The sequence below is a fragment of the Oryctolagus cuniculus genome, chromosome 7 (assembly GCF_964237555.1).
Source record: "Oryctolagus cuniculus chromosome 7, mOryCun1.1, whole genome shotgun sequence".
Classification (NCBI taxonomy): Eukaryota; Metazoa; Chordata; class Mammalia; order Lagomorpha; family Leporidae; genus Oryctolagus; species Oryctolagus cuniculus.
In genome coordinates, this window is record NC_091438.1 from 123,382,579 (window position 1) to 123,526,757 (window position 144,179).

The window sequence follows — 144,179 nt, forward strand, 5'->3', positions numbered from 1 at the left end:
TTACCACACATGCATTTAACTAAATTACTTACTCTCAACAATCTTGTTTACAGCAATTTGCAGTTTAGTAAATGATTCTTTCACAACTGTTAGCTGGTCTTCTCCTTATTATCTTTGGAGAAAGAAACAGATGCAGTGAGATTAAAAATCTGCAAAGGGTCATAGAGCTCCAGTTTCCTCAGAGATAAGGGATAGGTGAGCTAACAGAAGGACTCAAACACAGTTCTATCCCACACAAACCCTGTGCTCTTTGCACTATTATTCTGCTCTGCCGTTTCCCCAGGATTCTTTGCCCTTTGTCCTCTCCACTGGCCTCTGGTTTGATGAGGTATGGATGAGAAAGCCTCTAGCTAAACTGAGTGTGGTACTGGCAAAGGGGTCTGAAATAGCAAGTGCTGAATGGAACCAAGTTTGTGGGAACATAAACTTATTCAATTTGTCATGATGCTTTAAGAAAAACAAAATATGACATTACAAATAAAAACATTGATATGAAAACTAGTATTAGGTTAAGAAAAGGGATCACCATAAATTACAAACTTTTTAGAGCTGACATTTATTTTTAAATGCTGTAAACCACAAAATATTTTATAATAGCTTATTATTTTTGTTAATAAACTTTTTAAAATACTTTAATGATTTTTCCAACATCTGTATCTATAAATTTAATTTTTAAACTAAGGGGGGTGGGGAGAGATTAAGAGAGAATTACAAGATGGAGAGAGTTCTACTACTCACTGGTTAACTCCCCTTGCTGGCCACAGCCTGGTCCAGTCTGAAGCTGGGAGCTGAGAACTCAATTCAAGTCTCTCAAATGGGTCACAGGGACCCAAACTGCTCCCTTGTAGGATCTGTATTAGCTGAAAGCTGGCATTGAAAGTGTAGCCAGGGCTCAAACCCAGACACTCTGACCTGGGACACAGGAGTCACAATTACTGGCTTAACTTCTAGGCCAAATGCCTGCATTGGCTACGCATTTTTTAATTGCTTCTTCATGAGCCTAAATAATGTCTTCTAAAGAAAAACTAGAAACCCAATTTTAGTCCTTCCCCTACCATGATTGATCAAATATGTTTTTATTATTGGTAGCTTTTAAAGTTTACTTCAGTGTTGTGACTCATTATTGTAATGTAAAATTTTAAGATTTTTGTGAAATTTGGGAAAGTATCAATATGTAATCTTAAGATTTTAGAACTTTTTTATTTTATATTCAGTTATTAATCTTAAATTCTTTTTAATTGTTGGTATTCATTAATCACATTACCTGGATCCATCCTAGGTCCTTAAAAGGGGCCTGTGCTAAACAAGTCTAGTACCTGCTAACACTAACCGATAGAATAAATAAAGGGGAGAGTGATCCAACATGGGAAGTGAGATATTCAGCAGACTCATAGAATGGCAGATGTCCTAAATAGCACTCTGGCCTCAGAATCAGCCCTAAAGGCATTCGGATCTGGCTGAAAAGCCCATGAGAGTATTTCAGGCATGGAAAGCCAAAACACTCTGGCAAAAGATCTCTGTGAGTGAGATCCCAGTGGAAAGAACAGGTCTTCAAAGAAGGAGGTACCTTTCTCTGAAGGGAGGAGAGAACCTCCACTTTGACTATGACCTTGTCTAAACAAGATAAGAGTCGGAGAACTCAGAGGGCTTCCATAGCCTTGGAAACTCATGACTGGAGCATAGGGAGATTACTGATGCCATAGACAGGAGTGTCAATTGGTAAAGTCAACAACAGGAGTCACTGTGCACTTACTCCTCATGTAGGATCTCTGTCCTTAATGTGCTGTGCATTGAGATTTAATGCTATAACGAGTACTCAAACAATATATTTCACTTTGTGTTTCTATGGGGGTGCAAACTGTTGAAATCTTTACTTAATGCATACTAAACTGATCTTCTGTAAAAAAAAAAAAAAAGAAATTATCAATTCCCAACTTGACTCTCACTGGGATTAAACATGACAATAGGTCTGATCTGATTTCATCATCATTTAAAAAAATCATCTATTATTTTTCACTTTATGCTTCTGTGTGGGAGCAAACTGTTGAAATCCTTACTTAATGTATACTAAGCTGATCTTCTGTATATTAAGATAATCGAAAATGAATGTTGATGTGAATGGAAGGGGAGAGGGAGTGGGAAAGGGGAGGGTTGTGGGTGGGAGGGACGGTATGGGGGGAAGCCATTGTAATCCATAAGTCGTACTTTGGAAATTTATATTCATTAAATAAAAGTTTAAAAAAAAAAGGGGCCTGTGCAAATAGGGGGCCCCTCAAAGCTTCAGTTTCATTAGGCTCATAGTAAAACTGACTCTTTAGATTAATTACGTTCCTTCAAGGCACCTGTCTCTTCTTTTCCACTGTAGGATCAGATTTTCATTTCCTGAGTCAGGCCTCAAACCTACCTAGGAAGCAAATTCTACTTTAACCCAGCCCCATTCATTCTCCTGACTCTGTCACATCCAAAACAGTGCGGAGAGCCCCAGCAGTCACCTGCAGTGACTAAGGCCTGCTGCAAGAACCCTCTGATCCCTTAAATATCTCTAAATAGGAGTGCACATTGTAAACCTGCAGGCTTTAAAATCCTGGCTACATCAGCTACAGAAGAATACAATGCCCTGAAGATGAGGACTGCCACAAAGATAGTAGGTCTTGCCGGAACTAGCATCAGTTAATTTCCCTCAGACTTGTTCTATGTATAAACAAAACATTTCAGATGTTCAATTTAAATAAGTTCCCATAATTTCAAATGTTAGCTTTTTGTGTTCTGTAATTATTCACTGAGTGGCCCAGGATTTCTTGTAGCTACTTTCCTATACTTTTACAGTGAAATATTATAACATTTGTTTTTTTGTTTGTTTGTTTGTTTATCTTAACAAACAAAGCATCTGGATCTCCTCAAGGCAGGACTAATGTAGCTTCATGAATAATAGCTACTTCCTATGGAGGCCACCTCCAAGATAGGACAACAGGCATTTGTTGACCCTATTTGTCTGTTTGTGTGTTGTTTCCTGATAAGTATAGACAGATTCAAATGGAAGTTTCATATTTCATGAATTGTTATAATGTTGGATATAGATTAGGAATGTATCTTATAGGTCGTGGTTCTCCTTTGGTCATTAAAAATGGCAAGTTGATTTCAAACTTCTTTGTGTGGGACTCAGATACTTTAGCAGGGCAAGGAATGTTCGAGATGTATTTCATAGAGGTGCCACCCAGGGCATAGAATAGAATAGAAAAAGGCGGAGAAAGAAGCTGTGATGTGAATGAGCACTAACAAGTAGCAGTATCTTATGAAAAAGTATTAAAGGCAATTTCCCCTTAACATTAGGGATTTTGTCCATTTTAATCACTAATGGGCTAGAGAGCTTGGTTGCTATTTATAATGCTCAATTGTCTTTGAAACCACCTATGTTAGTTGCCCTAACTAATTGGTAGTTATCTTTCTACCATCTTGATTTCTAATATGCAATTTACTGTTCCTTATGTCACTCATTGATATTCTGTTGTCTCCCTAATGCCTATCTTAGAAACGTGGGTTGCTACAAACTCCAAATAATATACATGATATTTATTTATTTAATGTTTCCCAAGCATCTAATCTCTGCTAGTTTATCCTGATAAATGTTATAAAAATAGAGATGATTAAAAACATAGATCCCGATTTCAAGAAGCTCGGTCTAGAAGACAAGATAGGACAAGTTAAACATTGAGTATTTTATTAGCCCTCCACTTGGTAGAATCAATTCACAGTGCTATTTAATTTCAGGGGAGGTTGAAAAATATGATCTCAGAGTATGGTTGCGATTAGAAAGAACCAGACTTTGGAGGTCACATACTACTCCCCTTGTCACAGTGATACCATAGCACTATTGTGATGTGATAAAAATAAACACATGGATTAAAAGTAAAGAATTAATGAACTTAGTTTGTGCTGTGGGGTTGAAGAAGGGAATCAAGAATGGCTATTTAGAGGATGTGACATTTAAACTGACTTTGAAGAATATTTAAGAATTAGCCAGGTAGAGAAAGGGAAGGTGGGATTTGAAGTATGGAGGAAGACCAGCAAAAGCAAGAAAGTATGAAATAGCAAGATATACACTTAGAGGATTTACAACTCAAAGTACTTACATTGAGATCTTACATTTTGATGAGTGACATAAGACTTTTGATCATCTCCTGTTCTGAGGTTAGCAGCAGTTCTGTATCACACTGATATACACTAATTCAGTTGTTCTGATAAAAAAATGCATTGTCCAATTTTCAAAATCAAAGAAGTATTTTTTGAAACAAGTTGAAAGTCAGGCAGACAGCCTGACCTAGTTAAGAACTTTATTCAAAAAGAAAAAGAAGAAAAACTTGGAAATGAATTTCTCTGAAAGTCATATCTCCATCTTTTTGTGAAGACACAGAAATAACATATTTTAAGGATGTGTCGAGAAGCACAATTTGGTGCCTTTTTTTTAAACTCCCATGAAATTGGCTGCAAAATTTTCTGTTGTAATAGAGATGTTTTGCTCTATGTCCACAGTTTGTATAAAAGATGATTTAATTAAAATATAATCAACTCTTGTGCCTACATGTAGATTGTTGAAATTAGTACAGCAAAGTCTAAGGCTTTGTCCTAGAACTAAGGTATGTCCTAGAACTCTCAGATTTTGTAAATATCTATGTATTGCTTAAGACTATAATGTATCTGCAAAAGAATTTCTCTTAGGAAGAAATAAAGTTCTTGGCTCAGAGAAGTATTTCAAAACAGGAGTTACTGCAATGAAAGACACATTTCTTGGACCATTTTTAAATATGAGAAAAATGGATAGTACATCTAAATGTGGAATCTATATCGATAGAACTGGAGGTGGGGTGGGCGTCAAACAGTGCTTAGTGGAAAGGCAGGAGGGAAGGAAGTTAAAATAGGACCAATAATGTTTATCTTGAAACTTGGCAGACAAATATGATTTCATAGTGGAAAGATGGCAGAGAAAGTCAAGAGATAGAAAAGTACCATAAGTTTTCAGGAAGGACCATAAATAGCAAACCAATGCAGGTAGAATTAAAAGAAATAAGGCATATAAAATACTTAACACCATGCCTGACACTTAATAAGTGTTAAATATACATTAGATATTATAATAATTAATCTGGTTGTTTTACCTTATTGGAGAATGTATTTCAGAGGACTAACTTTTTGTGTTTTTTTTTTTATGTCTCCAATATGTTTTTTTTTTTTTTTATTTTTGGTCACAACAGTTGAAACATTGAAGTTAATGTAATATATTTCTCAAAGTTGGCTCTTCTGATCCTACCCCTTTCCTTTTCACACAGGATTTGTGCCTCTCTTATTCGATCACACAGTCTCTGTGGCTTTACCCCTTTTTCATTTGTTATAACTTTACACTTGATTGGAAGCTTATTAAGAACATGAGAATCTTCTTTCATTCCTGTGTCTCCAGGGCAGGAGACCACTGTGTGCTTGGCACAGAGTAGATAATTGAATATTGGAAGGAATGGCCACCAACTATCAGTTTGCTTAGCTGTCTTACATTCTTATACTCAATGATATAGATGTTATTAAAAACAAGGGTACTAAGCATAGAAGAGTTTGAACTTTATGTTCCATATCATCATGATATGTCCAGTATTCCAACCAGCTTTTCCTCCTATGCTTTCCATCGAACATATGATTCCTTGGAATTTATGATGGTGAAATGTAACAGTGGTCTGAGCAGTAAGATACCTGTTTTCTAGCATTGCTTTGCCCTTTTTTGGGTCCCTGATAATTATATAATGTCTTGACTCCATAATCACAAGCTTGGAACTCCTTCAGGATGGGTACATCTGTCTTATCACCTCTTTTTTCCCAAACACCTAGTACACGGCCTGGAGTAGAGTAGTTACAAGACCGAATGAATGAATATGATTATTCTTGATCATGAGAGTAGCATTCTATCTACTTTTTGTATCTATCATTTTATAGCTATATACAAATAGAAGTGAAAGCAGATCAATGTTTCATAAGTCAAAAGTATTACTGATAGAATTTCAGGTTATTTTGTATATTAGAGGTAGAGATTCATTTGGGTACACTTTATGTTAGTGCTTCTCAAACATCATTGGGTATACAAATCATTGGGGATCTTGTTAAAATGCAGATTCTGGTTCCCTAAATCTGCAATAAGACCTGAGGTTTTCCATTTTTAACGTTTTCACATGATGATGACATTTTCATATGATAATTTTCACATTATGCTGATGTTGCTGATCTAAGAACTGTACTTTGAGGACAAAGATTTATTTATTTATTTATTTATTTATTTATTTTAAGATTTATTTATTTTCTTGAAAGTCAGAGTTACACAGAGAGAGAAGAAGAGGCAGAGAGCGAGAGCGAGAGCGAGAGAGAGGTCTTTCATCTGCTGGTTCACTCCTCAATTGGCTGCAATGGCTGGAGCTGTGTTGATTTGAAGCCAGGATCCAGGATCTTCTTCCAGGTCTTCCACGCGGGTGCAGGAGCCCAAGGACTTGGGCCATCTTGTACTGCTTTCCCAGACCGTAGCAGAAAGCTGGATCTGAAGTGGAGCAGCTAGGACATGAACCTGCGCCCATATGGGGTAAAGACAGCTTTACCTGCTATGCCACACTGCTGGTCCCCAAGTACAAAGCTTTATATCATTCTTATATATGCTCTCTGTGGCATGGGTAACTCTACTTCATTTTGTCTCTAATGATAGGATTTATACCAATATTGCTTTTCATTCATAGGGAAATGTCACCTAAAATTATGGTCACTTGAACAGTGATCTGAACACTAAGAAAATGGATATAATCTATTTTTTCATTGGGATAGAGTAGACCGTGATGCTGATCCCTTACTGAAATGTAAAATTCTCAAAGGTACTACTTGTTATTCTGCTTGTTAGAAATATACCTTTGAGTGAGAATTAGTGGGATCCAGAAGGGATCAGCAGGAGTCCAGAAAGCATCCTTTTTTTATTCCAAGAACAAGCACACAGTGCTGGGAAAGTCATTTCTGAAAAGAGAGTGGGGTTTGTAGTATCTGCCATTCCCTGGCTGAACCACTTTTAATAAACACTCTGGTTTCAGCATATGCAGTTGTCAAATAGGAAATATATTATCTACATCATAGAATTGTTGTCAAGATTACAGGTACTATTAAATCTCCTCTTAAGATCATAAATTTCTTGAAGATACCTCTGTTTTACATTTGATTTCTGCCAAACAGAGCACTGAATATAATGTTTTCTGTGTAATAGACCACCAGTAGCTGATGGCCAAGTAAGGAGACTGTTTGGGAAAACATTGCAATGTGTAAACATTATAATACTAGTATTGTTTTATATTGCTTTAGTATTACAGTGAATGATATTTATCTTAACAATTATAAAGCTCTGTTGATTTTACTTTCCATTAACTTTCAAATTCATTTCCATCCTTACCCTTAATAAAATTTTATCTCTCACCTCAACTAGCAGCCTCCCTCATCCACTATTAACTTTCTACAATTCATTATCTATGATGAAGTAACAAGTATGTTTTACAATTTTAAAAATTTCATGATATTGTTCCCCTGCTTAAAAGCTGTAGTGCCTCCCCATTACGCTTGTGACTTAGACAAATTCCATTAGTGAACTAGCCCTTGCCAGTGTCTCTAGACTTTGCTCTCTCCTCTACTCCTTGCACATCTGTCAGTACCTGTGGCCTTGTCCACTCCTTTTGACTGGAACATGTGCCTTTTAGGCACAAGACAGAACACAGGGTATATCCTTTTCCTGGAATGCACAGCTGATTCCCTACATTCATCTAGTAAAAGCTTTCACATTTTATCTCAGCCATCAAATTCCCCTACAGAAATTGTACATGACTCCACTGGTTGAGTTTTTCCCTCTTGTGTGTTTGTGTTATTCTCATACTACCTGTTTACATGTTACTATGATAATTAAATATTTTTAACATTTTCATTCTATATCAGTTTCTTCAGTTGGAATACAAGCGCCATGAGGATCATTTCTGAATCTATATTGTGCACTGTTACAGTGGTTTACACCTAGAAATATTTAGCAAATATTTGCAGAATTGTTAAAATGTTGAATTAATTTTACTGGCTTATTATTAATTCTTTGGTATGCAAAATTATTATTTAGAGTCAAATATAAAATATACTACATCTTAATGACTAGCACTTTTCTATAAATTGTATTTCTTAAATTTCTCCATAAATATAGTATTAAATAGTTATTATTAACCCCATTTTTTGGAGAAGAAACTCAGAAGGCTTGAGGTAAAGTGATTTGATCAATAGTACAGTCATTTTTTTGGCATTGTTGATTTATAAAGACTTTTTAAATTTATTTACTTCAGAGGTAGAGATAGAGAGGGAAAGACAGAAAGGTCTTCCTTCTGCTGGTTCACTCCCCAGATGGCCTTAATGGCTGGAGCTGAGGCAATCTGAAGCCAGGAGTCAGGAATTGCTCCTGGGTCTTCCACTTGACCATCTTCAACTGCTTTCCCAGGCCATGGCAGAGAGCTGGAAAGGAAGAGGAGTAGTCAGGACTTTAATGGGTGCTCATATGGGATTCCGACACTGCAGGCGGAGACTTAACCTGCTGTGCCACAGTACCAGCCCCAGTGCTCTTTCTGCTCCTTTTGTGCCTAAGATTCTTGTGAACGTGCCAAGATCAAGCCAAGTAGTTTTGACTTGTCCAAAAGCATGATTATGTGCCCTCATGCGATTTTCTAATGTGAGGCCACTTGCCTATAATTCAGTATAAAGTCTCTTTCTTATTATTCAGACCCTAAAATGCAGGAGGAGAAAGGGCAAACAAAATAATATCCAATTTATTTACTTGCATGAAATATCCTTATAATTTAACAAAAATTTACTACTTCTAGGCACTCTTCTCTAAATAAGAGCTTATTTATTTATTTAATTGAGAGAGAGAGAGAGAGAGAGAGAGAGAGAAGGAGAGGAGAGAACTTTCATCTGTTTATCCACTCCCAAATTGCTTACAACAGCTGGTGATGTGCTAGGCTAAAGCCAAGAGCCAGGAATTCAATCCAGGTCTCCTATGTAGAGTCAGGTACCCAAGCACTTGAGCCATCACTTTCTGTTTCCCAGAGTATGGATCAGCAATCAGCTGAATCAGAATCAGAAGAGCCAGGTCCTGGACCTAGGAAATTTGATATAGAAAATAGGCATCACAAGCTGAAACTTTACTCTTGTGGCAAATGCCCACCTCCACCCTAGGCATCCTTACAGTCTTGAATAATGATAGATCATAAAAATTTGAGGCAAAGATCTAGGATGTAGTGTGGCAATCATCTGAGAATATTGTGGAGCACATCATTTTAAAAATATGAATACATTTAAAGGTCCCAGGTCCCAGGCCCAGAAATCACATGTTTAATAATACAGATCAGAAAAACCTGAGTAACAATGAAATGTGTTAAAATGAAAAACCTCTACACTGCTATCTGGAGAAAAGACCTTGAACTCTTTGATTGTGGTAGAGTAGTTTGGACTCAAGAACTATTGACAGCTCTCTAGCACTATGTGCTTTACCTGATTTAGGCTGGTAAGGATACAGTTTAGAATGTCCAAGACTTAACACTGGATATGTTTTCCTTGGTAGACAAAGATAGCAGATTAACTGCTGGGACTCACATGTAAGATTTAACTGAGTGATCAAGGAGTGAAAACCAAGGTTCTTGAAATCTCCAATCAAGGCAGATATATAACAAGCATCATTAGAGGTCTTGGTGAAATGTCTTATTAGAAACCCAATGGGTAAACAGCATTAGTAATGAGATCCTGGCTCAGGCTCAATTCAGCAAATTTCCCCTGTTTATTTGATTTCAAGTCCTAGAACTAGGAACTGGGATACAGAGAATAATAGTAGTGTCTGCATCTCTAAAAAATCTAGGAGAAACATACACAAAATATAGTGGGAATTGGGTATCACAAAAATAATATGTCCCTTCTACATTCCATCTGGGTCTTGCCTCCAGTGCTAGGGCTCCACCTGGGCCCAACCCGGGTCCCTGTGCTCCCTCCCCGCCCTGCGTGCCCACCTCTGTCAAGGCAGCTTCACGCTCTCGGGGGCTCGGGCCCAATGCCTGGGCACCGCGGTCTTAGGGGCCTCCCTCTCCCTAGCAGCAAGGCCCCGTGGGCTCTCCCTTCAGGGTACATCATTTTGTGTTCCTGCCCCTTTGCATCTAGGAAGCAGCTGCCGCGGGGGGGGGGGGGGGGGAGGGGGGCGTGACGCTGCTGATGGGGAGCGAAGGCCAGGTGGGGGTGGAGACCAGGTGGGGGCTGTGAGCACCAGCTGGACGCCGTGCAGAGAGAAACGAGGCTGTAAACTCCAAGATGTCTCAGAATATAACTGAAATAATACTTAAATAGATGGTGAGTAAGATTTGATAAAGGGGAGGTGGGTATAGAAAGCTGAGAAGAGAGCATCCCAGATAGAATAAAAAATTCGAGAAAATGCATAACCATAGAGAGATCTTCTCCTCTTGAGGCAACTACCTGTAGTTCAGTGTATTAGGAGCTCCCTGCTAAAGGGCTGGTGGTCAAAGATGAGGTCAGAGAGGTAAGCAGAGTTCAGGTCATGAATGGTCTTAAATTACATGCTAAGAAACCTAAACCTTTTGGGGGGGGTAGGGTCAGTGGATCCTGGGTAACTAATCCAGTGATTATTTTAGATGTAAGAAGCCATACTAGCATTTCTTTTTTTGTTTTGTGTATTTTTGTTTTTAATCCAGGAGGCAACATTATAGATGAGCAATGTGGTTAGCATAACTAACTATGGTCTCAAGAATTGACCATAACTGCTTTCTTAGGATGGCTAGACAATAGGAAGGAGACTTACTCCCTAACCAGAAAGTGCTTAGTATTAGCAATGGGAGTCAATCTAAAGTTCAAGGATTTAAACTAGATAAGAAACCAGCTGGGGCAGTTTATGGTAGATTCAGCCAACATTTATTGCTATCCAGCCACCATTGTGAAAGTTCTGCTCCTATGGTATCCTTGAAGACAGTTCTGACATGTTTAAAATGAATTCTCTGTGTCCTAATGGTAAATTAATCACATAAGAATGTGTGGGGCAAGAAATGTAGGAGTCAACTACTGAACTTCAGCTCCTTGTGAGGCAAACTTGTTTATGCAAAGCTGTCAGCATTGGGAAAGAAGAACTGTATATCGATTCCTGAAACAAAAATCCAGAATTGGCTTTGGAAAGCCAATTTATTGGAATTGGAAAATACTTACTATAGAAAAAACTATGATTTATGATATAATTCTGAAGTTTGAGGCCATTGAAGCACATGGCTAACATCAAAGAAGTGCATTGATAAAAATAACTGAGATTTCCTGTATATTACTTAACTTTTCTGAGCTTCTATGACCCCATCTATCAAGCGGACATGATAATATCTATTTCATAGTGTTTTTTAAAGCTGTAAATGTGATAATTTTGAAAGCTCCTACAATGCGAGAGAACATAGTAGATAATCAAAATGTTAGTTTCCTTTTCTTAAAAATATTTAATTTCTTTGTTTGAAAGGCTGGGATATGGTGGGAGAGGGAGAAGAGGGGGAGAGAGAAAAAGTCATCTTACATCTGCTGGTTTACTCCATATGTCAGCAACAGTCAGGGGTAGGCCAGGCAGAAGTCAAGAGCTATGAACTCAATTCAAGTCTCCAGAAGGGTGATGGAGACCCAATTACCTGAGCTATCATCTGCTGACTCCCAGGGTATGCAAGAGGGCTAAGGAGCATCCAGCCTCAGGGCTGTATAAGGCCTGTGAAATCTTTTGTTCTGGCCCTGCTAAGACAACTTCAGACACTACTCAAAATTCAATAAATGTGTTGACAAGCTAACTTTTAAGTTGATAATTTTGTGTGGCTCACGGAAAGATGTTATAAATACCCAAATGACCCTTGGTGGAAAAAGTTTGCTTACCTCTCCCAGGAAGCTGGAATCGGAGCAGAGCCAGGACTCAAATCCAGGCATTCTGATGTGGGATGTGGGCATTTCATGCCATGTCTGAATTTCTGTGGCAAACACACACTCCTATTGATTTCCTTTTTATACTTTCTTCTTAATTCAGAATTTTCTAGCTGCTGTAGTTAGTGTAGCCCCTATTTTAGAAGCAATTGAATTTAGATAAGGAAGGAGTGGGAAAGACAGAATAATAGAAAAGAAACTAAGGAACACTCTAAGATAGGAGGCAGGGATCTAGCTAGAGTAGGCTAGGAAGAAGCTAATACAAGGAAACCGTTGGAATGGCCTTTCTGTGTTTGATTGAACATGTACATGTGAATGTAGACAGAACATGCTGAAGTTGAAAATTTTATTTTCTAGTTTGGGCCATGTTATACAGATAATCTATTAAGAAAATTAAAGTGAAATGCATAATTCTAAAGCTGCAATAAAAGCTCCTCTTTTGCATGGCTTTAAATGACTGACTATACTGAATTGCTTTCTCTGATAAGATTGCATTTGTAGTTGATTGCATGTCAAATTAAAAAATCAACTGTATGAGGATGCATAAAAAGAATTCATTTTAAACTATGGTACATCATTCCAGTGAATTTCAAAGTTACAAGGAAATGAATGGGACACTTTATAAGGTGTCAGAAACTCCATTTCTTTTTTCCTTAGAGGGTCTTAGAAGAGATTCTACATTTGTATATTTTGGAGGATGTCATTTTGTATCTCTTAAAACTGAACTAGTTAACCATCTTCCTTAACCCTCCCTGTTTTCTTGGTAGTCTTTGCAAATACACCCCAGTTTATTGAAATCACCTCCAGTTGATCTCTTTAATGTGTCGGCATTTAATGTTTTGGCATTATTTGAAGGTTTGCTTTTGTTTATCTAATCTAAAGAACTTCATTATATGATACAGCAAGAAGGGACTTCCAGGTGGGCAGGCTCTGTGTGTAGACTAGATCTTCCTTTAGGCTTCTACTCTTTCACTCCTCTCTTGCTCTCTGGTCACTCTATTTCTTTGACTCTTAAACTTAATGAATGACTTGATGAACTTTAGCTTTAAAAATCGACCTTTGTTTCCGTAACAAAATGCCCAGGTATTCTTCTTCAGGGCATGGTGTTTGCGCAGATGCCTTCTCTGGTCATTTGTTTCTCTCTTTATCTATAAGAGTACACCTACAATTTTAGTTTCTTAGCAGTTGTGCCACATGTCTCCACCACTTATGGTCTATAGACCCAGAAACCAACACAATGAGCGAGGACAGTACTAGACTGAATTACTTAGTTACAGAGCAGTGACTTATATCTCCCAATCTTTTAGTAGTTTCAACTTCATTATCATAACACACATTTCAGTCATTTCAGCTTTCTTAGTGTGTTCATGTTTTTTCTTGCTTCTTTTCTTTTACCATTGTTGTGACTTGACTGTGAGTTACCTGCCTTGTATGGCTATGTAATAAAAATAATTAAGATGCAGTGAGTGACTACCCAGCTGCAGACTGTATTCTGTGTGTATTAATTTGTATGCATACATATATGTGTATTTATACTCTATTTATTAATGTTTAATCCATATAAAAATCTTATCAGATAAAACTGTTATGAGCCTCATTTTTAACATGAAGAAATTAGAGCTCTGTTAGGCTAAATGACTTATCAAAGGCGGCACAGTTACTAACTTTTAGAATGGGGAATGAGTCCTGCTAAAGACTTGGACTCTTAAACATTATATTGTTAAATTTGTCTAACTTTTTTACAAAATATACTCATATGCCATCTGATCTCCACAGTAACTCTGTAATTATTCCTTTACAAATGATAAAATAGTGGCTTCAAGATATGAATAATATACCACAAATTGCATAGCTAGTAAGATGTAGCACTTGGATATGAACCAAAGTTACTGACTTTTAAATTTAGAACTTTTCCACCAAACCATAGCTGATATTCTAAATTCAAACATCTGGGAATAAACTTGCATCTGATTTAACTACAGATCTCTCTCTCTCTCTCTCTCTCTCTCTCTCTATATATATATATATATATGCATCTATATCTTATTTTTATTGTAATATATATATAATCAGCTGGGTAAATTTTAACTCCTAATTTTGTTAGTATATATTCATAAAAATGTGACAATTTGTTTTTAAAAAACAGTGAAAAATTTGTTATATCCTTAACAAGAGCTATGTTCATTTTTTTGCCTCATTGGAAAGTTGATACTTTTGACATTGACCACTGGAATTTCAATTTAAGGGTAATCCATTTTAACTAGATGGTATATCCCCTCAAAGGCAATGTTGTAGAGAATATTGCTTCATGCAACTCCCTGGTTTCCACATGTCCTGCAAGTCCTTTCACTGAGGGGTGGTAGAGTATTGTAAAAATATGCATTTTTTAACACTTAATAACCTGATGGTGAATGAGGATTCTGCTACTGATTTGGAGCAAATTAATTTCACTTCATTCTGTAAGCCTCAGTGTTTTAATCTGCTAAAAAATAAGTGATTTTTATGACCTTTAGGCTTTATTGCTGTAATTTGCTTTTCACATAGTTGTTAAAGGGGTAGTTCTAAAATACTATCCAAGGGCCAGCACTGTGGTATAGTGGGCTTAGACTCTGCCTGCAGTGCTGGCATCCCATATGGGTGCAGGTTGTGGTCCCGGCTGCTCTTCTTCCTGTCTAGCTCTCTGCTATGGCCTGGGAAAGCAGTAGAGGGTGGCCCAACTGCCATGGGAGACCCAGAAAAGGCTCTTGACTCATGACTTCAGATTGGCTCAGCTCTGGCTGTTGCAGACATCTGAGGAGTGAACCAACAGATGGAAGACCTTTCTGTCTCCCTCTCTCTGTAACTCTACCTTTCAGATAAATAAATAAAATCTTTAAAAAATAAAATAAAATGCTATCCAGATCAAGTCATTAACTTCCTCAAATTCCATTTCTAAACTCTTGTTTCAAGGATAAATTTCAAATTCTTTATCTTAACCTTCAGATCAACTCTTTTTTTCTAGTTTTGTTTCTTTCATAATTTCCTCATCCTCTCTACATTTTAATAGTTATTCTATTCAAGGTCACCTAATTGTTTTTTGTTTATTTGTTTTTAAAGATTTATTTTATCTATTTGAAAGGCAGAGTTACAAAGAGAGACAGAGGGAGAGAGAGACAGATCTTCCATCCACTAGTTTATTCTTCAGTGGCTGCAATGGCTGGGACTGGACCAGGGTAAAGCTATGAGCCAGGAGTTTCTTCCAAGTTTCCTACTTGGGTGCAGGGGACCAAGCACTTGGGCCATCTTCGCTGCTCTCCCAGGTATATTAGCAGGGAGCTGGATAGGAAGGGGAGCACTTTCAGTCTGTGTGCATCTTTATGGAGTGAGTTTATACAGGCAGTATATAGTGAGGTTATGGTATTTTATCAATTCAGCTGACCCGTCTTTTGGTTCGAGAATTTTTACATTCAAGGCTAGTATTGATGGACAAGAACTAAGAATTGTCATTTTGATGATTAGATAATGATTGTACCTGCTCTGTCAGTAAATTTGGTAGTGTCGTGTTTTTTCATGTTTACTTCTAATGCAGGATGCCTTTCAGAATTTCCTGTAAGGCTGGTCTAGTGGTGCTGAAAACTCTTAGTTTTTGCTTATCTGAAACATACTTCATTTATCCTTCCCTTTTCAAGGATAGCTTCTATGGATATGATATTTTTTCTTTTGTTTTTGTTTTTGTTTTTGTTTTCTTTTAAGACCTTGAATATATCATTCCACTTTCCTCTGGCCAGTAGGGTTTCTATGAGAAATCTTATGTTAATCTTTTTGATTTTCCTTTATATGTAACTTGATGCTCTTTTTACTATTTTTAGCATTCTCTTCTTGTCTTTAATTTTTGACACTTTGACTACAGTATGCCTTGGAAAAGATCTTTTTTGGTTGAGTTTGTTTGTGGTTCTTTGAGCTTTTTGTATCTAGATGTCCATGTCTCTTTCAAGCAGGGAAAATTTCAACTATTATTTCATTTATCAGGTTCTCAACACCTTTTTTCCCTTTCCTTCTCCCTCAGGAATATGTATAATATGAATATTTGGTCAATTAATGCTATCTCATATTTTGCATAGGCTTTCTTCATTTCTTTTCATTCTTTCTCTTTATTTTGTCTGGGTTATTTCAAAATTCTTTTCCTTGAGATTAGAAATTCTTCATTCCATTTGGTCCATTCTGTTGTTAAAGCTCTCAATGGTATTTTTATTTCACAGATTAAAGATTTCATCTCCAAAATTTCTATTTCATTCTTCTTAATGAGTTCTAGCTCCTTAGTAATATTTTCATTCAGATCACTCATTGATTTTCTCACTTCTTTAATCTGTCTATCTGCACTCTCTTACATCTCATTGAGTTCCCTTACAATCATTATTTTGAAATCTTTTTTTGTCATTTCATAGATCTCCTCCAGTTCGGGATCTGATTCTGGAAGATTATTGTGTTCTTTTGGAGGTTTCATGTATTCACTGCTTCTATTTCCTCAGTTCCCAGTCAGTCTCCAACCTTCTGCACTCTGGTGTTACATTCACAATTCTTTTTTTTTTTTTTTTTGATTTTTAATTACTTGAAAGTTTCATGTTTTTATTTAGCTTTCTGACTCTGTGCTTGTGCCTTCAACACTTTCACAACAATTTTCTGCTCCTCGATAAGGAAAGCACGCTTGATCCTGTCACGGACACATTTAGCACACATGGAACCACCATAAGCCCTGCTGACGTGCTTTTTGGTTTTAGACAATCTCATCAGGACTTTAGGTCTCACAGCACAAACCCCACGAAGTCTGCCTGGGCACACCCCACATGCAGATTTGGGTGCCTTCCCAACCTTCTTAGTATAAAGGTGAACAATTCTGTTACCAGGAGTTCGGGACAGTCTGGTTTTGTTGGAGGCTGTATTGTAGGAGAGCCTCCGGCGGTACGTCAAACGCTGGACCAATGTGGCTGCCTCTAAGCACCGTCCCGGAAGAGGAAGCTACATTCACAATTCTATTGCAATTTCTTCTTTGATAAACCCTTAAATATTTTCTTATGACTTTCAATCATTTTTATTTTTAAGTTGTATCAATATGTAATACTTATACATTTTTATAGAATACCATGAAATATTTCAACTTATATTCCCCAACCTCCACCATTTGACATTGTAAATCACTCTGCCTCTTCTCTCTTATTTTGCTTAGAAATGTTCTATCTTGGTTTATATTTTCTATCTCTATTTATTCTTTCCCATTCTCTATTTTGGTATTCTTTTCTTTTTAAGACCCTTAAGTTTTGGGGTTCCCTAGGATTTCATTTTACTCTCTGTACACTACCTACTCTGATAATTTCTGTAACTTCAGCTACCATCCACAAACCAATACCTATTGATTTGTTTCTTTAATTCATAGATATCTCAATGGGTTCAAACCAGCTTATAAGCATCTACTGGCCAGTGGAGGGGAAGGCAAAAATAAAAACATAATGGTGGGAAAGCTAATGCCACTATCCTCTTTCAGACCTTCAGCATCTCTGTGTGAGATCTCAACCTTCCCTCTTAACCATTTTCTATATAAGCACCAAAATTACATTTTAGAAAGCAAATTTGATTGTCAATATACTGCTCAAATTCTCAATGATTCTAATTTTTGTTAAGTTAAAAATTAACTCCTTAGTTTACATTCAAATGTGTTCCATTTCTGTACTCTATTCATATTGAGCTACTCTCTGTCCTTTTATTTATTTATTTATTTATTTATTTATTTATTTATTTATTTTGCAGGCAGAGTTAGACAGTGAGAGAGAGAAAGGTCTTCCTTCTGTTGGTTCACCCCCCAGATGGCCGCTAAGGCCGGTGTACTGTGCCGATCTGAAGCCAGGAGCCAGGTGCTTCCTCCTGGTCTTTCATGCAGGTGCAGGGCCCAAGCACTTGGGCCATCCTCCACTGCCTTCCTGGGCCACAGCAGAGAGCTGGACTGGAAGAGGAGCAACTGAGACAGAATCCGGTGCCCCAACAGGGACTAGAACCTGGGGTGCCGGCGCCGCAGGCAGAGGATTAGCCTAGTGATCTGTGGCGCTGGCCACTACTATTTGTCCTTAATTCACTGTTTATTTTATACATTGATGATAGGGGTTAGCTATCTAAGAAAACCTTCCTTTTATACACACTGTATTATCTGAAATTCTTCTTCCTTTTCCATATAACTTATCATAAAGCTGTTAATACATTGTCTGAAATATCAATCATTATTGTCATTATCATCCCAAGAGGGGAGGGATCCTAGTCTGTCAGACATATCAAAGATTTTATAGATCGCTTAATTTAGTTCACATTTTATGTGTGGTCAAATAGATCTAAGAAAAGGAAGATGTTTGTTTACTTTTGCAGATTGTCAAATGAAGCAAATCAAGACACCTAGAACATAACTGAACTGACATTTCCCACTGTTCCAAAGGCCTCTGGCAGTTTTGAGATTATTGTTCCTTCTGACTAATTGGTGGCAGCCGCTGATACTGAGGAAATATTATGTTCAATCTTAGTTCGGCTGAAATTCTTTTCTCCAGTTTACTGGATAATATTGATCAATTCACAAAATTGTTCAAATATTTGGCAATGTTATTTATAGTATCTAGCACAAACCTTGACTCAAAGAAATGCTCTTCTTGTTAGCTTATGTTTGGCCTGTGCTTTTTCAGACCCTAGACTGGGGGGATTCCAGAACCTTGTGATTTTGTTGGTCTAAATAGTAGTTGGTCTTGAAAACTCATAGCAGGGAAATAACATGGGGAAATGTTAAGAGCATATTGTCTTCAGTGTGAGCAGAAGTCGAAAATAGCATACTGCATACAAGTTTCTAGTCCTGCTTGGGAATGCAGCCAACTGAACAAAACATGGCCCTATCCTGGGGCTCTGCCAGCTTTGCTCCCCCATTTTTGGAACAAGTACATCTGAGTCCATGGTCCATAATGTGCTTCCATAAGAGGTTCAGCCATTTTATATTCAATAAGAGTTCCAGCAAGGCCTACAGAGAGGCTAGTTATTCCTGGACCAGGTTCCTGCATCTTGGTACTTAGAGACCCACATAAAAATTTTGTAAGACTGTTTACGTCATTTTGGAAGGAAAGTGCTATCATGCTTCTGTCTTTTTCCTGCCCACCCTGCCTCTTTTAGACTTAACCTTTCTCAATTTGTGCTTGAATATATCAGACTGATACAATCTTCAGTTTGGGACTCAAAATATTTCTGTCCTCTTATGCAGAGTAGTTGAAATTGTATCAAAGAAAATTGGAATTTCATTCATTCTGAGGAAGTAATTTGCATTTACTGACTTTCTGCCCTAATTTCTTATTTGATATTTCTTGTAATCCTTTGAGACAGATATCATTATCTTTTAAAAATAGAGATTAAGCTATTAACTGATGATTTTACTAATTTTAACAAGGTAACAAAAGTAGTGAGCCCCTGAGTAAGATTTTAAACGTAGTTTCATCTAATCTCTTCTTTACTATGAAATCTCTAAATAGCAATATCACCTGTTTTCACTTTATTCAGGGTCTTTGTGTTGTGTTTGTACCCATATTCAGTGAAGAAGTATAGTATGTTCTCCCAGACCCTATTCCTTATTTCTACTCCCCACTCACTCCTGCACCACTATCCCTGCTTCAAAGGTGTCTCTTTTCTACAAATTTTACTTAGGTGAATTTTATGACATTGATCAGGATTTCCCTTAAAATATAACTTTCTGAATAATGTCATACCCAAATTGTCTTTGCATATGAATTGCATAATTTTAAAAATAGGACTAGCTGTCTTTGTTTCGTACTATACAACTGTCTTAGAAAGTCAAAGTCAATACGTGGGTTACAACAAAAGTGTCAGTACCAATTTCATTAGTTTGCCAGTTTGGAGAGTAAATGAAAGAAAGAAAAAGGGAAAGAAGGGGCATGGAGGAAAGAGGGAAAGAGATAGATAGTTGTAGAGGCAGAGAGAAATGAAGTAATTTAAACTGAGAAGATGTGGTTGAGGTCCCTGTCATATGTGACAAGGAATATGTTGCTTAACTTGAAGATACAGATATAAAGAATTTTTACCAGGGTGGGAATTTGCCACAGTAGTTGTATTGCCACCTGGGATGCCCACATCCCAAATTGGAGTGTTAGAGTCCTGGTTTGCCTGATTCTGATCCAACTTACAGCTAATGTCCATCCTGTGAGGCAGCAGATCATGGCTCAAGTACTTTGGTCCGGCCACCTACATGGGAGATCCAGATTGATTTCCTGGACTTCTGGCTGTGGCCTCGCCCAGCCCTGGCCATTGTGGGCATTTGGAGAGTGAGCCAGTGGGTAAAAGATGTTTCTGTTTTATCTTTCCTTCTCTGCTTTTCAAATAATTGAAAGCAAATAAATATAAATTAAAAACAATTTTCCATATTATAAGTGCTAACCATTTATAGATTGTACTAATAACTTTATTCAGCAGTTAAAAATAACAGAATATATATTTTTCTTTCCTGCTTCTGAATATTAAAATTTATGGATTGATTTGAGAGAGAAATAGAGGGTGAATAAGTGAGAGAAAGGGAGAGAAGAGAGAGAATGTTCCAGTCTGCTGGTTCACTCCCTGAATGTCCACCGCAGCTGGGTCCAACCTGAGAATTTGGGAATTCAATTCAGGTCTCCCATGTGGGTAGAAAGGGAACCAACTAATTGAACCATCACCTGCTACCTCCTAGGATATACATCAGCAGGGAGATGGAGTTGGGAGCAGAGTTGGGAATCTAATCCAGTCACTCTTATTTTGGATGTGAGCATTAGCTGACAGCTTAACTATAGACCAAATATAAACCCATTTCTTAATATTTTGCTCTATAAATTTATTAATGTATTTTCCAAAATGTTTTCTACTTGTATGGTTGTTCTGGAGAATCAACTGGGTCTAGGACAGAAGTTGGAGAAAGCAGTCTTATCTGAGGCTGTCATAGCCCTGAATTCAAGAATAGGCATACAATTGCAAAAACTGGAGCACGAGGTAGACAGTTAGAATCTGATAAGCCAAAATTAAGGCGAGTGTTTAAAAGAGGTAACTGAGCAGGCACTACAACCTCAGAAGTAATATTAAGTCTGAGAGCAAGATGAACCAGGTGGAGTGTAGGGCAATGTTTTGGTGTAGGTTTGACTATTTGCAATTGGGTATGTATATATATGGTTACATTCACATAAAATTTTGGGTTATTATGAACACACATTTTATGGATCTTTTCATGTTGACATGTTCCATCTGATCATCAAACTGCTCTTCCAGATATGTCTTATACATTTGAAGGCAGCATTGTCCTGTAGGGATGTAGGGGCTGAATTCACAGCGACCAAAGCTATTTGAGCATTTATATTTTGTTTTTCATGCTTTCTGGAAGCATGAAATTTGCCATGATTTCTGGTTTCAAAATAAGTGTGGCTTAAAAAAACTGATATATGACAGTCTCTCATTTGTTTTCTTTATGAATGAGTTCTACTTTACCTTGGAGAGATACTATCTCAAGAAAGCTCTGTTTTTACTACCTGTGAATATGTATTAATTGGGGTATTGCAGAGAAATAGAACCAGTATGGTGTGTAAGTAAACATATATATTATGAGGAACTGATGCATAAAAATTTGGAAGTAGAGGTCAGCAAATCAAAAATCTATGTTGTGGACCAGCAGTCTGGGACTGCAGAAAAGCCAATAATGTGGATGAAGTCCAAAAGTACACTGCTGGAAAATTCTCTCTTGCTGAGAGAGTGTGATGTTTTGGTTCTATTTAGGCCTTCAACTGATTGCATGAGGCCCACCCATATTGTGGAGAACAGTCTGAACACCCATATTCAAAGTTCAATGATTTACCAAACTGATATGGAAATATAGACACAGCATGTTCTCCCTCATATGTGGAACCTAAAAGAAAAAACTCAATTTGAACACAGAGTAGTGATTACTAGAGGCTGGGGTGGGGGGTTAGATGGAGTTTGGATAATGGGTACCTACAGAGTTAGAGCAAAGGAATTAATTAGTTCTTAGTGTTACACAATAGAGGGAGTGATTATAGTTCATAATAATGCACACACACATATATGTATATATATGGAAAAAATAGAATAAAGGAGTGTTAAAGCTCTAATCATAAAATCAGTGTCAAGGGGAAATGGTGATAACAGTGATCGGATTAGTGCATATTGCATACATGTATTGAAGTGTCATATTATAGCCCCAGAATATGTACAATTACAGTTAATAAACCTTTTTAAACATATAAAATTAGCCATTACAGTATACCGAGTAAACATTTATAATAAGATCCTTCATAGTATGTACTAACATTGCATTTATGTATAGGATTTTGCATGAATTTCAAAATTTTGGACCATAATTTTACCTTTTAAATTAATTTTCCTATGACCTATTTAAAGTATCCTTGTACATACAATGAATAAAAATGGAAAATACAGAAGCAAGTATAAGACAAATCGTTTTACACAGAAAGAATTTCATTACTATTTTTGTAGTTTTATTCCATTCTTCGAATCACATTTATGTAGTTGAATTTATATTACCTGGTACAGTTTGTATCTTGTGTTATCATATTTTCATTACTATGTAAAAATTTATTTATTAAAAACTATAGAAATACTGTATTATCTTATACTTATATAATACTTTATGTAGCCCATCTTGATCATTTAAATTACTGCCAATTTTCTATATTATAAATAATGCTTCAGTGAACATCTACATTTTGACATTTTTGTTTTATATTACATTTCTAGATAATATTATTGAGTTTGAGAAAATGAATATTTTGACAAATGTTGCATTGATTTTAAATAGGCTAATTGGAGCAGCAGATTTAAATTGTTATTGAGGTTCTTTACTCATTACCAATGGACTTTGTATCTTATTACAAAGGAAAAAGATATTTTAAGCATCACTGCAAATAATCAAATCTCTGGAACAAGTTCCTCACATTAATTCATTAGTATTTTTTAAATATTAAGATCAGTTTCCTAGAGTACTACTACTGTGGGGGAGCTTTGTGTGAGATAGTTCCCTTTTTAAAGTTTGTGTGACCAGTTTTAGGGGATGTTTCCATTGCTTGTGCAGTAGACGCTAAGGGACTTAGTGAAGAATATGGTGGTTGTTGTTGAGAGGGCTATAAAACACAGCTAATATCTTTGCTTTATATATAAATGAGCATTTCCTAAACTGAGTCTCCCTTTGTTCTCTGATGGGGTAATTCCAAATATGCAGGTATTTATGAAAGATGGAGTTAGAGGGTCTTCTGTGTCCCCAGATGACAACATAACATACTGTAGCACATGGTAGAAAAAGGAGATATTTGGAAAATATATTGTTTTTAACTATTACTTTAACACACTTATGATATTCAGAGGTTCCCCTAAGAAAAGATGAATCTGAGGCTGAAATCTGATCATCATATTGAATGTTGTTAGCAAGCTTTGGATTAGAGGGTCTCCTTGTTTTTCTTCATTAAAGGGAAGAAAGTAAAGGCTGTAACTTAAAGTCCTTTAGTAGGCTGGGGACAATGGCACAGGAAGCAGCAGTTGTCATAGCATGTATTTGTGAGTTCTAACTAAGTGGAATCCCAATAATTGATATACATTATCATATTGAGTGCTCACAATGGGCCATCCTCCACTGCACTCCCGGGCCACAGCAGAGAGCTGGCCTGGAAGAGGGGCAACTGGGACGGAATCCGGCGCCCGAACCAGGACTAGAAACTGGTGTGCTGGCGCCACGGGCAGAGGATTAGCCTATTGAGCCGTGGCGCTGGCCCACACCTACTTCTGAAACTGGCCTTGGAAAAAACTGACACATATTCCTCTTAAGTACTAGAGAACTGGTAAGAGTGTGCAAATGTAGATAAATATGAAGGAAGGCAATATGAAGTGAATAAACCTTTCAGATTGCTCTTATTTTCTCTGTGAAGTAGGATGTTGGGGTTTTGGGTTTGGAGAAGGAAGAAGCATTATGAAGGAGATGAATATGGAGGTAAAGATGGTTTGGAAATAACAATGATGATTCGAAATAGCAAAAAGTAAGGCAAAAGCGGATCAAATACTCACAAAAGAATGCTGAACAGGCTCAAGTGCTCAGCTGAAGCTGGTGGCTAATGATGCATAGTGCTTTCAGCTACGAAATTTCAGCTACAAAAAACTCCCATGGGGAGAGCTACTGAAGCACTGCAGAGGGATTTCCCAGTAGGAAGTGAAATTCTATACCTCCTTGGCTCCAAATGATTTTGTTGCTAAAAAAAGGGGTGGAGGGATAGATGTTACTGCACTTATAATGGGGTTATGCCCCGATGAACCCATCATAAGTTAAAAATATCGTAAGTGGAAATGCATTTAATACATCTTATCTACTGAATATCATAGTTAAGCAACATAGCACATTGTAGAATATTGGTTGTTTACCCTCATGATCTTGTGGCTGATTGGAGACAGAAACACACACACTCATACACACACACACACACACACACACAGAGAGAGAGAGAGAGAGAGAGAGAGAGAGATGGGGATATATTCCATTTGCTGATTCATTCCCCCAAATAGCTGCAACAGCCAGGATTGGGCCAGGTTGAATCCAGGAGCCAGGAACTCCATTCTCTTCTCCCACATGGGTGGCAGGGGGCTAGTACTTGAGATATCTTCCACTTCTTTCCCGGGCTCATTATTAGGTACCTGGATGGGAAATAGAAGAGTTTGGACTCAAACTGACCACAGGATTTGAGATATCAGAGGCTTAACCCACTGTACTAGTGTGCTGACCCAAGAGAAATTTATTTCTCACAGTTCTGGAGGATAGAAGTCTATGATCAAAATGCCATCAAATTCAGTTTCAAGTGAGGGCTTTCTTCCTGGCTTGCAGATGTGTGCCTTTTTGTCATGTACTCATATAGCCTTTCTTCAGTATGTGCACTCAGAGAATAAGCCCACTGATGTCTGTTCTTATAAGGACACTAGTTTTTAGACCCATTTCAAAACATTATGATCACATTTAACCTTAATTCCTTCTATTTTGTCCCTATTCTTAATGCAACCACCCTGGGGGTTGGGGCTTCAACATAAGAATTTTGGATAGACACAGAGATTCAGAAATCTGTAGAATGCACATGTCACCCAAAATTTGGGCATAAGAGTGGTAAGGCAAGGCCTTGTGCAAGAAATAATTTTATGTTTAGAACAGAATAATAAAAAGAAGTTGAAATTCAATCAGGCATTCCAATGTCGGACGCCAACTGCTTAACCCACTGTGTCAATCTGGAGAGGAGACAGAAATAGATATAAGAGAGTGAATATCTATAGGATCTGTGGGCAGAGGGAGAGAAAGTATGATACTTTGGAAAGAATATAGTAAGTTTGTTGTAGCTGATATTTAGATCAGGGGTAGGAGAAGGTGAGAAATGGGAACTAGTGGGAATGGGGAGGTAAGCAAGGGTTAAATCAAGCAGAGCCTTGAAGCCTATGTTAAAATTTGGGTTGTATAGTAAGTGTAATGGGAAATCATTGAAGAGTTTTACTTAAGAGCATGTCACGACCAAGCTTTTATTTTAGAAATAGAACTGTGTTTTCTATATGGAAGATGGAATGGATAGGGAGAAATCTGAGATGGTGAAAACTATTAGGATGCCCTTTAAAGTAATATGGCTATAAAAGATGGTGATTTGAAATAGTGAAGATGGAGTTATTGGAACAGGTTTTTAAAATTCATTTCAAAATAGAATTAAAAATGTTTAATGAGAGATATGTCTATAAGGGAGAGGAAGAAGTCAAAGATATTTCAGGATTTCTGGCTTTAATGAATGTATAGTTATACTATTTACTGATAAAATTGATGTATTAGTCAGGGCTCTCCAGAGAAATTTCCATTTGCATATTTAAGAGATTTATTATGAGAAATGTTGATATGATTATGGAAGTCAAGAAATTTTGCAGTGATAACTGTCTACAAGCTGCAGAACCAGGGGAGCCCATTGTATAATTCAGTGCAATGTTGAAGACCTGAGGACGTTGGCAGGGGATGGTAGGAGGACAAGAATGTTGGTATAAATTATGAATCCAAAAGTCCAAGAGCCAGAAGCTCCAGCTCCAGTTTCCTGGGGTTGCAGAGGATAAATATCCTAGATCCAGAAAACAGAATTATCCCCTTCTCTACTGTTTTGTTCTATTTAGGTCCCTGATGAATGGTATGCTCACATTAGTAAGGGAAAAGTTGTTACTCAGTCAAGTGTTTTCAGTGCTAAACTCTTCTGGGCACACCATTATGGACATTCAGAAACAATATTTTGCTAGCTATCTGGGCATCTCTTGACTCTGTCAAGTTGACCATAAAACTAATCATCATAGGGACAGAAGAGAAGTAGGTTTTTGTGATGAGCATATCTACATGCTAACGGGAAAGTTAGTAAAAGGGGAGGTTGAAGTAATATAAGGATACATGAGGAGGGGCTGGTATTTTGGCACAGAGAGTGAAGTCTCAATAATGGTATCCCATACCAGAATTCTGGTTCAAGTGCCAGCTATTCCACTTCTGATTCAGCTTCCTTCTTATGTGCCTAGGAAGCCCAAAGAAGTTCTAGGTCATCTGTTGGAGACCAAAATGGAGTTCCTGGCCCCTGATTTTGATCTTTCTAGCCCTGACTATTGCAGCCATTTGGCATAGTAAACCAGCAGTTGAAAGACCTCACTCTCTCTCTCTCTCTCTCTCTCTCTCTCTCTTCCTCTCTCTTCTTCTCCTTCTCCTTCTCCTTCTCCTTCTCCTTCTCCTTCTCTTCCTCTCTCTGGTATTTCACCTTTCAAGTAAATAAATCTTTCTTTTAAAAAAAATATACAGGAGGAGAATATAACTGTAAATGTTCAGATTTGACCATTAGTCATACCAAATTGTTTTTGACCTAAATATTCTTGGCTCAATTCTGTGTTACCAGTTTTACCTCTGTGGTTTGTGGTTTTGAAAACGAGACAGTAAGGGTGTTGCAATTAACTGAAGTCTGAACTCTGTGGGTCTCTGGCTTCTAATGTTCTGAGGAGTAAATAATTATAGAGAACACCTACCTATCCCACACCACACAGAGATGCATGTGTACCCATTTTCATGATTTCTGTCATGTGGCCTCATTGTGGTATCTTGGGTAGATGGGAGAAAATGAACCCTATGAAGGATTTATTTCTTGGTGGAGTGCAACACTTGACAGCAACTGAGACATATTGAGCTCCTCTCTAAAGGCCTAGAGCATGTCTTTATTTACTCATTCATTCATTCAACATCTCTTTATTAATGGTCCATCTTGTGCCAGGAGCTCACGGAAAGAGGAAATGGCTGGCTCCTCTTTTCCTAGGAATGAAATTCAAATGTTTGATTTGCCAGTGGTGAAGAGATTTACATGAAGGTATTTGAAAGTTTCCAATATAATTTTATACTATGCTTCTTTCATAAAGTTTATATCTTGAATATTTTTACACTTAAATATTCTCAGAGTACATAATGCTCAAACATATGAATATATCACAATTTAACATGTTGAATGTAGTTTCTTTTTCCTTTTTTTGCTATTAAAATCGTGTTGCACAAGTTTGCACCCTAATTTCTAGTGTTAAAAAGACTCAGTTTTTTTAAGCTAGTCTCTCTATGGTGACATCAAGTCATTTCACCTCTCTCACTATTTCTTAAACATATATTCACAAATATATCCATACATCTGCACATACATTTATGCACATCCATATTCACACCCCTTCCTTAGTTTCTTTTTACAGATATTTTATTTTATTTATTTGAAAGGCAGAGTTAGAGAGAGAAAGAGACAGAGATCTTTCATCCACTGGTTCAATTCCCAAGTGGCCTCAATGGCCTGACCTGGCATAAGCCAAGAGCTAGGAATCCCACCTATGTCTCCTGTGTGAGTAGCAGGGACCCACATCTTGTGCCATCTTTTGCTTCTTTCCCACATGCAGTAACAGGGAGGTAGATCAGAAGCAGAGCATCCATGACAAGAGCTGGACCCATATGACAAGCCAGAATCACAGGTGGTGGCTTAACCCACCATGCTGCAATGCCGGACCCACTACATTAGGTTCTGTATTTCTTGTAGCACTTAGAAGTATCATGTACCTTGTTTGGATCCCTGTAAGTTTTTTGTTTGCAGATTTCCTGTGTCTGGTTTTTTGCCTTAGACAGTCCTGGGCACACACATTCCAAGGTGTTTCGTGCTTTCAGTAGTCCTCTCTTATCGTCATCCTATTACTATCTAGGAGTTGAGGCTTTGAAAGATAGATGTAGATAGGTAAATATTATGGTGGAAGAACAATATTCCCTCAAAAGTTAGTGATTGTGTATAAAAGGTACAGCTGTTTAGTTTTCTGGTTAGTGGATAGTTTAGTTGATGTAGACATTGGATTTCCCATTATCTGGTAAGATCCAGCTGTGGGAAGGAGGAGAATAAACAGAGTGTCCTCCTACATTCTTCCTGTCAGGGGGAAAAGAGGGTTTATGTTTCATGAGATTATGCTGGATGGCACTAATACACACACATACACATACACACATCTTCCTGTCTATTTCTATATATTTATCAGAGACACAGTATTTTTAGTATAATTTTAATATTACTTCAAAGGTATGAGTCATATCCTTTCTTTTCTCTGTTCACTTCTTCCTCCCTTTTGCTTACACTTCTGTCAATCTCATTCATGAATTTTTTCATTCATATAATAGTTACCTAATACCTAGTTTCAGTATTGAATCAATTACTAGAAATATAATTATTCAAGGGGGAAAAAGACCACTCTCTTTTTCTTCTAGGTGATATCTGAACCTAAATGATCAACTTATGATATATAAGCCCAGGCTACCATGAGGCCACAGTTAACTCAGGGCCCAGCACATATCAAGTTTAATGACCCCCTTAAGAGGTTATTTCAGCACAGATATGGAAACAGGTATGTTTCAACCCACAGATAAATTAAAGTCATGCCAAACAGTATCTTTCTAATAGCTAATGCATCTCTCTTAAGACACAGCCTATAGGGTTAGGCATATTTAGCATTTTTTTCCTCATTTCACTGTAGCACAGGATCTCCTGTCTTTGGAAAAACAGTACAAATAGATGGTTGGGCTCAATTTTTGTTTTAGGGTTAGAATGTTTCATTCTTTTTGAAACCAACAGTAGTTAGAGAGACCAGAATGGCAATAAATTCCTGGTTTTCTGTACTGTGGGTCCAGGATCATCTGGGGCTTGAAAAGCAGAGTTTGCAGGTATAAATGAAGCTGCTCATTGACTCAGCCCATTCTCCCTGCTGAGGCAAACTTATCTGTGAAACAAACTGCTATACCTAGTGAATTTTAAGCAATGCCAAAGCAGAGAGAAGGTTAGTCTGACATACAAAGGATTGCTTGCTGCAAATATATCTTTGCCTTGGAAATTCTCAATTTGAGAAACTTTTAATAATTTTTTAGGTTTTTTTCTTCCTTCTTTCCTTCTTCCTCCCTCATCCTATTCCTTCCTTCTTCCCTCTCTCTCTTCCTCCCTCCCTCTCTTCCTCCCTCCCTCCCTTCCTTTCTTCCTTCCAATGGTGGGGAGGAGGATAGGAGGTTACATCTAATTCAAATTTAAAATATTAACTATTCCTAATATGTCTGGCATATGAAGCAATAACAGTGGCAGGTAGGATCAGGCTGACCTGTGTTTCTTAAAGAAGCTGCTCACTGTTAAAAACCGAATTTGGCCCAATGGGTAAAGCAGGATTATGAACATGAATTTCAGATCGATCTCTTGCCTGACAGTTACTGCATGAGTTCCAATTACATTAGCGCCTCTTCAGCTTGAGACAGAATTTATAGCATAAATTCCACATTTTTCAAATCTTAATCAACCCAGAGGTCATTCTCCTGAAAGTACAGTTTTGCTGCTGCCACTGGAAAAATCAATGGGAATGTGTTGATACTTCTCTGCTGCCACACCACAAGACACAAAATGAAATGCTCCAGAAAGATCGGCTCCATTCCAACCATAGCTCTTAGAGAATTTTTTGTTTTAATGTCAGTGCCAATTTTGATCTTCAATGTCTAGGGCCTGCCCAGAAGAAATAATCAAGTCAGCAGTAGCATGATCAGATAAAAACGTATATTTGAACTTTTTCCTATTTGTCCTGAAAAGTTAGTATTACTACTGGGTGTAGAGTAGTCCCAACATTTTGACTTGGCATTCAGAGCATTTCACTTATGACTTACATAAGTGTTTAGCACATTGTATAATCCATAGAAGTGTTCAACAAGTTTTATTTTATGTAGTTGAGTAAGTGAATCTTCTGAACTGGGTAGCCTTCTCCTGCCATAATGCATTGTTAACCCTTCATCTTACCATTATGATAATTCCTTAAAACTCAAAACAAACCCATTTTTTACTGGAAAATATTGTATATGATTAAAAACTAATATATTCTCAGAAGAGACATGGAAACTTCCAAAGAAAATAAAGAATAGTAAATCACTTGTAATTCTGTAAATGAATCTTGATGTGAATGGAAGCGGAGAGGGAGTGGGAAAGGGGAGGCTTGCGGGTGGGAGGGACGTTATTGGGGGGAAGCCATTGTAATCCATAAGCTGTACTTTGGAAATTTATATTCATTAAATAAAAGTTTAAAAAAATTCTGTCAAACAGAGAGAACCATTACTAACATGCTGGTTAATTCCCTTCTAGTGTTTTCTCTATGTGTATGTGTATGTGTATGTGTATGTGTATGTGTATGTGTATATACATAGTTGGAAAATGCTTATTAGTTGAGATGTGATGTTGGCTTGGTGTGTACCTACCACAAATAGATTTAAGCACTAGAACTGTGAATTATACCAGCCAGAGTTGGGTAAATTTAATTCAGTGAGGATATAAATTGCTTGAAGGATGGCATAAAACTCATTGGGAGAATAAATGAATTTCAACTACTGACCAAATTTTCCGTATTGTAAAAAAAAATCCATTCCTGGAATTTGCTGAAAGTGCAATTTTGCAGAAACTCCAGGTGCTACTCCAGTATTTATGATTCCTTACTCAGGAGTCTGAGACATGTGCCACTTTGATAGTCTAGGGAGAAACCTAAGTGTGAGAAGGTTAAAATAATTTGTTTTATTTAATATTTCTAAGAGATCATAGGCTCAGGGCTAAAAGTTAGTAGGGTGCAGAAGTAAGAATTACTATTGATTTAGCCACTACTTTGCCTACATATTGTTGTAGACGCTTGTCAGAAATTTTACTGTTTTGTATCCTCCATGACTCTGAATAAAAGGTATATTCACTGACAGAGATGAGAAAATTAAGATAATATAATCTGCCCAAGGTTACAACAATTTAATACGTGGAATTGCCCAGATTTGAATCTCCATTTCTGTGACTCCAATGTCTATTTTCTTTTAGCAATACCATCCGTCTGAGATTTTCTGACTTCCAGAACAGAGCTCTTTTCAGTGAAATTCTTTGCTATCCTTTTTTGGAATGGCAGCCGTACCAGCTGGGTTACTGTGAGAGATGCAGAATGAGTTTGGGGGAATAGGGGACTTGTTAAAGGAATTAGATATTAGGTGACAGTTAGGATCTGGGGAAGTGAGGGTTAAAGAAGTATCCTCACCCCGTCAAGCTGAGAAGCAAGGAGGCAAAATGAGGTAACAGAGTGATAATGGTGTGGAGATCTTTGGACACTTGTTGCCTCTGTCTCATTGCTGATTCTCTGGGTTTGCAGCCAGATATCTGGTATTCAGTCTAAGGTCTCTGGTAAGTAGGCTGGCAGTCATGAAAGAGAGATGAATTTGTATCAAAAATGAAGGACAATCAGGAACTTACAAGGTATATCATCTGTCACACATCTGACTAAGCAAAGATCTGCAAAGAGTTACTGTATTTCCACCTTTTTAATTATATGCAAGTTCCTCTTTGACATATTTTAACCCATATAGGAAAAGTCATTCTAAGAAACATAGTTCCTGGCCTAACTATGTCCCTTACAGCTGCCATTTATACAGCTCTGGAAGCTGTTATACTCCAGAGGAAATGATTCCAACTAGCTATCCCAAGGAACTTTATGCAATGTTGTGTATCTGTGCTGCTTAATGCAATAGCCACCAACACCATGTGACTATTAAGTTCTTAATGTGACTAGTATGACTAAGAAACTATAATTTTATTTAATTAACTCTAAATTTAAATATTAATACATGAATAGTGATTACTATATTGGGCAGGCAGATCTACAGAATTTGTCATTTCATCACCTGAATACTCTATGGCAGTATCCAATGTTAGGATCAAGTTACATCCAGAAAACTCAGAACAGAGCTTACCTACAGTATGTTTACTCAATAAATGCTGAATGGCTCTCCTAAATTCATTTCATTTCTTCTGTGTTCTGCTTGTCTTCTAGTAGTTTCTCTCACAATTAATAGCACTTATATTCTCCCCAAGTTCAAAGCCCCAGGGTTATTGTCGATTTGTCCTGATCTCTCATATCTATACTTAACCATGAGATCTTATTGATACAAAATTCCCAAGTATGTCTCAAATCTGTCCCTCCTTTCTCTCCCCATTGCTATTTCCTTAGATCACTTTAGACCACTACAGTCTCTCTGGATCACTGTGCTAACATTCTAACTGGTTTTCCTAAATCCAGCCTGATCTCTTTAAGCCCATATTCTATATAATAGCCAGAAAGATGTTTTTAAAGGCCAAACATATCATTGTTTTTTAAAACCTTTTAATGTCTTTCCACTGACCCCAAGCTTAAATCCTTGACACATAAGGTTTTCTTTCATCTTACCTTTTCTTTCTTCTTCATATTCATTTTTTAATTTTTTTTTATAAAGTTCTTTTATTATAGTACTGTCTTAAATTTTTTTTATTTATTTAATGAATATAAGTTTCCAAAGTACGAATAATGGATTATAATGGCTTCCCCCCCATACCGTCCCTCCCACCCACAACCCTCCCCTTTCCCACTCCCTCTCCCCTTCCATTCACATCAAGATTCATTTTCGATTATCTTAATATACAGAAGATCAGCTTAGTATACATTAAATAAGGATTTCAACAGTTTGCTCCCACACAGAAACATAAAGTGAAAAATAATAGATGATTTTTTTTAATGATGATGAAATCAGATCAGACCTATTGTCATGTTTAATCCCAGTGAGAGTCAAGTTGGGAGTTGATAGTTTCTTTTTTTTTTTTTTTTTTTTTTTACAGAGGATCAGTTCAGTATGCATTAAGTAAAGATTTCAACAGTTTGCACCCCCATAGAAACACAAAGTGAAATATATTGTTTGAGTACTCGTTATAGCATTAAATCTCAATGCACAGCACATTAAGGACAGAGATCCTACATGAGGAGTAAGTGCACAGTGACTCCTGTTGTTGACTTTACCAATTGACACTCCTGTCTATGGCATCAGTAATCTCCCTATGCTCCAGTCATGAGTTTCCAAGGCTATGGAAGCCCACTGAGTTCTCCGACTCTTATCTTGTTTAGACAAGGTCATAGTCAAAGTGGAGGTTCTCTCCTCCCTTCAGAGAAAGGTACCTCCTTCTTTGAAGACCTGTTCTTTCCACTGGGATCTCACTCACAGAGATCTTTTGCCAGAGTGTCTTGGCTTTCCATGCCTGAAATACTCTCATGGGCTTTTCAGCCAGATCCGAATGCCTTTAGGGCTTATTCTGAGGCCAGAGTGCTATTTAGGACATCTGCCATTCTATGAGTCTGCTGAGTATCTCACTTCCCATGTTGGATCACTCTCCCCTTTATTTATTCTATCGGTTAGTGTTAGCAGGTACTACACTTGCTTATGTGCTCCCTTTGACTCTTAGTCCTTTCATTATGATCAATTGTGAACTGAAATTGATCACTTGGACTAGTGAGATGGCATTGGTACATGCCACCTTGATGGGATTGAATTGGAGTCCCCTGGTATGTTTCTAACTCTACCATTTGGGGCAAGTCAGCTTGAGCATGTCCCAAATTATACATCTCTTCCCTCTCTTATTCCTACTCTTATGATTAACAGGGATCACATTTCAGTTAAATTTCAACACTTAAGAATAACTGTGTATTAATTACAGAATTAAACCAGTCATATTAAGTAGAACAGACAAAAAAACTACTAAGAGGGATAATGTATTAAGTTGTTCATTAACAGTCAGGGCTATGCTGATCAAGTCACTGTTTCCCATAGTGTCCATTCCACTTCAACAGGTTTCCTTTTTGGTGTTCAGTCAGTTGTCACCGATCAGTGAGAACATATGGTATTTGTCCCTTTGGGACTGGCTTATTTCACTCAGCATGATGTGTTCCAGATTCCTCCATTTTGTTGCAAATGACTGGATTTCGTTGTTTCTTACTGCGGTATAGTATTCTAAAGAGTACATATCCCATAATTTCTTTATCCAGTCTACCGTTGATGGGCATTTAGGTTGGTTCCAGGTCTTAGCTATTGTGAATTGAGCTGCAATAAACATTAGGCTGCAGACCGCTTTTTTGTTTGCCAATTTAAATTCCTTTGGGTAAATTCCAAGGAGTGGGATGGCTGGGTTGAACGGTAGGGTTATCTTCAGGTTTCTGAGGAATCTCCAGACTGACTTCCATAGTGGCTTGACCAGTTTGCATTCCCACCAACAGTGGGTTAGTGTCCCTTTTTCCCCACATCCTCGCCAGCATCTGTTGTTGGTAGATTTCTGCATGTGAGCCATTCTAACCGGGGTGAGGTGGAACCTCAATGTGGTTTTGATTTGCATTTCCCTGATTGCTAATGACCTTGAACATTTTTTCATGTGTCTGTTGGCCATTTGGATTTCCTCTTTTGAAAAATGTTTATTGAGGTCCTTGGCCCATCTCCTAATTGGGTTGCTGGTTTTGTTTTTGTGGAGTTTCTTGATCTCCTTGTAGATTCTGGTTATTAACCCTTTATCTGTTGCATAGTTTGCAAATATTTTTTCCCATTCTGACGGTTGTCTCTTCACTCTCCTGACTGTTTCTTTTGCAGTACAGAAACTTCTCAATTTGATGCAATCCCAATAGTTAATTTTGGCTTTGACTGCCTGTGCCTCCTTGGTCTTTTCCAGAAACTCTTTGCCTGTGCCAATATCTTGAAGGGTTTCTCCAATGTTCTCTAGTAACTTGATGGTGTCAGGTCGTAGATTTAGGTCTTTAATCCATGTTGAGTGGATTTTTGTGTAAGGTGTAAGGTAGGGGTCTTGCTTCATGATTCTGCACGTGGAAATCCAATTTTCCCAGCACCATTTATTGAATAGACTGTCCTTGCTCCAGGAATTAGTTTTAGATCCTTGATCAAATATAAGTTGGCTGTAGATGTTTGGGTTGATTTCTGGTATTTCAATTCTGTTCCATTGGTCTATCCATCTGTTTCTGTACCAGTACCATGCTGTTTTGATTACAACTGCCCTGTAGTATGTCCTGAAATCTGGTATTGTGATGCCTCCGGCTTTGTTTTTGTTGTACAAGATTGCTTTAGCTATTCGTGGTCTCTTGTGCCTCCATATAAATTTCAGCACCAATTTTTCCAGATCTGAGAAGAAGGTCTTCGGTATCTTGATTGGTATTGCATTGAATTTATAAATTGCTTTTGGGAGAATGGACATTTTGATGATATTGATTCTTCCAATCCATGAGCATGGAAGATTTTTCCATTTCTTGGTATCCTCTTCTATTTCTTTCTTTAAGGTTTTGTAATTTTCATCGTAGAGATTTTGAACGTCCTTGGTTAAGTTTATTCCAAGGTATTTGATTGTTTTTGTAGCTATTGTGAATGGGATTGATCTTAGAAGTTCTTCCTCAGCCATGGCATTGTCTGTGTATACAAAGGCTGTTGATTTTTGTGCATTGATTTTATACCCTGCTACTTTGCCAAACTCTTCTATGAGTTCCAATAGTCTCTTAGTAGAGTTCTTTGGGTCCGCTAAATAAAGAATCATGTCATCTGCAAAGAGGGATAGTTTGAGTTCTTCCTTCCCAATTTGTATCCCTTTAATTTCTTTTTCTTGCCTAATAGCTCTGGCTAGAACCTCCAGAACTATATTGAATAGCAGTGGTGAGAGTGGACATCCCTGTCTGGTCCCAGATCTCAGTGGAAATGCTTTCAACTTTTCCCCATTCAATAGGATGTTGGCTGTGGGTTTTTCATAGATTGCTTTGATTGTATTGAGGAATGTTCCTTCCAAACCCAGTTTGCTTAGAGTTTTCATCATGAACGGGTGTTGTATTTTATCAAATGCTTTCTCGGCATCTATTGAGATAATCATATGGTTTTTCTTCTGCAGTCTGTTAATGTGGTGTATCACATTGATTGTCTTGCGCACATTAAACCATCCCTGCATACCAGGGATAAATCCCACTTGGTCTGGGTGGATGATCTTTCTGATGTGTTGTTGCATTCTATTGGCGAGAATTTTATTGAGGATTTTTGCATCTATGTTCATCAGGGATATTGGTCTGTAATTCTCTTTCAGTGCTGCATCTTTTTCCGGCTTAGGAATTAAGGTGATGCTGGCTTCATAGAAAGAATTTGGGAGGACTCCCTCTTCTTCGATTGTTCTGAATAGTTTGAGAAGAATTGGAGTTAGTTCTTCTTTAAACGTCTGGTAGAATTCAGCAGTGAATCCATCTGGTCCTCGGCTTTTCTTTGTTGGGAGGGCCTTTGTTACTGTTTCAATTTCTGTCTCAGTTATGGGTCTGTTTAGGTTTTTGATGTCTTCCTTGTTCAATTTAGGTAGGTTGCATGTGTCCAGGAATCTATCCATTTCTGATAGGTTTCCCTGTTTGCTGGCATACAAGTCCTTGTAGTAATTTCTGATGATTCTTTTTATTTCTGTGGTGTCTGTTGTTACATTTCCTTTTTCATCTCTGATTTTATTGATTTGGGTCTTTTCTCTTCTTTTTTTAGTTAGTTGGGCCAATGGGGTGTCAATTTTGTTTATTTTTTCAAAAAACCAGCTCCTCGTTTGGCTGATTTTTTGTAATGTTTTTCTTGATTCAATCCTGTTGATTTCTTCTCTGATTTTAATTATTTCTCTTCTCCTACTAGATTTGGGTCTGGTTTGCTGTAGGTTTTCTAGATCCTTGAGGTGAATTGAAAGCTCATCTATTTGGTGCCTTTCCAATTTCTTGATGTAGGCACCTATTGATATAAACTTCCCTCTTAACACTGCTTTTGCTGCGTCCCATAAGTTTTGGTATGTTGTGCTGTTATCCTCATTTACTTCCAGAAAGTTTTTGATTTCTCTTTTGATTTCTTCTATGACCCATTGTTCATTCAGGAGCATGTTGTTCAATCTCCATGTGTTTGCATATGCTCTAGGGATTCCTGAGTTGTTCATTTCCAACTTCATTCCTTTATGGTCTGAGAAGCTGCATGGTATGATTCTAATTCTTTTGAATTTGCTGAGACTTGCTTTATGGCCTAGTATGTGGTCAATCCTAGAGAAGGTTCCATGAACTGCTGAGAAGAATGTAAAATCTTTAACTGTAGGATTGAAAGTTCTGTATATATCTGTTAGATCCATTTGGGCTATAGTGTCGTTTAAATCTACTGTATCCTTGTTGATCTTCTGACCGGATGATCTGTCTATTTCTGAGAGTGGAGTATTGAAGTCCCCCAGTACTATTGTATTGGGGTCTAAGTCTCCCTTTAAGTCCGTTAACAAATCTTTTAGATAAACCGGTGCCCTGTAGTTAGGTGCATATACATTGATAATTGTTATATCTTCCTGTTGAATTGATCCCTTAATCATTATGTAGTGTCCCTCTTTGTCTCTCTTAATGGTTTTTGTAGTAAAGTTTATGGTGTCTGATATTAAGATGGCTACGCCTGCTCTTTTTTCATTTCTGTTGGCATGGTATATCTTTTTCCAGCCTTTCACTTTCAGTCTGTATGGATCTTTGTTGGAAAGATGTGTTTCTTGTAAGCAGCAAATAGATGGGTTTTGTTCCTTAACCCAATCAGCCAAACGGTGTCTTTTAACTGGACAGTTCAGGCCATTCACGTTCAATGTGACTAATGATAAGTGGTAACTATGCCCTGCCATTTGCCAAAGATAAGTTCTAATATATGCTTTGAATTCCCTGTGATCTTTTGCTGTGAGCTTTCCTTCCTTTACCTTCTTTCATATTGATGACCGTGTTTCTTTGTTTCTGTGTGTAACACATCTTTAAGCATCTTTTGCAGGGCTGGACGAGTGGCAACAAATTCTTTCAATTTCTGTTTGTTATGAAAAGTCTTTATTTCACCTTCATTCACAAATGATAGCTTTGCAGGATATAATATTCTGGGCTGGCAGTTGTTCTCTCTTAGTACCTGGGCTATATCTCGCCATTCCCTCCTAGCTTGTAGAGTTTCTGATGAGAAGTCAGCTGTGAGTCTGATTGGAGATCCTCTGAGAGTAATCTGACGTTTCTCTCTTGCACATTTTAGGATCTTTTCTTTATGTTTCACTGTGGATAGTTTAATTACAACGTGTCGTGGTGAGGGTCTCTTTTGGTCGTGTTTATTAGGGGTTCTGTGAGCTTCCTGTACTAGGATTTCTCTGTCCTTCTCCAAACCTGGGAAATTTTCTGCTAATATCTCACTAAAAAGGCCTTCTAATCCTTTCTCCCTCTCCATGCCTTCCAGAACTCCTAGAACCCGAATGTTGGGTTTTTTAATAGTATCCTGAAGATTCCCGACAATATGTTTTAGATTTCTAATTTCCTCGTCTTTTCTTTGGTCTGACTGTATCCTTTCCTGTGCTCTGTCTTCTAAGGCTGATATTCTCTCTTCTGCTTCTCCCATTCTGTTTGTAAGGCTCTCTATTGTGTTTTTCATTTGATCTATTGAATTCTTCACTTCAGTCACTATCCCAGTTTCCTGTTGTACTAGTTGTTTCGTTTCATTTTGATTCCTCCTTAATATTTCATTTTCACGAGAGAGATTTTCTATCTTGTCCATTAAGGATTTGTGTAGTTCCAGAATTTGTTTTTGAGAACTTCTTAATGTTCTTATCAATTTTTTGAGATCTGCTTCTTGCATTTCTTCTATGTCATCATCCTCATAATCTTGAATTGGGGTGTCTTTTTCATTTGAGGGCTTCATGGTGACTTCCTTGTTTTTATTACCTTGGTTTTTGCGTTTGTTATTTGTCATATTGGAGATATTTGGTTTCTTCACTGTGGTGCTTTTTCTTGTTATACTATGACTCTAGATTAAGTGGACTATCTGTTTTTGATGGAGCCTTAGGGCTTGAGATGGGTGTGGCCTGAGAGCTCTGTTTGGTGTGCCAAAGGTCACACTCCCAGGTTGGGCGTGGTAAATCTCTCTCTCTCTCTCTCTCTCTTTTTTTTTTTTTTTGATTCAAAAGGGAAGTAATTCCGCACAGCTGAATGAAGTTGGAGGTAGTCAGCAGGCAAATGATATACCCACAGGAGCCAGAGATCGGAAGCTCTTTCCCAAGGACCACACAGGGAATCTGTTCGGCCCTCGGAGTGGGCTCAAATTCTCCTTCAGTCTCCCACTGGGTTGCCAAAGTTACGGAATTGTAGCGTCTCTGGAGAGTACTCACGTGAATTCCGTGAGTTCTCTCCCCCACCGTCTCTTTTTTCACAGTCTCAGTTCAGTAGCACCACAAATTTACTAGGTCCTAATCTCCTGTTAATTCGCCCCGCCCAGAGTCAGGTTTTTCTGCTAGGCTCAGGGCCGGTGCAGACCTGAGGTCGCTCTGCTTATGACGTATGTCCAAGATGGCGCCTGCTCTTTGTCTTGCTCGCCCTTGAGAGGTGAGCGGAGAGAGAGAAACCCGTGTCCGTACCAGTCACCTTTTTTTTTTTTCCTCTCTCTCTCTTCCAGTTAGCTTGGTGAAGTCCCCCCCCACCCCCCAGGGGTCGTTCCCTCTAGTCTCCTCTCTCCGCTTGCCTGCCAGTGTCTCGGGTTATTGAGGTTCGGCTCACCTCGCGTTCCAGCGCTGGTGTGTTGAGTCTGCCGCTGGTGTCCCGAACTGTGGGCTCCCACGCTCTCCACGCAGGTCTGCTCCCCTTCCAGCGCCGATGTGTGGACTCGGAGCCCTGGACGTCCCAAGTCTCCCCGCTGTTGCACTCCCCTTCGAGCACTTGCGCGCAGACCCTGCAGCTTGCGCAGCTCAGTCCCGCGGCTCGGCTTCTGCGGCTCAGTCCCACGGCTCGGTCCTGCGGCTCGGCTTTCGCGCGCGGTGGGCGACCTTGTTCTCCCAGTAGGTCCTCCGATTTACGCCCACTGGATCCAGAAGAGTTTCGTCTGCAATATTTTCCTGGTTCTTTTTTCTGAGGCTACCGTAACTCCCCTTTTATTAAACTAAATTTTCCCGGACTATCGGTGCGCGCCCTCACTATTCCGCCATCTTGGCTCTCCAGTCCATTTTTTAAATTTTTTTAAACTTTTATTAATGAATATAAATTTCCAAAGTACAGCTTATGGATTACAATGGCTTCCCCCCCATAACGTCCCTCCCACCCGCAAGCCTCCCCTTTCCCACTCCCTCTCCGCTTCCATTCACATCAAGATTCATTTTCAATTCTCTTTATATACAGATCAGTTTAGCATACATTAAGTAAAGATTTCAACAGTTTGCTCCCACACAGAAACATAAAGTGAAAAATACCGTTTGAGTACTAGTTATAGCATTAAATCTCAATGTACAGCACACTAAGGACAAAGATCCTACATGAGGAGTAAGTGCACAGTGACTCTTGTTGTTGACTTAACAAATTGACACTCTTGTTTATGGCCTCAGTAATCACCCTAGGCTCTTGTCATGAGCTGCCAAGGCTATGGAAGCCCCCTGAGTTCACTGACTCTGATCATATTTAGACAAGGCCATGGTCAAAGTGGAAGTTTTCTCTTCCCTTCAGAGAAAGGTACCTCCTTCTTTGATGACCCATTCTTTCCACTGGGATCACTCGCGGAGATCTTTCATTTAGGTCCCCCCCCCCCCCAGAGTGTCTTGGCTTTCCATGCCTGAAATACTCTCATGGGCTTTTCAGCCGGATCCGCATGCCTTAAGGGCTGATTCTGAGGCCAGAGTGCTGTTTAGGACATCTGCCATTCTATGGGTCTGCTGTGTATCTCACTTCCCATGTTGGATCATTCTCTCCCTTTTTGATTCTATCAGCTAGTATTTGCAGACACTATTCTTGTTTATGTAATCCCTTTGGTTCTTAGTCCTATCATTATGATCAACTGTGAACAGAAATTGATCACTGGGACTAGTGAGATGGCATTGGTACATGCCACCTTGATGGGATTGAATTGGAATCCCCTGGTATGTTTCTAACTCTACCGTTTGAGGTAAGTCATCTTGAGCATGTCCCAAATTGCACATCTCTTCGCTTTCTTATTCCCACTCTTATATTTAACAGTGATCGCTTTTCAGTTTTACAAGCTTCATTTAAGGAATACAAACTTCTTGGATTTCTTATATACAAATTTAAGAAAACAAAGGTTCTTCCCACCGTACCCTTCCACCCCTTGCACTACCACCCTTCTTCCTCTTCCTTCTCCTATTCCTATTCTTATTTTTATAAATATCTATTTCAATTAACTTTATACTCATAAGATTAACTCTACACTAAGTAAAGAGTTTAACAAATAGTATAAAAAAACACGGCTATTCAGAATCATCACATCTCCAATTGTTAATCCATTTTCATTTCTAATCATTCTTTCACTCAGGTTTTATCCTTTATCTGCCCTGGACTCTCCTATCTATAACTCTGCACATGTCTCTGCAAGGAATGCCCGCCCTTCCTCAGAACTCCTGAATTCTATCATCCCTACGACTCATTCTTTAAGACTCAGTTCAGCACATCTTCTCTTACAGGATTCCTTCACATTGCAGACCAGTTTAGGGCCCTTTTTGATGCTGCATTATACCACATACCTTTCTATTTTCCACTCTCTATGATATCTTTAAGGATAGAGACTGTTTATTCTCAAGAGTGGAAAAGAGTCTATGAAATAAATGACTGGATAGAGTATCTGCCATAGGCAACAAGGCTAGTAGGCCAAAAAACAGAAGGGCTAGGGAATATTGTAGAATAACAGGATTTTAGGCCCGAGACAAGCTATTTAGAGACTATTGTTAAAATAATATAGATTTTGGAATTTTAATGTAGTTATCTTTTTTAAAGACTAATTTATTCACTTGGAAAAGAGAGAGAGAGAGAGAGAATGAATCCCATCCTCTGGTTTACTCCCTAGTTGGTGACAGCTGTCATGTCTGGGCCAGGTTGAAACCAGAAGCCAGAAAGTCCATCCAGGTCTCCCACACTGGTGGCATAGCAAGTTCTTAAGCCATCATCTCCTGCTTCCCAACCACTTTAAAAGGTTGGATTGGCAGTGAGTGACCAAGGCCTGAACCAGCAATATGATAGGGGATGCAGGCTTTCCAAGGGGCAGCTTAACCTGCTACACTACAGTGTCCACTCTGTTACCTCCTTAGTTAAGTATTTGGGACAAGTTACTAGTCCTTTCTAAGCTTTGGTGTCTTTAATCTTTGTAAGAAAATGAGAATTGTACCTATTTTATAGTTGTGTAAAACAAAGAAGTATGTAATGCAGCTAGCAGAGGGTATGACACATAGAATCTTTAATACATGCAACTTCTTCCTTAGAAAATTTTGAGTATGTCTCCTTCATTATTAGAGAAATTTTACAACAGCATTGCAATGCCCCATTCTTAGAATACACTACAAATTCAATGCTAATTCTTACATATGTGATTATCTCTTGTGAAGAAGAGACCATTTGAGGTCTTCATCTACTTCTGTAAGAGAAGAATGAAGCTAAGGACAATTAAATGAGATTTTAAAGATTTAACAGCACATTGGAGTAAACCTATGGAACCTCACAGAATTTTTGACAACTACGAGATTGAATAGTAATTGAAATATTTTTGCCGTATTAATATAACTGTCCAGATTACAATAGCATTGTTCTGTGGGCTCTGCCCCACTTGTATCTGTAGAATCATCATTTTGTTTTATTTCACAAACCATTCAAAAGCTAGCTGAATATATCAAAGAGTAACTCTCAAAATATATTTAACTGGTTCCATATACACAGAGTCCAGGAGAATAGTTTGGCTTGGAAATTTGTTGGTTTTCTAGAGAATTGCCATTATGCTTCTTGCTTACTCTGTTACCTCTACTTGGGACTTCTGTAATGATAAGAATCCTCAATCGAATTATTCCTTTATGTATGTCAAGCTCATGGGGTATTAAAAATGAATAATTTATTTTTCCTCAGTTTGAACTGTGACTTCTATTATAGTAGTTAATCTGATTTCCTGGTCACATGAAACTTTAAAAGTATCTTTTAAGAGCATGGGGTGACAAAGTTTCCCTTTCTTCCTTACCATTTGTCAGTTCTACTAACAGAAGCTCAGATTTCCTCTTGTCAGAATGTTTATGGAGACATTTGTAAATGAGTCCAAGTTTAAATGGCTTGCTGAGATCTCAGAGATATTTGTAGTAAGTAGGGTCAGGAAAGGAGCTTAGTTCAAACAGAAGGGGTTTACAAGAAAGGCAGTATTTGACTAGAAAGCAAGAAACCATAATTTGAATCTTGGGATTTCCTACTAATCAACAAAATTCTTTGATTTTGGCAAGCCCAGCCTTCCTAACCTGTTAAATGAGAATAATAGTACTTGGTTTGCAGGATTGTGTTGGGTCTGAAATGGGGTAATTAGGAGAAGGGTGAACAAAATAGAGAGGTCTCTGTCAACTGGTAGGGTGCATTTAAGGCCTGTTTTTTCTGCTAACTCTGTTTGCTCTCATCAAATATTTCTCTTTGCTCAAACATTGAAAGAAGTTATGATAGATCATCTCCTTCAGGTCTGTGATAACCAATTCCTTCCACAAAAGCACTCTTTCCAAGGAACTTCTCATTGCCTTCTTTTACCTCCTTCCAAGTTATCTCTTCATTCTTACAAATTTTCCCCCATTTGAACTGTGAATGCATGATTTGTTTTCTCTAAACATGTTTTTGAAATTTTTTTTTTTAATTTTATTTTTTAATTTTTTTGACAGGCAGAGTTAGACAGTGAGAGAGAGACAGAGAGAAAGGTCTTCCTTCCGTTGGTTCACCCCCAAATGACTGCTGCGGCTGGCGCATTGTGGCCGGCATGCTGCACTGATCCGAAGCCAGGAGCCAGGTGCTTCCTCCTGGTCTCCCAATCCAGTGCAGTGCCCAAGGACCTGGGCTATCCTCCACTGCCCTCCCAGGCCACAGCAGAGAGCTGGACTGGAAGAGGAGCAACCGGGACAGAACACGGCGCCCAGACCGGGACTAGAACCTGGAGTGCCGGCACTGCAGGCAGAGGATTAGCATAGTGAGCCACGGTGCAGGCCCTCTAAACACGTTTTTAATATATGGAACATGATATAATCTCAAATGGCCTTTCTAAAATGTCTAATATATTCATATTTCATATCCCTGGAACATAGGCTTCGTATCTAGGAGGAACTCAAGCTACTTGATGTAATTTCCTTATTTCTTATTTCTGATCTCTTCTGAAGCTTTCCTGACAAAGGGCATTCAACTTCTGTCTGAATGTGTCTATTTATGAGGCACTTACTGGTAGGGCGCCCAGATTATTTCACAGTGTTGGAAGTTTGGTGCTGCAGTTCAGCCAAAGGAACATTGCTACTCCAGATTTTTTTGTCTAGTGTATATCTACAAATCTGCCCATTTGTGGAGATGTGTTGACCTTCATTATCCTGACTCATATTTATGTGATATTGTAGCATACTTATTTAAGTATTATAAGAATATGGTGTTGAAGTATTGAATGCTGGATCTGACATTTACTGCTCTATGATTTGGACAATTTTATTCATCTTCTGCTTCTCTTCATTTGTAAAATAGATATGAGAATATTTAAGGTTCCTTCTCCTAGATTTCTTTTTTTTTTTTTCATAGGCAGAGTTAGTGAGAGGGAGAGACAGAGAGAAAGGTCTTCCTTTTTCCATTAGTTCACCCCCCAAGTGGCTGCTACGGCCAGCATGTTGCGGCCGGAGTGCTGCACCGATCCAAATCCATGAGCCAGGTGCTTCCTCCTGGTCTCCCATGCAGGTGCAGGGCCCAAGAACTTGAGCCATCCTCACTGCACTCCCGGGCCACAGCAGAGAGCTGAACTGGAAGAGGAGCAACCGGGACAGAACACGGCACCCCGACTGGGACTAGAACCTGGGGTGCCAGTGCCACAGGTGGAGGATTAGCCTATTGAGTCGTGGTGCCGGCCCTCCTAGATTTCTGAGAGTATGAACTAAGCTCATATAAATACTGTGCTCTGTAAAGTTCAATATCAGAAGTCAGCAAAGCATGGCTCCTGGGACAGCTGCCTGCTTTGTAAATAAAATTTTATTGTTTTAACACACGCATACTGGTTCATTTATGTATTATATATTTGGCTGATTTTGAAGAGTTTTTCTAATCGAATAGTTAAAATATATATAAAGGCCTACAATCCTATAGTATTTAATATTAGGGCCCTTATGAAACAATTTCACTACTTCTTTACTATTCAGATAATAAAGATTATTTTAGCAAAATGCATAGGATGATGGTATTAAAGTATGATAATATGAAGAAATCTAATCAACTGGGGAATATTAATTGAAAACCTGATAGTAACTAGAATTATCCTCTAAGTTTTACGTGCTGTATTACCTAGTTTAATCTTAACAACACTATGTGTTTGCCATGTTATTACACCAGTGTACAAATGAACTGACTCTCAGTAACCTCATCAAGACTTTAGTGACAGAATCATGATTCAAATTTAGGTAATTGATTTCAAATCCAATCCTGCTTATAATACCTTGCCACTTAGAGTTATAATTTCAAGTAATGTAATTTTTACCTGTTAACATTTTGTGAAAGCATTAAGTATCTGAAAAGTTATATGTCGCTCCCCCTCTTCGTGGAGGAACGACACAGGACCCTGCGCTGTTCTTTCGTCTGCTCGGCCCTCCCCGGGTTTGCTGCTGGTTCTTCCCGGGTTGGCTACTATCCCTTCCACCTCCGTGGAAGGGCGGTTCCCCCGGGCCACTCTCCCCACTTCCGCAGGGGAGCGGCACACCGCCGGCCGGCTCTCTCGGGGGCTGCACAGGTATTCCCCTTAGATGTTCCCCTTAGATGTTCCCGGTGCATGCCGTCTCTCTCCTCCTTTATAGTCCTCCTCCGCCAATCCCAACTCGGCTGCCCACACGCCGAGTACGCTGCTCTCCTCCAATCAGGAGCAGGATCAGCTCCTGGAGGTCATCACTCAAGTTGGCAAGAGGCAGCTGCATAGAAGCTGTTTACTTCTCTCCCAGCGCCATATTGTGGGAGAGCAGATGCATAGAATAAGTCTTAATTCCAGTAACTTAGTCTAGTCCGGATTGCTCCCCACATTATATATATAATCAAGTTAATGATGGGTACAAATGTCTAGAATGCATTGTAAATGTATGAATATCAGAAAAGAGTTCAAAGATATCACTAGGATTAGTGCTTTGAAAACATTGAAGCAGATAATACAAAAACTAACGGACTGATGAAGATTGAATAGTAATGATCACTGAATTTTTAATGTTTTGACATTGTCACCACATTTTTGTCAGCACACACCAACCTTTTTCAGTTTGGATATCTATTAATTTGATACTTAAAAGCTCAATGGAATTATACATAGTGGAAAAATAGGATGAAAGGAGTCTATCAGCTTACAGGCTGATGCTTTCTTCATTCATTTTTCTATCTTCTAATGTTCACTATATAATAATGAGGACTTTAACAAAGTGGGTTGGACTACTTCATTTAGAAGTTCAGAATTAAAGAAATTATCAAGACCTTCTTTTAAAAAGAGCATGAAGATTATTTTGTTATTAGCTGCCCCCCCCACAGAAAAGGGGTTAATGTAATGTAGACTGCTTTCATTTAGAGTAGATACCCATTTGTCATCCATTTATAATTCAAGAAATTTAGACTGGAAGGAAACTTCAAGTTCCTTCTATTTTTTCTCTTCAATTTATATATGGTAGAACTGAGACTCCGAAAGCTTAATTTTTGCCTGTGGTCACACTGCTGATGTATGAGAACTAGAATATGAAAACTTGCTCATTCATTAGTTTATCTTTCCATTCATTAATTAATTTTAAAAATTTAATTCAATTAGTCACCTAACATTTATTAAGGCCTTACTATATAGCCACCATATTAAATGCATCACATATGTGTTTATTTCATTCTCAGAAGTACATATTATATACATTTTATAGCTGAAATACTGAGAAATTAAAAGGACTTAAAAACATTGCCCACAGTTCACAACTTTGCCATGGATTAACTAGGTGGAAAGAGTCTAGAGTTAACCTGAAGCTCTCTATATGGTTTCAAAATCAGGTACAATAGAGCTAAGCTCTGTTTAAATATGAAATGGTAATTGTCTTATACCTTCAATCTGAGCTAATAGAATACTTTCTTTTGAAGTCACTGGATAAAGCTTCAAGAGATATTTTGAACCATCAAATTAACAGAGATATATAGTTTAGTTTAGTTTTTGTTTTAAAAATAATTTAAAAAGTCAATTTTTCTGAAGAAATCTTTTTAAGAATTTTATTAATATAAAGATAAGAGTTTGTATGCTTTATTTAAGTATAGTTCCAAGAAGAAAAACACATGTCCCTCACTCCCCTGCTCCCCTCCAGTCTCATTCCCTACCTCCCCTCTGTTTATCAGTTTTTACAAAGCCATAATTTTAATCTACTCTATATTCATAGGCTTAATTTGCCACTAATCATAACAACCAATGAGTAAAATATAGGAAGACAACAATTCCACAGAAATGTAAACAAGGGCTAAAAAAAGACATATATCCCGTAATGACCTTTTCATTCCTATATATTCTTGGTTAACTGAACATATCAGAGAGAATGTGAGATTTGTCATTTTGAAATGGGCTATTTCACTAGCATAACGGTTTTCATTTGTATCCATTATGTTGCAAAAGACAGGACTTCATCCTTTTTTATGACTGTGTGGTAGTCCATAGTATGAGTGTCATCAGTTAATTGACATCTGGATTAATTCCGTATTTTAGGAGAACCAAGATGGTGGAGTAGCAAGAGGACAATCTGAATCATGCTGGGCAAAATTAATAATTAAGGAGGAGGTAGGGCAGTGGAAAACTCAGGAGAACAACAGAAGCCAGCCAGGTGCATGCTGAGAGAACAAGTTGAAGGGGAAATGGTGGGGGTTTGGACCAGGAAGGTTGGCACTGGTTCATGGCGTTGGGTACCAAAAAATATGTTGTGATCCCCACAGAGACCCCCAGAGAGTCGGTCACACCGAACTGCAAAAGCAAGGTTTATTCGGGAGTACAAGCCGCGACAGGGACCCCATCCAACCAGCCGGCAAAGCGGAGGAAGGAGTGAGGTCCCGGTCTTTGTTTGGGAGAGTTTTTAAAGGGAAAAAGGGCTACATCAGCAGGAAAAAAGAGTTACATACAGCATGGAAGCTTTGGGTACAGGGAGTTACAGCGGAGGCTTACAGCATGGTAGCTTTGGGTACAGGGAGCTACTTTGTTTAGCAATCTCTACTGTGCTGTCCTTGGTCTACCAAGCTAGCTGTCCCTGGTAAGCTTTGATATCTCCAGAATGTCTGAATGCCTGCTTTTACAAGGATTCAGGTCTGCTATGGGAAACGGAAGCTGCTTTTTTTATTGTTTTAAAATGGAGTCACTTTGGTTCTTCAGTGGCAGGCCATGTGAGACAGGAATTTGTGGTTCTGCAGAGCTTTGGATAGTGGCAGGAAGGAGAGCTTGGTGAACTTTTCAAGTTCCACACGAGAAAAAGAAGAAGGTAAATATTGAGGAACAGGTGGAGAGGTTGGGTACCACCCTGCCTACCTCTCTCCCCAATTCCCCTATCTGGGCGCGCAGCCAGTGGGAGAAACCATTGCCCTATTGTTTGTTTATATTCTTGGATACAAGTAGGGGCCAGCCTTCCTGGCCTCCTGTGTGCCTGCCCAATATCTTGGGGGTTTCTTCACCTCACCCCCCAACCAAGAATGAGGCTCACAACAAACCAGAAGAATTTCTTCCACCACCACGCAGGGTGTGCAGCCAGGAGAAGCCCTGTCTATGGAATCTTATAACCACTCCCACCATCATTGAAAAGTGAGCTTGCCTCCAGCAGGCAGGCAACTCCGCACATCCATTCACAATGCACAGACCCATAGTAGCTGATAACACAGGAAACCATGCCCACAGGAAAGCCATCACAGAAAAGCAATCAGACAAAAAAAAGCAAATGCCGAAAGGCAAAGGAAGAACACTAAATAAGAATAAGGAAGACACATGAGTCCCACAAAGGAACACTATAACACTTCAATAGTTGAAGGGGAAGATGAAGAGATTGAGGATATAACAGAAATGGAATTCAGAAAATTAATCATAAGATTACTTAGAAGCAATCAGAAGCAAATTCATGAACTGTGGTGGAATGAGAAGGCCATGACAAGATGGCCGCTGGCAACAGAAACTGCCAGACAACAGGCTGTGATTGGATGGCTTCAGAAACTGCCTGGCAACAGGGTGTGATTGGTTAGGGCATAGACCACCCCTTAACTGGATTGGCTGCCTTGGCTATATAAGCTGCTGTACCAACTCAAATCAGTGAGTCTGCAGGCTGCTTGCCTCAGGCCTGCTTTCACCTGACTCCCAGGGTCTGTGTGGTGACTCTGCACCTCTTGCCCCCACCACGCTCTTCCTCTCAGGAATCAATCCACAGCAACAATGAATGAAATGAGAAGTTTTCCCATATAACTGAGATATTAAAGATAAGCCAGAATGAAATTCTAGAAATGAAGAATTCAATAGATCATATAAAATGGAGTGGAAAGCCTTAACAACAGAATAGGTGAGATGGAAGAAAGAAAATCAAAACTAGAAGACAAACTTCTGGAAATTTTATAGTCAGACCAAAGAGAAGAAGAAGGAATTAGAAAATTAAAAAATACTGTTAGAGATATACAAGATACTATCAAAGAACCCAACATACGGGTCCTAGGAGTTTCTGAAGGCATGGAAAGAGAGAAAGAATTAGAAGGCTTTCTTAATGAAATAATAACAGGAAATTTCCCCAATCTGGAAAAAGAAAAGGACATGCAAGTACAGGAAGTACACAGAACTCCCAATAGATATGACCAGGAAAGATCTTCACCATGACATAAAGAAAAGATCCTAAAATGTACCAAATCACATTCAGAGGGACCCAATTAGACTCACAGCTGACTTCTCATCAGAACCTATAGGCAAGGAGAGAATGGCAAGATATATTCCAAGTCCTAAGAGAAAGAAACTGTCAACCCAGAATACTGAACCCTGCAAAGCTCTCATTTATGAATGAAGGTGAAATAAAGATCTTCCATAAAAAACAGAAATTGAAAGACCTTGTAACTACTCAACCAGGCCTACAAAAGATGCCCAAGGATGTGCTACACACAGAAACACAGAAATAGGAACATCACTATGAAAAAAGGTGAAGACAGAAAATTGCCCAATAAAAATACAAAGGAAACCCAAAGTAAAAAACTACGAAAATTAATGGAAATATGGCAGGGCAAAGTCATTACTTAACAGTAGTCACCCAGATGTAAATGGTCTCAAATTTCCAGTTAAAAGATACAGTTTGGCTAAATGGATTAAAAAAAAAAACCCATCTATTGGCTGCCACAAGAATCGCATCTCACTAACAAAATGCACACAAACTGAAAGTGAAAGGATCGAAAAAGATAATACATGCTAACAGAAACTAAAAAAGAGCTCGTGTAGCCATCCTAGTATCAGACAAAATATACTTTAAAATAAAAACCATTAAAAGAGACAAAGAAGGGCACTATATAATGATTAAACGATCAATTCAACAGGAAGATGTAACTATTTTAAACATATATGCAACTAGTTACAGGGCACCTGGCCTTTTTAAAAGAAATGATAACAGATTTAAAGGGAGATATAGAATGAAATACAGTAGTAATGGGGGACCTCAATACCCCACTTTCAGCAATGGACAGATCAACCAAACAGAAAATCAGCAAGGAAACAACAGTTAATCAACTCCATTGACTAAATGGACCTAACAGATATCTACAGATTTTTTCACCCTACAGCCACAGATTACACATTCTTCTCACCAGTGCTTGGAACCTTCTCTGGGATTGACCACATGCTAGGCCACAGAGCAAGTCTCAGAAAATTCAAACAAATCTAAATCATACTATACAATTTCTCTGACCACAGTGGAGTGAAGTTGTTAATCAACTACTCAAGAATCCCCAGAACATATGCAAACACATAGAGACTGAACAGCATGCTCCTGAATGAAAAGTGGCTCATTGAAGAAATCAAAAGGGAAATCAAAAAAATTCTGGAAACAAATGAAGATGGTAATACAACTTATCAAACCTTATGGGATACAGCAAAAGCAGTTTTAAGAGGAGAAGTTATAGAGATTGGAGCCTACATTAAGAAATTGGAAAGGCTCCAAAAATAATGAGCTATCAATCCATCTCAAGGAACTAGAAAAACAACAACAAACCAAACCCAAAACTAGTAGGAAAATATAAATAATTAAAATTACAGAAGATACCAACAATTTCCACCAATAAAACAATACAAAATATTAGCAAAAACAAATGGCTGGTTTTTCAAAAAAATAAATAAATTTGACACTTCATTAGCCCAACTAACTAAAAAAAGAGGAAAGACCCAAACTAATAAAATCAGAGATGAAGCAGGAAATGTATGCAGGGATGGTTCAACATTCACAAATTAATCAATATGATACTTCACATTAACAAACTGAAGAATAAAAATCATATAATTATCTCAATAGACACAGAGAAAGCATTTGACTAAATTCAACACCCTTTCAAAATGAAAATCTTAAGCAAATTGGAAATAGAAAGAACATTTCTCAACACAAAGCAACAGATGACAAGCCCATGGTCAGTGTCCTATTGAACGGGGAGAATTTGGAAGCAATCCCATTAAGATCTGGAACCAGACAAGCATTCCTACTCTCACCACTGCTGGCAAGGATGTGGGGAAAAAGGTACCCTAATCCACTGTTTGTGGGAGTGTAAACTTGTAAAGCCACTATGGCAGACAGTGTGGAGATACCTCAGAGGTCTGAACATAGACCTACCATAGGACCCAGCCATCCTGCTCCTGGGAATTTACCCATGGGAAGTGAAATCAGCATTTGAAGGAGCTAACTGTACCTCCATGTTTATCAAAGCTCAGTTGACAATAACAAAGACATAGGATGAACCCATATGCCCCTCAGCTGAAGAATGGATAAAAAAAATTATGGAATATCTACACCATGGACTACTACACAGCAGTTTAAAAAATGATATCTGTACATTTGCAACAAAATGGATGAAACTAGAGAAAAATCATACTTGGCAAAATAAACCAGTCTCAAAAGGACAAATTCTGTATGTTCTCCTTGACATCCACTAACTAAAAAGCAACATGTAGAAATGAAATTGATACTATGAGAAGCAATGATTCTGAACATCCCTTCTTTTGACTATTGAGGAACAGCTTTTTCTTCTATATTTTGGTTATCCTTTCCTTTTATTTCCTCTAGAATATTTTCCTTATCTTCTTCTCTTTTATACAAATCATTGAACACCATGATTAACATAGAATTAATCATATATGTATAAAATTAATTGAAAATAGATCTTAAGAATGAGAATAAGAAAATGAAGAGGAAGGGGGCAGGAGAGTGGGTCGGAGTACGTGTACAGTGGGAAGAATTGCGAATACCTCCTAAAGCTATAATTTTGAAAAGCATGAAGGGTGTAACTACAAAGCAGTGTAGTCCTACATATTCTCCTATGGACTCATTTCGAAGGGTAGAGCTAAACAAAATGCCATGGGACCCCCACAAATCCCTTAAGCTGGCTGATAACTATAGCAGCTTAAGTGTTATAAAGACCAAATAGATAGGATTAAGTACTAAAGTGACCATATAGTTAGGATCAAGTGAACAAGTGAACATATAAATAAGACTAAGTATATAGAAATAATAATAAACAGAATTAAAAGAGAGAAGGCTCCAATATAGGAAGCAATCCATACAGCAGACTCATAGTAGGACATTTACTTTAGGTAACACTCTAACCTGAGAATCAGCCCTTAGGGCACTCTGGGGCCACCAAAGAAGGATATACTTTTCTCTGAAAGGAGGAAAAAAATTGCATTTTACTTAGGGCTCTGTTGAGCTAGTGGATCCAAAATGTTTCTATAGCCAAAATATATCACGGCAACAGCCTTGGGCAATTACTGATGCCATACAGAAGCATGTTATTTGTTAAATAAACACCAAGAGTCACTGTGCACTGCTTCCCATGCAGGACCTCTGTTCCCAAAGAGTTTTACCATGAAACTTAATAGTAAAACTTGTTCTCAATAATAACTTCCTTTTAGTATATGAAAAGGAGAATATTATTATGTCTTATAAGTTATAGTTATGTCCAAGAACTCAGAAAAGAAGTAACATCCTTGAGTTCTTCTTTAAAGACAATTAAGTGTCTAAAGGGAAGAATGGGGAGGAAGAAAGGGAAAAGAGGAAGGTGGGGAGTGAAATCATCTTCCAGAAGCAACAACATAGATCAGCTCTTGCATAGTCAGTGGAGGAATACTTCTCTTAAGTTTTTTTTTTTTTTTTACTCCATTTGTTCTTTTTTATTTTTAATTCTTTCTTTTTAATTCTTTTTATTGGATAAAACAAGAGAGAGCAGGAAGTGGGGTAGAATGGGTGGGAGGGGGGCATGGTAGGAATAATTACCATGTACATAATGTATTTATGAGACACACACAAATAAAAAATAAATTAAAATTCCATATTTTAGCTATTTTGAGTTGAACTGCAATAAACATGAGCACACAATTAATTCTTTAATATGCTGAATTTATTTTTCTTTGGGCAAATTCTGAAGAGTGGGATGGCTGGGTCATATAGTATATCTATTTTTATATCACTAAAGAATCTCCATATTGTCTTTCATAATGATTGTTCAAGTTTACATTCTCACTTAAAGTAGATTACGGTACTTTTCCTCACATCCTCACTAGCATTTATTGTTGTTTTTTGATTTCTGGATGATAGCTATTCTAACAGAGATTAGGTGATACTTCTTTCTGGTTTTTGTTTGCATTGATCCTGAGCATTTTTTCAGGTGTCTGTTGGCCCTTTGTATTTCATACTTTGAAAATTGCCTGGGGGCCTTGGCTGTGGCATAGTGGGTAAGGCAGATGCCTTCAGTGCATACATCCAATTTTCCTAGCACCATTTGTTGAATAAACTGTCCTTTCTCTAGGGATTGATTTTAGCTCATTTTTCAAAGATTAGTTGTTTGTAGATGCATGGATTGATTTTCAGGGTTTCTGTTCTGTTTCATGTGTCTACATGTCTATTTTTGTGCCAGTATGAGCTATTTTGATTATAAATAACCTGTAGTATGTCTTGAATGTTGATATTGTGATGCCTCCAGGTTTGTTTTTGTTGTTTAAGATTGCTTTAGCTATTCAGGATCTCTTGTGCTTCCCTATGAATTTTAACATCATTTTTTCTAGATTTGAGAATAATGTCTTGGGTAATTTGAGTGTGATTGTATTAATTCTGTGAATTGCTTCTGGAAATATGAACATTTTGATGATATTAATTCTTCCAATTCACAAACATGGAAGATTTTTCCATTTTGGGGGGTATTTGCTTCTATTTCTTTCTTCATTGTTTGGTAGTTTTCATTGTAAAGATCTTTCACATTCTTGGTTAAATTTATTTCAAGGTATTTACATTTTTGTAACAATTGTGAATGGGACTGATTTTAGAAGTTCTTTCTCAGTGATGGTATTTTGTGTATGCAAAGGCTATTGATGTTTTTGTGTTGATTTTGCATCTTGCAATTTTACCAGACTTTTTATGAGTTTCAATAGCCTCTTTGTGGAGTCTTTTGGTTCCCCTCCATATAGAATCATGACATCTGCAAATGGGGATAATTTGACTTCCTCTTTTTCAATTTGTACTAGTTGTATTCCTTTCATTTATTTTTCCTGCCTAATGGCTCTGGCTAAAACTTTCAGAACTATATTGAATAGCAATGTTGAGAGTGAGCATCCATGCCTGGTTCCAGATCTTAGTGGCAGTGCTTCCAACATTTGCCATTTCACTGTGATTCTGGTTGTGGGTTTGTCATATATTTACTAATGTTTGTGCAGATGGTATTAGAAATGTCCCTTCTTTACCAATTTGCTTAAAGTTTTTATCATGGAAAGATGTTGTATTTTATCAAATATTTTCTCTTAATCTATTGAGATAATCATAGCTTTTTATTGTTCAGTTAGTTAATGTAATATACCACATTTATTGATTTGTGTATATTGAACAAATCAGGGACAAATCCCACTTGGTTGAGGTGAATCAGCTGTTGCTTCTGATATGTTCTTGCTATATCTAATAGGTTTTGATGTAATGTGTTGTCATCTTCATTTCATTTCCAGGAATTTTTTTTTTATTTCCCTTTTGATGTCTTCTATGATCCACTGTTCTTTAAAAAGCCTGTTGTTCAGCCTCCATGCATTTGCTTATTTTCTAGAATTTTTAGATTATTAATTTCCAGCTTCATTCCAGTATGACTGGAAAAGATACATTCTATGATTTCATTTTTTTTTTTTAATTTCCTGAGACTTGCTTTATGGCGTAGCATATGTCTATCCTTGTGAAAGTTCTATGCTTTGATAAAAAGGATATGTATTCTGCAATTTTGGGATGAAATACTCTGTAGATATCAATTAAATATAAGTAGTCTATCATGAAGATTACCTCCGTTGTTTCTTTGTTGATTTTCTGTCTAGTTGAATTGTCCATTGATGAAAGTGGGGTGTTGAAGTCTCCCACTATTATTGTATTGGAGTATATGACACCCTTTTGATCCATTAACATTTATTTTAAATAACAACCACCCTGGCATTGGATAGCTATACATTTAGGATAGTCACATCTTCCTATTGTATTGATTCCTTTGTACTTTGTACTTTTACTAGGAAATGTTCTTCTTTCACATTCTTTCATAATGCTGTCATTCTTTGTTTCTGTTTGTAGCATATCCTTAAGAATCACTTTTAGGGGCCAGCGCTGTGGCACAGTGGTTTAACTCCCTGGCCTGAAGCACCAGCATCCTATGTGGGCACCAGTACGAGACCCGGCTGCTCCACTTCAGATCCAGCTCTCTGCTATGGCCAGGGATGGCAGTACAGAATGGCCCTGGTCCTTGGGCCCCTACGCCCACGTGGGAGGCCTGGAAGAGGCTCTTGGCTCCTGGCTTTGGATTGGCGCAGCTCCAGCATTGGGGCCTGTTGGGGAATGAGCCATCAGATAGAAGACCTCTCTCTCTCTCTCTCTCTGCCTCTCCTCTCTCTGTATAACTCTGACTTTCAAATAAATAAATAAATCTTAAAAAAAAGAATCACTTGTAAAGCTGGACAAGTGGTGATGAATTCTTTCAATTTCTTTTAGTTTGGGAAAGTCTTTATTTCACCTTCATTCATTAATGAGGGCTTTGCTGGATACAGTGTTCTGGGTTGACATTTTCTCTTTTAGAACTTGTACTATGTCTCTCCATTCTCTTGCCACCTATGTGGTTTCTGATGGGCAATCAGCTGTTAGTCTAATTGGGGATCCTCTGAAGGTTATCTGGTGTTTCTCTCATGCACATTTTATAATATTTTCTTTATGTTTTCCTGTTGAAAGTTTGACTATAATGTGTCATGATGAAGATCTTTTCTGATCATGTTTACTAGGTGTTCTAGTATTTCTTGTACTTGGATGTCCATTTCTTTTTCCAAATTATGGAAATTTTCTGCTATTATTTCTCTGAATAGGCCTTCTTATCCATTCTCTCTCTCCTTGCTGTCAGGGACACCTAAGATATGTATGTTTGGTCATTTGATAGTATACCATAATTCTTGAACACTGTTTCCAAGTTTTCCAATTTTTTCCAAACTGAAATATTCCCAAGTATTTGAGTTCTAACTTGGATATTCTTTATTCTGCTTCATCAGAATAAAGTTTGTTCTTGAGGATTTCCAGTGTGTTTTCAATTACACATATTGAATTCTTCATTTCTAGTATTTCAATTTGATTTCCATTCAAAATCTCTATCTCAGCTGCATTTTTCATCCGTGTTATGTATGGATTTCTTTATCCTACAAATTTTTTCTCTGTGTTTTGAGTAATCTTATGATCATAATTAGCAATTCCTTTTCAGGCATTTTATCACTTTCTTCAGCTTCATATTCTAATACTGAGGTATTGTTGTGTTCTTTTCTGGAGTCATATTGTCTTCCTTGTTCCTGTTCCTTGTATTTCTGCATTTATTTTTAGGCATTCATGGAAATAGTTGTTGATTTTCTCCTCTGATGGCTTTTATCTTTGACCTATGCCTCTGTTGCTTGGTGTAGTGTCTACTCCTTCACTGGAAATACAGTGGAGTGTGCTAGGTGGGGACAGAGAACTCAAATGTGGGATGAGAGTCCAGGGTGACACTTATGTTGGGCTTGGTAGATCTCCTCTATTGTCTGCAGAGAAGATGGTATGATTACTTCTGTTGGTAGAATTGCAGCCTTATCTCCTCTCTTCCAAGGTTATCAGTGCCTAGAGTTAGCCCACAGTGGCTACAAATCCCACCCACACAGGCACATGAACCATACAAAGGATGTGTGTGGTCCTCAGTGTGAGCAGGGACCCCTCTGTAATGACCCACCCCAGGCAATTAGGGATCTCTGAGCCTCTAAGGCCAAACATACTGATTGCCCAGAGGCCCAGCTATACACCAGATTCTGTTTTTCAGTCACAGAATACCCTCATTCATATCCACAAAGTTCCAGACACAGCATGCATGGGATCCACTCTCAGCCTCATGTATCTGACCTGTCTTCAGAGAACAGATATTGCCAGAGCCAGGCGCCTATGAGTGCTCTGCTAGGGCAGTTTGAGCCACAGAGCCTGTGATAGGATGGGAAGATAGGAGTGATACAGTGGGCGGATAGGAGTGCCTCCCAGTCCTAAGTGGGTGCCCAATCCCCTGCCAATCCTCCAGACCAAACATAAAGTCAGTGCAAATGTGGATTCATTCCTCAGATAAAAATCCCCTAGCTGTGTGCATGCATGTTGACTGCCACAGCCTCTACTCACTTTAAGATGAGTACAACCCTGCTGGTTGTAAGGTGCTGTTGTTCTGGGGATGGGGAGAAAGAAATGTGCTTCTCTTTCATTGGGCCCTGCTAGGGCTCCAGGAGAGACTCAAAGTCAGTGTGGTCCACAAGGTTCTCCCTTAGGTGATATAACCAGTGACAGGAACTGCTGCAGTCTGCTTCCACCTCATTCTCAGAATTTGGCTTCTCCTCCAGCCCTGAGCTGTGAGAGTAATGGATGGTGTCCCTGCTCACTGCTGTGTTTGTACTATCTGTGCTGCTCCACAGCACAGATTCTGTAGAATTTTTCATATAACCTTCTCTGCAACTCCCTTCTGAGAATTCACTTACTCCACTTTTCTTCTGTTATCTTCATCCATCAAAATCAGCACATCTTTTCCCTATTCAGCCATCTTGGAATCCACCACAATGTCAATTAAAAAAAAAAAAAAAAAAAAATCTTCCCCATGAAATAAATTGCATTTCTGTCTATTTTTCAGTATTTTTATGTATGAAACATTTGAAATAATTAAAGTCGTGGGAATGCAAGTTTTTCTATTACTTTTTATTATTTGACATCAGATCATCAAGTTACTATTTAGTCTAAACCCATATTCCACTCCATGTATAGCCTTTGCTATTACAATTTTAGTGCTAAAGATGATTCAGCTGCAGAAATGTACCATGATTTATCTAGTTCTTTTTTGTTGGAGATTATAAACTTTGCTGGAGATTTAAAACTGACATAGCTCAGAAACCCATTCTAACCCTTACTGCTTTCTTCTTTTGTATGATTTATTTAAGAAATAATAGGGTTGGGGGCCAGAATAGTGGCATAGCAGGTTAAACTGATGCCAGATGTGCTGGTATCCAAATATGAGCATTGGTATGAGTCCCAGCTGCTCCACTTCTGATCCAACTCCCTGTAATGCACTCAGCAAAACAGTGGAGTATGGCTTGAGTAGTTAGAATTGACACCCACAATGGAATCCTGGACTGAGATCTAGGCTCCTAGCTTTTTCCTGGTCCAGCCACATCTGTTGTGGCCTTTTGAGAAATGAACCAACAAATGGAAAAATTCTCTGTCTGTCTCTCTCTCTCTCTGTAGCAGTACATTTCAAAAAATAGATTTTATATATATATTATGTATATAATATATAATATAATGTATAATTTATAATATATATATATATATATATATATATATATATATATATATAGCCTGCATTATGACAACAGCAGGTTAAGCTGCCACCTGTAATGCTAGCATCTTGTATGAACACTGGTTCAAGTTCTAGGTCCACCACCTCTTATCCAGCTCGCTGAAAATTCAACTGGGAAAGTAGCAGAAGATGGCCCAAATGTTTGGGCCTCTGTCACCCATGTGGGAGACTTGGATGCAGTTCCAGGCACCTGGGTTTATCCTGGCCCACCCCAGCCAATGTGGGCATTTGGAGAGTGAAACTTTAGATAAAAGAAACCTTTGTATTTTCCTCTCACTGCTCCTTTTAAATAAGTAAAAGACATCTAAAATAAGTAAAAGACATCTTTTTTAATAAAAAAAGAAATAATATGGAAAATTGTATGAAATCATTGAGTCACAGGGTATGAATAGCATTATTGCTCTCACATATATATATATATATTAATGTCAAAATACTATATAAATTTATAATATTTATGATTAAAAATAACATTTACCACTTTGGATGCTATTTTATACATATATATGTGTATATATGTGTGTGTTATATGTATGTTATATGTATGTGTATATATATATATATATTTATATGCTTATTTGAAAAACAAAGTGGCAGAGAGAGCTACTGTCCACTCATTCATTGCCTAAATGGATTGCAATCGCCAGGGTGGGCCAGGCTAAAACCAGGAACCAGAAACTCTACCAATTTTCTTATATGTGTGGCAGGTACTCATGTGCTTAGACCATCTTCCCCTGTCTGCTGTCTTCCCAGGTATATTAGCAGGACAATGGATCAGAAGGGGAGCAGTTGGGACTGGAACCCAGCACTTTGATATGGGATGCTAGTGTTGGAAGCAGTGGCTTAACCCATTGTGATACAATTTCAGCCCCAGCATTATATTTTTGATAGATGTTGCTGATATAATATGGTTAATGGCTATGTGTTCTAGGTAACTTGCATGTATATAGGAAAAATGATTGTTTTACACCTTGAAAATGAAGATGTGACTCTCATTTTTGCCTGGAGGATTGTTAGCCACCCTTGGGTTAAGGTATTATCTACAACGTTTAGGTCACATAATATAATAAATTATAAATGCCCTGCTGTGAGTGATGATGACAAAAAGAAATCAATTTAAAACCTTAAATTTTCTGTAATATTTATGTCATTTCTTATCTTAGTTTCTTTCACATTAAGGTTAGAAATAATTTCACTTAGAAAAATGTACAAAGGTTAAAAAGAAGTTTGATTAAAGACTCGTTCAAATGTTGAAGCATCTTTTTAATATATAACTTCCTTTAATAGTATAACCAGTAATTAAAATAAATCTACATCAAAACACAATAAAGAAGCTAACTGAAAATTCTCATAAAAATTTTAATGTGTTTTATTTTATTTCCATTTAGTAATATTTTATAAACTAAATATTTTGGAATAAATAAAAGGAACTCTCCTAGATGCATATTAGACATTTTGAAATGTCTTCAGTATGAAAAGGAACATGTGATTTTAGTTATCCATTAGGTAAATTGGTATTATGATGCTTTTTAAAAATTGTGAAAAGAACATATAACATGAAATGTATTATCTTAACCATTTTTAAAAGATTGATTTATTTGAAAGACAGAGCAACACAAAGGGAAAAACCTTCCATTGCTGGTTCATTCTGCAAATGTCCACAATAGTTAGGAACTCACAAGCCAGGAACTCCTTGGTCACCTACATGGGTGGCAGGGACTCAAGGACTTGAGCCATCTCCATCTTCACTTCCTTCTCAGATGCCTAAGCAAGAAGCTGTATCAGAAATGGAGAATCTACGACTCACTGACACTCCGGTATGGGATGCCAACATCACGGTGTCTTAAACCACACACCACAATGCTGGTCCCATTTGAACCATTTTAAATGTAGAGTACAGCAGTATTGACTATAGGCTCATTGTTGTACAAGAGATCTCTACAACTTTTTCATCTCAAACAACTGAAACTGTACACTTCTTGAACAATTCCTCTTTCGCTACTCCTCCATGTCCCTAAAAACTACTATTCGACTTTCTAAGAACTTGCCTACTTTACACGATTAGTAAGTGGAATCATGTAGTATTTGTCTTTTTTTAACTGACTTATTTTATTTAGTGTAATGCCTTCCAGGTTCATCCAAATATTGACTTACAGAATTTCCTTGTTTTTTAAAGTCCAGATACTATTCCATGTCTGTGCCTCCACTTGGAAACTTAATTGTCTGTGAGTGGACATGTAAGGTATTTTCATGTATTGCCTGTTGTGAGTAATGCTGCAGTGAACATGAGTGTACAACTATCTCTTTGAGATCTTGTCTTAAATTCTTTTGGATATCTACCCAGAAATATAATTGCTAAAAATAATAACTCTATTTTTACTTTTTTGAAGAACCATAATATTTTCCACAGAAGCTATGCCATTTTATATTCCCATCAACATTTACAAAAGTTTTAATTTCTCAGTATTCTTGGCAATGCTTATTATTTTCTGAGTTTTGTTTGTTTATTTAGTGGCTACCTTAAGGGAAAAGTAGCAATATCACACTGAGGTTTTCATTTATGTTTTCTGATAGTGATGTTGTGCATCCTTTCACGTTTGTTAGCTATTTGTATTATCTCCTTGTCAAAAATGTCTGTTCAGGTTGCCATTTTCGTTATTGTGTTGTAGGAGTTCTTATATTCTGGCTTTTAACCCCTTATCAGATTGTTTGGAAATATTTAAACTGCCTTTTCACTCTTTTGATTGTTTCTTTTTCTGTGCAGAAGTTTTTAAGTTTGATAGAGTTCTATTTATCTATTTTTTATGCTTTTGGTGTCATATCCAAGAAACCGTTGACAAACCCAAAATCACAAAGCTCACCCCCAATATTTTCTTCAAGCAGTTTTATAGTTTTAGGTCTTATGTTTAGGTCCTTAATTTATTTGAGTTATATTTTGTATATGGTGCTAGATAAAGGTATATCCTCATTCTACTATATGCAGATATATAGTTTTCTCAATACAGGTTATGGAAAAAATATTCCATTTTCCATTGTGCAGCCTTGACACTTGTGAAAGGTCAGTCAACCATGCATAAAAGAGATTATCTCTGTACTTTTCTGTTCCATTGCCTGAATGTCTGACTCTAGGCTAATGCCATACTGTTTGGAATATTGTAGCTTTGTAATATATTTTGAAATCAAGAAGTATCCTAATTCTGCTTCCCCTCACACTTATTATTGCTTTATCTATTCAGAGTCCTTCAAGAGTTCATATAAGTTTTAAAATTTTTTCTGTTTCTGCAAAAAAAAAAAAAAAAAAAGCCATTCAGATTTTCCTAGGGATCATACTGAATGCTGATTGATATGCATAGCATAGACATTAAATAATATTAATGTTCTCAATTCATGAATACAGACTATGCATTTATTTGTGTCTTTAATTATTTCAGGGATTTTTTTTTTATTATTATTTTTGACAGAGTTAGACAGTAAGAGAGAGAGAGACAGAGAGAAAGGTCTTCCTTCCGTTGGTTCATTGCTCAAATGACCACTACGGCCAGCACGCTGCACCAATCTGAAGCCAGGAGCCAGGTGCTTCCTCCTGGTCTCCCATGCGGGTACAGGGCCCAAGCACTTGGGCCATCCTCCACTGCCTTCCTGGGCCACAGCAGAGAGCTGAACTGGAAGAGGAGCAACCGGGACAGAACATGGCGCCCCGACTGGGACTAGAACCTGGGGTGCCAGTGCCACAGGTGGAGGATTAGCTTAGTGAGCCGTGGCGTCGGCCTATAATTTATTTCTTAACACCACCTATCTACTACATATCCTATATATTGTTCATTCCTTAAACACTCAGTTCTATCTTCACTGTCACTGGCACGAAGCCGACTATTACAATGATCTCCTACTTACACATCAGTCTTCCATTTCATTCTTTACACTACAGTCAGAATTCTTATCTTTGACTATGTTGTATGAGTACTTAAATCTCTACAACAATTTTCCAATAATTATAAAATTGAGTTTAATCTTCTTGGTGGAATTTTATTTCAAAGGCAATTCTATTCTTATTTCTGTTGTTTTATCTTTGTCCAGCCTCTCTTCCTTCCCATAAGAATGTCATCTTATTGAACGACATCAAACTACTTGAATTTTCTTGTATGGACTACGCTCTCTTATGCCTCTGGAGCTTTGCATAACCTATATCCTTGACTCAGAAAGGTACTACTCATTTGTAAAACAGTTTCTGAAGAATTAATGATGGCTAAGGCATGCGAAAATAATGATATGATCTAGACATGATACCTGTTTCTAAGAAGCATGTCTGTGGGTAAAAGCACATGAGAAAAGGTACTCAATATCTTCTACCATGATTACAGAATGTGATTCATGGTGTCCTGCATATTCAGTTATAGAAAGAGCCATTTGTGTTTTCCCAAGGCCTATTGACTGGAGAAATGAATGAAACTTCTTGTGAGACATGATATCTGAGAAGTGATGATTTTTTTTAAAGGCCAACTTTGCCTACCTTGAAGGACTGACTTAAAAGTCGTAGTGCCCTTTAATGCTTTCCTGTAGGATAAAGGAACCCAAACTTATCTACATGTAGATATTCTATTAATACATAATGACTCTTAGGACAGGGAGAAAATAGAACTACATTTCCTTTTTGGACATTTCCAGCTAAACTGAAGCAGGAAAATGGCCTCAGCTTAATGAGAGAGGCAGCTCTTGGGAATGTGTTTAAGGGAAGGTTACAAAAGCAATCTTTGAAGGAATATGGACAAAGCACAATTCCTCATTTCTTCCTAGAAAAGTGATTATCAGAAGAAAGGTAGCTTCAAGGCCAGCTCTGCCCAGCTTGACAAAAGATTCCATTTACATTTCAAGAAAAGAAAGAATGTCCCTCATTGAGGCTGTTTTATACAAGGGCTTTCCCAGACATAGTCTGACTCCTTTATTTCCAATGACATTGCCCCTCTCCTTAGCCCTTGCCCTTAGCCTATCCAGGAACAGAAACATTTCTCCAAAGAATCTGCTCTCACTCCCCAGAAAAGGTAAATTTCTAAAACAATTCTGTGTTATTTCCTTGATTCCCGCAGTTATGCCTCCATACATATTTTAAGAGAAAGTGTAAGCTTCTCAGCATGGCATTTAAAATCTTTTAGATTCCAAGTCCATCTACCTCTGGAGACCCCTTCTTGGTGTAGCTCCAGGCACAGCAGCATTCAGTACTCCTGTGTCCACCATTGGTATTGTCATCTCTGCCTGTAATGCCATTATCCCATTCCCATGCCAGTTATTCTGTTTGCCCTCCCAAATCTGTCTCTATTCTCAGCCTGCTTATTTCTTAGGAGACTTGGGGAACACCTTATGTGAGACCACTGTTCTCTCTTTGTAGCTGGGTTCAGCTAATGGAAAGCACTGACAGGAAATTAGAGAAAAGATATAAGAGAATACAGGGTATTTATTCAGTTACTTCTCCCTTACAATGGTTGTATAAGAGTTCCTAGTTATAGCTGTTGCAGGATTCTAGGTTTTATTTTCCAATTTTTGAATTTGAAAGGCAGAAACAGAGAGAGAGAGAGGGAGAGAGAGAGATAGGGAGAGAGAGATGGAGAGAGAAAGACAACTGAGAGAGAGACCTGAGCCACCATCTGCTGCGTCCCATGGTGCACATTAGTGGAAAGCTGGATTGGAAGCAGAATTACCAAGACTTGACCAGTCAGTCCCACATGGGATGCGGGCATCACTGTAAACACACATCTACCCCTTCAGCCTTTGGGAATGGGAATAGCATTGCTATTGTCAGTTACTGTGTGTCCAAACATCCCAGATGGTTCTCTTAAACCTTTACAAATCCTTATAAATAGTTTCTTCATTAAGTTCTCTTCAGTTACCTTCTTGGGTATGCTGTTTTCAGCTGAAATTCTGACTTGACAATCCATTTTAATATGTCTAATTCTTCCTCACTCTTGAAGAGCTATTTAGTGGCTGTTTCTACAGAAATCCTAAGGGCTTGGTTACAAAGTTAAGCGTTTCCAGAGATCTTTATTTATATTATCATATTTGACCACATTGGATTTTCGACTATCATGATAAAGTATAAATCCCTTGAGAGCATTCACCTTACCCATGTTGTTCCTGCTATTTATCCAGCAATTAGAATGGTATCTGACATATTGTAAGTGTTCAATAAATGTTCCCTGAATCCTTATTTGAGAATAGGTAAGAAGTAAACCACATTATCTCTACATACTCCGAATCTGGCTCAGAGAAGCTATCTCATGAATATACTTTGGACTGACCTTTTCTTTAAAGAAAATATTTTAGGGGTAGGTGTAGTAGAGGAGGAATAAAAAAAATTATCTGTTTTTGGGAAGAGACAAAAACTAGTTAAGTTTCATCTTAACAGATACTTTCTCCATATCAGGAAAATTAGGGATAAAGTAGAAAAACTGTCTAGAAATGATAGTGACACCACATTTTAAGATAAAAAATAAATATAGCAATTATCAACTGTATATCTTCTAAGCTCTGCTCTGGTAGTATTCAAATAATATCTCTTAGTTTTCCTAGCAATTTGGTGAGTCTGATATTATTATCTCTATATATTACTAATGAAAAAATTACTTTCAGAAATGTTACATAACTTATTTCTGGTGACAAAGTAAAGATTAAAACCTCTGACTATCTGACTTTAAGTATAGTGTTCCTTTGCTCTCAAACTGTTAAGAATAGTGAAAGGCTTGACATTTAATTCAAATGCAAGCTAACAAAACAACCTGTCATCATTTCATGGACAATGGCAGAAGACACAAGGCTCCTGGGTCACAGACAATGGACTCATGGCAGTAACAGAAGTTAGAATATCAACTTTTATGTTCATTCCCTAATCCCTAAATCCCATAGGGCAATAAATGGAGAAGATCAGATGATCCTTGTACATGGATTGGATTGCATTATTGGTGAGAAATACTGAGTTAAAAGAATCAAAATATTTTATGATAGACAGTATGCATACCTGTACTTAGTTCTAGAGAGACTGAATCTCTAACTTCCAGAATGACCTGGAACACTACACAAACATACTAAAAAGATAATTTAAAACACACACAGTCAGTTCCCTGCTTATAAGAAACACAAAAAACATGTAATATACATGCATTGCCTCCCAACACAAAACTCCTTGTTGGCCTCTGCCTAAATACAGCCAGTGGTGGTATCTTATCCTTACAAAAGGTCACCAGTACAATCAAATGACAATTATGGTACCACGGATTTTCTCACAGCTTATTTGAGAATAAATTAGAGGAAGCCAGGTATAGAGCAGATACCCAATTAATGTTCTCGTGTTTCTAATGCTCTGAGTTTTGTTGAATGTTATTTAAGAAGACTCATCTGCCAAACACCTTCCATGAAAATTCTGGCTGCCTGGCACTAAAAGTTCATTCAGTATGAGCCCACATTTGTCTCCCTTTGAGTCACTTCTATAAAGACATTTTCAAACAATTAAATGCTTTTACTTATAATAGAATGTTCTTTGTATGTCATAAAATTCAGTGAGTATGAGAGGCACAGTAATTTCCAAAAAAGACCATTAACAAAATCAGGGAAAAAGAAGCAAGCAGAGAGGTCACTCTACCAGAAAGTTCAGTTGTTTCAGGAGCAACTAAACAACAATAACCAATGGGTATAATGAAAGATAAAGGTATAGATTTAATATATGATCAAAACAATTATATTGTACAAGAAATAATCACAACAAACATTCTATACAACTATTTCACATAAAGGCACTTTCCTATATACTTGTTCATAACCCTTACAACTGAATATGATATATGATACTATTATTTTAATTTATGTTATCTTCATTTTATGGAAAAAGAAACAACACACAGTAAGTTTCAATAACTTGCCTAACAGAAAGTAGTATAGTCAGAACTCTGAATCTAAAAATGTTTTCCCACTACAACAGGACAGCATACAGAAAGAAAGAGAAAAATGAGTGCCAAAAGAAAGGCCAAGGGTAACTTGTGAATTCATGGAGAAAGAAATAAGAGCAGTACGATGCTTGAGCGTAATTGCTGACTGTGCAATGTATGTAAGCTCCTCACAGGTAGGAAGAGCACTTGCTCCTCATTAGGCTCCTCAGAATTACTGCTGGGTCACAGAGTGGTACCAAATGAAGGTTTACATTTTTCTCTACAAAATTTTAAAGAGAGCTCAGTGAGCACACTGAACTATATTTTCAAATGAAAACAATAGAAACAGATGTGTGTCATTTCAGTAAATGAAGATATGAACATGAATGATTCTGTTTCCACTATTCATTTATTTCACAAGCATTAATTAAGCTCATAGCCTGTGTGAATCAGCCTGTCTACATGATGCCCATGTAATAAGTAGAATATTTTAATTTTAAAATGAGTACAGTACACATTTCTTAAGTTCTAGATAAGTAATACAACTTTTAAAAGTCATAGAAAATTGAGTCAATGATCTTATTTTCAATTTGCATATACATGTCATCTGTGGCAAGATCTGTGATAGGAGTATGGAGAGGATAATACTGGACTAGGGGCTGGTGCTGTGGCACTGTGTGTTAAAGCCCTGGCCTGAAGCACCAGCATCCCACATGGGTGCTGGTTCTAGTCCTGGCTGCTCCTCTTCTGAGCCAGCTCTCTGCTGTGGTCTGGGATAGCAGTAGAAGATGGCCCAAGTCCTTGGGCCCCTGCACCGGAATAAGCTCCTGGCTTCGGATCGGCACAGCTCTGGCTGTTGAAGCCATCTGGGGAGTGAACCAGTGGATAGAAGACCTTTGTCTCTGTCTCTACCTCTCTCTGTAACTCTGTCTTTCAAATAAATTAAATAAATCTTTTTTTAAAAATTAAAAAAAAAAAAAAATACTGGTCTAAAACATCTAGGGATAAGAATTTGCTAAGAGCCTCACAGGGAAAGCAGATAATCCATTGCCTCTAGACATTTTTTCCAGGGGGATTCCACTAAACTATGTTGACTTGGTTTCCCATGGTCCTGAAACAAAAACCCAAACTCCATACAGTGTTCTCTGTAACCTGGCTGGCTCTTACTCCCCTTCCTTTGTTCAAGCTATAAGAAAATTCCTTCAGTTCCTTCCACTTTTCTCTCCATACTATACCTGTTGAGATGCTTGTTTTCCTTTCTGATTACTCTGTCTCTGCCTTCCTTTCTCATCATTTGCCCTTTATATTCATTCTTAGTATTACAATTGTTGATTCGCAATAATGAATTTGTGGCCAAACTGCCTGAATTTAATAAATGTAGACATTAACCTTTTATAATCCTGGCCATACTATTTATATTTGTGTACTGACCTTAAAACTTTTTTAACTTATCTGTGATTCTGTCTCATCATCTGTAAAATTAAGATAATAATACCTATCTTGTAGAGTTACTATGAAAAGCAAACATGAAAATCCTAACACATTTTCACTGCTAAGTAATTGCTGTTTACTGTTCATTCATTCATTCAACAAATATTTGCTTCAGTCCATGTAACTGTCACTATAGCGAAGCCTCAGTATGCAATGATGGTAAAAAATGACTTGGTCTCTGCTGTAATAGATTCTCGATGTGGTTAGTCTACATACTGAATCTTCATTTTAGAAAAATCTGGGTAAAGTCTTTCATCTTTCAAATCTCATCTTAAATCACACTCTCTACAAGAATAATGAAAATGCACTTAATAATGACCCTAACATTCTATTTCCTTCTTTTCCTAACAATATTTATTATACCTAATTATAATAATTTATTTTGTTCTTTTTAATTGTATGCATTTTGGGAGCAACATCCATGTTTATCTGAGTTATTAGTGCCTACAAAATAGTATGGCTTAAGAAATACTTGAACAAAGAAAGAAGGAAGAGAGGGAGGCACTGAGAGGCAGGCAACTGAAAAATCATAACATAACCCAAGATTAAGAACTGGTTGCACAATTTTCAGGGGCCAATGCGAAATAAGAATACAGAGTCTCTTGCTAAAAATTATTAGAAATTTCACGATATTAAAAGAAGTAAAGGGACCTTCTGAGCATGAGGCCTTACATGATTATACAAGTTGTGCCCATTAATATATTATATCCATGACTAAAACCTTAAATAAGGAATATGGTAGGGTAGTATAATGGAGAGATTTTATGTTGAGCAGACAAGGGTTGAACTATTAGCTTGGCCACTTATTTTATTTGTGACGTTGTAAATTTATCTCCCTATCTCATAATCTATCTTACCCTAATATCTTCATCTAAAAATAATAAATAATATTACTGGCCTATAAGTTCTAATGTAGAAGCCAAACATTGTTCAGATATGGTAGTAGATATGGTGGAGGCCATTTGGAGGATGAACCAACAGAAAAAGAAGACCTTTCTCTCTGTCTCTCTCTAACTCAAGGATTGTTCCTCCTTGACTAAATTCTTTGAAGGCAGGGAATCTATTTGATTCAGTCTTATGTTCCTTGTTATAGTTACATCCTCCCTAGGGCATTGACAGAGTGATTACTAGGGAATGTTTACTGAGTACTAAATGAGGGGTTTTTGAGAGGGACAAAGGTGGGGAAAGTCCAGAATCATGTCTTAAGCAGGGAGGTTATGAACATAAATGGTATAGGCTATGCTCTGGAGCTGAGTTACTGATATAGAGTTGTGAAGAAAGCATCAAACATCCCTGATTCTGAGCAACTGTCCTAGGGCCTTTACCTAAAGGTAAAGGCATTAGAGATGTGACATTAGAGATTGTGACATTAGAGATGCTGACAGTATACGACTCCTGACTTCAAGTACAGAAGCAATATCTGAGCTCAGGAAATATTTGCTGGAGAAAAAAATGTGAACAAACACATGTGTGAAATGTAAAACTTCTTGGGAGGGATGGAGTATTAATTTATTAGGGAAACTGTCCATTTGACCCAGGCCCATTTCTACTCAAGAAAATATTGAGATGTAGCAAAATTATTTTTAAATTATTTTTAATTATTTTATTTTATTTATTTTTTGGCAGGCAGAGTGGATAGTGAGAGAGAGAGAGACAGAGAGAAAGGTCTTCCTTTGCCATTGATTTACCCCGCGATGGCCGCTGCAGCTGCATGCTGCGGTCAGCGCACTGCGTTGATCCAAAGCCAGGAGCCAGTTGCTTCTCCTGGTCTCCCATGTGGGTGCAGGGCTCAAGGACTTGGGCCATCCTCCACTGCACTCCCAGGCCACAGCAGAGAGCTGGACAGGAAGAGGAGCAACCGGGACAGAATCCGGCCCCCTGACCGGGACTAGAACCCGGTGTGGCGGCGCCACAGGCGGAGGATTAGCCTATTGAGCCACGGTGCCGGCCTATATTATTATTATTATTTTTAGAAGCAGAGTGGACAGTGAGAGAGAGAAAGGTCTTCCTTTTCGGTTGGTTCACCCCACAATGGCTAGTGCAGCCGGCGTACTGCGGCAGGCGAATGCGCTGATCTGAAGCCAGGAGCCAGGTGCTTCTCCTGGTCTCCCATGTGGGTGAAGGGCCCAAGGACTAAATAACATGTCTTAATGGATCAACATAGTGCCAGATTCATAGTAATGCTCAGCATTTGGTAGCATTTGCCATCATATTTTTATTTTTAAGAAGAATATTTATAATCTGAATAAGAACCCATACTATTCAGTTTGAAATACCACTTGAATTGATGCAAATTTCAGAAAAATGTGGAATCCACACTGTATAGTATGATCAGGAACAGCTACTCTAACATCTGGAATTTACCTATGAAAACAAATAGCCCTGGAGTATTTTCTCCTTCCATAAAAATATATTGTTTGGGGTCGGCGCTGTGGTGCAGAGGGTTAAAGCCCTGGCCTGAAGCGCTGGCATCCCATATGGGTGCCAGTTCTAGTCCCAGCTGCTCCTCTTCTGATGCAGCTCTCTGCTATGGCCTGGGAAAGCAGTAGAAGATGGCCCAAGTCCTTGGGCCCCTGCACCCTCGTGGGAGATCCAGAAGCTCCTGGCTCCTGGCTTCAGATCAGCTCGGCTCCGGCCATTGCGGCCATCTGGGGAGTGCACCATTGTATGGAAGACCTCTCTATCTGTCTCTACCTCTCTCTGTAACTCTGTCTTTCAAATAAATACAAATAAATCTTTATATATGTATATATACATATATATATATTCTTTTTTGTGTTTGACCCTGAGTATACTTCCCAGATTTGTCAATTTTTAGTCCTTAGAACTTTGACTAATTATACATCTTTTCATAATATGAATTTTACAATAAAACACAGACAATAATAACTGCATTATTGAAATGTCAGGAATGAATTCGACAATCTAATTAAAATACTTGGCAAAGTTTACAGAACATGATAATGATAATGCTCAACAAACATTAGTTTCCATCCTGTTTCCTTGTTTTGTGAAACATCTTAAAAGACAATATTTAAATACATTCTTTGGGGTTCATGTTTTCTTACCTTTTAGCATAAAGTCAGAATAGTTTATTTTGACCTGTTTTGTACTGTGGCCCTCATTTTTGCCTTCAGGGTTAACTACTTACTTTCTTCTTCTATGTTTGTGTTAACCCACCTTTTTTTTTTTTTTTCCTTCCTCTCTGTATCATTAAGAATACTCCTTCCTGTCTTTCTTGGTTCTAATATTATGGCCCATTTTCTAGAATTTTATCGGTGAAACCTGAGCTTCCTCTTCTGTCTTCTGCCTATCTGTTTACTTAGGCTACATTACCCAGTGTGCTTTAAATTTTCATTTTGAATTATTTGAGACAGTGTTCTGAGTTACTCCCAACAGAGAAATCACTTCAATTTAATGTGTCAGATATCTATTGAATACAAACTGCATGCCAGCCTATCAGTTAGCTGATAGAAAAATAAAGAATATTTGTCTATAAGGAGTTCTTCATCCCAAACATCTAAATATTTAAACAACTGTAGTATAAGACAGAATTAAAGGATAGTGCTGAGAAAAACACAGAGTTCTATGGACATTAGTACTGAATTTTCAATGTAGGAACTGAAAGAATTTAATTGTGACTACAAAATAATGAACTAGGCTTTAAAGAACAAGTTGAAGTTCAACAAACAGTGATAAGATGCAGGGGAAAAAGAAAATCAGTTAAGGTAAGGGATGGGATGGTATGAGCAACATGAAAGGATTAAGAGATTTCATTGGGGAGAATGAAAAGAAAATGTGAAACATTATTCCCACTGTTATATTTTGGAATCCCCTGGCACGATTCTAACTCCACCATTTGGGGCAAGTCAGATTGAACATGTCCCAAATTGTACATCTCCTCCCTCTTTTATTCCCACTGTGATATTTAACAGGGATCACTTTTCAGTTAAAATTTAAACACCTAAGAATAATTGTGTGTTAATTACAGAGTTCAACCAAACAAAACAAAGAAAAAATACTAAAATGGACAAAGTATTACATTGTACATCAACAGCACAAATAAGAATAAGAGAGGGAGGAGATATACAGTTTGGGACATGTTCAATCGGACTTGCCCCAAATGGTGGAGGTAGAAACGTGCCAGGGGATTCCAATACAATCCCATCAAGGTGGCATGTACCAATGCCATCTCACGAATCCAGGTGATCAATTTAATTTCACAATTGATCACACTGATAGGTCTAAGAGTCAAAGGGATCACACAAACAAGACTAGTGTCTGCTAATACTAACTGACAGAATCAAAAAGGGAGAGAACGATCCATCATGGAAAGTGGAATACACAGCAGACTCATAGAATGGCAGATGTCCTAAATAGCACTCTGGCCTCAGAATCAGCCCTTAAGGCATTCAGATCTGCCTGAAGAGCCCATGAGAGTATTTTAGGCATGAAAGCCAAGAAACTCTGGCAAAAAAAACAAAAAAACAAAACAAACAAAAAAAACCCTAAATGAAAGATCTCTGCGAGTGAGATCCCAGTGGAAAGAACGGCCATCAAAGAAGGAGGTACCTTTCTCTGAAGGAAGGAGAGAACTTCTACTTTGACTATGACCCTGTCAGAATAAGATCGAAGTCGGTGAAGCCAAAAGGCTTCCATAGCCTTACAACTCATGACTAGAGCCTAGGGAGATTACTGACGCCATAAACAAGAGTGTCAAATTGGTAAGTCAACAACAGGAGTCACTGTGTACTTACTCCTCATGTGGGATATGTGGGATCTGTCCTTAATGTGCTGTACATTGAGATTTGATGCTATAACTAGTACTCAAACAGTATTTTCACTTTATGTTTCTGTGTGGGTGCAAACTGATGAAATCTTTACTTAATTTATACTAAATCGATCTTCTGTATATAAAGAGAATTGAAAATGAATCTTGATGTGAATGGAAGAGGGAGCGGGAGATGGGAGGGGTGCAAATGGGAGGGAAGTTATGGGGGTGGGGGGAAGCCATTGTAATCCATAAACTGTACTTTGGAAATTTATATTTACTAAATAAAAAAATGTAAAAAAAAAAAAAGAAAACAAAACAAACAAAAAAAGAAAATGAGAAATATTAATTTTAAATGCCCTGCTAAGAAAGTTCCATTTTATTATCTAAGTCATGACAGTAAATGACATAATGTAGATGAAAACTAAGCCCCAGATTGGTATTCAAGTAAGGAGTTAACAGGAGAGATTGGTATATACTATATAGACTTCTTTATGCTCATTTATGTTTTAGCTAAGATTTAAAAATCTACATTGTGATTTTAGAATAGATCATGAATTTATAGGACACACAGTACATGCTCAAAATGGAAAATGTTGCTTACTCATTAATTAAAACCCACCCATTAATACCATGGACTTTATGTGTTATACTCTAAGTAGGGATTGCCACTTATACATTAACAATCTAGGTTCTGAACAAGAATATTTTTCTTCTCTTATGATATTATGCATTTGCTTCATATAATAAATTTAATCAGATTCCATTATATTTTTTATTTTATTTTTTTCAAAGATTTATTTATTTATTTGAAGGTCAGAGTTACACAGAGAGAAGAAGGGGCAGAGAAAAAGATAGGTCTTCCATCCAATGATTCACTCCACACTTGGCCGCAATGGCTGGAGCTGTGCCTATCCAAAGCCAGGAGCCAGAAGCTTCTTCCAGGTCTCCCACATGAGTGCGGGGGCCCAAGGACTTGGGCCATCCTCCACTGCCTTCCCAGGCCATAACAGAGAGCTGGATTGGAAGTGGAGCAGCCAGGTCTCGAACTGGTGCCCATATGGGATGCAGGCACTTCAGTCCAGGGTTAACCCAGTGTACCATAGTGCCCCCCCATTATATTTTTAATCAGTTAATATCAGCAGAAAGAATTCTTATTCTTACATAAGGAGCATTTGGTGTTCATTTTGCTTTTGGAGGTCTGAAAACACTATCAGGGTTACAACAGAGGTATACACACACATGTGACACATGAAGAGATGCTGGCTTTGCCTGAACAATGGTAATTACCTAGAAAATAATATCTCATGGGAAGCAGAGCAAACAGCAGACTCATCGAATGACAAATACCCTGAACAACACTCTGACCTCAGAATCAGCCCTTAAGGCATTCAGATCTGGTTGAAAAGCCCATGAGAGCATTTCAGGATGGAAAGCCAAGAAACTGGCAAAAAATGATTTACATGAAGGGTCTCTGTGAGTGAGATCCCAGTGGAAAGAAGGGGCCATCAAAGAAGGAAGTACTTTTCTCTAAGGGAAGAGAGAACTTCCACTTTGCTTATGGCCCTGTCTAAACACTGACAAAGTTTGTGGACTCAAAAGGCATCCATAGCCTTGGCAGCTCATGACAAGAGCCTTGGGTGATCATTAATGTCATAAGTAAGAGCATCAGTTGTTAAATCAACAACAGGAGTCACTGGGTACTTACTTCCCCATATAGAACCTCTGTCCTTAATGATTTGTACTATGAGAATTAACAGTAAAACTTGTCCTCAAACAGTACTTTATACTTTGTGTATCTGTGTGGGTGCAAACTGTTGAAATCTTTACTTAGTGTAGGGTTAGTATTCTTTATATAAATAAAGATAATTAAAAAATGAGGAATTGGTTGGGAAAGGGAGTAGAAGATGGGATGAGAGTTAGGGGGAGGGTGGATATGGAGCAAAGAACAGCTATATTCCTAAAGGTGTACCTATGAAATTTGTATTCATTAAATAAAAGCTTTCTACAAAAATGAAATAACTGTAAGGATTAATTAAGAACCTGCCTATTATTGACAACGGTAGTTACTTCCAGTAAATAGGCAGAAATTTCACATAGTGACCCTCATTTTAAATTTGTCACATTAAATTGTAAATATGGGAAAAAAAGATCATGTCTTTGCAAAAATTGATCAATATGGGGAGGGAGGGAGAGGGCTGGGTGAGCAGAGGAGTACAGGAAATGTGGTTGTCTTCTTGGAACTGTACCTATGGAATGCATACAATCTATTTATATTAATAAAATTTTTAATAAAGAATTTGATGCAAAAATAATATCTCAATTCTTTGTAACTGAGTTATTATGATTTCTGTACTGTTCCAATGTTACCTAGGATGTTACAACTTGATAAGGCTCAATAAAAGGTGATTAGAAAGTCAAAGGATTTTACATGTGAGAAACCAAAGAATATTGGAGTGTACACCTGGAAAAGCAAAGCTTTAGGGATATACAATATGTAATTCAGTCATGGAGTTAGAGAATTAAATGAATTCATTTTTCCCACACTAAGAAGGGTTTAGACTGATGGTGCTGGTGTGACTTTAATCATTTAAAAAAATCTTAAATACCAGCTATGTGCCAAGAATATACAAGTATGGACTAAAAAATCTCAGCTATAGACACCTGCCCTCTAAATCTTTTGGATTAGCAGAGAACACTGCAAGTGAGTGTGTATACCAGACAGGGTTCTCTAAGGAACCAGAGTCATAGGATGTGTACATATATGGACAGAGATTTGCTTTAAGGGATGGGTGCTCATATGGTTATGTACCAGCTGTTTGGAGAATCATCCAGCTCAAAGGCCAGTGGCCTGGAGGCCCAGGAGTGGCAGTAGTGCATATCAATCTGAAAACTGGCTGACAGAAACCCAGGATAGCTGACAGTACAGATGAAGTCTGAAAGCGGTCTATTGGAGAATTTCCTCCTCCTTAGGTAGGCTTGTCGTTTTGTTCAATTCAGACCTTCAGCAGACTGCATGATCTGCTTACTCACAATTCATAAATGTAAATATTTCATTAAAAATACCCCCAATTAGGCAGACAAAATTAGCCATCACAACAGATAATTTGAAGGCTATGAAAGAAGGAAGATCAATTTTAAGTGTTATATTCTGGGCATTATTTTATAATGATCTTGTGAGTTAAAATCTTTTATTATCCCCATTTGACAGATAAGAACTACAAGCCTGGGGATAGTAACTAATTTGTTTTAGTGTGGTAGTTAAATGCATCTGTCAAGTTGGCTACATAATGGTGCCAATTGTTAGGTCATCTAGTCTAGGTGTTGCTATGAAGGCGTTTTGCAGATATAACTGACATTTAAAATCAACTGACTTTAAGTAAATGAGATTACTGTCAATAATTTGGGTTGATTTCATCCAATCAGTTGAAGGCCTTATAAGTTTCTGGAAAAGAAGGAATTCTGTTTCAAGGCTAACATAGAAATTCTGCCTGAATTTCTGGCCTTCTGGTCTGTTCTTAGGTACTTCATACTTGTCAGTCTCCATTATGTGCCAATGCATAAAAATCTCTCTCCCTCCTTCCCTCCCTACACACACAATTATGCACAAACACATTGGGCATGTAATTTCTCAAATTTTTAGACAAACACAAGTCTAGGTATTGCTTGACGGTGTTTTGTAGATATGATCAATATTTAAAATTACTTGACTCTAAGTGAAAGAAAAACATATATCCTATTGTTCTGTTTCTCTGGAGAACCCTAACTGATACACTAAGAATATTCTGGTTCCTGATCAGGGGAAGTGCTGAAATCCACCTACCCAGAGACAAAAGCAACACTGAGCAAACAGTAGAGATGCATATTTTTCTGTCTCTGTTCACAAGTAGTTTAGGCAATACACTGAAGAATATATAAACACACACATTTTAACATGGCAATATTGGTGCATCAGGTTTCTTTGGAGAAACAGAACCAATAGGATATGTGTATATTAATAGAAAGAGATTTTCCTCCATGGAATTGGCTCAGGTAATTATGGAGGTTGGCTAGTCCAAAATCTGCAGTTCAGGCCAATGGGATTACATGGTGCAGCAATAGTCAGAAGGCAGATCATTACAAAATTCTCTTTTGCTTAAGGAATCTCATCTTTTTGTTCTATTCAGACCTTCTACTGATTGTATGGATACCCGCCCCCCATGTCATAAAGAGTAATATATTTTTACCCAAATAAATCATCACAATTGGTAATGGGAACTATTTCCTGCTTTGTGTGAACTCCGATTTTTTTCTGCTTGCTCCTGTCCCCTGTTCTTTCCCCTTCCTTGCTTAGTTTTCAAACACCCATGTACTGATCAGTATTCAGCTGAAGATTAGAAGGAGCTCGGTGTCTAGAATTTTAGCATTCCAAACCTTCAAATTCATCTTCTCTAATCAGGGGATCTCCGAGATCTACCTTGATTAACCTCTTTGTGCTGTGATCTGGAAATTATGTTTAGAAACAACAAACTGAGTAACTGTAGAGTCACCTTGTTTGTTTATTCTCCCTCAGGGGTCCCTGACCTTTCCAGTCTGTTTTCCACTCTCTGATAATGACTTTTTCCTATGTTTTGCTCAGTTTTATAGTTGTTTCAAGAGGTTAAAACTACTCCCAATAACATCATTTGGTCAAAAGCAAAATTCCCCTTAATAAGATTTACTTTGTAAAAGGATTATGCTGCTACACGTACTTATAAAAGCTGACCTCCAGATTTTTTTATAAAGATATCCAAAGATGACATTGAATACCGGATAATTCATTAAATTACCACCTAATATCTCATAGATCTTTAGAGGGAAAAAATGGTAGTCTTGACTCCAGCAAATCCTTTTGTGCTGCTAATTTTGTGACTGGATGAATTACTTATCACCTCTTGGTCTAAATTTTTCTGTGTATATAATGCATATGTAAATTATATGATATGTATTATAGTATGTAAATTATAATAATAAATAACTTATATTAATATACTATTACCTATGAAAATACCTAGGTTCATAGAACACTTTAAAATATTAGGATATCTAAAAGAATGCACAGGTTGTTTGGGACGGGATGAAGGCAAATAGCGCTGAGTATATTTGAAGGTTTATGTTTTCCAAGAGCTGCCTGAACAGTCACAGCACAAGAACTGGAAAGGAGGTCTAGTGTTGTGGCTAAAGTCTAGGCTTTATAGCCACAGAGATCTGTGTTTTGGCAAGTTGCTATATCTCTTGGAGCCTTGCTTCTATCTGTAAAAAAAAAAAAAAAAAAAAAAAAAAGAAAGATAATACAGTATCTTTCTCATGAAAGTTAATATAATCATTATATTCCCATAGTTGTATTAATCAAAAACATGAAGTTTGTATTGCTTAAATAAAAGGTTTCTGGGGAAAATTAATATAGTCATGAAATGAGAAAAAATGTGAAGTGCTTTATATTTGGATTCTTTTAAATAAGAGGTTGACCTCAGACACTGCTGATAGAAATATGAATAAGCTAGAGCTATCATGTAAAGCAATTTGGTAGTCCTTAGAAAGTTAATGTAGAATTCCATATGACCCAGTAATTCCTTTCCTATGTATATTTTCGAAAACAATCGAAAAGAGGTGTTCAAAAAAAAAAAAAAAACTTGGACATGAATAGTCATAGCAATTCTATTTACAGTAGCCAAAGGTCGAAAACAACACAAAAGTCAAACTCAAAAGACTGTAAACATTTTATAATTGCATTTATATGAAATATCCAAAATAGATAAATTCATAGAAACAGAAAGCAGATTATTGGCTGCCAAGTGGTGAGGAGTGGGAATGGAATAGGATATGAATGTTAAATGGATATGGGGCTTACTTATGAAGTGACAAATATGGTCTGGAACTGTAGTATGGTTGTTTCAAATTATTGTGCATGTATTAGATGCCACTGGCTTCTACAATTTTAAGTGGTTAAATTGTTAATTTTATATTATGTAGATTTTTTCAATTATAAAAATACTCATGGAGGTTAATCTACATATATTTCTTCTAATTTCTCTGATATAAGAACTCATACTGCTAGGATTTTGTCCAGATAGTTCATGGACCAATGGAAGTTGTTGGCTTGTCCATAATGGTGAATCTTTGGAACACATTCTGTTCTTCTCCAAATCTAATCTCTCAGCCAGTGACAGCTACTAGGCTTTTTCGAAAAGTACTGTCTTGTTCTCTTTTGGACCTGAGTATCTCCCAGAGAGCACTATGCCAGGTATAGAAATTTCAAATGATTATGTGTGCTTCAGTCCAGCATGCATAGATATAAATGACTATCTCTATGCCTTGCCATGTTTGTCTCCTATTGACATTCCTAGTAGGATGTCAAGTTTCTGCCAGAGCCTCCTGCCTCCATTCTGCTTTTTGTTATAGTTCAGTTCATCTGCTCCATCAACCTTGTGGATTTTTGTCATGTACACTTTACCAACAAAGGTTGAAAGCGATTCAGTACCTTATTCATAGTTCACTAGCTAGCAAGAAAGTCTGGATTCAACATTTCATCTTTGTGAGTACAAAGTCTCTGCTCTGCTCTTGTTACTATAGTGCTCCTTTTCTCTGGAAGGCAAATGCACATTGAAAATACTATCTGATATTTACTCTAAGCAGCTGTCTATGAATGATCTCTATTGCAAAGAAAAAAATAGAATGTGATTAGAAAAGGCTTAATAACAAAGATGGTGATGTTTGAAATGTGAAAGATGAATAGTAGTGTGTGTGTGTGTGTGTGTGTGTGTGTGGTGTGGGATGTGGGAGTTAAGTTTCTAGAATAAAGTATAACACATGCAAAGACATGAAGTATGAGGAAATCAATTGATGTCTGGCAGATTTTGAGCTGATTTTACCTGGCTTTGTGCTTTGCCACAGCGTCCATGTATCTCTAAATTATTTTGTAGGAGCTGATTGTATCTTCCTACTTTTATTCAATGGAAGAATGATATTATACATCCATTCCCATTCCTAACTTCCTATGAATAGGAAATGGTCACACAGAAGGAAATCAAAATATTTTGCATCAGGAGCCCCGCATAAACAAAACTCATTTGCAGTGTGAATATTCTGATCTGTCTGCTCTTCCCATACCACCTGGCTCGCTCGATGGAATGAATATTGGAGGCAAAAATGGAAGTGCCTCAGAAAAGGAAGCTGTAACCATTTCTAAGTAAATGTAATATATCAGGAGGATTTTCAAAGGGAATAAAAATGTCATTTTCAATTATTTTAACTCCTATACCCAGTAAGATTCTAACACTTGTGCAGTTTAGATTTTTCACATGGTAGATAACATTATTACTTGATCTGTAAATAGAGATACCATTATCAATTTCTCCTTCATTTACACTTCTAATTTTAGATAGCCAACTTCTATTGTTTCCCATACCCTCTTTCTGCTGTTGAAAACATGGAAAATAAAGCCAATAAGTCTTAAAGAAGTTGCATCAAGGAACTGAAGTAGAGGATAGTGTCACAATCTAATGAAAATCATAATATTAACCATGGAAATTTCTAGGTAAAACAGTCATGTATTTGTATTGGAGAGTTATCACTTCTGTTTCATAGAAGGCATGTATTATAATGAAAATTATGATAATTATTGTAGTTATAAATAGTGATCACTTGTTTGAACATCTACTTTATGCCATATATTTTTCTTTTTCTTTCTTTTCTTTAGCATTTTTATCTCTTTTTAATTGACACACAATTATACATACATGTTCACAGGGTACAATGCGATATGTTGATACATATCTATGTAATGATGAAATTAGAGTATAATTACTAACCATTACCTCAAACATTTATCATGCCTTTGCTGTGAATATATAAAAAATCCTCTCCTAGCTATTTGAAGTATACTTTACTATTAGGTATAGTTACCCTAATGTGCAATAGAGTATCAGAACTTGTTCCTATCTAAAAATAACATTCAAGCCATTGGCTAATCTCTCTCATTTTCTCTGCCTACTTCCTTTCCTCACACACTGGTAACCACTGTTTTACTCTCTATCACATAGGAGTAAAATCATGAGATGTTTATCTTTATATACTTGGTTTATTTCATCTAACAAAGTACACTAAGTTCGTCTACGTTGTTCCAGCTGACAGAATTTCAACTTTTTTGTGGCAGAGTAATATTCCATTATATATAAAATACCACATTTTATTTATCTGTAAATCTGTTGATGGACACTTTGGTTGATTCCTTATCTTGGCAATTGTGAATAGTGCTACAATAAATATGAGAGTGCATATGTCTTGTCAACATACTGATTTTGTTTCCTTTGGATAAATGCTCAGTAGTGAGATTGCTGTATCATTGGGTAGCTCTATTTTTAATGTTTTAAAATGGTGTTAACAATTTTATGCCAACAATTTTGGCAGCTTATGTGAAATGCACATATTTCCTCACAAACACAAATTCAGAAAACTGACATGCAAAGGAAAAAATTTGAATAGCCCCATATGTGTTTAAGAAATTAAATTTACTTTAAAAAGTCTTCCTCTAGAAATAACTAAAGGCCTAAGTAGTTTCACTGGTGAATTCTACTAAACACTTAAAGAATAAATAAGAGCATAATAATATTTTCTTTTTGAGCTTGAGAAAGTCAAATGTTTTCCAACTCATTTTTTTATTTTTATTTTTTAGATTTATTTTTTAAGATTTTAAGATTATTTTAGATTTATTTTTTAAGATTTATAAGCCGGCGCTGCGGCTCACTAGGCTAATCCTCTGCCTTGCGGCGCGGGCACACCAGGTTCTAGTCCCGCTCAGGGCGCCAGATTCTGTCCCAGTTGCCGCTCTTCCAGGCAAGCTCTCTGCTGTTTCCAGGGAGTGCAGTGGAGGATGGCCCAAGTCCTTGGGCCCTGCACCCCATGGGAGACCAGGAGAAGCACCTGGCTCCTGGCTCCTGCCATCAGATCAGCACAGTGCACCGGCTGCAGTGTGCTGGCCGTGGCGGCCATTGGAGGGTGAATCAATGGCAAAAGGAAGACTTTTCTCTCTGTCTCTCTTTCTCACTGTCCACTCTGCCTGTCAAAAAAAAAAGGGGGGGGGGGAGCGGAGCCAAGATGGCGGAATAGTGAGGGCGCGCACCAATAGTCTGGGAAAAGATAGTTTAATAAAAGTGGAGTTACGGTAGCCTCAGGAAAAGGATCAGGAAAAAATTGCAGAGGAAACTCTTCCGGATCTAGTGGTTGTGACTTGGAGGACCTACAGGGAGAGCAAGGTCTCCCAACTTGTGAAAGCTGAGCTGTGGGAGCCGCTGGAGCCGCCAGAGCTGCCGGAGCTGCAGAGTCTGCATGCCAGCCCTGGAAGGGGAGGTGAGACAAAAACCTCTTGGTAACCCGAGACATTGGTGGGGAAAGGCAGGAAGAGCCTGCAGAGAACAAGGCCTGAAACCACATTGGGGAAAGTTTACCAGGTTGGCTGGAGGAGAGGAAAAAAATCAAATAAATAAGGGGAACCTGCACGGACATTTAGCCTCTCTCTCCACTCACCTTACAAAGCCGAGCAAGACAAATGGCAGGCGCCATTTTACCTAAGTAAAGCAGTGTGCACCATTTTGCATATGTAAAGCGGGTGCCCCTCATTAGCCGAGCAGTAAAACCTGACTCTGCTAAGCAAACGAATACCCACAGGGGCCAGATTTCATACATCAACTGCTCTCAATTCCACTCAGCTGTGTGGAATTCCCAACTGAGTCAAAAAAAAAAAAAAAAAAAAAAAAAAAAAGAGAGAGAGAGAGAGGGAGCAAGAGAACAATAAGGTGAATCACCTTTGGCACACCCTTAGCGCTGTGGAACCAAACAGAGCTCTCTGGCCACACCCATCACAGCCTCTAAGGATCCATCAAAAGCAGACAAGATAGAAAATCTCTCTCGTGAAAATACCAGATTTCAGGACATACTACAGGGCAGTTGTTATCAAAACAGCATGGTACTGGTACAGAAACAGATGGATAGACCAATGGAACAGAATTGAAACACCAGAAATCAATCCAAACATCTACAGCCAACTCATATTTGATCAAGGATCCAAAACCAATCCCTGGAGTAAGGACAGTCTATTCAATTAATGGTGCTGGGAGAATTGGATTTTCACGTGCAGAATCATGAAGCAAGACCCCTACCTTTCACCTTAAACAAAAATTCACTCAACATGGATTAAAGACTTAAATCTACAACCCGACACCATCAAATTACTAGAGAAAATCGGAAAAACCCTGCAAGATATAGGTACTGGCAAAGACTTCTTAGAAAATACCCCAGAAGCACAGGCAGTCAAAACCAAAATTAACATTTGGGATTGCATCAAATTGAGAAGTTTCTGTACTGCAAAAGAAACAGTCAGGAAAGTGAAGAGGTAACTGACAGAATGGGAAAATATATTTGCAAACTATGCAACTGATAAAGGGTTGATAACCAGAATCTACAAAGAAATCAAGAAACTCCACAAGATCAAAACAAACAACCCACTTAGGAGATGGGCCAAGGACCTCAATAGACATTTTTCAAAAGAGGAAATCCAAATGGCCAACAGACACATGAAAAAATGTTCAAGATCACTAGCAATCAGGGAAATGCAAATCAAAACCACAATGAAGTTTCACCTCACCCCGGTTAGAATGGCTCACATGCAGAAATCTACCAACAATAGATGCTGGTGAGGATGTGGGGAAAAAGGGACACTAACCCACTGTTGGTGGGAATGCAAACTGGTTAAGCCACTATGGAAGTCAGTCTGGAGATTCCTCAGAAACCTGAATATAACTCTACCGTTCAATCCAGCCATCCCACTCCTTGGAATTTACCCAAAGGAAATGAAATTGGCAAACAAACAAGCTGTCTGCACATTAATGTTTATTGCAGCTCAATTCACAATAGCTAAGACCTGGAACCAACCCAAATGCCCATCAACAGTAGACTGGATAAAGAAATTATGGGACATGTACTCTATAGAATACTATACAGCAGTCAAAAAAAACGAAACCCGGTCATTTGCAACAAGATGGAGGAATTTGGAAAATATCATGCTGAGTAAATTAAGCCAGTCCCAAAGGGACAAATATCATATGCTCTCCCTGATCGACGACAACATACTGAGCACCAAAGGGGAAACTTGTTGAAGTGAAATGGACACTATGAGAAACAGTGAATTGATCAGCTCTTGTCCTGAGATTGATGTACAATGTAATACTTTATCCATTTTAGTATTCTTTTGTTCTAGTACTATTGGTTGAACTCTGTAATTAACACACAATTATTCTTAGGTGTTTAAATTTTAACTGAAAAGTGATCCCTGTTAGGAATTTGGAAAGCATTATGCTGAGTGAAATAAGCCAGTCCCAAAGGGACAAATACCATATGTTCTCCCTGATTGGTGACAACTGAGCACCAAAAAGGAAACCTATTAAAGTGAAATGAACACTAGGAGAAACGGTGATTTGATCAGCCCTTGCCCTGACTGTTGATGAACAACTTAATACGTTATCCCTCTTAGTATTTTTTTTGTTTGTTCTACTTAATACTTTTGGTTGAATACTGTAATCAATACACAATTCTTCTTAAGTGCTGAAACTTAACTGAAAAGTGATCACTGTTAAATATAAGAGTGGGAATAAGAGAGGGAAGAGATTTGCAATTTGGGACATGCTCAAGATGACTTAACTCAAACGGTAGATTTAGAAACATACCAGGGGATTCCAATTCAATCCCATCAAGGTGGCATGTACCAATGCCATCTCACTAGTCCCAGTGATCAATTTCTGTTCACAGTTGATCATAATAATAGGACTGAGAGCCAAAGGGAGCAAATAAACAAGACTTGTGTCTGCAAATACTAGCTGATAGAATAAAAAAGGGAGAGAAAGATCCAACATGGGAAGTGAGATACACAGCAGACCCATAGAATGGCAGATGTCCTAAACAGCACTCTGGCCTCAGAATCAGCCCTTAAGGCATGCGGATCTGGCTGAAAAGCCCATGAGAGTATTACAGGCATGGAAAGCAAAACACTCTGGAAAAAAAAAATAAAGAAAGAAAGAAAGAAAGAAAAAAAGAAAAGAAAAGAAAAGAACCTGAAAGAAAGAAAGAACCTAAATGAAAGATCTCTGCAAGTGAGATCCAGTGGAAAGAACAGGTCATCAAAGAAGGAGGTACCTTTCTCTGAAGGGAGGAGAGAACTTCCACTTTGACTACTACCTTGTCTAAATATGATCAGAGTTGGTGGACTCAAAAGGCTTCCATAGCCTTGGCAACTCATGACAAGAGCCTAGGGTGATTACTGATTCCATAAACAAGAGTATCAATTTGTTAAATCAACAACAGGAGTCACTGTGCACTTACTCCTCATGTAGGATCTTTGTCCTTAATGTGCTGTACATTGTGATTTAATGCTATAACTAGTACTCAAACTATTTTTCACTTTCTGTTTCTATGTGTGTGCGAACTGTTGAAATCTTTACTTAATATATGCTAAACTGATCTTCTGTATATAAAGAGAATTGAAAATGAATCTTGATGTGAATGGAAGGAGGGAGGGAGAGGGAAAGGGGAGGGTTGTGGGTGGGAGGGAAGTTATGGGGGGGCAAGCCATTGTAATCCATAAGCTGTACTTTGGAAATTTATATTCATTAAATAAAAGTTAAAAAAAAAAAAGAAAAAGGAAAAAAAAAGATTTATTTATATGAAAGGTACAGTTACAGAGAGGCAGAGACTGAGAGAGCGGGGTGGGAGGGAGAGAAGTCTTCCATCTGCTGGTTCACTCCCAAAGTGGCCGCAATGGCTAGAGCTGGGCTGATCCAAATCCAGGCATCAGGAGCTTCTTTCAGGTCTTCCATGTGGGTACAGGGGCCCAATATCTCAGGCCAATCTCTAGTGCTTTCCCAGACCATAGCAGAGAGATGGATTTGAAGTGGAGCAGCTGAGACTCAAATCAGTGCCCATATGGCTTTACCCGTTATGCCACAGCGCTGCTCCCTCTTTGTTTTTATTTATGAATTTATGGCATCATAAAGGCTTCAGATCTTCTCTGCCATTTGAACTCCATTGCAACCACAGTGTAATGACAATTATCACCAGCAATTGTTATTAGTCATGTTACAATAATGATAATGGATTAGGTTCCATTTGTACTTATTTACAGAGCATGTACTAGGTGCCATACACTGAAGTGTACTAAGCACTTCACAAGCATGGGCTTACAACCATGTTATATAGATATGGTATACTGATTAAGAATGCAAGAGATCAGGGCATTGCATTGGTATCCTGGCTGTATTACATACTACCTGTTGTAGTTTTAGCAATTACTTAATGTCTCTACCTTAGCCCTTCAGTGTAAAATGAGTAATGTCTGTTGGCATCTGTGGGATATTGTTTCTAAGGATACCTAAATTTATGGATGCTCAAGTCCTTTTTATGACATGATGTTTATTTTGACATAAATACTCATATCCTCATGTATATGTTAAATCATCTCTAGATTACCTGTAATACCTAATATAATATAAACACTGTTTACATAGTTGCTATACTATATTATTTAGGTAACAATAATGAGGTAGAAAAGGTACATATTAGGGCACCTGCAATATAGTTTTGATCCCAGGTTTGGTAGGTGTAAAACTTGAAGATACTAAGCATCAATGGTATACACATGGTGATTTTAAAGATTAAGTTGGATGATCAAAAGTTATTGGCACATGGTTAATACTCTATAAACACTACTGCCAAAAATAATTTCTGTTTTATGGATGAGAATATTGAGAGATTATGAAAATTTTCCCAAAATCTACAAAGTGGTCTATAGTTGGAGTCCCAGTTGGAATACACCTCTACTTTGCTGACAATTTTTCCTCTTAACCCTCTACTCTGCTGTCAACAGGTCTGTAGTATATTCAATAGATGTAGAATTTTTTCTTTATTTATATTTATTTGTATGGAAAAATGAGAGAAGGAGAGAGAGAGAGAGAGAGAGAGAGAGAGAACTTTCGAATCTGTTGTTTCATTTCTCAAATGGCTACAGCAGTTGTAGCTGGGCCAGGCTGAATCCAGGAGCCAGGAACTCCATTCAGATCTTGCATTGGGTGGTAGGGACCTACATATTTGAGCTGTCATCTGCTGCCTCCTAAGGGTGTATTCTCAGGAAAATAGATACGAAGCAGAGGTAAGACTTGATCCCAGATAAGCTGCTAGGGGAGGCAGGTAACCTAAGAGGATGCTTATGATTCTCAAAGTCTGCTATACTAGGTGGTATTTTTAAATAGAGTTCTCTTAAAATGTGAATGGTCTGCCATTAATGAATCTGTTATACATTGTAATACACAGTCTATATTCCAGGCAGCATCACCTTCTCATAACCGTCTACCTTTGTTCCTTGTCTGTCACTCAGTGTTCTGAGATATCTCAGCCTCTAGGAAGGATCCCAGGTAGATTATTAAGTCTTTCTCTATAGCCACAGCCTCCATGTTCCCCTCAAGTTGAGTACTATAGAAATTGTGATTTCATATTTTATTTTATGCTCAGATATGGGCTCTTTGAAGGTAAGGATCACATCCTATTCATTTCTTTATTCCTGGGACAGGTAGAATGTTTGACACATGAGTATATAATATGAGGGTATTTTAAAAAGTATCTGGAAAATGGAATTGAAAGATACTTATTTTAGTGCAAAAAATGAAATCCATGCATAGTTTTTCATAATAGTCATTTCCATGAATCTTTTACAGACTCCTCAAGTAATTACTTATTTAGTGAATCAATGAATAATTAATTGTTCATAAGGGTTTTATTCCATATTATAGAGTATATGGTGAGTGTTTCTTCTTTATGTGAGATTATCAAGTGAGTTAGTATTTTAAAGACATCATGAAAATTAAGACCCAAGGTAAGGAGAACCTCAAATATATCCACCCACATACACTCATACCCCCTCCTCTGTGACAATCTTCTAAATATAGATTATAGTAATTTAGTTTCAAACAACTCATTTTCAGCATCTGACATGTTCATTAACCCCAGGTAGGGAAATTATTGTGGTGCATTAATTTTTCACCAGAGAAGACATTTGTCATCTGTGTGAGTATCATTAGTGCTTGCTACAAAAATGGAAATGACACTGTCTGCTGAATGAAGAACACACCAGAATTTTAAATAGTGTAAGCTTAATTCCCTAGGCCAGGCAACCTGTGTGCTTTTTAGGACTGCATTAGACAAGACTCATGTGATATCAGTAAGAACCTGCACTATGAAGAGAATAGAGAATAATGTGAATCACTTGGAAAATGAGGATCGGTATGCCATATTTAATTTTTATTTTCCTATTACTTATCTATGTTGCTTTTGCTGGTGCTAACAAGCCTTTGAACTTTGGTGCTTCTTAAGCCTTGTCTTCAGTCTTCTCACTTTGTATACTTTCTCGATTCTTATGGGTCACATACCATCTATATGCTAATGACTCTCACATCCATCTCCAGACCCTTATACGCAGCTGCTGACTGTCTAGACAGATGCACTGTAAACAACCTTAGATACTACAATATGGCAAAAATTTGCTCATCATCTTCTAGACCTGGTTATCCTACATTGATTGGTCAATGGACATTTCCTTTTTGTCTCAAAATTTTGTTTGAGGCTCCAAATGAGAGTACATGTACAGTTGGTACACTTAGAGTCTAAAGAATGGTGGCTCAATAGATCCCTTTAGGATCTGCAAGTGATGAATGGTCTTGTGACCTTCACTCAGCCATCTAATTCCACACACTCTCAGGTGGAGACTGGAATTTAAAGCAGGGTCATTGAAGTACCAAGTTGTTGGCCTAGCAAAGCACTCTAGTAAAGTGAGGTGAGTCCTAGAAGACCTCTGAGGAAGGTAGGAGTGGTGTCTATGCAAATAGAAGATTGGTTCCTTATTCCGTGCTCTATAGCTCACTGAGCTCCAGAAGATTTTTAGCCCTGCTTAAACTGCCATCAAAGTGTTTTGAACCTGCATTGTTTATAGAACAGTGAATAATGTAAACTTCTAGGAAATGAAAATATGTGTTCCATATTTAGGGGAGTTTGACACATATTCAAGGGTTTGGATATATATTGCTTACTTCTTAGTATTATGACTTTGAGAGGCTAGTTAGAGTCATTACTGAGAATAGTTAAGGAGAAACAGAGATTCATCTCTAACTTCATGGGCCAAGTGTAGCTTGTGCTTTCTCAAGGTTATTTATCCCAAGAGATTTATTGGGTTCCATGTATGGTCTTCCAGATGAAATCCATATGTAGGCATACAAAATACATATGAGTACCTCCTGCACTTACAACAAGATTACAACACCATTTGTAAGAAACCATTAGTACCTGTGATGGATTGGATGTGGGAGATGTCCAATGGGAAAAAAATCAAGGGCAACTATTAGGATTTGATCTTGAGTGTCTGAGTTAAATGGTAATATTACTCACTAACCTGGATAAATGGAAAAAAGAATGGGTTTCACAGAGTAAATCAAATAATTCCACTTTGGGGTAAGTTTAAGATGCTTATAAAGGGGCTGGTGCTGTGGTGTAGCCGGTAAAATTACCACCTGCAGTGCCGGCATCCCATGTAGGTACTGTTTGGAGTCCAAAATGCTGCACTTTCAATCAAGCTCTATGATATGGTCTGGAAAATCAGTAGAAGATAGTCCAGGTCCTTGGGCCCCTGCCCCAGCGTTGGAGATCTGGAGGAAGCTCCTGGCTTTAGATGGGCACAGCTCAGGCCATTGCAGCCATCTGGGGAATGAACCAGTGGATGGAAGACATTTCTCTCTCTCTGCCTCTGCCTCTCTGTAACTCTGCCTTTCAAATAAATAACTAAATCTTTTTAAAAAATAGGTATCTAAATACAGATTCTGATTAAGCAGTTGAATGTGAGTATCTGGGGATCAGTGGGAAAGACTGTGGCAAGCTTCGAGGAATAGTAGGTAAAACGGCTAACTGGAATGTCTGCATGACACACTGGAGTGCCTGGGATCAAGTCCCATTGTTGTTGCTACTTTTGACCAGGCTTTCTGGTGATGTACCTGGGAGGCATCAAATGATGGCCAAAGTACTTGGGTTTCTGCCACTCATGTGGGAGATCTGCATGGAGTTCCTGATTCCTGGCTTCAGCCTGGCTCAGCCCCAGCTGTTGTATGGGCATTTAGGGGTGAACCACAGAACAGAATATCTTTCTTTCATTGTCTCTCCCCGTCTCTATCACTCTACCTTTAAATAAATAAGGCTTAAAAAAAGAAAAGAAAATATAGTAGAGGCCAGAGTTGGAGAACAAACTCTAAAAGCTGTTAATATACAGATAATATTTAAAGCCATGAGACTGGATAAAATTAACTAAGGGAATACAGAAGGGAAGTGAATGGTGTGTGTGTCTGTGTATGTGTGTGTATGTGTGAGATGGACTTAGGACTTGATTTCCTTTACCATAAAATGATGAATGAGTACAAAGAGTTTCTTTCTTAAAGGCTTATTTTTAATTTAAATGGTTGCATACATTTGAAAGTGCCTTATAATCTAAAGCATGAAGAGTGCTTGAATTCTAAGTTGGTTCTGTGATTGAAGAGGATAGAGAGCTAGATAGAGGTCAGCTAAGAATGATGGTTCTCAAAGGGATTTTGAAAATTAAAAGCATTTTGAAAATCATTAAAGTAAATTAACATGCCAATTTTAGAATTTGAGAAAATCCACTACAGTGAAAAATTCGTCATCCAAAATAGCCACAAAAAACATGCTGAGTCATCTCCTCCAAGTATTTTCTCTGTTTTTCTTTCTTTTAAAGAAATCCCTGTGCCCATACTGTGTGGAGCTATATTAGTTGTTGGAACCTTTACTCTTAACCGAAAGACATCTACCGAGCTGATCAGAGTATGTTCAGTATGTTCAGCAATTAGTTGGTATTTGGCCCCTTGTTCATTTGTGTACACAGACATTTGCTTGCTACCTATTAAAATTTGTTGTGATAAAGCTGCAACAGGGTCTGCTTCTCTCAGGAATATCATATGTTTAGCAATTTTAATTAAATTCACCAATTTTTTTCCTCATCAATAATTATAATAAATAGAAAATTCTGAATTACTTCAGAAAAAAAAAAAACAGTAGGTATGCAGAATTCACTTGGGTGCTGTTACTCTACTATGTATTTTATATTTGTCACTCAATTTTTATAGACGCCCTATGAGGTGGTTTCATAAATAAGGGATTTTTGGCTCTAAGAAGTTAGATCCTCTCTAAATTCATAAAGTAGTTAATGATGAATATTGTATTCCAAAACAGGGTTCTCTGACTCCAGAACCTACATGTTTTTCCATCTGCTAGAATCCTTACAAAGTGATTTAAAAAGTGGTTTTGTTTCAGGTCAAGGTATCAGAAAATGCTGTGGTCTTAGGAGAATAATTACACTGATGGAAAGAAGATCCAGAGCTTAGTTAAGGTGACTTTGATTAGCCAGTCCTGTACACAACTTCTCCTGCCCTCTGTGCCAAAAGACATTGGTGCCCAACCATCTCTGTTGACCTGGGAATTTCCTGATTTTAGTATTGAGAGTCCTTATTCTGGGAAATCCCTCAGTGCTGGAAAAACTAGTATAGTTGGTTTACCAAAACGATGCCAGTAATATGTGACAGTAAGTGGAATGGGAACATGGGAACCAGAGCCTGTGATTAAACAATCCTTTGGAGGGTGAAGAAGCAATCTTTTACTCTGTGAGCTAGCCTAGGTAATGTAACCACTGAATTCATCATGTGATTACCTGGCAAGACAACATCAACCTTGCTGCAATTTTTGTCTTTAATGTCTTCAGTGTGTTTGATATTCTAATGATCAATACACAAAGCAGGTTGTGTTACCAGAGGGAAGGCCCTGGAAGCCATAGCATTCTTGTCTTCACACAAGAAAGAATTCAGGGGTGAGACAAAGAGCCAAGTGATAATGCTAAAGACTTGAGTATAGGGCATCCTTGAGAATGGAAGGGACAGAGAGAGAGCACCCAGTCGCTAGGACCAGGGGAGAGCAAGGTTACATGGTTGAGTGGAGAGAACACATCTGGGCAGGCCAGGCGGGCGGCTCAGCAGAGAGGCAGAGGGCTGAGCGCACGGTCCCTTTGAACTCCCTAGATTTTTAAGGGAGTCACCTCCCCCTCTCCTCCAGGACAAAGGATGGAGAGTCCTGGTGGAAGGGCTTGTGGGGTGAAAATTAGCAAATTCTTCCACAGATTTCCTGGCACCCTGGGCAGAGTAGGGGGGCTTTCCTTAGGGCATCTGAGAAGGTAACCCCTTTGGTCCTGAGGAGAGAGAATTCTCCTGGGAGCTTTTCTTGGGAGGAGGGGGAAGGGCTGGGACCACTTGGGAGGTTATCAGGGTCTGAGCAGGACTTTGAAGTGCAAGATACTGGGCTTCTGGAGCTTCCACAGTAGGTGCTGGTCTTCAGGCTTTTCTCATACACACAGGCTCAATTTCTGACTTCCTACCTAACAGTTGGAAGGGTCGCTATAGAATCCCAAAATTGTTGTCTTTGCCCAACATGCTGGTTTGGTAACACAGTTCAAGGGCCTTGGTAGATACCAGGTAATTCCCAGACTCCCTGAAACGTTAGGAGTGAAGCTTCTTAGAGATTAAACTTGAGGGTTAAATGAATGTATTACACTTATATGCAAGTTCCTGTTTTGTCTTCAGTGGTGCTGCCCTCCCTTGATTAGAGGGCATTATGCATCCTTTAGGGAATTGTGATGATAGCAATTTGGGCTTTTGTCAGTCAGGGGGCTACATGTAAATGGTAGTTACTTTTTGCTTCAGGCCTGAAAAAAGAAACCCCTTCAGACAAGATCCAATATCCAGATGTTATCTATAGAAGAAACAAACACATCATGAGTCTGGTGATTAGAATCTTGTTAAGGAGTACTACACCACTCCTAGTAATTGGTTGACTTACTAACAAAACACAGGGTAAAGACACTTCAAATTGCAGAAGATGGTGGCTGGCGTCTGCTTTCAAGGCACTATATATAAGGGCTCAGTTTCAAATGGAGATTGATCTGTACAAGCTCAAAGAACCAAATTTTCATTGACTATAAAGATGTTTCAGTCCGGCGCCACGGCTCAATAGGCTAATCCTCCGCCTGTGGCACCGGCATACCAGGTTCTAGTCCCAGTCCGGGTGCCAGATTCTGTCCCGCTTGCCCCTCTTCCAGGCCAGCTCTCTGCTGTGGCCCAGGAGTGCAGTGGAGGATGGCCCAAGTGCTTGGGCCCTGCACCCCATGGGAGACCAGGAGAAGCATCTGGCTCCTGCCTTCGGATAGGCACGGTGCGCCAGCCACAGTGTGCCAGCCACGGCAGCCATTGGAGGGTGAACCAATGGCAAAGGAAGACCTTTCTCTCTGTCTCTCTCTCTCACTGTCCACTCTGCCTATCAAAAAATTAAAAAAAAAAAAAAAAAAAAGATGTTTCAGTCTTTGTGTCTTTAATGTCAAATTCAGCCCCGATCACAAGCTAGGACTTCAGTTTCATTGTTTTTGTTGTTGTTTATTTTGTGTCTTTTTGGAAACTATATATCAAAAATGTATTGCATACCAAGATTTGCATGAATAACATTTACACAATTATATCAAATCATCACCTCAGACCTGTCAGTTGGTCTGTGTATACTTTTCATTTTATAAATGAAGCAATTAAGACTTGAGAGTAAGCTTATAGCTAAGAAGTGGCAGGGTTGCTACCCAGACCTTGATCTTCTGGCTCCGATGTGGTTCTCTTTGGCTTCTACTAAAATCCTATCCAGTAAACATTATTACAGAAAACTTTCTAATCCAACTGCACAGTTTGGATAGGGTTTGAATGTTTCTGTAAAAGTTATTTGCAAGAAGCTTGGTCCCATTGTGATAATGTTAAGAGGTACTTTATGATGTGGAGTAGTAGAAGGCAATTTTGCCATGGGGGCATTGCCCTTGAAAGGTATTAATGCCAGTCTCCATAAGTAAGTTAGTTCATAAGTAAGTTAGCTTGTAGTTATAAAGCAAAGTGACCCAATATGCTTGATTCCATATATATGAAGCCATTTCCCTTTCTACTCTTCACTGATGTATTATGATGTAGCCAAGATTTGCTTACCAGAGACCAAACAGATGGAACCACATTATCTTGGACTTTGAGCCTCCAAAAACTGTAGGCTAGATAAACTTTTTAAATACTCAACATAAAGTATTCTGTTTTCCCAATGCAAAATGGACTAAGGCAGGAAAGCAGAAATTCCACTATATGCCAAGCACTATTTTTTCTTACAACATTGTAAAGAAATTGTTATCATCCATCCAATTACCAGGAGAAGACTAAGACTTTGAATAGTCAACCATCTTTGGTTCTGTGACCTTAGGGAAAATACTTTGTTTTTTTTCAGGCCTTAGTTTCCCTGTCAGTAAAATAGAGCTTGTCGTGCCCACTTCATAGAGAAGTTGAGAGGGTAAATTCATGGAATCTGTCATGTCCCATTTAATAGATATTGAATATTCTTATTGTAGTATGATGCATACGCTACTTCTTATATAATTGAATTAGGACCACAGAGTACATTGCAGGCCCCTCTCAAACCCCATCTTAGGGTCAGGTTTGTACTACTTGATCTAGAGTTCCTTTGTACAGAGTCTGGGTTTAACTTGCAGAAAACTCATCTTCAATATATGCAGGGACTGGGGCCAGAATTATGACGTAGGTTATGCCAGTGCCCATGACACCACCCCATATGAGCACCAGTTTGAGTTCTGGCTGCTCCCTTCCAGTGGGAAGCTAATGCTCCCGAGAAAGCAGCAGAAATGGCCTGAGTGCTTGGTCCCTTGCCACTCATGAGGGAGACTCAGGATGGAATTCTAGGCTCCTGGCTTTGGCCTGGCCCAGCCACAACCATTGCAGCCATTTGGGGAGCAAACCAGCAGATGGAAGATCTTTGTCTCTCCCTCTCTCACTCTCTTTGAAACTCTGCCTTTAAAATAAATAAATAAATCTTAGAACAAAAAAGCATGCAGAAATGATCTTAGCAAGTTACCATCAATGGCTTACCATCAAGAGCAGTCTCAGTATGAAGCTGTTGGCTATTGGCTAACCACAAGGTAAATACACAATGTGAACACCTAAAGGAGCACACAGAAAGTGAGGAGGGTGGAAAGCAGCCTGAGAGATAAAGAAAGGTCCCCAGTCTCCTTTGTTGAACCCCTTACTTGGGCCAGCTATAAGCCTTCCCAGATTCACTGTGTGTGCCACTTTTGCCCATTAAGACAAAACTGCCACCTCCTACATTGTATAACTTGGTTCTTATGCTCAGTCATCCTGATCTGGACAAATGCCTTGGGCAACATTCTCTCCAAAATTTTCTGTTGAACTTTCTAATCATAATTGCATGCCAGAATCGCCAATTCCTTGGTATAAATTGAATATCTATGGGGTATATGGCTTTGGGGTCAATCAAGTGAAGTTCACTGTCAAGATTTTAGTTTAAAGCTCCTTATTAAGAAGTGTTTTTTTCTCTTTGGGTAGCTGCTTAATAAAGCCATCAAGAAAGCTCCTTTTGTTAAGATGGAAAATACTTTTCCTAGAAAGGTATTTCCTACTTGGTCTGCATTCAGGATCACAACTCAACAAACTTTCAGAATCAACATGCTTCTTACCTGCCTGTCAGAATGAAATAGTAATGGTGGGACCAATCAATCTTAATGCTGCTCCCTTATTTTTTAAAACCAAGGTCACTTTGCTCTGAGTTTACATTTGTCATGCAAATTGAAATCAAACCATAAAAGGAATTCTTGGTATTATTGCTATGCTGATAGTGTCTTATTTTTCAGTGTTTGAAGAGGTTTAGGTGGGAGTATTTGAAAAATGTAAGGTGATAAAAGAGACATTTGCTTGCCTGAAAATAACATTCATCTGCTTTAGTAAACACATCTACAAATAAGCCCAGTTAGTCAGTAGTTTTCTAGGCATCTAGTTTATTGGATTGATGTTCTGTTGGAACATTTGGAGGCAGGGTAAAGATGTCTGTGACCATGGTTTATTGTAACACCCATTCATGGCAGGGATTAGGAAGTTGGTTTTCTCCTTTTTATGAAAGGAAGCCATGATGAGTGGAAAATAAATTAAAATGAATCACTAGAAATATTTTGTTTTTCTAAAATATAATGATATGGTACAAATGGTTTCCCTGTACTCCTCAGAAGCCTAATGTTTAGGAGTGCATTCTGGTATGCTCTTTATAATTGAGTTGGCTCATTATGTTTGTTGTCATATTGTCTTTTATAGAATGAAATATAATATTAAATTGTTTTGTACTCCAAAGATTTAAGAAGTATATACAAGGAGAGCCGTTTTTATAGTTAGGATTTTTTTTTCCTTAGAAAATATTGGCTCCATGAGGGGATAGTGCTCAGCACTATGTCATGCTGAACTTTCTGAACAATATTAGTAAGGGTGCCTGATTCCTTTTCAGAATGACATGGAACATACTCACGGGTTGTTTTGCTCCCTGAGGAAGAGAGCTTTTAGTAGATAACTGAATGAAAATGAGCATAACATGAGAAGATCTGTACAAAATGTGTTCCTAGTGAAGAGAGTAGTAAATTCAAAGGCCTGAAGGTTCAAAAAACTTGTATTTGAAACATTGCAAAAAGCCTATTAATTTGGGTGAGTTGAATGAATCAGAAGATAAAATCAGAGAAGTAGGCAGGTGTCAGATTTAGTAGAACCACTTTGGCAATACTAGCAATACTTTGCTAGTGAGCAAAGGAGTGACATGATCTGATTTAAAATTTTAAAGTACAGGAAAAGAAGCTTGTGTAGAATCAGAGAGTACAGTTAGGCTCCTGTAGTAGTCCAGATGAGAAATGATGCTGACTCTGATCAGAGCTGTGTATACAGAGATGAAGAAATGTTGGATAGAGTCAGAAAAACTTGGTGATACACTGAATGAAGTAGGGGAGGGCAAGGGAGAAATCAAGGATAATGTCTTGGCTTTGGCCTTGGTTTACGTCTTGACAAGTGATGATCCATTTACTAATATTGACAATTCTATTGGAAATAATGAATTGGGAAGTGAGAATCATTAGTTTAATTTTATATGTGATTAATTTGAGATGTCTATTAGACATCTAAGATGAAATTTCAAGTAGTTATTCGGAATGCTTGAAGCTCAGAGAAAAATTAGGGCTTGAAATATATATTAGGAATTTATTAACATAGAGATGATATTTAAATTAATAAGAATGGATGAAATCACCTAGGAAGATAGTATAGATAAAGAAGATGTGAAGAATGAAGTAGTAGCCTCAGAGATGATCCAGGAGTCAGAAGTCTGGATGAAAAGGAGAAACAAGTAAATGTAACTGCTTCAAAGTGAACAGGGAACTATGAGGAAAGTTGGAGAGTATAATGACATGAAGAAAAATAAGAAAAACTTAAAAGGCGAGCAGGTATGATGAACTGTGTCAAATTCTGTTGGAAGATGAAGATGAGAACTAAATTATATGACCATGTGTTCTCATTCCCATCCATCCTCTCCCAGGACACATTCTTTCTTGTACAGTGAGTCATACATGACACAGAGTGAGTAATGATTGTATGTTTACTAATTATATTCCTTATAATTACCCATTCATTGCCTCTGGCCTCTCTTGTGGATTCCACTCCATGTTCAACTACTACTTTGTGACCTATAGCAAGTTTCTCTTTTTTTAGATTTATTTATTTATTTGTTTGAGAGAGAGAGTTACAAAGAGAGGGAGAGACAGAGAAAAAGGTCTTCCATCTGCTGGTTCACTCCCCAGTGGCCGCAATGTAGAGAGCTGGGCCAATTCCAAGCCAGGAGCTTCTTTCGGGTCTCTCATGCAGATGTAGGAGCCCAAGCACTTGGGCCATCTCGTACTGCTTTCTCATGCCATAGCAGAGAGCTAAATTGGAAGATGAGCAACTGGGATTTAAACTGGGGCCCATATGGGATAATGGCACAGCAGGTGGTAACTTTACCTGCTAGGCCACAGTGCCAGCCCCATCTAGTAGTTTCTTCACCATCTGATTGTCATTTGTGAAAAATGGGCAATATTGAGGACAATATTGGTAAGTTTTGAGGATTAGCAATAACATAGCTAAAGGGCTCAGCTTTGCTCGATGTGTGGTAGGAATTCAATACATTCTGTCTTTGTTTTCTTCTGTTCTTGGTGCTATGGGTGCCATTGCTAGCTGCTCTCATTCAAGCCACTGTCTCCAGAGTCTGGTTGCTTCTGCCTCTGGCCATTATTGTCATACTGTGGCTTCCAGAACTCTGATAAGTGCCCCCTGGCAGGCTGGAAGGAGGGCCTTTAAAGCTGCTAGGAGCTGATATTCTTTGCTCCAGGGCCTCTGTGGAGGTCAAGAAGCCATCATCAGGGGCAGCCACTGCTGATGCTTTCCATCTCTTCCCTGAGGCTAATTCTGTGACTTCCTTTTCACAGAGAAAATGCTTAAATTCATATTGGCAGATGATTTGCAGAAATAAAACACTTCGTTTAGACTAGCAAAGCTTGAAAAGTCTCTTTAGCATACTAGGTAATATGTTAGTCCCCATGCACTGAGGGTTTGATTTAGAAGGAGAGATAAATATGAAAACAGTAACTGTTTCCCAGGTGAGCCAAGTGACAGCTCAGCAGAGATGCAAACAATGTGCTTGTAGATATGGAACCTGGAATGCAAGAGATTTCCTGTAATGGGTATGGTCTAAGTTGGATCTCAAATAATAAATAGTTTATTAGTGGATGAGTAATTAGGGAAACTATATTTCATCCAAAGGTATGCAGGCAGCAAGTATAGGGAATAATTAGGGAAGAAAGAATTGGGAACTGAAAAAGTACAAGAAGGCAAGTCCTTTACTAAAGATACATGAATGCTCTTCTTGGGAATTTAGGCATGATTCATGATGGTATAAACATCTCATTTTACAAACGAGTAGACTGAGGTTCAGATAGAAGAAATAACTTGGCCAGCATCTCATAAGCACAAGATAGTGGCAGAAACTGGTACCAAACTTGATTGATCCTCAGGCCAATACCTTTTTTATTCATAATTTTAAATATATCTATAGATAAGTGGGAGCAATTTTAGTCTTACAAAAGGCAGCATAAGATGAGACCTTTTGGAGCTGGCGCTGTGGCTCAGTAGGTTAAGCCACCGCCTGCAGTGCCAACGTCCCATATGGAAGCCGGTTCATGTCCGGCTGCTCCACTTCCAATCCAGCTCTCTGCTATGGCCTGGGAAAGCAGTAGAAGATGGCCTAGATGCTTGGGCCCCTGCACCTGCATGGGAGACCCAGAAGAAGCTCCTAGCTCCTGGTTTCAGATCAGTGCAGCTCCAGTCATTGCAGCCATTTGGGGAGTGAACCAGTGGGTGGAAGAACTTTCTCTCTGTCTTTCCCTCTCACTTTGTGTAACTCTATCTCTCAAATGAATAAATAAAAATATTTAAATAAAATAAAAATGAGACCTTTCTTCTTTAGAGCTCAGATGAGAGTTGGAAGATTTAAATGAGGACAGACACTGGGACCTCATTTATGTCATCCCTGCCTTAAAGAACTGGAATGTAATTTTCTATTAATGAGTCTTAGCATATTCAACTTAATTACCACTATGTAAAACAGTATTCATGGTTTTGTTCTGATACACTAGCACACTCCCTTGGTTTTATATTTTTGCACTTTGAGTAGAAAAATCTAGACTTTCGTAAAAGAGTTATCAAGTGATTCTGCCATGGAGGGCATCCTCTGAGGCCTGATAAAACCACAGTCTTATCAGTCTTATCACAGTCAGACCTAAGTTTACTTGATTTAGGTAACTGTCCTAAGCTATCATTCACCTTACTCAGTTGTTCATTATAAAATTCTAAAATCCAGGTATTTGTGATGCCTCCAGTTGTCCTCAACCAAAACAACAAAAGTCAACAGCCTTAACTTTTTTGATAAATTCTACTCAACAAATATTTCATTAATTAATGCATTAAATACTTCTTTAAGGACAACTATTTCCCAAGTTTTATGACATATACTAGATATGTCAGCCAATAAAAGCAAGTGGGATTCTTTATATATTAGTTTTCTAGCGATGCATTCTAAATCTATGGGAATATAAAGAAAAGTGGCACTTAATCTGCTGACAGTGGTATAAGGACACGAGGTCAAATCAATTTCATAACAGTTTTCTTCCTTTTTAAAAGATTTTTATTTATTTATTTGAGAGGTAGAGTTACAGACAGTGAGAAGGAGAGACAGAGAGAAAGGTCTTCCATCTGCTGGTTCACTCCCCAAATGGCCGCAATGGCCAGAGCTGCACCAATCTGAAGCCAGGAGCTTCTTCTGGGTCTCCCATGCAGGTGCAGGGGCCCAAGGACTTGGGCCATCTTCTACTGCTTTCCCAGGCCATAGCAGAGAGCTGGATGGGAAGTGGAGCAGCTGGGACTAGAATCATCGGCGCCCATATGGGATGCTGGTGCCACAGGCAGGATTAACCTATTGTGCCACAGTGCCAGCCCCCATAACAGTTTTCTTTCAATATAAAGTAGAATATTCTAGACATGAGCAAGGATTCAGAGGATGTCATGTAAAAGAAATTTTTGGAATAAAAATCTCTATATAGAAAAATCTGTGTGTTTGGTACATGGGGGTAGTGAAAACAGAAAGAGAAAGATGTGATCTGCATCTCAGATATTATCCTTTGGTTAGTGGGAATCATCTAAGTTTGCTATCATTGACTTGTTTTTATCATTTACTCTGAAGCAGATTGATAAACATGTGATTTGTCTGCTGCTACTTCCAGTGCCTGGAATATGTAGCTTTTCATAGAAACACAAAATGGCATTTGTCAACTTTTAGCCAATATCTGCCATGATATTGTCACCATTTTCCAAATGAAAGACTTTCTCTGATGATCAGCCTGAGATTCCACAATAAGTGAGAGTATGAGGATACACAACCAATGACTCATACCAGAATCGTTCTAATAATATTGCCCTTTGCTCTATACCTGTATAGATAATTGATTATCTGGATTATTTTCCCTGAAAAATTCTCTAAAAAGGAATGTTATAGAAAATCCCAGCATATGAAAGATAGCAATTAGAATGATTCTTTGTGAACTCTAAGGATTTTTTTTTTCTGAAAACTCCCTAGATCTCACTAGGTCTTGGTGCAGAAAACCAACACCAAATGATTTTGATGGTGTCTCACAAGATTTCTGCCTCACAAGGTTCTTGTTTTGATTTTCTATTATGAGGTAGAAGGTGAGAGTCATAAATGTATGTAACTATGTAACTAGGTACTTGTCATCAAAGTTTTCTGCCTCAGAGCCCCGCAATATGTGAGGAGCCTTTAGAACCTTTTGCCGACTACCCACCATCCATGCAAAAAGTTATTTAATTGTACAGAACACACTCTGAAAACCTTCCCAGTGGAATAATAGATAAAGTAACTGAGAACTTTTTAATTTTGTAAAGTGCACTCTTCCTTATAATTTACTTAATATAGAAATCTAATGTTCTGCAGTTTACTGAACAAATAACATTGAAAGTATTTTAGAGTTAGCTAGGGAGCTTGCCTTTGGTTGCTGGGTTGACTTTATTATTTGATTATCTAGATAAAGGCCAGCAGTAACAATGCTCTCTGCCTTAAGTGGTTCAGAGGGGTTATCTCTTGGCCATTACCAATTCTAAATACAAGATTTAAATTCAAGGAGAAAATCACACAAGAGCAATTTGCTGATTTGCTCAAGTTTGTCCCTTGAGTAAGATGCTTAATTCTCTGGACCTGGATTATGATGATTATACTTTTTCAGAAAATTCCTAACTTTAGGGGCTGGCAAATTCTTTGGCACTTTATTCATTGAAAAAGCAGATACTAAGGACTGATATATGTGCCACACACTGTAATAGATGCCAGAGATACCAGAGGACTTCAGAAAGTTCATGAGAAATATATAATATCTTTTAATATAATATTGATCCTGTTCTTTTTTTATTTTTTGACAGGCAGAGTTAGACAGTGAGAGAGAGAGAGAGAGACAGAAAGGTCTTCCTTCCCTTGGTTCATTCTCCTAATGGCCGCCACGGCCAGCGCTGCACCAACCCGAAGCCAGGAGCCGGGTACTTCCTCCCAGTCTCCCATGTGGGTGCAGGGACCCAAGCACTTGGGCCATCCTCCACTGCCCTCCCAGGCCACAGCAGAGAGCTGGACTGGAAGAGGAGCAACCGGGACAGAATCCGGTGCCCCAACTGGGACTAGAACCCAGGGTACTGGCGCCATAGGCGGAGGGTTAGCCTAGTGAGCCTTGGTGCCATCCTGCATGAACCTATTCTAATCCCCTCTTGTTCAGTATGATCCAGAGCCCTTAAATCCTGCCTTTGGTCACATGCTTACATTTCAATAAAAGCTCCCTACATCAACCGTGAAGCACTTCTCCATGCACTCCCTTCTAAATACACTTACATGAGCAGATTCTCATGACCACTTTTTGTGGATTTGGAGCTTGACATTCATTTCTTCACTTTTTCTTAAAAAAAGATTAAAATTATTTAGAAGGCAGAATTACAAAGAAAGAGAGAGAGAAAATGAGAGAGAGAAACAGAAAGAGAGAGAGAATTTCCCATCTGCTGGTTCATTTCCCAAATGGTTGCAACATCTAGGCTTGGGCCAGGCTAAAGCCAGGAGCCAGGAGCTAGGAGCTTCAACTGGGTCTTCCACTTGGTTGGAGTGGCCCAAGCACTTGAGCCACATTCTGCTGCTTTCCCAGACAAATTTTCAGGGAGCTGGATCAGAAATAAAGCAGCTGGGACTAGAGCCAGTGACCATAGAGGATGCTGGCATTGCAGGCGGCAGCTTAACCCATTATATCACAAGGTCAGCCCACCGATTCGTCATTTTTATTGGCAGTTCACTTTGGTCTTAGGTAATTGTGCTTTCACACAGGATCACAGTTACATTCCAGCCTCACTTCTCTGCTCATTGGGTATACTCTCCATACCTTAGCCTGAGCCAAGGCTCTGGGCCCACATTTGCTTTGGAAAAGATAGGAGATGAAGATGTGGAGATGAATAAAACAGTCTCAATTCTTAGAATACAAGGATTTTAACAGATAAAATTGACATGAATTGGAGACCAAATACATTTTTGAAGATGAAGGGAAAAACATATATGAAGATAACCAAGATCACTCCAGATTAAATGGAGAGATTCACATTAAACTTGATCTTAATACTGCATTTTTATATAGAGAGTTGGGTTGAAAAATTTGTTCGAGGTCAAAGAAATACTATGAGCAAAAGTTTAAAAGTTATATATTCCAGAATCCCATGAGGAATATCTGACTATTTCTTATTTTAGATACCTTTGACTTGTCTCTTAAGTGCCAGAACAATTTGTTTTATATTTTCCTTCTGTCTCTTCTTTACTCCTCTTAGCTTTTTAAAGGCAGTAAGATAGAAGCCTTTCTTTTCTATTGCAGAAATTTGGTCACCCTTTAATTTGAATAGCTGAACTTCAATAATCCAGGCAAATTAACTGATTCAGATTGAACACCACATTGATAATTAACTTGCTCTTCCTCCTTCCCATTACCCACAGGAGGCTGGTGGATCATTAATGACAAGATTAGAGGGAGAAAGAGAGAGAGAGAGAGAGAGAGAGAGAGAGAGAGAGAGAGAGAGAGAGAGACCCCTGTGCATTATTGGTGCTCAATAAATGTTAAATAACTGCTGAAATTTCCCAGTGGAGACTGGCATTTTGCAGTTGAAACAGAAGCCTAGAAAATGTGCTTTTGCTGATAGGTTTTGCAATTCAGAGAAGGTACACACTACACATTATTCCTCATCATTGAAATCCACATGCATTTGTAGGAAAATTTTCTAATGAATATCCCAGTTCTGCTAAATGGAGGCCTACACTCTGGAGAAAGTACTAAACATCGTAGATGCTGTCCTGGGTTATTCACCTACCTTCTTGTTCCAAAAGCTGCAAGCCACCTACATGAGCAGGTGCAGAAAATAAGAATGTGGTGGTCAGTGGCCTACTGGCCACACAAGTGTTTTCCCCAGAGCATTCTGAGTCCAGCCTCCAAAGTGCTCCAAGAGCCAGATCCCCATCTGTTAATTGAAAATCCTGACTGCCAACATGAGGGCTAACTTTGCCAAGCATGGATTGTGTGGTGTTAATGGCTTTGGTAGAGCCTTGTGCTGCTTGCTGGCAGGGAGAATCCTGTTTGATTCTGAAGAGCCCAGAATTTATATTTTAAAACATATTTTATTTGACAGCCAAAATCTAATGAATCTGACTTCATCTGTCTGTCGGTAGATCTCTGCTTGAGAATAATAAATTACAGTAAAATAGCTCCTCACAGTTTATAAAGCACTTTTCATATAAACTATCTCATTTGATCCTTATGACAACTAAGGAAAGAAGGGATCTATAATACGAGCAGATGCTTTACATGCCATCTGTATTCCATTTTTCATTACTATAATAGCAAGCCACTTTATAAAGAAAGAGGTTTATTTCAACTCATTATTCTGAGGGCCAAGGTCTGGGGGTCTCTTTTGGTGATGGCTATCTTGCTTGCAACGTCCTGAGGCAGGGCAGAACATCAAATGGCAAGAGACAGGGAGCATGCATGTCCATCTGTGGGTTCTCTCTCACTCTAAAAAAGACATCAGAATTCCATCGTGAGGCTCTACGCTAATGACCTTATCTAATTGTATCACTTCCCAAAGCCCCACATCTAAACACCATGGCCAGGTTAAGTTTCCACCTCTTGGAGTTGGCACCATGGCATAGTGGATAAAGCCACTGGATGCAATGCCTTCATCCCACGTGGATGCCAGTTCCAGACTCAGCTCCACTTCTGATCCAACTCTTGGTTGTGTGCCTGGGAGGGCAACAGAAGGTGGCCCAGGTCCTTAGACCTTTGTACCCACGTGGGAGACCTTGAGAAGGCTCCTGGCTCCTGGCTTCGGACTAGCCAGCTATGGCCATTGTAGCTATTTGGGAAGTGAACCAGTGGATGGAAGATCTGTGTGTGTGTGTGTGTGTATGTGTGTGTCCCTCTCTGTAAACTGTGTCTTTCAAATAAATAACTAAATCTTCTTAGAAAATAAAAGTAAAAATTTAAAAATAAAATAGTTTCTACCACTTAATCTCTCACAATGAGGATTAAATTTTTTTTTTCTGTGATATCATTTCTATTTTTTATAGTTTTTTTTATTTAATAAATGTGAATTTACAAAGTGCAACTTTTGTATTGTTATGGCTTCCCCCCCCCCACCTCCCTCCCCCCCGTGGCCCTCCCCTCTCCCACTTCCTCTCCCATCCTGCCCTTCATCGAGTTTCATTTTCAATTACCTTCATATACTGAAGATCAACTTAGTATATACTAAGCAAGGATTTCAACAGGCTGTACTCACACAACCGCACAAGGTATAAGGTATTGTTTGACTAATAGTGTTGTTTTTAAGTTTCATAGTAAAACATTAAGGACAGAGATCCTACGTGGGGAGTATGTACCCAGTGACTCCCGTTGTTGATTTAACAATTGGCACTCTTATTTATGACGTCAGTAATCACCCGAGACTCTTGCTATGAGCTATCTAGGCTATGGAAGCCCCTTGAGTTCACCGACTCTGAACTTGTTTAGTCGAGGCCGTATCACAGTGGAGGTTCCTTCCTCCCTTCAGAGAAAGGCGCCTCTCTCCTTGATGGTCTGTGAGGATTGAATTTGAACATGAGTTTGGGGGACATGCCATATTTGAGCCATAGTACCATCACATTTAATCTTTGAAGCCTTTCAAGGGAGATTTTAAAAATCCCCATCTGCAGACAGGGATCCAGGACACTGAGAAGCAAAGCTTGAGCTGAGTAGAAAAATCCACTGGAACAGATATTAATATTGAGTTCAAGTATATCATGATCTCATGACATATTTCCTACTAAATCATCTTGTGAAGTAGATATTGCCACCATTTTATATATTTATTTTTTTCTATATAGATTTATTGAGTACATACTACATTCCAGGAACTGTTCAAGGTGCTTGCTAAACACCTTTGAATAAGATAAAGCGTGATTCCTCCTCTAAGGAACCCCAAATCCTAATGGGAGGAGAAAATGAAAAAAAAAAAAAATAGAAAATGCCAAAGACTTACAAACTATAAGGACTGATGCTCCACTATAGATATACTATAGTTCATGGAAAGGACCCACTAAAATTAAGGTACAAAAGTCACAAGAAGATCTTTAGAGACGTCCAAGGCATTATAATTGCAAGCACAGAACACAGTAAATCCACAGTCCCTAAGGGGAAAATAAGCTTTGTTCCATGATATGATTAAATTTATGTGTCAACTTCATTGGTCCACAGATACCTAGAAATTTGAGGAAACATTACTATTATTATGGGTGTGTATGTGTGTAAGGATAATTCTGGATGAGATTAGCTTTTGAATAAGCAGATTGAGTAAACCAGATTGTGCTCTAAATGTGGGTTGGCTCCATCCAATCCATTGATGCTTGAACAGAACAAAAGGCTGAATAAAGAAGAACTTATGCTGTCTGCCTCACTGCCTTGAGCTGGGAAATTAGTTTTCTCCTGCCTCTGGACTCAGATTTGAGCTAAAACTTAAACCATTGGCTCCCTAGTTCTTAGGTCTTCAGACCCAGACTGGATCTAACCCATTGAGACTTTGGGGTCTCTGTCTTGCTGACTGTAGATCCTGAGATTTTCCAACCTCCGAAAAGACAAGAAGAATAAATTTATTCTATGTGTGATAGGAAGCCATCAGCATGTTTTCAACAGTAGAAAAACACAAGCTGGGTTATGCTTAAAAAGAGCCTTTCTTGTGTGGAGGATGGAATACTTATAGAAAAGACTGAAAGAACACTTGGGAAATAATTTTGGTGGTCTCTATGAGAAATAATGATGGCTTGGGCAAAAGTACTAATAATAGAGAGAGAAGTAGACAGGAGTTGTGGATACACATTTTTAGAGATAGAAGGCACCATAGTGGCTATCTGGTTTAAATATCTCATTTTATGATGTCTTCTAGGTTTTTGACCTGAGGAACTATGTGAATAAACATTTCATTTACTTAAATGAGGAAGCCTGAGGGAGAAACAAATTTTGAGGTTGAAGTACCAAAAATTTGTTCTGGGGGTCAGTATTGTGGTACAGTGGGTTAAGTCAACACTTGGGATGCCAGCATCCCATGTTGGAGTACTAGTTGAAGTCCTGACTGTTCTGCTTCCAATCCAGCTCACTTCTAATGTGCCTGGAAAGCACACAATGGCTCATGCACTTGTGTTTCTGCTATCTGTATGGAAGACTGGTCCAGCCCTAGCTGTTGTGGCTATTTGGGAAGTTAACCAGTAGACATAAGATCTCTTTCTTTCTCTTTCTTCTCTCTCTGACGTTCAAATAAATAAATCTTATAATTAAAAAAAATTATGTATTTTAAAGACAGAGCTATATAAAGACAGAGATAGAGACAGAAATGCTCTGATTCATTCCACAAATGGCTGCAATGGCTGGGGCTAGACAGGCAAATCCAGGGGAACTCCATTTGGATCTCCATATGGGTGGTAGGATCCCAAGCATGTTGGCCATCTTCCACTGCTCTCCCCAAAACATTAGCAGGGAGCTGAGTCATTAGTGGAGCAGCCAGGACTCGAACTCATGCTCATATGGGATGCCAAGGTCACAGGCAGCTGTTTAACCTAATATACCACAATGCCAGCCCCATAAATAAATCTTTTAAATAAAGTTTTAAAACAAAATTTTTTGGGACCTATTAAGTTTAGCACATCAAAAAGATAAAGTGTATACATTAAGCAGAAATTTGACTACATGTCTGGAAATCAGTGATTATATATATTCACAGATCAAATGGTTTGCCAAATACAAAATAGAAAAATTGGCGGAGCCAGTCTGTTTGACAAAAGCTTCAACTTAGCCCCAAACTGAATTTAACTATCAGTTGAACATTAAACCAGGATTACCAATAAAAATCTGCCTCATTAGGAATTTTCTTTCATCATACTTGCCTGTAATTCATTGGATCCATCTTCTTCCCTACACATATGGCTTGAAATGGAGTATTTTCACATTTTCTCTGACAGCCTTGCTACAGTCGTTGGTTGGTAGGGGAGCAATGAGCCTAATTCTTAAGGAGGGTTGCTTGTGACCACAATGGTACCACTTAAATAATATTGAAGAACAAGGACTTCAGATTCAACCCAAAGGCTCAATTCCTGGCCATGTGATCTTCATAAAATCTAACTTGAAACAATCTGTATTCATTTTCTTTTATTTAGAAGGTAAGAATAATGAAACATATTAACTGAGAACCTCTATGTAGTTCTTAGCATTTGCCATTCAGTAAGCATGACTGATAATTGTTTTAATAATAGAATGATGCTAGCTACATTTTCAAATAGACTTTTATGTGAAATCTGGGTCTCCTAAATGAATTTCAGGGGCCCAAAATGTGGGCCATTTTCTGCTGCTTTCCCAGATGCATTAGTAGGGAGCTGAATTGAAAGTAGAATACATGTATGGGATGCTGGCATCGCAGATGGTGGCTTAACCTGCTACACTACAACACTGACCCCTCATCCTCCAAGGTTTTACAGAAAACAGAACAGAAGGAGGTATATATGGTAGAAAGAAAACTAGAAGTAGAGTCAGAAGGAACTGGGTTTGAATTCTGGTTTTTCCTCTATTCCTCCTTGTCTCATTGTACTTCAGTTTCTTTATCTGTGTATTTGAGTAATAATATTTTTCATGCATGCTTCCATGCTTACTGCACAGGCTTGTGATTATAGAATAGAAATAATGTGTGAATATAATTTAAAACTCTAGTAGCCTATGCAAAATTCCAGGGATGGTTTTAATTATAATTATTAAGCATAGCTATACAACATACATATGATAGTGGCACTAATATGCATCAGAATATGATATATGAATGAAGTATTGTACTTTTTCCAACTGTCATTCCATGGTTTTGGCATCAGAATTATATAGACTTTATAAAATATTGAGTCAGGGAGTGCAGGACATGTTCAGCCATTGTTGTTGTTTGATGAGGGATATATTTCTTGAAAAGTACTTAAAAGTCACCTATATGATAATTTGACTGAGTGTTTTATTTGATGAAAGGTTTTAATTCATTGTCCACTATCTTTGTTATTTTTTTTCCTTTCAACATTTATTTAATAAATATAAATTTCCAAGGTACAACTTTTGGATTATAGCAGCTTTTCCCCACATAACCTCTCTCCAACCCACAACCATCCCATCTTCCATGCCCTCTCCCATCCCATTCTTCATCATGATTCATTTTCAATTATCTTTATATACAGAAGATCAACTTAGTATATATTAAGTAAAGGTTTCAACAGACTGCACCCACAAAGACACACAAAGTATAGAGTACTGTTTGAGTAGTAGTTTTACCATTAATTCCTATAGTACAACACATTAAGGGCCGAGGTCCTAAATGGGGAGCAGGTACACAGTGACACCCAATGTTGATTTAACAATTGACACTCTTATTTATGATGTTAGTAATCACATGAGGCTCTTGTCATGAGCTGCCAAGGCTATGGGAGCCTCTTGAGTTTTCCAACTCTGATCTTATTTAGACAAGGCCATATTCAAAGTGGAAGTTCTCTCCTCCCTTCAGAGAAAGATACCTCCATCTTTGATGGACTGTTCTTTTTGCTAGGATCTCACAGAGATCTTTCATTTAGGTCATTTAAAAAAAATTTCCACAGTGTCTTGGCTTTCCATGCCTGCAAAACTCTCATGGGCTTTTCAGCCAGATCGGAATGCCTTAAGGGCTGATTCTGAGGCCAGAGTGCTGTTTAGGGCGTCTGCCATTCTATGAGTCTGCTGTGTATCCTGCTTCCCATGTTGGATCATTCTCTCCTTTTTAATTCTATCAATTATTTGCAGACGTTGGTCCCATCCATGCAATCCACTTGACACTAAATCCCATCCCTCCAATCAACCATTAACCTAAACTGATTACTCCAACAAGTAAGATGGCATTGGCACATGCCACCTTGATTGGATTGAATTGGAATCCCCTGGCATGTCTCTAGCTCTAATATTAGGGGTAAGTCCGAGTGAGCATGTGTCGAACTGTACATCTCCTCCCTCTCTTATTCCCACTCTTATATTTAACAAGGATCACTTTTCAGTTAAATTTACACACCTAAGAATAATTGTGTGTTAATCAAAGAGTTCAACCAGTGGTATTAAGCAGAACAAAAAAACACCAACAGGAATAAAATCGTAAGATGTTCCTTGACAGTTGGGACAAGAGCTGATCAAGCCATTATTTCTCATAGTGTCCATTTCACTTCAACCGTTTTCCTTTTAGGTGCTCAGTTAGTTGTCAAAATCAGGGAGAACATATGATATTTGTCCATTTGGAACTGGCTTATTTCACTCAGCATGATGTTTTCCAGATTCCTCCATTTTGTTGCAAATGATTGGATTTCATTTTTTACTGCTGTATAGTATTCTGTAGAGTATATATCTCATAATTTCTTTATCCAGTCTTCATTTAATGGGCATTCCATGTCTTAGCTATTTTGAATTGAGCTGCAATAAACATTGAGGTGTAGACAGCTCTTTTATTTGCCAATTTGATTTCCTTTGGGTAAATTCCAAGGACTGGGATGGCTGGGTTGTATGGTAGGGCTATATTCAAGTTTCTGAACCATCTCCAAACTGTCTGCCATAGTGGCTTTACCAGTTTGCATTCCCACCAGCAGTGGATTAGTGTCCCTTTTTCCCCACATCCTTGCCAAAATTTGTTGTTAGTTGATTTCTGTATGTAAGCCTCATTGTGTTTTTGATTTGCATTTCCCTAATGGCTAGTAATCCTGAACATTTTTTCCTGTGTCTGTTGGCCATTTGGATTTCTTTTTTTGAAAAATGTATATTAAGGTCTTTGGCCCATCTCTTAAGTGGGTTGCTTCTTTTGTTGTTGTGGAGTTTCTTGATCTCTTTGTAGATCTGGTTAACCCTTTATCTGTTGCATAGTTTGCAAATATTTTTTTTTCATTCTGCTGAATGCCTCTTCACTCTCCTGACTGTTTCTTTTGCAGTACAGAAACTTCTCAATTTGATGCAATCCAAATAGTTAATTTTGGCTTTTACTCCCTGTGCATCCAGGGTCTCTTCCAAGAAATCTTTGCCTGTGCCTGTATCTTGCAGGCTAGGAGGGGATGGCGAGATATAGCACAAGTACTAAGAGGAAAAAAAACTGCCAGCCCAGAATATTACATCCTGCAAAGCTCTCATTTGTTGTTGCATTCTATTGGCCAGAATTTTATTGAGGATTTTTCGGTCTATGTTCATCAAGGAAATTGGTCTGTAATTCTCTTTCAATGCTGTATCTTTTTCAGGTTTAGAAATGAAGGTGATTCTGGCTTCCTAGAAATAATTTGGGAGGATACCCTCTATTTCAATTGTTTTGAATAGTTTCATAAGAATTGGAGATAGTTCTTCTTTAAATGTCTGGTAGAATTCAGCAGTGAATCCATCTGATCCTAGGCTTTTCTTTGTTGGGAGGACCTTTATTACTGATTCAATTTCTGACTCAGTTATTGACTGTTTAGGTTTTCTGTGTCTTCCTGGTTCAATTTAGGTAGGTTGCATGTGTCCAGGCATCTATCCATTTCTGACATTTCTGATAGATTTCCCTGTTTGCTGGTATACAACTCTTTGTAGTAATTTTTGATGACTCTTTTTATTTTATGGTGTCTGTTGTTACATTCCCTTTTTCATCTCTGATTTTATTGATTTGGGTCTTTTCTTTTTTTAGTTAGTTGGGCCAATGGTGTGTACATTTTGTTTTTTTTTTTTTCTTTTTCAAAAACCAGCTCTTTGTTTTGTTGATCTTTTGTAATGTTTTTTGGATTTAATTCTGTTGATTTATTCTGTAATTTTATTTATTTCTGTTCTCCTACTTTTTTTGGGTCTGATTTGCTGCAGTTTTCCTAGTTCCTTGAGATGCAGGGTTTCAAGTTTCTAGTTCCTTGAGATGCAAGTTGATAGTTCATTATTTTGTGCTTTTCCAATTTCTTGATGTAGGCACCTACTGCTATAAACTTTCCTCTTTTTTTTTTTTTTTTTTGACAGGCAGAGTGGACAGTGAGAGAGAGAGACAGAGAGAAAGGTCTTCCTTTGCCGTTGGTTCACCCTCCAATGGCCGCCGCGGCCGGCGCGCTGCGGCCGGCGCACCGCGCTGATCCGATGGCAGGAGCCAGGAGCCAGGTGCTTTTCCTGGTCTCCCATGGGGTGCAGGGCCCAAGCACCTGGGCCATCCTCCACTGCACTCCCTGGCCACAGCAGAGGGCTGGCCTGGAAGAGGGGCAACCGGGACAGAATCCGGCGCCCCGACCGGGACTAGAACCCGGTGTGCCGGCGCCGCAAGGCGGAGGATTAGCCTAGTGAGCCACGGCGCCGGCCTAAACTTTCCTCTTAACACTGCTTTTGCTGTCTCCCATAAGTTTTGATATTTTTTGTTGTTATTTATGTCCGTAAAGTTTTTGATTTCTCTTTTGATTTCTTCTATGACCCAGTGTTCATTCATGAGCATGTTGTTCAGTCTCCATGTGTTTGCACATGCTCTAGGGATTCCTGAGTTGCTAATTTAGCTTCATTCCATTGTGGTCTGAGAAGATGCATGGTATGATTCTAATTCTTTTAAATTTGCTGAGACTTGCATTATGGCCTAGTATGTGGTCCATCCTAGAGTAGGTTCCATGTACTGCTGAGAAGAATGTATATTCTTTAAGTGTAGGATGAAAAGTTCTGTAGATATCTGTTAGACCCATTTAGACTATAGTGCCAATTAAATCTGCTATTTCTTTGTTGATTTTCTGTCTGGTTTATCTGTCTATTGCTGAAAGAGGAGTACTAAAGTCCCCCAATACTATTGTATTGGAATCTAAGTCTCCCTTTAAGTCCCTTAACATAACTTTTAAATAGCCCAGTGCCCTGTAATTAGGTACATATATGTTTATAATAGTTACATCTTCCTGTTGAATTGATCCCTTAATCATTATATAGTGCCTCTCTTTGACTCTCTTAACAGATTTTGTGTTAAAGTTTATTTTGTCTGATATTGAGAAGGCTACATCAGCTCATTTTTCGTTTCTCTTGGCATGGAATACCTTTTTCCAACCTTTCACTTTCAGTCTGCATGTATCTTTGTTGGAAAGATGTGTTTCTTGTAAGCAGGAAGTAGAAGGGTTTTGTTTTTTAATCCAGTCAGCCAATCTGTGTTTTTAACTGGAGAGTTGAGGCCATTTACATTCAATGTGACTGTTGATAAGTAGTAACATCGCCCTGCCATTTTTCCAAAGATATTTCTAATACATGGTTTGAACTTCCTGTGATCTTTCACTGGGAGGTTTTCTTCCTTTACCTTCTTTCATATTGATGACCGTGTTATTGGGAGTTCTGTGTGCTTTCTATACTTGGATATCTCTTTCCTTCTCCAAACCTTGGAAGTTTTCTGCTAGTATCTCACTAAAAAAGCCTTCTAATCCTTTCTCTCTTTCCATGTCTTCAGGAACTCCTGGAACCTGAATGTTGGGTATTTTAATGGTATCCTGTAGAGTACCAACAATATTTTTTAGATTTCTAATTTCCTCTTCTTTGGTTTGACTGTATACATTCCTGTGCTTTGTCTTATAAGTCTGATATTCTCTCTTCTACCTCCCTGAATCTGTTTTTAAGGCTCTCAAATGTGTTTTTCATTAGTTCTATTGAATTCTTCATTTCATTTTGGTTTCTCTTCAATACCTCAATTTCATTTTCTACTGAATTTTTTATTTCATTTGATTCCTCCTTAAGATTTTATTTTCACAAGAAAAATTTTCTGTTCTGTACTGTATGGATGTCTGTAGTTCATGCATTTGTTTTTTGATAACTTCTAAATGTTATTATCATAAATTTTTTGAGTTCTGTTTCTTGCATTTCTTCTATCTCATCATCTTCATAATCTTGTATTGGAGTGTCATGTTCATTTGGGAGTGTCATAATGTATCCTTGTTCTAGTTTCCTTGGTTTCTGCGTTTGTTGTATGGCATTGTGGAGATGTTCTTTGGTTTCTTCTTTTTTTCCTTGCTGTGGTAGCTTTTCTCATTGTACAATGACTCTAGATTAAATGGACTGTCTGCTTTCAGTGAATCTCTAGAGGCTTGTGGTGGGTGTGACCAGAGAGTTCTGTTCAGTTCTTCAGGGTTAAGGGTTTGCCAAAGGTGACACACCCAGGTTTGGTGTAGTACATCCTCTCTCTCTCTCTCTCTCTCTCTCTCTCTCTCTCTTTTTTTGACAGGTAGATTTATAGACTGAGAGAGAGAGAAAAAGGTCTTCCTTCCATTGGTTCACTCCCCTAATGGTCGCTATGGCCGGCACGCTGCAGCGATCCGAAGCCAGGAGCCAAGTGCTTCTTCCCAGTCTCCCATGCGGATGCAGGGACCCAAGCACTTGGGCCATGCTCCACTGCCCTCCTGGGCCACAACAGAGAGCTGGCCTGGAAGAGGAGCAACCGGGACTAGTGCCCGGCACCCCAACCGGGACTAGAACCTGGGGTGCCAGTGCCGCAGGTGGAGGATTAGCCAATTGAGCTATGGCGCCGGCTCTCTCTCTCTCTCTCTTTTTTTCTTATTCAGAAGGGAATTAATTCACTCAGCTGAGCTCTTCTCCTTGATGGCAATCAGGGCCTGAGAGCTAGCCCCAGTGGTTATAATACTTGTCTGCTCTGTCCCAAGGACCATACAAAGGATCTGTGCAATCCTCAGGGTAAGCTCAGATTCCCCTGCAATGTCTCTCACCAGGTAGCCAAGGTCACCTGAATTTGTGGCATCTCTCACCTAGCCTACTCATGTCTCAGCCATACTGTGAGTTCTTCCACACACCCTCAGTTTTTTTTTTTTTTGTTTGTTTGTTTGTTTTTACAGTCCCAGTTCATAAGCTCCACACATTCACTAGGTCTTAGTCTCCTGATATTTCTCCCCACCAGAGTGCTTTCTCTGCTTGGTTGATTGCCAGGCGCAGCTCCAAGCTGGCACAGCCATTGTGTATGTCCAAAATTGCACCTGCTCTTTTGTCTCACTTGCCTTTGTAAGGTTAGTGGAAAGAGAGAATCATGTCCATAGCGGTCCCTTTTACTTTTTTTTCTCTCCTCTAGTTAGGCTGATGTACTTTCCCCCATGGGGCTTCAAGTCTTGTTCCCCCTAGGCTCTTCCTGCTGCTTTTCCACCAGTGTCTTAGGCTACTCTGGTTTCACCTCACCTCCATTTTCAGTGATGGAGTGGAGACTCTCTCAGCAGCTGAGGTCCCAAGCCTGAGCGTTCATGCCCTCCACGTACGTCTACCATGTCCCTCTAATTCTAGAAGTTTCCTCTGATTTTTTTCCTCTAACTCTTCCCTGAGACTACAGTATCTCCTTTGTTCTTTTTTTTTTTTTTTTTTTTTTTTTTTTTTGACAGGCACAGGCAGAGTTAGTGAGAGAGACAAAGAGAAAGGTCTTCCTTCCATTGGTTCACTCTCCAAATGGCTGCTACAGCTGGCGTGCTGCATGGATCCGAAGCCAGGAGCCAGGTGCTTCCTCATGGTCTCCCATGCAGGTGCAGGGCCCAAGCACTTGGGTCTTCCTCCACTGCCTTCCCAGGCCACAGCAGAGAGCTGGACTGGAAGAGGAGCAACCGAGACAGAATCCGGTGCCCCAACCGCGACTAGAATCCAGGGTGCTGGTGCTATAGGTGGAGGATTAGCCTAGTGATCCACGGCACTGGCCTGCTTTTATTAAACTATCTTTTCCTGGACTATCAGTGAGCTCCCTCCCTATTCCGCTATCTTGGAGCCCTCCATAAATGACATTGTCCACTATCTTTAGAAGTTATTAAGTTGTTCAGCCTTTCTATTTTTTAAATATATATTCATTGATTTATTTGAGAGGTAGAGTTACAGACAGTGAGAGGCAAAGACAGAGAAAAGTCTTCCATTGCTAGTTCACTCCCCAGATGGCCAAATGGCTGGAGCTGGGCCAATCTGAAGCCAGGAGCCAAGAGCCAGGAGATTCTTCCTGGTCTCCAATGTGGGTGAAGTGGCCAAAGTGCTTGGGCCATCTTCCAGTGCTTTCCCAGGCCATAACAGAGAGCTGGATCAGAAGAGAAATAGCAAAGACTACAACCAGTGTTCATATAGGATGCCAGAGCTGCAGGTGGAGGATTAATCTAGTGCGCCACAGCGTCAACCTCTTCTATTTTTTTTCTTTTTTTAATATTTATTTATTTGAAAGGCAGAGTTACAGAGGGGCAGATGTAGATAGATAGATAGATAGAGAGAGAGAGAGAGAGAGAGAGACAGAGACAGAGACAGGTCTTCCATCCACTGGTTCATTCCACAGATGTTTGCAACAGCCAGAGCTGTGGAATCAAAAGCCAGGAGCCAGGAGCTTCCTCCAGGTCTCCCAAGAGAGTGCAGTGTCCCAAGAACTTGAGCCATCTTTTACTGCTTTCCCATGCTATAGCAGAAATCTGGATCAGAAGTGGAGCAGCGGGGACTGGCGCCCATATGGGATGCTGGCGCTGTAGGCAGTGACTTCACATACTATGACACAGCTCTGGCCCCTCTATTTCTTTTTAAATTCATTTTGTTAGATTATATTTTCAAGGAATTTATTCATTTTGTCAACATTGTCATTTCAGAAATGTTATCCAATATTTTAGAATTCTTACCTATAAAACTTTTTCATGCTGAATTAAGTGGGCATTTTCAAAGGATATTCAATGTAACCAGGGGTCAGAGAGAAAGAAAAGCAGCAACCTAACCACTTAACCTTCCTCCCTCTTTCCTCTTTTCTTCCTTCCGTACCTCCTTTCATTTACTGTTATATTCCAGACATTATATATAGCCTATTAATCAATTTATACTGTACTCTAAAGATATTTATATTTATCTATATACAGGTGATGAAACTAGTGCTCAGAGAGGTTATGTAGGTAGTCAGTTGATTCCAAAGCTTGGGCTCTTTCATTCTGCTCTACTATCTTTCAGTCTAAATTGTTATTTGCATTAGTTATCTGAATTGGCTATTTTAAATGTACCTTATTTACAAAAGTATCAGTGGATCCAGAGTATAATTTTATAATTCTAAATGTCAATCCTGACTAAGAATTCTATTCTGTTTCCTAAGTAAAAATCATGATAATGTTCTCAGACTGTCAACAAAATACATATGCTTTTGTGAACTATGAATTTTCTAATTAAGTTTTACATGCAGCCGGCACCACGGCTCACTTGGCTAATCCTCCTCCTGTGGCGCTGCTACCCCAGGTTCTAGTCCTGGTTGGGATGCTGGATTCTGTCCCTGTTGCTCCTCTTCCAGTCCAGCTCTCTGCTGTGGCCTGGAAAGGTGGTGGAGAATGTCCAAGTGATTGGGCCCTGCACCCACATGGGAGACCAGGAGAAGCACCTAGCTCCTGGCTTTGGGGTGGTGCAATGCGCTGATCAGTAGCTGCCATTTTGGGGGGTGAACCAACAGAAGGAAGACTTTTCTCTGTATCTCTCTCTCACTGTCTAACTCTGCCTGTCAAAAAAATACTAAGTTTTACATGCTATAGTATTATTTTTACATGAATGATACTTTGTTTTTTTACTTTCAAATCTCAGTATTACAGTACATTTTATTATAAAATGTACATTACCACTAACTGAGCTTTTAAAAATCAAATTAGCTTTAGTTGTGTATTATATTATATTTTGTAAATAAATATAGACTTATATAAAGAAAAAAGCAATAAATTGTTACCTGCTTATTTTTTTAACTTACATTGGTTCTGAAAATTTAAGGTATATAGGAATCACCTTAGATTTTTGTGGCCTTTTTTTTGTTTGTTTTGCTTTGTTTTTTAAAAGATGTCTGGGGCCCAGCAGAACTATTTTCTCATTTTTAATAGCTATATAGTAAGACCTAGGAATCTGAATTTTAGAAAATCCTAGCAATTATTTTTGATGCATTTGGCTGCTTAGACATTTTTTGAGAAACTCCAAACTAGACTGAGTGCTTTGAGTGTAACAATGATGTCTTCTTTATGTCATTACAGAACTCAGGAATTCACTGATGAAATCAGTTTTGGTATATATATATATATACATATATATAAAAGATATATCAGTTTTATATCAGATATATATACTCATATATATATAATCAGTTTTGGTATATATATATATATATATATATCTCAAAGATCTTTGAGATATATATATATATATACATCAAAGACTTATTCCCTCTGTTCCAAAGATGTCTTTCACCTACTCACTAGTCTCTAGTACAGATGTTTTCCCCTTGACTTTGTCTACATTTGTTCTTTACTATACTCCATGGGGTAAATAGTCTTTCCCTTATTCCTGTATACAGATTCAACTTTAGAAAGCAGAAAAAGCTCTTGTCATTTAAAAGGGCATCTGCCATTCTGTTTGTATATTCTGTATGTAGAGCTGTGAGAAGGCTGCTGGCTAGAAGGTCACAGGACTATAAAGATGACCAAATGGAATCCTGCCACGTTGGATCTCCTTTTGCAAAGTGGAGCTATAGCCTTAAGGGCTCAATCTGCAGGGTATAAGCACATCACATCAGCATTTACGCAGAGTCTCTCAGCTACATGTATGCAGTCATTATTATATTGACCTACAAATGCAACATCCCACTGTTCCTCAGTCTCTGAGGCAATTCTGATCAAGCAAATAACCTGTTATCTAACTGACTTATACACAGACTCTGAAATATACCTGATTGCCATCAATCTGCTTTCTATTGTGCCTGAAATTTTTGGTCACTTTCCCTGCCTATACCCCAGTCCTTTTCTTGGGCTGAGAAGCCAGTCTTTTTGGTCTGAAGGGAATGTGTGGGGAGTAGAATACTCAAGAAACTTTTTGTCTTTTTATGTTTGTTCATAGTGAAGAATTCCATTAAACTTTCTTTGTTTCATTTTAACTTTCTTTGTTTCATTTATTATTTTTAAGATTTATTTTATTTATTTGAAAAGCAGAGTTACAGAGAGAGGAAAGAGAGAGAGAGAGAGTCTTCCTCCTTTAGTTCACTCCCCAAATTGCAGCAACTGCCACGACTGGGCCAGGCTGAAGCCAGAAGTCAGGAACTTCATCCAGTTGCCCCATGTGAGTGCTGGGTCCTAGGAGTGGGCCATTTTCTGCTGCTTTTCCCAGGCACATTAGCAGGCAGGTAGATCAGAAGCAGAGCAGCCAGGTGTTGAATCAGTGCCCATATGGCATGCAGGCATTACAGGTGGCAGCTTAAACCATTATACCACAATGCTGGCCCTTCTTTGTTTCATTTCTAAACTTTGCTAATTTCTATTCTTTTTTTTTTTTTTTTTTTTTTTTTTTGACAGGCAGAGTGGACAGTGAGAGAGAGAGACAGAGAGAGAAAGCTCTTCCTTTGCCGTTGGTTCACCCTCCAATGGCCGCCGCTGCAGCCGGCTCACCGCGCTGATCCTGGCAGGATCCAGGATCCAGGTGCTTTTCCTGGTCTCCCATGGGGTGCAGGGCCCAAGCACCTGGGCCATCCTCCACTGCACTCCCTGGCCATAGCAGAGAGCTGGCCTGGAAGAGGGGCAACCGGGACAGAATCCGGCGCCCCAACCGGGACTAGAACCCGGTGTGCCGGCGCCGCAAGGTGGAGGATTAGCCTATTGAGCCACGGCGCCGGCTGCTAATTTCTATTCTAAAATACTACTTTATGTTTGTAATAACATTCAGTAATACCTCAGAGCTGAAAGGGGAATCCAAAATACCTTTGGATTTCATTTTCTTAACTTTTCAGAGTATCATAATATTGACCTGTTTTATAAAGAATTATGATTAACTTAATTAACATTGAATTATACTTGGCAATTTAAAAATGCTATAGAAATGCTAAATATCCTTATTATACTAGCAGTCTTGAAGACAAGTGAAACACTAAACTTCATTTAAATGCTTTTCTTGTCATAGGATTTTGTTTTCTCACAGAAGAATGTTAAAGGAGGTTATGTAGCTACATTCGGGTTTCAAACAGTAAATGTCACAATGAATATAAATGTGGCGGTCTAATTTTCGTACTTTCCTTCCATTTTCTATTTTTCACCATCACACATTCACTCAACAAGCATTTTTTGTCATCCTACCTCCTTGACAAGCACTGGATAAAGCACTGCGGTGCAATCATAGTCCCCTGCCCTGTGGGAGAGAAAAACACGTTCTGTTTCCAAGTAAATGCACTGCAACAGACTCTGGTGTTTCAGAGATTCAGAGCATGAGGGAGAGCTGTGAATTTCAACTCTAACTGCATTTCCATGGTGGATGGAAACTCAGGGAGATTTCATATAGTTGGCATTAATGGGGCTATGCTTTGGAAAATTAATAGAATCTTAAGACAAAGGAAATAGCATCAGGAATGTTCACATAAGCATTTTTCAAGTTGGGAAAACTATATAACAGAGAAGTTATGTAACTGGTTCAAGGTCACAAGTTGGTTAGTTTCTGAGTCAGATTCAGGATCCAGTTTCCACATGTATGCTCTTATGCAATTCTAGGTTCATGTTAGAAGGCATGACCTCTGAGGATTGAGGGGCTGCTGGTGGCAGGTGATTACATGGATTTTTTTCTCTCTCTGGTCCCTTCTCCGTTAGGTTTGTTGTTGTTAATTTCCTTCTGGGAGTTTGCTGAGAGACATATGGTCATTTTGCTAGGAAATATTTAACTGCTTTTCCAAACAGAAATGTCTCCTTTTCCTCAACTGTGGAGGAACTCTGCTCTGAACATACCTTCTACCCCCGCTGCCTAGCGACTGCCTTGATGAGCCTCTAATCCACACTTCCTCAAATCATTCCCCAGCGGTGACAGAAAAATAAAGATTTGGTTTTACCACTATCAATAACCATTGGTATGGCATGAGTGTCAGTGTCATAAATTTAATACTGAATGCAGCAATATTGAGAGTTGTGGCCTTTGCATGGTGTAAGTCATGATGAGTTGGGTACCCTCATGTGTGGGATTAACATCCTTATAAAAGGTGGCTCACAGACAAAGGAAGCATCCTTTACCCTTCTGTCATTTCTGCCATTTTAGAAAATAGTATTCTGTCTCTCTGGTGAATACAGCAACAAAGCGCCATGTTGAAAACAGAGAGCAGCCCCCACCACACACGCATCCTGCTGGTGCCTTGATCTAAGATTTTCTAGTCTGTTTGTTTGTAAATTGCTCCCTCTATGATATTTTATAAAATGAGCACAAATGAGCAAGGCAACGGTCTATGCTGAAGCAGGATTCGATTGAACTTAAATGAATTATTTCCCTGGCTTAGTTATACCCCTAACTATACCCATTTTATAAAAGAAGGGATTGGGATTCAGAGGCGATAAGGGATTATGTGATTTGATTTGGTAGCCAGAATAATTGACCCCAAAGATAACCATGTCATACTCTACCAACCATGTATGTTACCTTACATGGCAAAAGGAATTTTTCAGATATAATTACATAAATGGTTTTGAGATCGGAAGATTATGCTGGATTATCTAAGTAAGCCCCAAATAATCACTAGAATCCTTTGGAGGCTTAAAGTCAGGGGAGACATGACGAGGAAAGCAGAGGGGTCAGAAATTTGAAGATGCGATGTCTGGCCTTAAAGACCGAAGAAGAGTTCACAAGCCAAGAAATGCAGGCAGCATATGAATGCTGTAAAAGGCAAGAAAATAGAGGCTTCCCTAATGCCTCCAAACAAAACATCATAGAACCAATGCTTGATTTTAGAACTTCTTATCTCCCAAACTGGAAGACAGTAAATGTGTGTAGTTTTAAGGCACAAAATTTGCGATGTCTATGATACAAACAATAGGAAATGATACACAAAATTCATACAGCAGGTAATTTTTCCAATTATTTCCATTCTGAAAGATGTAAAACATGCCTCTGTGTACTCCGCTAACTGGAACCTGCCTCATTTGACTGCACTGACTGCTTTGTTCTTCACATCTCTATTTCCTTTCTTCTAAGACGCCATGCATCTCTTCATCTTCTCCTCCTCCTGTGGTGATTCTTTTGTAGTATTGGTTATTGGCTCCACCACCTTTTACAACCTTCCCTTTCTTTTTAGAAGATATTTATTTGAAAGGAGAGTGAAGGAGAGAAAAAGGGATCTTCCATCTGCTAATTACTGCCCAATGCCACAGTAGCTGGCACTGAGACAAGCCAAAGCCAGGAGCAAGGACTCTATCTGTATCTCCCATGTGGGTGGCAGGGACTCAGTTACTTGAGTCATCACCTGCTGCTTCTCCGATGCATTAACCGAGAGCTGGAAGGGAAACAGAGCACCAGCACCAGCACGGCTTAATCTGCCGCAACCCAACGCCTGCCCCGTGCCTTTCCTTTCTTTTTCTTCCTTTCTATTCATACTATTCCTGGACAATTTCATTTACTCCTTATGACTTCTACTTTTCCTTTTTTTATGCTAATGATACCCAAAGATGTCTCTCCTCTAAGATTAAGACTGTATATTTAAATCTTACCAAGACAGAAAATCTTAAACACAGCCATCAATAAAAGACCAATAACCTTGAAAATACAATAGTTTTTAACTTGCTATGGAGATGAGGAAAATCAGCAAATAATAGACTTTTGAAATTTTTAATTTAATTTTATTTATTTGGCAGAGTTATAGACAGTGAGAGACAGACAGAAAGGTCTTCCCTCCGTTGGTTTACTCCCCAAATGGCCGCCATGGCTGGTGCTGTGCCTATCTGAAGCTAGGAGCCAGGAGCTTCTCCTGGTCTCCCATGTGGGTGCAGGGGCCCAAGCACTTGGGTCATCCTCCACTGCCCTCCTGGGCCATAGCAGAGAGCCAGACAGGAAGAGGAGCAACCGGGACTAGAAACTGGTGCCCATATGGGATGCTGGCGCTGCAGGTGGAGGATTAACCAAGTGAGCCACAATGATGGCCCCAAATAATAGACATTTTTAAAGTCCAAAAAGGAAAAATAGAATATATTGAATTCTAATCCCAGCCATAAATATTGTTTAAAAATGAAGGCAAATGGGGCCGGCACTGTGCTGCAGTGGGTAACACCCTGGCCTGAAGCACCGGCATTCCATATGGGCGCTGGTTCAAGACCTGGCTGCTCCACTCCCGATCCAGCTCTCTGCTATGGCCTGGGAAAGCAGTAGAAGATGCCCCAAGTCCTTGGGCCCCTGTACCACGTGGGAGACCCAGAAGAAGCTCCTGGCTCCTGGCTTCAAAATTGGCGCAGCTCTAGCCATTGTGGCCAATTGAGGAGTGAACCATCGGATGGAAGACCTCTTTCCCTCTCCCTCTCCCTCTCCCTCTCCCTCTCCCTCTCCCTCTCCCTCTCCCTCTCCCTCTCCCTCTCCCTCTCCCTCTCCCCTCTCTGTGTAACTCTGACTTTCAAATAAATTAATAAATCTTGAAAAAAATGAAGGCAAACAAAAATCTGAAAAAAATTCATTGCTTGCAAACTTATGTCACAAGAAGTACTAAAGGATATTCTGCCTGAAGAAAAATGATCCAAAATGGGCTTCAGCAGTTTGACTATTAAGTTTTAAAGTAAGGATTCTTTTTATTATTCCTTTTTTTGAGTCAGTGAACAAACATTTTTCATAAATGTTCAAACGATCTAGGGTCTATAGGAAGGAGTGACAAGGAATGAGAAAGGATAAATACATGAAAAATAATATATTGGCTATTTAAAAACAGTAAGCATTAATGTCTTGTTACTAGCAGAATGTTGCTAGCAGAAGTTACTAGCAGAAGTAATATACTTGACAGTTGTAGTAGAAATTTAGAAAGGTTTAAATAGTCATAAGATGCTTGTAATTTTATCCTTCTTTTAGCAGTATTTCAGTCATCTTTAATCATGGAAGACATTTTTATTCAGGGGGTCCTGTCTTTGAAATCCTTGTTACTTTTGGAAGCCAACACATTCCTAACTACTGACCATATTTTCAACAGCGATTGGCCCTATCATTTGCATTTGTTAAACAATGTATAAGTAGGACAAAGTATTTCTTATGTTATTAATTGTTTAATATAGTCAATACAGGCCCAGTATTGTTGCATAGAGCATAAAGCTGTGCCCTGCAATGCTGGCATTCCATATATGAGCTGGTTGGAGTCTCAGCTGCTTCACTTCTGATCCAGCTCCCTGCTAATGGCCTGGGAAAAGTAGAAGAAAATGGACCCCTGCCACCCACATGGGATACAAGAAGGAAGCTCCTGGCTCCTGGCTTTGGCCTGCCCAGCCACAGCTGTTGCAGCCATCTGGGGAGTGAACCAGTAGGTGGAAGTTTCTCTTTCTCTCTTTTTCTCTCTCTCTTTCTCTCTTTCTCTCTCTCCTCTCTGTAATGGACATTGAAATACAAAAACTTTAAAATAAATAAATAAATAAATGAATAAATAGAGTCAAGACTAGTGATGCATGGAACAAAAGCAAACAAATAAAAATAAAAATAGTGCTATTTTCATTAAGGGTTTCTCTATTTGAAGGACCATACAATTCCTGAATTTTTGTTTTAGAAATCACTGCCTCTATGCAGATGTTGCATTTTTTATTGGCAAGAGTTACTTGTAAAAACTAATGAGCTATATACTTAAGATTTTTGTACTTAAGTATGTGTAACATTTTGATTTTTTGAAAAATAGGGCAGGAATTTAGTATAGCCTTTAGGATACAGATTGGAATGTTTCCATCCCATATAAGAGTGTCTAGTTTGAGTGTTGGCTCCTCTGCTTACAATCCAGCTTCCTGCTAATGCACATATTTGGAAGCAGTAAAGGGTATCTGATATCAAATACTTGGTTCTGTGATACCCATGTGGGAGATCCTGATTAAGTTCCTGGCTCTTTGCTTTGACTTGACCCAGCCTCATCTGTTCCTGGCATTTGGGGAGTGAACTAGTGGATGGAAACCTCTCTCTGTGTCCCTGTCCAGGTCTCTCCGTTTTTCTCTATCTCCACATTTCAAATAAAGTGGAAACAAACAAACAAACAAATAAGGGATGGAGGAAGAGAGAGAAGAAAGGAGAGAGAGGAAGGAAGGAAGGAGAGAAACAAGTGAAAATTAAAAAGTAATTGTTGATATATTGAGAAAAATTGTAGATAAAATACTTGAGATTATTAGTTCATGAAATTCAACTTGACAATACTATCCATTTCTTCTCCATTTGTTTCTTTTTTTAAAAGATTTATTTATTTATTTGAAAGTCAGAGTTACACAGAGAGAGGAGAGGCAGAGAGAGAGAGAGAGAGAGGTCCTTCATCCATTGGTTCATTCCCCAATTGGCTGCAATGGCCAGACCTGTGCTGATCCAAAGCCAGAATCCAGGAGCTTCCTCCAGGTCTCCCATGCGGGTGCAGGGGCCCAAGGCCTTGGGCCAACTACTGCTGCTTTTACAGGCCATAGCACAGAGCTGGATCGAAAGTGGAGCAGCTGGGACTCGAACCGTCGCCTATATGGGATGCCGGTACTTCAGGACAGGGCGTTAAGCTGCTGCGCCACAGTGCCGGCCCCTCCATTTGTTTCTAATATAAGGCCTGTCTGATCATTCATTCATTTATTTATTTAATAAAGGTTTATGGAAATCATGCAGTCATCCATTCAACGGATCTTCACTGAGTCCATGATGTGTTTCTCAGTGTGATGAATGTTGGTTATATGTAGAGACTTAGGCTAATATGTTAGTTGGAGTGTTCTGAAAAGAATAAATGATAGTGGTCAATGATGTGTTTGAGTGGAACAGAAACTAATTGTAGCTAATCTTTAAGGATTTATGCACAGGGCGGCGCCGTGGCTCACTTGGTTAATCCTCCGCCTGCAGTGCCAGCATCCCATATGGGTGCCAGGTTCCAGTCCCGGTTGTTCTTCTTCCAGTCCAGCTCAGCTCTCTGCTGTGGCCCGGGAGGGCAGTGGAGGATGGCCCAAGTGCTTGGGCCCCTGCACCTGCATGGGAGACCAGGAAGAAGTTCTTGGCTATTGGCCGGTAGTGGCCATTTGGGGAGTGAAGCAATGGAAGGAAGACCTTTCTGTCTGTCTCTCTCACTGTCTGTAACCATACCTGTTAAAAAAAAAAAAAAAAAAGGATTTATACAGCAAACATCTTGGTGAATTTGAGGATGCAGGAATATTCTTAGATGGTTTGATTTCCCCTTGATTCTTTGCTGCCTAACGTCATTCCTATGTGCTAGGTTTTTTAGCATTTCACTTTGTTTTAAAGAAATAAATATATCACTTTTTAATGCCCTCTCAACAGACATTTGGAAAGCCTTCTAGGCAACCTTGGTTCCAAGAGGAAAGTAATAGTTGGTATATTGTCCTTCTCTTTCTCCCTCTAATAAATTAAACAATAGTGGCTCATGTTTCTCAGACTACAAGTTGTGGTTCAGGCTGCTGAAGAAAGTGCCAAGCTCCCTCAGAGAGTGACTTGGAAAGCCAATAAGGGTGCTAGTTGCTGGACTGAACTCAATGCTGTGGCCGTGGGCTCATTGTCAATAGGTCAGATGAGTTTTCTATTGTTAAATCAACTGGTTTTTTTTATTTAAAAATGTATTTAAATTATACAAGTTTCATGAATTTCTTTTTTAAATAATATTCAGTGAACATCTACCTTCTTTTTAAAAAATTTTAAAGTTTTTTTTTTTTAAGATTTATTTATTTGTATGAAAGAGTTACACAGAGAGAAAAGGAGAGGAGAGGAGAGGGGAGGGGAGGGGAGGAGAGGAGAGGAAAGGAGAGAGATCTTACATCCGCTGGTTTCTCCCCAGTTGGCCACAACAGCTGGAACTGCACCGATCCGAAGCCTGGAGCCAAGACCTTCTTCCAGGTCTCCCATGCAGGTGCAGGGCCCAAGGACTTGTGCCATCTGTTGTCATCTGCTTTCCTAGACCATAGCAGAGAGCTGGATTGGAAGTAGAGCAGCTGGGACTCCAACCGGCACCCATATAGGATGCCAGAATTGCAGGTGGCAGCTTTACCCTTTACGCCATAGCATCGGCCCCTCATGTATTTCATATATACAAACTTAGGAGAATAGTGACACTTCCATCCCTACCCTCCCTCCTGCCATCCTCCAACCCTTCCTCCTCCTCCCTCTCACATTCCCACTCTTAATTTTTATAAAAGCTCTATTTTCAGTCTACTTAATGATGATCATATAGCTAACCCTACACTAAGTAAAAGAGTTCAACAAATCGTATGAAGAGAAAAAAATAAACACTTCCTCTATGGAAGATACAAGGGCTATAAACAATCATGGAATCTCAAAATGTCTATTTCATTTGAATACATTATATATCATGTACTCTGTTATTTACCTCGGATCTTTAAATGCTCAGGATCACTAACCATCAGGAAAATGCAAATCAAAACCATGGTGAGGTTTCACCTCACTCCAGTTAGAATGGCTTTCATAGCGAAATCAACAAATGACAAATACTGTCAAGGATGTGGGGAAAAAGGTACCCTGGTCCACTGTTGGTGAGAATGTAAATTGGTGAAGCCACTGTGGAAGACAGTATGGAGATACATCAGAAATCTAAATTCAGATCTACCATATAGTCCAGGCATCCCACTCTTGAAAATTTACCTAAACCAGAAGATAACAGTGTATTAAAGAGTTATCTCTACCCCATGTTCATTGAAGCACAGTTCACAATAATTAAAATATGAAATCAACCCAGATGTCCATTACCTGTTGACTGGATAAAGAAATTATGGTATATATACACTATGGAATACTACTCAGCTGTAAAAAAAAAAAATGAAATCGTGTCTTGCAACAAGATGGATACAACTGAAGACCATTATACTAGTGAAATAATCTACTCCCAAAAAGCAAGTCTTTAGTTATTCTTGTTTCTTTTAGCATGGTGGAGAGATTCAAAAATGATTTTTTGATAACTAATGCTGTTATAAATTAATTTTGAGTCTTTTGGGTTAATTTGCTATATTGCGGTTCTCTTCCTAAAACTAAGAATAGTTGATGATATTTGGAAAACAGAAATTCAGGATCAGAAGCATTGAATTATTACATAATATTTTAGTTATAATCTCCTGACTCTTAGTTTTTAGCAGGGAATGTTATTGGAAATACGAGTTCAGTCAATTATAGTTTTCGCTAACATTTTATATGCAAGGACTGAAAAATAAAAAAGCAACTAAAATGAAATGAAAAGTATTAGAATTCACTGTGGACGCAGTGCTAAGGGAGGCACAAAAGTAGAACTAATTAATTCTACCTGAAAATCAAAGAGAGATTCAGCAATGGACATCATTTGAACTGGATCTAGAAGAAGCACTAGGATCTTATCAGTCCCTGTGTGCCATTCTAAGTGATAGAAATAGCTGGAGAAAAGATATGAAGACTTAAAATTTTTCCTTTGTGGCAAACTATAAGTAATCTACTATATGAGATATGATTCCAGAAGTTGTATGGTGTAAGAATTAAGACTTAACAATGAGGTGGAAGTCAGTTGTGAAGACTTAAAAGTCGTTATTATAGTGCAACATCTATATATTTGTTTACAAGCAAAAATGTTTCTATTCTCAGGGTTTCAAGTATTTACAAAATGATTGATGGAGTTAAGAGAGATACACAACAAACTATAATTCATTGCATAATATTAGCATAATAAATTTCATTTTTAAAACTGTATTGTGAGAAATGTGCAGGAGGACAGAGAATACAAAGAATCACATTACCAACACACCGATTTCCCACCTAGAATTAACAGTCACTAATGTTTCGTCATATTTACTTCCTATTTGCTTGTTTTACTTAAGAGGCATTACAAATTGATTCAGTTTTCCCAGGTTGCTACAACCAATTACCACAAACTGGGTGACTTAAAACAATAAAAATTCTCTGTCACAATTTGGGAAGCCAGAGTTTTCTTTCTTGCTTCTTCTAGTTCCAGTAGCTCTACCCATTTCATAGTTTCTTTGGTCTTGTGGCAACATCACCCCAATTTCTGCCTTTGTCTTTACATCACCTTCTCTTGTTTCTCTTTTTCTGTTTCTTATATGAATGCTTGGTGACATTAGGGTCTAGTGAATAATCTAAGATGATCTTGTCTAAGAATATTGATCTTAAATACAGCTACGAAGACTCTTTTTCCAAGCAATGTAATATTCGTGGGATCCAGGAATTTGGATGTGGGCATAAGCTTCGGAGAACTAACATTCAAACAAATATGTAGATATAGCTGAAATCCATTTTATTAAAAATTAAAAGTCTCAAATTCATCCCCACTCACTAAAGATGGTAGATTACTTTCTTGTCCATTTTCATAGTGTTTTATATCACAAATGAAATCACCTAGTATTTTTCTCTATGTATGTGTGGTGTTGGATTTATGAAAATATAGGAAGCCTGTACAAGTTATTTTGAAATTTACCTTTTTCTCTTAATTTTTATTTCTGAATCTGTTTGACTTTATGAACTAAAACTAGTTATGATGTAGTCTATTCCTCTAAATTACTTTTGCTTAATCAGAAAGACTAGAACCCTAAAATCTGTTATTTAACACAGCAATGTTTATGTCAGACTCCTGTAGTATAACTATAGAGGCATGCTCTGCTCTATAAATTCACTTAGAATCCAAGCTTAAGACTTTTTCATCATTTGGGTGGTACATCATCCGAAAAAACAAAGTCCTCCTCAGTTATTACAGCAAGAGGAGAGAAAACTGTAGGGTCTCATGCAAGCAATTAAATGCTTCAGTGCAAAATGTCATTTCCACTCTTAAGTTATTGGACACAATAATCCCATTATCCCACCTGAATGCAAAGGAGGTGTGTGTGTATATATATATTTCCAGAAGGAAAAGAGAACTGTTTTCTGTGAGTAATAGAAGTCTCAACAGTTTGGCTACTATTTCATCATATATGAATATACTGTATTATAAACCCATCACCCCATGAATGGACATTTAAAAAGTTTCTAATTTTTATACTGCAAATATCATTGCATTAAGCATTTTTCTATGGTAATTTTTACCTACATGTGATTATTTCTCCCATACTCTTAGAAGTGGGATTACTGAATCACATGTTTACTTATTTTTTAATTTTAGTAAATGTTGCCATACTGTTCCAAACTGCATTATTTGTTTACATTCTCATCACCATCATAGGAGAGTATTATTTTCCCTAAATTTTTTAACTAGCATTTAACATTGCCATGATTTTAAGTTTTCATCAATCTGATAATTAGAAATCAGTACCTCATTGTTACTTTAATTTATAATTCCCAGATTACTAGGTTTAACATATTGAGACTTATAACATATTGATCATCCAATAACAAAGAGAAAAAGAGAGAAAGAGAAAGAGAGAATCTTCATCCTCTGGCCTCTGGTTCACTCCCCAAATGGCTGCAATGGCTGGGGCTGGGCCAGGCCGAAGCCACGAGCCTGAAACTTTTTCCAGGTCTCCCACATGGGTGGCAGGGACCCAAAGACTAGGGCCATCCTCCACTGCCTTTCTCCAGTGCATTAACAGGGAGCTATATCAGAAATAGAGAAGCTGGGACACAAACCTGAACCCATATGGGATGCTGGCACTGCAGGTGGTGGTTTAACCCTCTACTCCACAGCACTGGCCCTCAGTACTCAATTTCAGGTAATAAATATGGTCCTGAGATGAAGATGAAACCAGGATCAGGTAGGTTCAGTAGGTCCTGATAGATTTGAAGTAGAGATTGTATTTGACCTTTTTTGTTACTTCTTAGGAAAGAAAAGGTTTATTTCAGCTTACAGTCTGGAGGTTACAGTTCAGGATGAGGCGGTCCTATAGTTTGGTGTGGAGACATCATGGCAGGTATGGAGGAGTGATTTTATGGTGGAGTGATCACATGGTGAGCCATGGAACAGAATGAGAACCTAGGCTGGTCTTGAACTCAAAAAATCCAACCCTCTTGCGAGAACTACCTAATGAAGACATGCTACCAATAATCTAAACAGCTCCCACCAGACCTACCTCTCAGATGCCATAATTAGAGCAAGTCACCACCCTTAATTCATCAAGGGTTTAAACATCTGCATGAGTTTTAGGGAGACAAATCTTACTCAACACCTAACATAGCAAGATAGCAAAGGCTAGGTTCTGCAGGTTTAGAGTTTCCTCAATAAGCCTGGTGTACCTAATCCTTATATGTGAGAAAAACGTATTTTTACCCTAAGCCATTTTAATTTTTTTCCTGTTTTTCACAGCCATACCTGTTTTCAATGGGTACACATAAATAAATTACACAGAACCTGATGTGATAGTGAAATAGGATAAATTTTAGAGCATTTGAGTTCAATAGGGTTGAATTCATACCCTTGTTCTGCCACTTAATAGTTTTCCTGTCTGTTACATGGACTGGAAATACTGTAATTAACATTGGACAGTCATGAGAGTTAAATGAAATCATGCATAAAAAAACTTATTTCATAAGTGAAAGATATTAATTGTTCTTTACTCTAATTAGGAGAAATTCTAACCTTACCTTTTTTCCTAAATCAAATCCAGCTGGTGTATGGTTGTCATAGACTTCTCTCTTCTTAGACCTTGGTTCAGTTCATGAAACCTGGAAAAAATGGAAAAAGTAGGTAGACTAATATATCACAAAGAAAATTCACTTTCTATAAGCAAAGTACTTATAACACAGTGCTGTTCCAAATAGTTCAAAAACATAACTCCATATACAGAATCAGACTAACTGAAATAAGTGGCACTATAATGTCATGATTAAGAACACCGGCACTGGAGCCAGACTGCTTCACCATCCTGGCCTCACCACTCTCTAGCACTTGTCATAAAAATTGTCTAAATTCTCTCTGCCTCAGTTTCCTGCCCTTAGGATTATTATGAGAATTAAATTTGTTTATATGGCCCTGCATGTCTGCCATTTTGCACCTCTTCCAGCAGTGTATTAATGTGCCATTCCCTTTGATTTCTTTTTTTTTTTTTTTTTTTTTTTGACAGGCAGAGTGGACAGTGAGAGAGAGAGACAGAGAGAAAGGTCTTCCTTTGCCGTTGGTTCACCCTCCAATGGCCGCCGCGGCTGGTGTGCTGCGGCCGGCGCACCGCGCTGATCCGATGGCAGGAGCCAGGAGCCAGGTGCTTTTCCTGGTCTCCCATGGGGTGCAGGGCCCAAGCAACTGGGCCATCCTCCACTACACTCCCTGGCCACAGCAGAGAGCTGGCCTGGAAGAGGGGCAACCGGGACAGAATCCGGCGCCCCGACCGGGACTAGAACCCGGTGTGCCAGCGCCGCAAGGCGGAGGATTAGTCTAGTGAGCCGCGGCGCCGGCCTCCCTTTGATTTCTTAAATTTGCTTTCCTCAAATAACTTAACTTTCTTGAATGCTTAGGTTAAACATTTTCAATAAAACTAGTGAAAATTTGTAGATTTTTAAAAGAATTATTTTTATTTCGTTTGAGACTCAGAGACACAGAATCCTCCATCCACTGTTTTGCTCTCCAAATGCCAACAAGCTATGGCTTGTCCAGGCCAAAGTTAGGAGCCAGAAACTCCATTTGGTTCTCTCACATCGGTAGTAGGGACTCAGGTATTTGAGCTATCATCTGTTGCCTCCTATGGTTGATTCACATTAGCAGGAAGTTGGATGCGAAGAAAAGGAGCTGGGACTTAAGACAGGCACTAGGGTGTGGGATGTAGCTGTCCCAGGCAGTGTCTTAATTACTGTTCCAAATGTCCACCCCAATTTATAATTTTTTTAAACTCTTACATTCATGCCCTCCTTCTAATCCTTGCTTCCCCCCTCTCCTCTCCTTTGCAATAAATGTGATGATTTTCTTTGTGGCTCACAGTTTCATTTTAATTACTAATTTTGTGGGGAAGTTTTCATTTTACAAGGAAATTGAGCAAAAAGTACAGAGGTCAAATATACCCTCTCATCAATCTTCCAATTTCTCTTATTAGTGTCATGCATTAGTATGGTACTGTTATACCATTTCCTTTTATAGAATTGGATATTATACCATTAGAATATTATTTCAACTGTTATAGTTTTGTAATATACTTTATTATTTGACATAAGTTTCTTTTTATTATTTATTTTAACACAGAATTCTTGCTGTCTCTTGGATTTTGAAATGTTACTTTTAAAACTGTTCTTTAATGCTCTAAAATATTTTTATAATTTTCACTGAAGTTGTATTTAATCTATAAAATAATTTGAGCAGTGTTGACATATTACAGTATGAAGCCTTTGCATCCAAGAACTTGGATATCTCTTTTTTTCTGTCCTTGGAAGGGTTTAGGTAACTTAATGCAAGTTCTCCATTTTTATTAAGTGTATTTGGAATGTGTTGAAAAGGTTTTATTTTGGAAGTTGGCATTTCTGATATTCTTGTATGTAACTTCTATTTAAACCACAAGGTTTTTTAAATAGGCACTTAAGTAGTATTTCTGGGAACTATAGTGGCATCCGTTGACTTTGTGTTCCCTATATTCTTCATCTATTATAAGTAATGAGAAGAATTGAGAAAGAACTTAATAAGATAGGAAATCAAATTCTACTGCTCTCTCTATCTTTACAATATGCTAATACATATAAACATCATTGAGCCTAAATTTGTTAAAATGTAAAATAGAATAAATACAGGAGAACCAAAGATAAGGAACCTGTTTCTTCTTCATTTTTTTTTTTTTTTGACAGGCAGAGTTAGACAGTGAGAGAGAGAGAGAGAGACAGAGAGAAAGGTCTTCCTTTTTCCATTGTGAACCTCTTTCTTTATCAACTTGAATGTCAAGTGATAATACTGATAGCTGTCTACTATTAAGTGCTAGGTTAATTAATTATTTTAGGTACAAGAATCTTATGATGCAGGTACTATTATTATTATCTCAGTGTTGCATATGAGAAAGTAGGAATTAAAGAAATACTAGAAGCAGTACAGTGTAGTGATTAATGAGTGAGAGATTTGAGACCTGGCTTCTTGGTTTAAATCCCAATCCCAATTCCCCAATTTATTCACTCTATGATTTTGAATTTTTTAAAAGGAGCAAAGAATTTCCATATTCCAAATGTGGAGAATAATAATAATGTGTACTACTAAAGTGTTTTCTGTATTTTTTTTTATTTTTTGAGTTACTTATAATAGTTCCTGACACATAGAAAATACTTATTAAATATAATAAACCAATTTAACTGTCAAACTGGGATATCTCTTTTGAGACCAGAGATGCTGTGATAGTCTTAGAGTCACAGATTTTGCAAGATCAACCTAATGTCTTTTAAAAAATGCTACAGGAGCAGAATCTCTCCCCCTGAATCAAATTCTGTGTACCCTTCCAAGTTTATTTTAAATAAACAGATTAATAGACGATTATATAATTAATTCCATTAGTCATGGCCACTATTTAGACAGCATTTTCTGATCAGTTAGAGCAAAGTCTGAATGTCAACCCTCTGTATCTACAATTCTTACTTCCCTCATCTAATCTTTTTGAAAATCCAATTTGCTTTTCCACCAATACTGCCCTACTCTGAACCACAGTCATTGAATTACTGGGACAGCCACATAATTGATCTTTTTGCTTCTACCATTATCTCCCTATAGTCTGTTCCTAAAACAGTAGCCATATCTATCCTTTTAAAACACGAGTCGGATCATGTCATACCTCTGCTCAGAACTCTCCAGTGACTTCCTGCTTCACTCAGAATAAAAAAGATCTTAAAATAACTTTGAAGGCACTACTTGATCTGGTCCCCAGTATCCTTTCTGACCTTATCTCTTTCTAGCTTGTCCTTTGCTCACTCTGTTCATGCAGTACTGATCATTTGCCCTTCCTTGAGCATCCCAGCTATTCTCATAACTGTTCTGTCTAGAATATTTTTTTCTCAGATAGCGTTTTCACTAACCCTGTGCCATCATTTAAGTCTCTCCTTAAAACAATCTTTCAGTGAGGGTTATTTTTATGTCTGTGTCTAATGAAGAGACCTATTCCCACTTACTTACCACACTCACATTCTCTATGCCCTCTATTTTTAGATCATTTAATTTTATAAGTCTATTTGTTGGTTTTCATCACTGACTACACATGTTATGTGCAAGTGCTTAATATTGACTGTGGTAGTACATGTGTTTTCATAATAGAATAATGAATATTTAGATTTCACAGACACCTAAGGGATCATTTACTGCAATTCTTTCATGTTCCATAAAAGTCATTGACCACCTAATTTTATTTATGTTTACCTTTTGTGGAAAAAATATAAAATACTTACATTAAAAATGATGACAGAAACAACATGTGCACACATACACACACACACACAAACACATACATACAATGATATAATGATATAATAGGACCATGGAAATAAGGATAAAATAGCCAGAGGTAAACAATGAAGGAATGAAACTTTAAAATGAACTAAACTTCCTTTACAGCCAATGCAAAGAGGGAATAAGTTAGCTCTTCTCAATATATGATAGATTACCAATACCAGAATTATCAAAGATGCTTATTTAATACAGATTTCTTCCCTACTGCAGCCACACTGAATCAGAATATTTTGCTCCTGGAAGTACACCTGGAATCTGCATTTTTTACAAAATCTTCATGTGTTTCTTATGGATATTAATGTTTGCCTATCTCTACCTTAATTGACATATGTAAATAAGAAATCTAGAATAATATAATAAGCCTTGTCATCAATAGTAGAAAAGGAATCTATATAGCAATAGATTTTTAAAAGTGAAGTAACTTGCCAAAGGTCACACAGAATGTTGTACCTTGACTAGAACTGATTTAGTACCTGTAGCCTTTTACTATTTCTGCTATAGTCACCATCAACTATCTTCTCAGTCATTTTATGTTGACAGCCAGATCAGTTAGTAGATGTTAGGCTTTTGGTAAGTTTGTACTCAACAACTTTCATATACTCCATTTATAATGTGGTCTCTATACTCAAGGAGCACATACTTTGTCAAGGGTCTGTTGCATTATTTACTACACAGTGCTCCATAAGTGTCGCTCCCCCTCTTTGTGGAGGAACGACACTAGACCCTGCGTTGTTCTTTCATCTGCTCGGCCCTTCCCGGGGTTGCTGCTGGTTCTTCCCGGGTTGGCTACCGTCCTTCCACCTCCGTGGAAGGGCGGTTCCCCCTTGCCACTTTCCCCACTTCCGCGGGGGAGCGGCACACCGCTGGCCGGCCGGCTCTCTCGGGGGCTGCTCAGGTGTTCCTTCAGATAGATGTTCCCCTTAGATGTTCCTGGTGCATGTTGTCTCTCTCTTCCTTTATAGTCCTCTTCCACCAATCCCAACTCTGCTACCCACATGCCGAGTACACTGCTCTCCTCCAATCAGGAGCAGCTCCTGCAGCTTGTCAAGTTGGTGAGAAGCAGCTGTGTAGAAGCTGTTTCCTCCTCTCCCAGTGCCATATTGTGGGAGAGCAGATGCATAGAATAAGTCTTAATTCCAGTAACTTAGTCTAGTCCAAGTTGCTCCCCACACATAAGAGTAATATCCCTTTGTATTCTCCAGTCTCTTGTCTACTTCAGTCTATACTTTAGCCTTTTGTATCACTTACTCCCAAAATGTGTTCTATAATTCCTTCCATTCTCCCCTTTCTAATTCTATTAATCCATCTAAATTGTTCCTATTCCCCAAATATTCTTGCTGGTTGGGCTTTGAATATAAATATTAGAAGAATAAATAATCTGTTCTATTATTAGTCTTTTGTCTGTTGCAAAAAACAGTGGACACAGAGGTAGGAGACCTCTGGTCCTGATTCTATTTTTGCTGTGTGATCTAAGGTCTATGAATCCCAGTTTATTAGCTGTTGGAATAAGCAGACTAAATAATCTTGCAAGGTTTTTGCTAGCTAGAATGTCTGGATACCATACTTTCTCTTACATTTAGCCTTTTCCCAGAATTCTTTGATGTTATGTGGTTTACCAATTATTCCATAGACATTAAATATTGTTTGTTGATTTGGATTTTAATCACTCAGATACATTTAACAGTATTTGACATGTGCATTTGTACCCAATGCAATCAAAAGGACTTTTAAACTATAGTTTGGGTTCTTTTAAATGACTTAAGCATGATATTTTATTTTTGCTTTTTATGCAATTGTGGGCATATATATGATTCGTCTCAATATTGAAAAATTTTTCTTAAATTCATTTTCTTAATCTATCTGGAAGTCCCCAGGAGGGATGTGACAGTACATCTGTTGCAAACAGACTATAAAGGCAAGTATGTATCCCTGAAGTTCTATACCAATGCACATAGAGAGCCCTGCACTTTTTTGGGGTTAGTAAGCTAGCACTAAGAGACACTCATAGAGTAAATGTTGGAAACATAGATACACTTGCATTATTTATTATTCCAGGCAATTTACTTACAATATCTATAATCTTCACAACAGTCCTATTAGATTAGAATCATTGATAACCCACATTTTACAAGTGAGGAAACAGGCCATACAATTTTTGTATGGTAAATCCAGAATTCCAATAGTTTCATTTTCTGTAAAGACTATGTTTTGTTTTTGTTTTTATTTTTGTTTTTGCTTTTATTAGTTACTTTGTGAGGCAAACATGGAGTTTATCAGACTGAGCTGGATCTCCACATTGTAGTCCAGGGTAGGAATGGCCAGTAATAGAGACAGTAGATGCTGTATTAACCCTTGGAAAAGTGACAGAATTGCCATATATATGAAACGCCCTGTCACGAGAAGATACATTATAACATGGCCAATTTCAAGAGTACAAGAAAGTCCCTTTCCAGAGGAATTCTTATTTTCCAGCTTTTCTTGGTATTGTGTATTTGCACACTCCGAATTATGAATTTGGAGTATATTTAAAGAGAATCTGGCTAAATTCAAGGCAACATGTATGGTATAAGGAGCATGTATGGTATAAAGATCTGAGTTCATTTTGCCCTCCCACAAGTGATTTAAACTATATTATCATTTGCTTTCTCATTTGATAATCAAGCAAACAATAAGGGATTATGTTGATAAAAATTGCACTAATAATTCATGATTATCTGTCTTCCTAAGACTAGAACAATGTGTTCTCAAGACAATCCAAACTGAAACAGGAGATACATATTCCCAGGAGACTTAAATTTTAGGATGCATAATACTGTAAATGAAATGTCCATCATTTCTTCTCTATCTCCATACATACTACCAAAAGATCCCATCACAACATAGACTAGGCCAGCCTGTGAACTTTTTGACCTCAGTCAACATAATGACCAAGATTATGGGGCTGGCAGTGTGGCATAGTAGGCTAAGCTTCTGCCTGAAGCCCTGCATTCCATATGGGTGCTGGTTTATGTGTCTGCTGCTCCTTTTCTGATCTAGCTCTCTGCTTATGGCCTGGGAAAGCACTGGCCCCTGCACCCATATGGAAGACCCAGGAAAAGCTCCTGGCTCTTTGGTTCAGATTGAACCAGCTCAGGCCTTGGGGCCATTTTGGGAGTGAACCAACAGATGGAAGTCCTATCTTTCTATCTGTCCTTCTCTCTCTCTCTGTAATTCTGCCTCTCAAAATTAGTTACTTAATTCAAGCTGAACCAACAACACTTTCTGTTACCAAAATTAGAGAAGAATTCACTGGATGAGGGTGAGAAGCAGTTTTAAAATCTAGTTGATCAAGACCTAAAGCTACCATTTTGTGAAGGCTGTGATGCTCATATGCAAGTGAATAGTTGAGTAGGAAAGCCCATTGAAGAAAGAGAAGAATGAAACAAACATACTAGAAGCTAGATGGTTTGAGGAAAGAAAGAGAAACTCCCTGTTTTTCTAAGCTGAGATTTGGGGTCTAATACCTTTAACATTCTTATGATAAATTCCACTTTCCTAAAGGAAGCCTGAATGAGTTTCTATTCTTTGCAAAGGAACAATCCCTAAGTTTTACTCATAAAGAAAATAATATGTGATCTTGGAAACAATAGGACCCTTGGGGTTTCAAAGGGATTTTCCTAGTTTTCTTGGAACCAGAAAGTCTGTAGATTTAGGATCTTTTTTGCTCAGTTTCAGGACAGATTCCTTCCTTGCTGGGTTAAAGCCTCCTATGTCAGCAAATATTAATATTAAAGGGATGAAAAGCCCTTTTAATAACCTGGATAAGAGAGACCAGAAAGGTGAATTCTGAACCTAACTTAATGCTGTGCCTTAAGAAAAACAAACTACTATTGCTTCCTATTGAAGATATGAAACTACATGTTGATTATGTTCTTTCAATTTCATTTAATAGCATCAGTAATTGATTTCTATTTAAGAAACAGTCACATTTCCTATCTGTACATAATTCATTGTACGTGCCAGTTGATTGAATTAGAGAATTTAAAGTGTATAACAGTGTGACACCAGAAATCAAAATGAAATAATGTCATTAAGTGTAGTTTGCTATAAAGCTTGAGTCTCCAGCCAGATTTCCTGGGTTCACATATCAGCTCTTCCACTTAATAACCTTTATTTATCCTCTCTGGCCTCAATTTCCTATTCTGTAAAGATAGTAGTATATATGTTATACTATTGTGAGGGTTACATTAGTTAACCATCTGTGAAGTGGGCTTAGAGCAGTGCTGGCATATAGAAAGTACTCAGTAAATTTCAATGCAATTAGTAACTAGGCACAAGTAACTTAAAACTGTGTAAGGACAATAATGGTAATATACATACTTCTCAATGTTTATGTATGTGACCACATACTGTTATATAATGCTTTTACCGGATCTGAATATCCTCAAAAGCAGGCATTTGAGCCAACTTCATTGTTGCAAAAAATCCAGAAAATATTTTAGTAATAATTATGTCTTGAATCTATAAGTTGCTTGATAATATGAAAAATGCCATTACAATACAATTATTTAATTTGCATTTTCTTTTTTTTTTTTTGACAGGCAGAGTTAGACAGTGAAAGAGCTCGAGACAGAGAGAAAGGTCTTCCTTTTCTGTTGGTTCAACCCCCAAATGGCTGCTACAACCAGTGCACTGCGGCCAGCGCACCACGCCAATCTGAAGCCAGGAGCCAGGTGCTTCTCCTGGTCTCCCATGCGGGTGCAGGGCCCAAGCACTTGGGTCATCCTCCACTGCCTTCCCAGGCCACAGCAGAGGACTTGCCTGGAAGAGGAGAAAATGGGACAGAATCTGGTGCCCCAACTGGAACTAGAACCCAGGGTGCCAGCACTGCAGGTGGAGGATTAGCCTAATGAGCTGCAGCGCTGGCCTTCTGCTTTTGAAATAGATTAATCTTGTAAAACAAAGTTATGATAGTTTTTTCTTGTTAAAAAGTACATATGAAAGCAAAGTAGGAAAAATGTCATTGTTCATTAATTCCAATAGTTATTTCTTTTACAGATGTCCATGCAAAGTTAAGTGCTGCAGTAATTGTAGTGTAAATCTCCTAATTACCACTCCTCAGTTAGCTTGATATAGAAAAATAGCAGGGAGCAAAGGAGAGCAGAGAGGGGAGAAAAGAGAAAGGATTACCTTGCAATGACTCTCCATAGAGAGAAAACAAGTAAAGAGTCCAGTTGCCCCACACAAGGAATAATCTGAGATTTCCTAAAAGAAATGATGCTTTAAATTGAGGGTAATTATGCACAACTAAGGCCTACTTACCAATGTATACTGAAAAAAAAAAGGCATCTATGGAGTTTTCTTTTTTATTAAATTAATAAATATTATCTGAGCACCTATTGTATGCTATAAATGAGCAAGACATCATCTTCATTATCAAAGAACTCACAATCTAGTGAGAGAATTGAACTATAACCAAATAAATTATAGTCATAAGGCTGCGAGAGAGGCACCTGCGGATGATGCAAAACAAAGGAAGAGCTTCTAATTACATACTGCTGTCCATAAAGGCTTCCTGGAGGAGAGTGATTCCAAAGCTGAGCTCTGAGCATTAAATAATAATTAGCTAGGCACAGAGTCCAGTTCGTGGAAAAAAAGTACTGAGCTGGCTGTTGTTTTCATGGCTAAGTTAGAACACTTGAGTGGAGAGAGGAATCTAGAGAGGAATGCAGGGAATATCATCTAAGGCACAAATGCCCTGTTAAAGAGGTTAGAATTTTAAAAAAGGATCTTATAATTTGTCCTGAAGACAACAGGAAACCATTTAAGAGATTTCAGAAGGGGTGAGGTATGGTTGACCCATATAGAGGGATTCTGAGGCTGTTAATGGAGACTCACGGATACCCTGTTCAGGGAATAGCCATAAACATAGCAACTACTCTCTGGTTTTGTTACCAAATTGAATTTTTAAAATGATGATAATAAAGTGTCCTCTCATTACATTTTGATGCCATACATCTTGTTTATATATACATTTTGTTTATATATATTCAATATAACATTTTAGGGAAGACATTATCATTCCCTATTGTACAAGGTAACTAATAGAAGTCTGTGGAGTTTTACTAACTCAGGTCAGAGTAATGGCAGAACAGGGATTCAAAACCATATCTCCAGGGCTGGCATCGTGGGACAGTGGGTTAAACCTCTGTGAAACCAGCATCCCATGTAAGCACCAGTTCGAGTCCTGGCTGCCTCATTTCCCATCCAGCTCCCTTCTAATGCACTTGGGAAAGCAAGAGAAGATGGCCCAAGTACTTGGGCTCATGCCACCCACATGGGAGACTCAGATGAAGCCCCAGGCTCGTGACTTTGGCCTGGCTCAGCCCCTAGTCATCTGGCCATTGTAGCCATTTATGGAGTGAAGCAGTGGATAGAAGATCTTTCTCTCTCTCTCTCTCTTCCTCTCTCAGTCTCTCCCTCTCTCTGTAACTCTGCCTGAGATCCCAGTGGAAAGAAAGGGCCATCAAAGAAGGAGGTACCTTTCTCTGAAAGGGGGACAGAACTTCCACTTTGGCTATGACCCTGTGTGAATAAGATCAAAATCAGCGAACTCAAAAGGCTTCCATAGCCTTGGCAACTCATGACTAGAGCCTAGGGAGATTACTGACACCATAAACAAGACTGTCAAATTGTTAAGTCAACAACAGGAGTCACTGTGTACTTACTTCTCATGTGGGATCTGTCCTTAATGTGTTGTCCAATGTGAAGTAATGCTATAACTAGTACTGAAACAGTATTTTACACTTTATGTTTCTTTGTGGGTGCAAACTGATGAAATCTTTACTTAATATATACTAAATCGATCTTCTGTATATAAAGAGAATTGAAAATGAATCTTGATATGAATGGAATGGGAGAGGGAGCGGGAGATGGGAGGGGTGCGAGTGGGAGGGAAGTTATGGGGGGGGGGCATTGTAATCCATAAACTGTACTTTGGAAATTTATATTTACTTAATAAAAGTTTTTAAAAAATCTTAAAAAACACAACAAAACAAACAAAAATCCACATCTGCATCTTTCAAAGTCCCTGCTCTTTCTCTTTGATAAATCTATTGGTGAGGTCTAGAATTTGAATCTCAAATTTTATTTCAAGGGAATTGCACAATTACTTAAAGAAAGTTGGTAAAATTATATTCACCCTCCAAACTGCCAATAAAACAAGATAAATGCATTATAAGAAAATGAAACTAGGCCAGCACTACGGCTCAATAGGCTAATCCTCCACCTGCAGCGTCGGCACACCAGGTTCTAGTCTCGGTTGGGGCGCCAGAATCTGTCCTGGTTGCCCCTCGTCCAGGCCAGCTCTCTGCTGTGGCCCGGGAGTACAGTGGAGGATGGCCCAAGTCCTTGGGCCCTGCACCTGCATGGGAGACCAGGAGGAAGCACCTGGCTCCTGGCTTCGGATCAGCACGGTGCGCTGGCCACTGCACGCCAGCCGCAGCGGCCACTGGGAGGTGAACCAATGGCAAAGGAAGACCTTTCTCTCTGTCTCTCTCTCTCTCACTGTGTACTCTGCCTGTAAAAAAAAAAAATAAAGAAAAAGAAAAAATGAAACTACAGACTGATATATCTTATTTATATAGATATAAAATTCCACAACAATATCTTAACAAATATGTAAAAATAATTAAATACCACAAGCAAGTATGATTTATTTCAGGTATGCAAACTTGATACAACATTTAAAAAAATCAATCTAGTACATCAACAGTCTAAAGAAAAACAAAATTGACAAAATTCGACACTCATCAATCATTTAAAAATTTCTCAGAAAATTCAGACTCAAGGAGAATGTCCTCAATTTGATTGAGAATATCTACAAAAACTCTATAGGTCATGTGCTGAATGGTGAGA

At 38.3% G+C, this 144,179-nt stretch overlaps 1 protein-coding gene across 1 annotated transcript; it reads right to left on the reverse strand.

Annotated features, from left to right (window-relative positions):
* Window positions 1-16,579: 16,579 nt before the first annotated feature.
* Window positions 16,580-83,361, reverse strand: LOC103350281 (large ribosomal subunit protein eL34-like). The gene is made up of 2 exons (XM_070076793.1): window positions 83,326-83,361; window positions 16,580-17,019 (listed from the first exon to the last, which is right to left on the reverse strand). The coding sequence occupies exons 1-2, from the start codon at window positions 83,359-83,361 to the stop codon at window positions 16,630-16,632; spliced, it is 426 nt and encodes a 141-aa protein (XP_069932894.1). The 3' UTR covers window positions 16,580-16,629.
* Between the last annotated feature and the right edge of the window lie 60,818 nt (window positions 83,362-144,179).

Coding starts and splice junctions, on each gene's coding strand:
- LOC103350281 (XM_070076793.1), bottom strand. CDS start 83,361: ATGGCGCCTGCCATTTGTCTTGCTCGGCTTTGTAAG. Junction 17,020..83,325: donor GTCTTGCTCGGCTTTGTAAG/GTGAGTGGAGAG, acceptor TTGTGAATGTAG/CTTCCTCTTCCGGGACGGTG.